The 144,179-nt window shown below is 44.6% G+C and overlaps 1 long non-coding RNA gene across 2 annotated transcripts; it reads right to left on the bottom strand.

The window, feature by feature from the left end:
* Window positions 1-45,011: 45,011 nt before the first annotated feature.
* On the bottom strand, window positions 45,012-134,797 carry LOC134339178 (uncharacterized). Of its 2 annotated transcripts, XR_010016355.1 has the most exons (4): window positions 134,487-134,797; window positions 65,695-65,910; window positions 61,197-62,057; window positions 45,012-45,839 (listed from the first exon to the last, which is right to left on the bottom strand). It is a non-coding gene; the product is annotated as an uncharacterized LOC134339178 (long non-coding RNA). The 2 variants fall into 2 exon arrangements; XR_010016354.1 differs by lacking the exon at window positions 65,695-65,910.
* Between the last annotated feature and the right edge of the window lie 9,382 nt (window positions 134,798-144,179).

Below are 144,179 nucleotides of genomic sequence, written 5' to 3'. Positions count from 1 at the left end.
TCATGAGACCATGGATTTGCGCCTTGGAAGGTTTCCAGGGCGCAGGCCTGAGCAAGGTTGTATGGAAGACCAGCAGTTGCCCATGCTGCAAGTCTCCCCTCTCCATGCCACCAATGTTGTCCAAGGGAAGGGCATTAGGACCCATACAGCTTGGCACCGGTGTCGTCGCAGAGCAATGTGTGGTTAAGTGCCTTGCTCAAGGACACAACACGCTGCCTCAGCCAAGGCTCGAACTAGCGACCTTCAGATCACTAGACAAATGCCTTAACCACTTGGCCACGCGCCAACACTATGACATATGTGAGTGATGATAAACCTGATTCTGATATGGGTCTCTACTATGAACTGAGGGTGGGAAGGGGACAGGGAGAGGGGAATCAGGGATGGGAAAAGGGGAAGGGAGGGGAAGTACCAGAGAGACATTCTGTAATGATCAATAGACCAATTGTTTGGAATCAAACATCTCAGGGCTCGGTGTGCCTGCACCCGCGCCAGTCCCTGCCCTGGTACTCCCTCTCTGCCACTTGTCCCGCACCCCTCCTGCAATGCTGCACCCTCTCCACTCCCAACATCCTTTGGTCCCGCCACCTTTGCAAACATGCTCTCTTGCTCCACGTTAACAAATACAGCACTGTGCAAAACTCTTAGGCACCCTAGCTAAGTTTATGTGCCCACGATTTTTGGGCCTATGATAACCAATTCCTCGTTAATACTGATTCAATTAAGCATAATTTGTTGAACAGACATAAAATACTGGAGGAAGTCAGCGGGTCAGGTAGTATCTATGGAAATGAATAAACAGTCAACATCTTGAGCTTCATCAGGACTGGACAGGAGGGGGGGGGAAGAAGCCAGAATAAGAAGGTGGGGTGGGGGGAAGCGGTACGATCTAGAAGGTCAGAGGTGAGACCAGGTGAGGGAAGTATGCAGGTGGGTGGGGGGGGGGAGGGATGAAGTGAGAGACGGGAGGTGATAGGTATATAACCATATAACAACTACAGCACAGAAACAGGCCATCTCGGCCCTTCTAGTCCGTGCCGAACTCTTACTCTCACCTAGTCCCACCGACCTGCACTCAGCCCATAACCATCCATTCCTTTCCTGTCCATATATCTATCCAATTTAACTTTAAATGACAACATCGAACCTGCCTCAACCACTTCTGCTGGAAGCTCGTTCCACACAGCTACCACTCTCATGTTACCTCTAAACTTTTGCCCTTTAACTCTCAACTCATGTCCTCTTGTTTGAATCTCCCCCATTCTCAATGGAAAAAGCCTATCCATGTCAACTCTATCTATCCCCCTCATAATTCTTCTCCTATCATTTTGCATCTCCCCCTCCCCCTCCAGCTTTCAAATCCCTTACTCACTCTTCCTTCAGTTAGTCCTGACGAAGGGTCTCGGCCTGAAACGTCGACTGCGCCTCTTCCTATAGATGCTGCTTGGCCTGCTGCGTTCACCAGCAACTTTGATGTGTGTTACCTCTATCAAGTACCCCCTCAACCTTCTACGCTCCAAAGAATAAAGACCTAATTTGTTTAACCTTTCTCTGTAACTTAGGTCGTGAAGATAGTGAAGGTAACGGGCTGGATTAGAAGGAATTTGATTGGAGAAGAGAGTGGACCATGGTAGAAAGGGAAGCAGGAGGAATACCAAGGCGAGGTGATAGGCAGGTGAAGAGGTGAGCGGGAAGCCAGAGTGGGGAATGGAAGCAGGATGGGGAGAGGGAAAAATTACCAGTAGTTAGAGAAATCGATGTTCATGCCGTCAGGTTGGAGGCTACCCAGATGGAATGTGGTGTGTTGCTCCTCCAACCGGAGAATGGCCTCATCATGGCGGTCATCATCATAGCTTGTCACACCAGCCAGCCACTCGTGTTGTTTGGTTGACGTTGAGCAGGTCAGTGTCAGCTAAATCAGGTGACAGTGGGCAGTTGCACAGAACGTGTTCAATGTTCTGCACCCTTTCGCCACACTCTCAGGATTCGCTGGTCTTTAAACCCCACTTCGCCATATTGTCTCCCGTCCTACAAACTCCCACTCTCGCTCTGTTGAGAGTGCACCCCTTCCGTCTGTCAAGCAGCGCCCCGTCTGGTAACATTTCTGTGGGGTCTTGCACTGTATTGTTTGGTGGGGTTCTGGCTTCTGTTTGTTGCCAGAGCTCAATCCTGTATGTTTGGGGGGGATGTTCCGTGTGGTAGTTCCTCCACTGTAGCAAAGCTTTTCCTCGATTTTAGGCGGTTGGAAACTGGCACATCGTGATGTAGTGGGTGCCGTGGATCCGAGTTCTGTTTACCTTTTTCAATTTTTGTTGTAGTGTGTCTTCGGATCTCTGGTGGTAAGCCATGGACTGACATGTCGGAATAGGAATGGGGATTGGAATTTAAATGGCTGGGGACTGAAACATTCTGCGTTTTGCAGATGGAGTGAAGGTGCTCAACATAATTTGTCGCTGACTTTACATGATGGAAATTCTTATCCCAATATCATATGGTCTAAGAGCGCTACTACAGAAACAGGCTCGTTGGCCCACTAAGTCCTGGTCAATCTGTTATTCTATCCAGAGAATATTTAAAACTAATGATGGTTAACAAAAAGATGCTGAAGGACCTCAATGGGTCAGGCATCATTTGTGGAGGGAAATGGTTAGTCAATGTTTCAGGTCAGGTCCTTGCTCTGAGCTGAACCAAACTATGGACCACTCTGTTCGCTCTGCGGATGCTGCTTCCCCCTCTGAGTTCCTCCAGCATCTCACATCAAAGTTGCTGGTGAATGCAGCAGGCCAGGCAGCATCTCTAGGAAGAGGTACAGTCGACGTTTCAGGCCGAGACCCTTCGTCAGGGCTAACTGAAGGAAGAAATCTCTAGCTAGCTCTTCCTTCAGTTAGTCTGACGAAGGGTCTCGGCCTGAAACGTTGACTGTACCTCTTCCTAGAGATGCTGCCTGGCCTGCTGCGTTCACCAGCAACTTTGATGTGTCTTGCTTGAATTTCCAGCATCTGCAGAATTCCTCGTGTTTGCGTCCTCCAGCATCTTGTGTGTTGCTTCAGGTTCCAATTGCGCTGTCTCTGGTGTCTCTATGGTAGTCCGGTAGTTACACTCCTGCACCATGTCCGTATTCCAGACCATTGACTCTGTGAGAGGAGTTCGAATCCCATTGCATCAATGGTGGAACTTAAAAATTAATTAAATAAATTAATCTAAAATTTTAAGAAGAATGATTTCAGTAGGAATGACCATGTAATCAGGATCAGAGTGAAGCTGAATATCACTGGCATATGTTGTGAAATTTGTTAACTTTGCAACAGCAGTACAATGCAATACGTAATGATATAGAGAAAAAGAAAAATGTGAATTACAGTAAATACATATATATGTGTTGGCACATGGCCAAGTGGTTAAGGCATTCGTCTAGTGATCTGAAGGTCGCTAGTTCGAGCCTTGGCTGAGGCAGCGTGTTGTGTCCTTGAGCAAGGCACTTAACCACACATTGCTCTGCGACGACACCGGTGCCAAGCTGTACGGGTCCTAATGCCCTTCCCTTGGACAACATTGGTCTCGTGGAGAGGGGAGACTTGCAGCATGGGCAACTGCTAGTCTTCCATACAACTTTGCCCAGACCTGTGTCCTAGAAACCTTCTGAGGGCAAATCCATGGTCCCATGAGACTAATGGATGCCTAAAAAAGTACTGCTGCCGTAAAGTTAACAAATATATATAAAATAGTTAAATTAAATATGTAGTGCAAAAATTGAAATAAAAAAATATTGAGGCAGTGTTCCTGGTTTCAATGTCTATTCAGAAATCAGATGGCAGAGGGGTTGTTCCTGAATCGTTGAGTGTGTGTCTTCAGGCTCCTGTTCCTCCTTCCTGATGGTAGCAATGAGAAGAGGACATGTCCTGGGTGATGGGGGTCTTTAATGATGGATGCCGCCTTTTTGAAGTATCTCTCCTTGTAGATGTCTTGCATTCTACGGAGGCTAGTACCCATGATGGAGCTGACTAAGTTTACAACTCTTTGCAGCTCACATGAACCCTGTGCAGTAGCCACCCACCCCAACCCCTCCCCCAGACCAAATCAAGTTCATTTTCACTTAACTATGTGCATGTATACCACCAAACAAGACAACGTTTCTCTGGACCAGGGAGTAAAGCACAGTGGTACACGTAACACACATATAACACACAATAACTTAGAAAATTAAGGATGAAACCTACAAATAAATGTTCATGGTCTCCTGCTGCTTTTGCCCATCCTGTCCAAGGTTTGATGTGTTCTGCATTCAGAGATAATCTTCTGCAAAAGTCGCTGTTGTAACACATCGTCATTTGAGTTACTGTCGCCTTCCTGTCCACATGGTCATTCTTCTCTGATCTCTCTCATTAACAAGGCATTTTCGCCCACAGAGCTTATGCTCTCTAGATGGTATTTTTGCTTCTCGCACCATTCTCTGTAAACTCTAGGGATTGTTGTGTGTGAAAATCCCAACAGTTCAGCAGCTTCTGAGATACTCGAGCCACCCCGTCTGTCACCGACAGTCAGTCCACAGTCAAAGTCGCTTTGATCACATTTCTTCCCCATTCTGATGTCTGGTCTGAACAGCAACTGAAACTCTTGACCACACTCGTATGCTTTTATGCACTGAGTTGCTTGCACAGGATTGGCTGATTAGATATTTGCATTAACGAGCAGGTGTACCTAATAAAGTGGCCACACAGCGTATGTACATCAGAAAGAAACTCGACTGTCTGAATGCATAAAGCTAATGGCGTGTTACGTCAGGAAGGAGATATGGGAACCTGAAGGCACACACTCAGTGATTCAGGAACAGCTTCTTCCCCTCTGCCATCTGATTTTTAAATGGACATTGAACCCATGAACACTACCTCACTACTATTTTTGATTCTGTTTTGGTACAACTTACAGTATTTTAATGTAACTATTTAATATAGATATATATACTTACTGTAATAAATTTTATCCTCTATTATTATGTATTGCACTGTATGCTGGTGATATTAAACCTGGTTCTGACTCTTAATTCTTTCACTGTACCAAGAAGGGAGCTAAAATGCACATGAACTCAAGATAATCTAATCCTTATCCTCTTGAGAAAACAAGAGTGTTAGCAGTTTGAAGGTTAATGTCATGTTGAAAAATACATGCTTTATCTAATTTTTCATTGTTAACATCCTGGGACAGTTAAGGATGGAATTCAAACTATCCTTTAGCAACTGTCAATATCCAATCAATTATCTTTCTAATGTTTCTAACCCAATGTAATGGAAACCACATCCTTACAGCACTGTTAAGCAATGCTTGTATTTGAGAGCAGCTATTTCCTGGTGTAATCAGCAAAAGAGATGTTTAAAAGGAATATTGCTCTGGCATCTTAGAAAGCCACATTTTTAAAAAAAAAGTTGAGTGTTTTTAGCGCTGATGGTTATGGATACAATTGGCTGTAAAAACTGGGGATAGCGAAAGCAGAAATTGATAAGCAAAAGTTATTACAAAATTCTGGTTAGGCCACATCTGGAGTATTACATACTGTTCTGGTCACTACACTATAGGAAGGGCGTTGAGGTTTCGGAGAGGGTGCAGAAGAGGTTTACCAGGATGCTGCCTGGTTCAGAGGGCATGGCCTACCACGAGAGGTTGGATAAACTTGGGTTGTTTTCTTTGCAGGGCGGTGGCATATGGTATTCTAGTAGAGGTTTATAAGATTCTGAGAGTCATAGATAGAGTAGACAGGGAGTATCTGTTTCCCAAGGTTGAAGAGTCTAATACCAGAGGGAGAGAGGGGATAAGGTTAAATGGGATGTGAGGGATAAGTTTTTTACTCAGAGAGTGGTGGACACCTGGTATAGTGGTAAAGGCAAATACATTAGAGGCTGTTCAGATAGCGACATGCACATGAGGAAGATGGAGGGACATGGATGTCGTGTAGGTAGAAGGGATCAGTGTTTGAGTGTTTTTGATTTGCTTTTTAGCTGGTCCAGCACAACATTGTGGGCTGAATGGCCCCTCCCTGTGCTGTACTGTTCTGTTCTAGATACCAAAGGAGGAGGGGAAGATGGCGGTGTGATGCAGCGCGCGCGGCCTCTCCGGTGAATGATATCTGTAATCTGTCAAGTAGGGGACCGTGCACAATTCTGATTTGATGGAGACGGACGTGAGACTACGGAGGAACATCTGGAGAAACTTCTGAAATGCCCGCTTCGCTGCCGCTGCTACTGTGTGGTCCGGAATCTCCGGAGCAGAAGGCCCCGAATCCTCGGCTTTGCTTGTTTCGGCGGCCGGGGCGAGGTCGAAGGCGCTCGGCAGAGGATGGCACTCGGGAGGCTGTATCAGAGGGGCTGGTCGGAGGCACGAAGTTTTCGGATGGACAGACTCAGTGTCGGCTGTTGTTGGCTGCTTCCAAGGCATCGGCAGCTGTCGGTGCCTGGAGGTTTATGGCAGGGAGTTTCTCCCTTTTGCCGCCTGCTGTCAGGGAATCGGGAGTCGATCGGGACTTGAGACTTTTTTTTACCGTGCCCATGGTCTGTTCTTTATCAAATTATGGTATTGCTTTGCACTGCTATAACTATATGTTATAATTATGTGGTTCTGTCAGTGTTAGTCTTTGGTTTGTCCTGTTTTTCTGTGATATCACTCTGGAGGAACATTGTATCATTTCTTAATGCATGTATGCATTTCTAAATGACAATAAACGAGGACTGAGTGTCCTCATAATCTAAAAGTAAACCTGGCAGAAAGATGCAAGAGATAACTTCAACCTTTCACTCATTTCTGGTCATGACAAAAACCCATCAGGGGGTTTAATATATGGGACTTTCTAACAATGAAGCCACACTCAGGTTGGAGGAACAACACCTTATATTCCGTCTGGGTAGCCTCCAACCTGATGGCATGAACATCGACTTCTCTAACTTCCGCTAAGGCCCCACCTCCCCCTCGTACCCCATCTGTTACTCATTTTTATGCACACATTCTTTCTCTCACTCTCCTTTTTCTCCCTCTGTCCCTCTGAATATACCTCTTGCCCATCCTCTGGGTCACCCCCCCCCCCCGTCTTTCTTCCCGGACCTTCTGTCCCATGATCCTCTCGTATCCCCTTTTGCCTATCACCTGTCCAGCTCTCGGCTCTATCCCTCCCCCTCTTGTCTTCTCCTATCATTTTGCATCTCCCCCTCCCCCTCCCACTTTTAAATCCCTTACTCACTCTTCCTTCAGTTAGTCCTGACGAAGGGTCTCGGCCTGAAACGTCGACTGCGCCTCTTCCTATAGATGCTGCTTGGCCTGCTGCGTTCACCAGCAACTTTGATGTATATTGCTATGTTTTGTTGTTATGCTGTTATCGGACACAGTCGTGGCCAGATGCACTGTGACGGTGAACAGTTAATATACAGTCCCTAGCAACACGTTCACAGTTTCTGAATAAATTATTGGTCTTCTAATAAACTCTGAAAAATAACCATCTGACAGCTTGGAGCTTTAATGAGTTACACACAAACGTCTTGCATATTCTTTTGCAATAACTAGATTTATTTTTTTACGGATGGAGGTTCAAGGTCCGCAGAAAGCATTCTAACTGGCTGCATCGCTGTCTGGGCTGGGGGTGGGGTTAGGCGGAGCAGCACAGGATCTGAAAAAGCTGCAGAAAGTTGTGAACTCCAGTCACCTCCATCACAGGGACTAGTCTCCCCAGCATCCAGGACATCTTCAAGGAGTGGCGCAGCATCCATCATTAAGGACCCCCACCACCCAGGACATGTTCTTTTCTCAATGCTACCATCAAGAAGGAGGTACAGGAGCTTGAAGGCACACACTCAACATTTTGCCAACAGCTTCTTCTCCACTACCATCCGATTTCTAAGTGGACATTGAATCCATGAATACAATGTTACTACTTTTTTCTCTCTCTTATTGCACTTCTTATTTAATTTAACTTTATATAATTATTCATATATAAAGGCATCCGTTAGTCTTGCGAGACCATGGATCTGCGCCTGGAAAGTCTTCACTCTCCAGGGCGCAGGCCTGGGCAAGGTTGTATGGAAAACCGGCAGTTGCCCACGTTGCAAGTCTCCCTCTCCACGACACCGATGTTGTCCAAGGGAAGGGCATTAGGACCCATACAGCTTGGCACCAGTGTCGTCGCAGAGCAATGTGTGATTAAGTGCCTTGCTCAAGGACACAACACGCTGTCTCAGCTGGGCCTCGAACTCACGACCTTCAGGTCGCTAGTCCAATGCCTTAACCACTTGGCCACGTGCCCACCCTATTCATATATAATATATTATATTTCTATATATATAATTACTTATTTATATTATCTATGTTATTGTAATTATATATTGCAATATTATGCATTTTATATATTGTAATGTACTGCTGCCGTAACGACAACAAATTTCACAGCATATGCCAGTGATTCTGATTCTGAAGATTCAAGATTCAAGATTGTTTCTTGTCATTCCCAGTACACAAGTGTAAAGAACAAAATAATTGTTACTCTGACTCTGATGCAGCACAAAGACAAAACACAATAAGATTAAGAACACAATAATAATAAAAAATTGGTGCTTGTTGGTGCGTGGCCAAGTGGTTAAGGTGTTCGTCTAGTGATCTGAAGGTCGCTAGTTCGAGCCTTGGCTGAGGCAGCGTGTTGTGTCCTTGAGCAAGGCTCTTAACCACACATTGCTCTACAACAACACCGGTGCCAAGCTGTATGGGTCCTAATGCTCTTCCCTTGGACAACATCGGTGGTGTGGAGAGGGGAGACTTGCAGCATGGGCAACTGCTGGTCTTCCATACAACCTTGCCCAGGCCTGCATCTCACGAGGCTAACGGATGCCAATAAAATAATAAAAAATACATTAAATATACATTTATAAAGACATAAGATGGCTTATATGCATAGATTGATTGTATGTCTGTAACGTGATGCTAGGCAGAGGAGTGTCTGAGAGGAAATGATGAGGTAGTGGTTGTTGGGGATGCGAAGGAGAGGGTTAGAGAGTGGAGGTGTTGATCAGCTTTACTACTCGGGGAGGGTAACTGATTTTGAATCTGGTGGTCATGGGGTGGATGCTACAGAGCCTCCTCCCTGACGGGAGTGGGTCAAGCAGGTTAGGTTTTTATCATCCACACCAGGGTGCAATGAAGTTCCTTCTGCTGCTCACAGGTTAAACAACGTACGCTAATAAATACAGCAACAAGAGCAAAAGAACAAAACGGTGCAAAGAGTGTAGTCTGATTACACGAGTTGAGTATAATGTTGTTGTAAAGTGTTGTCTATTGGTGCTGCCAACATATTCTGGTGCAATATACACAACGTGCTGGAGGAGCTCAGCGGGCCAGAGCTGCAGCACCTTGTTGTACCGCTCTAGATTTCCAGCGTCTGCAGTACCTCTTGTGTCTATGACATATTCTGGCGAGGTGAGGGCAAGAGTAAGCGGCTAGCGGTTGGGTCTTTTGGGTGCTCAGTCTCCCTTTTTGCAGCTGCGGTTTGCTCTTTGCAGAGCAGCGGAGATTGCTCTCTTGTAGTGCAGCTCCCTACTTGTGGTAAACCATATATATATGTTGTAACTGGGTTGCCTGTCTGGACACGCCCCTCTGCTGACTGCTCCTGTGGCTCCTCCCACAGAACCCTGAATAAAGGCGATTGCACCATTGCCCCTCCTCCTCAGTCCAGGGGCAGATACTCAGCATGATGGAGGTCACATTTTACTGCTAATATAAGCCTTTCAGTATTTACTCTACTTCCAGTCTTTTGGAGTTATTGATGGTGCATCAATATTGAACAGATTTCTTCCTATATAAGGCATATCTATTGTACTCCATACTATCTTTGAAGCGTTTCCTTTGCCCACCAGGGGCTTGCTTACCTTCCTTCAGCTGGGTGCAAAGGGTCTGTCTGGGGAGACATGAGTTAGGCACCCAACTGACATAGCCTACCCATCGGAGTTGATGCTGCTTTGTCATGGTGGAGAAGCTGTTCATTTTGGACTCCTCCAGTTCGCTGCTTTTATTGTGTCTGTCCTTCCAGGCGATCCCCGAAACCTTTCATAAGGTCTTTTTGTAGTATTGTTGTAGGGCAGTGGTTTCCAACTTGGCTAATGGGAGGGGTCCATGACATAAAGAAGGTCAGGAATCCCTGTTCCAGGGCTTTCAAGTAGATCACGAATCAGTTCCACACACTAATGTAGGAAGGTTGACTGCTCTACAGAGTATGAATTTTGTTTGGACCTGCGTGTCACAATGTTCAAAGACTCTTGTTCCTTGATCTTGCATTGGAATGCAGTCTGAGGTACTATAACAAAAACAAAAAAGAAACCGTGCAATCCAATGTTTGGTTGATTCAACAGAAAGAAAGATCTCTACGTTCGCTGGATGTGGCCATCGCCGATAAAAGCTAACATTTATTGTCCTCCCTTGAATGGCCTTGAGAAGGCAGTGCCTCTGGTGAAGGTCTTCCCACACTGTGTGCTATTAGGCAGGATGTAAACTTAGTCAGCGTGAATGAACACCAGTCTCTAATGTTTTGTTTAATTTTTATCTGTCTTTAATTAGAACTAAGCATAAGAATAGGATTTTAGGAAAAAAGGCAACTTTTAAATGTCCAAACTTGAGAAAATCTGCAGAAGCTGGAAATCCAAAAAAAAAAAATGCTGGAGGAACTCAGCAGGTCAGGCAGCATCTATGAAAAAGAGTCAACAGTCAACATTTTGGGCTGAGGCCCTTCATCAATCAGAGTAAGAAGTTGGGGGGAGGGAGGAAGAAGTGCCTCCAACTTGATGGCATGAACATCAATTTCTCAAACTTCTGCTAACTGCACCTCCACCATTCCCCATTCTTGCTTCCCTCTCTCTCCTGTCTCCTTATCTGCCCTCTGGTGCTCTTCCTCCTCCCTTGCTCCTTGGCCTTCTGTCCTCTCCTATCAGATTCCCCCTCCTCTAGCCCTTTACCTCTTTCTCCAACCAACTCCCCAGCTCTCCCTCTTCCGGTTTCACTTATCACCTACCACCATGCATTTCTTCCTCCCCTCCCCTCACCTTCTTACTCTGACTTCTCATCATTTTTTCCAGTCCTGATGAAGGGTCTTGGCCTGAAATACCGACTATTTATTAATTTCTATAGATGCTGCCTGATCTGTGTGTGGGCATGTGGCCAAGTGGTTAAGGCATTGGACTAGCGACCTGAAGGTAGTGAGTTTGAGCCCCAGCCGAGGGAACGTGTTGTGTCCTTGAGCAAGGCACTTAATCACACATTGTTCTGCGACAACACTGGTGCCAAGCTGTATGGGTTTTAATGCCCTTCCCTTGGACAACATTGGTGTCGTTGAGAGGGGAGACTTGCAGCATGGGCAACTGCTGGTCTTCCATACAACCTTGCCCAGGCCTGCGCCCTGGAGAGTGAGGACTTCCCAGGCGCAGATCCATGGTCTCGCAAGACTAACGGATGCCTCTAATTTGATCTGATGAGTTCCTCCAGCATTTTGTCTGTGTTGCCTTTTAAGTTTCCTAAATGCTCAAAGACTTCTTCCATAACATCTAGCTGGACTGCTTATGAATATTTTAAGGTACTGCTATTTGTCACAACCAACAGGAAATCATGCCAAAAATCAAACAACCTTCCAAATGTATTACTCTGTGTCCTGTGAAGAAGATGCTGCCTGCACCCTGATACATCCTTCAGAGACATTTCCCAAGTGAGAAGACTGACAATGGAATTTGTATTGGACTCAGTTGATTACGTGCAGTGAGTCGCAATGTTGCTTGGTCATGATTTTGGCCAGAAGGAAGCGTTGGATTGGGAGGAGTGTGGCTTGCAATGGGATTAAGATTAGTTTAATGTGACTGGAAACGCGGTGTTGTATACCAACGATGCTCTCCACAGCGACGTACACATAGTACGTTGGCATTGGAGGAGAGAGGGACAGTGGGGAAAGAGCGTACAGATTCAATAGGACATGGATGCCCTGAAGTAGGTAAGTGACCCCATAAGCATCATCACAAAGAAGGCAGAGCAGCACCTCCACTTTTTCAGAAGTTTGCGTAAATACGGCATGTCACCGAAAACGCTAGCGTGGTGGTTAGCTAACACTTTACACTACTGGTGACCCGGGTTCAATTCCCATCACTGTCGATAAGGAGTTTGTGCTTTCTCCCCGTGACCACGTGGGTTTCCTTTGCGTGCTCCAACTTCCTCCCACAGTCCAAAGGTTGGCAGGTTAATTGGCCATTATAAATTGTCCCATAATTAGGCCAAGGTTAAATCAGGGGTTGCAGGGCGGTGAGGCTCAAAGGGCTGGGAGTGCCTTTTCCACGCTGTATCTCAATAAATAAACTTCAGATTCAGATTCAGATTTGGTTCTTTGTCACATATACGTCAAAAGATACCAGGCGGTGCCACACGAAAGCAGCAATTACCGTAAGACCGTTAGCTATAGGAGCAGAATCAGGCCATTTGGCCCAACGAGTCTGCTCTGCCATTTCATCACTGACTGACCCATTTTCCTTTAGACATGCATTTTCTATCACCCCTTGTAATTTGTAGACCACATCTTTGCTACTGTTCGGAGGTCTGTATATAACTTTTTACCCTTGCAGATCCTTAGCTCGACCCACAATGAACCTACACCTTCCAATCCCATGTCAGCTCTAAGGATTTGATTTTATTTTTTACTAGCAGAGACAAGCCAACCCCTTGACTTACTTGCATGTCCTTTCAATACAATGTGTATCCTTGGACGTTAAACTCCCAGCTATGATCTTCTTTCAGCCATGATTCAGTGGTGCCCCACCATCCTGTCCATGTTCCCTTCTTGCTACTACCATCAAGAGTATTGTGATGACAGGAGTTGCATGCAATACTCCAGATGTGGTCAAGTACTTTAATAGAATTGCAACGTTTTATTCTAATACCTTGACCCATGAAGGCAAACATGCCGTATGCTCTCTTTACCACCTTGTCAGCTTGTTTTGCCACTTTCAGGGATCTATGGTCTTACATCCCCAGGTCTCTCTGTACATCACTGCTCCTGAGTCCTGTCATTTACTGTCTACTTTCCTCTTGCATTTGACATCCCGAGAAATAACATCTCATACTTTGTACGTATTAAACTCAATCTGCCATCTGCAATCAGACCAGTGCCCAAGAAAAGCAGGGGAGCTGCCATGATGACTATTGTCTGGTAGCACTCACATCTACAGTGATGAGGTGCTTTGAGAGGTTGGTGTGGGCTAGAATTAACTCCAGTCTCAGCAAGGACCTGGACACACGGCCATTTGCCTATCACCACAATAGGTCTACGGCGAAGGTGATCTCGTTGGCTCTTCACGTGGCCTTCCTAACCATAGCCCCACAATCTGAGTGGATCGGGAATAATGTCTCCACCTTGTTGACAATCAATACTGGCACATCTCAGGGACCTGTGCTCAGCCCACTGCTCTACTCTTTTGACACACCTGAGTGTGTAGCTGGGCAGAGCTCAAACGCCATCTATAAATTTGCTGCTTGTGATTCTGAATTTCCAACTGACTTAAATGTTGCTGTCGCCTTTGTTAACCTTCCTCACTATCCACAACTCCACCAATTTTCATGTCATCAGCACATGGATTCACCTTCAAGGGCTCTTCATCTCGTGTTCTCGATATTTATTGCTTGTTTATTTACTATTATTTCTTTCTTTTTGTATTTGCACGGTTGGTTGTCCTTTGTAATTGGTTGTCCACCCTGTTGCTGCTGTCTTTCATTGATTCTATTATGGCTACTGGATTTATTGAGTATGCCTGCAAGAAAATGAATTGCAGGGGTGTATATGGTGACATATGTGTATGTACTTTGATAATAAATTTACTTTGAACTTTATACTTTAAAACTTACTAAACTGACCACTTACATTTTTTTTGTGTGCCATACTCTGCCAGAGGCTCGGCGACCACTTGAGTGGTCCCCCACGTCCTTCTCACAGCGCAGTTTTTTTTTAACGAGGCTCGACACTCAACCCGGCACAGATGGAAAGCGTGCCCGGGAGCGGCCCAACTGGGTTCGAACTCGGGAATCTTCGCTCCGGAGTCCGGTGCTGATAGAACTGCGCCACCAACCAGCCTAATTACATTTACATCCAAATTATTAACATACAGTATACGCCAAACGGCAGAGGTCCCACCTCTGATCCCTGTAGGACACAGCTGATCACAGACCTCCAGATGGGTGATATCCATCTGAATATTTCCATTCCTTTTACTTCTTCTCACCTGCCTATTACTTCCCACTGGGTCCCCTCCTCCTTCCCTTTCTCCTGTGGTCCACTCTCTTCTCCTAACAGATTCCTTCTTCTCCAACTCTTGATCTTTCCCACCTACCTGGCTTCACCCATCACCTTCCAGCTATCCTCCTTCCCCTCTCACCACCTTTTTATTCAGGCATCTCCCCCCTTCCCTCTCAGTCCTGAAGAAGGGCCTTGGCCCGAAACGTCGACTGTTTTCCATAGATGCTGGTCAGGAGCCTGGTCAGACCCCACTTGGAGTACTGTGCTCAGTTCTGGTCACCTCACTACAGGAAGGATGTGGAAACTATAGAAAGGGTGCAGAGGACATTTACAAGGATTGGTGAGCATGCCTATGAGAATAGGTTGAGTGAACTTGGCCTTTTCTCCTTGGAGCGACGGAGGATGAGCGGTGACCTGATAGAGATGTATAAGATGATGAGAGGCATTGATCGTGTGGATAGTCAGAGGCTTTTTCCCAGGGCTGAAATGGCTAGCACGAGAGGACATAGTTTTAAGGTGCTTGGAAGCAGGTACAGAGGAGATGTCAGTGGTAGGTTTTTTACGCAGAGAGTGGTGAGTGCGTGGAATGGGCTGCCAGCGATGGTGGTGGAGGCGGAAACGATAGGGTCTTTTGAGGGACTCCGGGATAGGTACATGGAGCTTAGAAAAATAGAGGGCTATGGGTAACCTGAGGTAATTTCTAAAGTAAGGACATGTTCGGCACAGCATTGTGGGCATTGTAGGTTTTTCTATGTTACTATGTTTCTATGCTGCCTGACCTGCTGAGTTCCTCCAGCATTTTGTGCGTGCTTGTCTTCCATTCCACGTCCTTGTCCAGCTGCCGTCAAAACCCCTCTCTCTTGCAACCTACGATAAGTAGCTCGAAGCATGGTCCATGCTCTGAAGGGGCTCTCCCTGTGCCGTGCGACCGCCTGGCTCTACGATTCAGTCGAGTGAAGATGTTGGTTTGCATTGAGTGTAACTCTCAGGTGGCATTCCCAAAGAATCCAACCACTGCAAATGGTAGATGTTCGAATCTGTTGCAAAAGTAGCTCGGGCTCACCCTGTGAAATAATATATTTTTTTAAGGAAAGCAATGAATGAATTGGTTTGCCATTTTCTGGGTCCACCATAAATGACTTGTTACTTTCAGCGTGCACGCAGAACTGGTGCGTACGTGAACACTAAAACATTAACAGTCTGGGACTGACAGTGTTAACACTATTTGGCCTGCTCCGTCTTCCTGAGAACTCACACCCGCTGTTAACTGCCTGACTGAGGTCCAAGTAAACAGAGTCGGGAGTCCACTGATACATGAATATTCCAGAGCAAACAACCGGCATTCTGTCACTTGCTCATCAGTCATTGACCTTACAGCCCATGACAAAAATGCAAATGGCTAGTTGCAAAGTTGAGGCAGACTGTAGCACAGTACAACACAGAAACAGGCCATTCGGCCCACAATGTTGTGCTGAACCAGCTAAAGAGCACATCAAAACCACCCCAAACATGAATCCCTCCTGCCTACACAATGTCCATATCCCTCCATCTTCTTCACATCCATGTACCTATCCAAACGCCTCTTAGTAGTCTGCAGTGTATTTGCCTCTATCAGATACCACATTCCAGGCATCCACCACTCTCTGAGTAAAACAATTACCCCTCACTTCCCCCCTGAGCCTACTCCCCACATCACCTTCAATGCATGCCCTCTGGTATTAGACATTTCAACCCTGGGAAACAGATACTCTCTGTCCACTCTATCTGTGCCTCTCATCATCTTGTAAATCTCTATCAGATCTCCAGCACTCCAGAGAAAACAACCCAAGTTTGTCCAGCCTCTCGTGATATCCACATGCCCTCTAAACCAGGCAGCATCCTGGTGAACCTCTTCTGCACCCTCTCCAAAGCCTCAACATTCTTCCTATAGTGAGGCAACCAGAAATGTTTGCAATACTCCAGATGAGGCCTAACCAGATATAAAGAGGGAGGGAACGTCGACTCAGACCATGAGAGGCCTGCGTCGGGCATTTTCATGCCTTACAAGGTGCAGATCAGACGTCTGTGTGGGGCGCCACTAGAGCAATGTGTGGTTAAGTGCCTTGCTCAAGGACACAAACACGCTGCCCTAGCTGAGGTTCGAACTAGAGACCTTCAGATCACTAGACGAAAGCCTTAACCACTTGGCCACATGCCCACTGTTTTATAAAGTTGCAACATAACTTCTTGACTTTTCAACTCAATGCCTCGAGACATTCTTTTGCTACATTTTAAGTTTATTGTCATTCGACATACACATGAAAACTGAAAACTACCAAATGAAAGACTGTTCCTCCAGATCAAGGTGCACGACACAGTATATATATAATTCGCACACAACACATAAAGTAATATTGCCACAATTAAATTAATAAATAATAAAATATTTTCCATAAGACTTAATTTAGCATAAGGTGCATTTATAGCACGTTAAAAAGTAAACAGTATAAAGCTACTGGCGCTTCATACGTGATGAGAGCTGGGTGGTGGCCGGGAGTTCAGTCATCTCATGGTTTGGGGAAAGAAGTTAGTCATAGTCTTAGTCATAGACATACTTTATTGATCCCGAGGAAAATTGGGTTTCGTTACAGTTGCACCAACCAAGAATAGAGTATAAATATAGCGATATAAAACCATAAATAATTAAATAATAATATGTAAATTATGCCAGGAAATAAGTCAGGGACCAGCCTATTGGCTCAGGGTGTCTGACCCTCCAAGGGAGGAGTTGTAAAGATTGATGGCCACAGGCAGGAATGACTTCCTATGACGCTCTGTGTTGCATCTCGGTGGAATGAGTCTCTGGCTGAATGTACTCCTGTGCCCACCCAGTACATTATGTAGTGGATGGGAGACATTGTTCAAGATGGCATGCAACTTGGACAGCATCCTCTTTTCAGACACCACCGTCAGAGAGTCCAGTTCCATCCCCACAACATCACTGGCCTTACGAATGAGTTTGTTGATTCTGTCAGTGTCTGCTACCCTCAGTCTGCTGCCCCAGCACACAACAGCAAACATGATCGCACTGGCCACCACAGACTCGTAGAACATCCTCAGCATCATCTGACAGATGTTAAAGGACCTCAGTCTCCTCAGGAAATAGAGACGGCTCTGACCCTTCTTGTAGACAGCCTTAGTGTTCTTTGCAGTTCAGTTTATTGTCAATTCGTATCCCCAGGTAATTATAATCCTCCACCATGTCCACACTGACCCCCTGGATGGAAACAGGGGTCACCGGTACCTTAGCCCTCCTCAGGTCCACCACCAGCTCCTTAGTCTTTTTCACATTAAGCTGCAGATAATTCTGCTCACACCATGTGACAAAGTTTCCTACCGTCCCCTGTACTCAGCCTCACCTTCCTTGCTGATGCATCCAACTATGGCAGAGTCATCAGAAAACTTCTGAAGATGACAAGACTCTGTGCAGTAGTTGAAGTCCGAGGTGTAAATGGTGAAGAGAAAGGGAGACAAGCTGTTTCTAATCCTGACAGTCCTTGTCCTAATGCTATGGTACCTCCTGCCTGATGGTAGTGGGTCAAAGACATTGTGGGACTGATGATGAGGTGTATCCTTCACAACGTTAAAGGCCCTGCATGCACAAATCTCCTGATAAATATCTCTGATGGGTGGAAGAGAGACCCTGATGGCCCTCCCAGCTGTCCTCACAAGCCTTTGTAGGGTCTTGTGGTCTGAAGCCTTGCAATGTCCCTACCAGATGGTGATGCAGCTGATCAGGGCACTTGCCATGGTGCTCCTATAAAAATTGGTTGGTATGTGGGGAAACTGCACTCACCTCAATCTCCTCAGGACATGCAGACGCTGCTGTGTTTTCTTGACCAAAGAGGTCAACAGTTCCACAGGTCAAGAGAAATTTGTCAACAGTTTAGATTAGATTATGAGGACATGCAGTCCTCTTTCATTGTCATTTAGTAATGCATGAATTAAGAAATGATATAATATTCCTCCGGTGTGATATCACAAAACACAGGACAGCCCAAGACTGAAAAAAAACTAACAAAAACCACATAATTATAACATATAGTTACAACAGTGCAACAATACCATAACTTGATGAAGAACAGGCCATGGGCACGGTAAAAAAGTTCAAAGTCCCTCGAAAGTCCCACATCTCACGCAGATGGGAGAAGGAAGAAAACTCTCCCTGCCACGCCCGACCACAGTCCGACTCTGAGTCGTCCGAAAACTTCGAGCCTCCGATCAGCCCCCGACACCGAGTACCGAGCACCATCTCTGTCCGAACGATTCGACCTCAATCTCGGTCGCCAGCGGCAGGCAAAGCCGAGGATTTTGAGGCCTTCCCTCCGGAAGATTCTCGATCGCACAGTAACAGCAGCAGCGAATCAGTGTTTCAGAAATTTCTCCAGATGTTCCTTTGTGCTTTCACGTCTGCCTCCATCAAATCAGAATTGTCCACAGCCCCTATTTAACGGATACAATATCATTTTTATCGGAGAGCTGCGCGCTGCTATCTTCTCCTCCCACCTAATCTGATATATTCCCCAATAATATAGTTCCCCAATAATCTGATATATTTTTTAAGTGCCATTATTTAATTGCAGCTAACTTCTGTGATTAGTTAGCAACGTTTCACTGGTCTGCATCATCAGACCTACTGCTCTTTGGGTGCTCTCTGTACAATGATTCTTTATGCTTCACAGCTCGAGCTGAAATTCTGACCGAGTTTTGCTGATAGTCTGCATGACGAGTCTGTACGAGATATCGTTGACGCAAGCCAAAGACAATATTCTGAGGACATGGCCTCAGAATAGAGAGACGTTCATTTAGAGCAGAGATGAGGCGGAATTTCTTTAGCCAGAGGGTGGTGAATCTGTTGAATTCGTTGCCACAGACGGCTGTGGAGGCCAAGTCATTGGGGGTATTTAAGGCAGAAGTTGATAGATTCTTGACTAGTCAGGGCATGAAGGGATAAGGGGAGAAGGCAGGAGATTGCGGCTGAGAGGGAAATGAATCAGCCATGATGGAGTGGTGGTACTGACTCAATGGGCCAAATGGCCTAATTATGCTCCTATATCTTATGGTCTTATGATCTTACCAATTACTATGCTTGCTGAAGACATAATTTTCTATGGTTTCACAATTTGGCACCATGACTGGAAAGACAAATTGAGGGGGTCTCCTGGGCAATTATTCCCATATCACCAAAAGTGCCATCCTGTGTGGTTTCAACTTGTCTTAAATATCAATGTGGCATCCAACGGAAAGCAAAACCTTCTACAATCTGTGAAATTTCAACTTGTGATGTCAGTATGCAGAATAGAAATATTTCTATTCTACTTTTTAAGTTATAATATTGTTAGTTTACATAAAACCACTGTTTTTCAGTTTTAAAATTAGCTTAGCATTTTCAGGCTGTAATGTTCTTATTTACAAGACTGGGGAATTTCTTGGTGTGCAGAGTCCTCCATTAATGAATCGGAATCGGGATTAATATCCCTGACACATGTTATGAATTTTTTGTTGTTTTGCAGCAGCATTGTTGAGCAGTACATAAAATATACAATAAATTAGAACAAGATATACATGCTAAAAATTTAATAAGTAGTGTAAAAAGAGAGCAAAAATAGTGAGGCACTGTTCATGGATCTATGGAGCATTCAGAAATCTGATGGTGGGGAAGAAGCTGATACTGAAACATTAAGTGTGTGTCTTCAGGCTCTTCTACCTCTTCCCTGATGGTAGCAATGAGAAGATGGCATATCTTCTCATTATAACCCTCATGAAGGGTCCTCACCTCATCACCCTCTTCTCAGTAATGAGAAGAGTGTGGTGGGGGTCCTTAATGATGGACACTGCCCTTTTGAGGTATCAACTTTTGAAGAAGACCTTGATGAGGGAGGAGAAGATGGCGGCGCGACGCAGCGCGCGCGGCCGTTCCAAATGATATTGATATGTGTTAACTAGGGGGCCGTGCACAATCCTGATTTGATCGAGACAGCCGTGAGAAGCACGGAGGAACACCTGGAGAAACTTCTGAAATGCCCACTTCGCTGCCGCTGCTACTGTGCGATCGAGAATCTCTGGAGAGGAAGGCCCCAAATCCTCGGCTTTGCCCATTGCCTGTTGCCGGGGCCGGGGTTCGAAGCGCTCGGCAGAGATGGTGCTCGGTGCTCGGTGTCGGAGAGCTGGTCGGAGGCTCGGAATTTTCGGACGGTCTCGGAGTCGGACTGTGGTCGGGTGCTTCCAGGATGCTGCGTCGGCAGGTTGGCGGCGCTGGAGGTTCAGCGTCTGCGTGAGATGATGAGACTTTCAAGAGACTTTGAGACTTTTACCGTGACCATGGCCTGTTCTTATCAAATTACGGTATTGTTTTGCTCTGTTGTAACTATATGTTATAATTATGTGGTTTTTGTCAGTTTTTCAGTCGGTTTGTCATGTGTTTCTGTGATATCATTCTGGAAAAACATTGTATCATTTTTTAATGCATGCATTACTAAATGACAATAAAAGAGGACTGCGTGTCCTCATAATCTAATGATGAGGAGGCTTATGCCCATCATGGAGTTGGCTGTGTTTGCAACCCTCTGCAGCTTTTTCCAATACCGTGCAGCGGCCCCTCCATGCAAGACGGTGATGCAGCCAGTTAGAATGCTCTCCACTTTACATGTGTCATAATTTGCTAGAGTCTTTGGTGACGTACCAAATCTCATCAATATAGCTACTGGTCTGCATTCTCCTTAATCGCATCAATATGTTGGGTAGATCTTTAGAGATGTTGGCACCCAGGAACTTGAAGCTGCCGTTGCTGACTCCTCCATGAGGACGGGCGTGTGCTCCCTCAACTTCCCATTCCTGAAGTTCATAATCAATTCCTTGGTCTTACTGACGTTGAGTGCAAGGTTGTTGTTGTGACAGGCAGACGATGTACCTTTCCTTCCTGCGACACATGGTATCATCGTACATGACAAAGTAAAGGAAGAAAATCGTGGTGGTTATTGCATAAGTGGTAAGATGAAGTCTGCGTATGGGTTAGCCCGTGAACCTTTGCTTTCAGAAATTACAATAGCAAGCAAGGTCTCATCAGGAAGAAATCAAAATACCAAGTAGAGGGAGATTAAATGTTATTAATTTTGACAGCTGAGAGGATTAACATATTGAGCAGTGCAAGCTGATACAGTTTGCATGCTTCTTAAGAAAAAACACCATGGGAGATCTTATGCTTTCGCATAACACACCCTGCACCATGACTCTACAATTCATGTTCTCAGTATTTATTTATTTATTCATGTTGCTGCCATTGGGAAGGTGGCACAGGAGCCTTATGTCCCACCACCAGTGTAGGAGCCATGTATCTATTCCTTCAGTTAGTCCTGACGATTGTCTCGGCCTGAAACGTCGACTGTACCTCTTCCTAGAGATGCTGCCTGGCCTGCTGCATTCACCAGCAACTTTGAATGTCTGTTGTATCTATTCCCTATCTGCTCAGTATTTTGTGGTAATCAGTCACAGTAGTGAGGGTATGGTAAAAGCAAAGGGAATAAGTTACGTATCCTTGCTTATTTCATAGTTTGGGACTGGCAGAGGTCATATATTCGCTGACCGCTGAGATAACACTCAATAATGCTTAATTGTATGTTTGCTAATTGCTAATAAAGAATTGGAAAAGAGAATTCAACTCTTTGGAGCAATCATTTCATTGGAGCTGAGGTTGTATCAAGCAAGTATAACAACTCTGTGGCAGTTCAGGCTAGTGGCAACCTTGGATTAGCTTTGCCCGTACAACCAGGTTCAGGAACAGTTATTACCCTTCAACCTGCAGGTACTCAAACAAGATAACTTCATTCACCTCAATACTGAACTGATTCCACAAACTACTTTCAAAGACCCTACAAATCATGTTCTCAGTATTATTTATTTATTTGGAGCTTTTTTGTTTGCACTATATTCTTCTTTTACATATTGGTTGCTTGTCAGTCTTTGTTTCTGGGTAGTTTTTCTTTGATTCTCTTGTATTGCTTTGTATCTATTGTGAATGCCTGCAAGAAAGTTCATCTCCAAGGTCGTATACAAGACCATAAGACTATAAGATATAGGATCCATTGAATCTCCTCAGCCACTTCATCATGGCTGATTCATTTTCCCTCTCAGCCCCAATCTCCTGCTTCTCCCCGTATCTCCTCATGCCCTGCCCAATCAAGAATCTATCAACCTCTGTCTTAAATATACCCAATGACTTGGCCTCTGCAGCCACTTGTGGAAATGAATTCCACAGATCCACCACTCTCTGGCTTAGCTAATTCCTCCTCTTCTCCATTCTAAAAGGACATCTCTCAATTCTGAGGTTGTGTCCTTTGGTCTAAGACTCTCCCACCATAGGAAACAATCTCTCTGTCAAGGTCTTTCAACGTTCAATAGGTTTCAATGAGGTCACACGTGTATGGTGACATATGCACTCAGTAAGCACTTTATTAGGTGTCCCCTGTACCTAATAAAGTAGCCACTAAGTGTATGTCGAGCACCTCCGCTCAGTCCGCCACAGCAGACAGGATCTCCCAGTAGCCACCCACTTCAACTCTGCTTCCCACTCCCATTCAGATATGTCCATACATGGCCTCCTCTACTGCCATGATGAGGCTAAACTCAGGTTGGAGGAGCAACACCTCATATACTGTCTAGGTAGTCTCCAGCCCCTTGGTATGAACATTGAATTCTCCAACTTCTGGTAATTCCTTCCCCCTCCCTTCCCCTATCCCTATGTCACTCTGCCCCCTCCCCCAGCTGCCTATCACCTCCCTCATGGTTCCGCCTCCTTCTACTACCCATTGTGTTTTCCCCTATTCCTTCTTCACCTTTCCTGCCTATCACCTCCCTGCCTCCCCTCCCCCACCCCTTTATCTTTCCCCTTACTGGTTTTTCACCTGGAACCTACCAGCCTTCTCCTTCCCACCCTCCCCCCACCTCCCTTATAAGGCCTCTGCCCCCTCCCTCTACAGTCCTGATGAAGGGTTCCGGCCCAAAACATCGACTCATTGTTTCCACGGATGCTGCCCGACCTGCTGAGTTCCTCCAGCGTGTTGTAAGTGTACGTCTGTGGACTTCTGCTGACGTAGCCCAAGAGCGACATTTTGTGCATTCAGAGATGCTCTTCTGCCACCACTGTTGTGACGTGCGCTTTTTTGTCATTCTCAGGCAGTTTTTGAGAATGCTAGTCTGGCACCAACAATCATTCCATGGTCAAAGTCACTTAGATCACATTTCTTCTCCATTCTGATGTTTGGTCAGAACAAAAACTGAGCCGCTCGGCCGTGTCTTCATGCTTCTATGCATTGAGTTCCTGACACAGGATTGCCTGATTAGATATTTGCATTAATGAGCAGGTATATAGGTGTACCTAATAAAGTAGCTATTGAGTTTAATTGGTTTCCGTAAGTTGTGATGTATTTCATCTTGTTATCTCATGAGAGATTCCGTGTTGTGGGAAGGTAGTCTGCCGATTGCAAAGGAGAACGAGCATGTGACATGCATAAGAGGGGCAAACCGATTACTCATCACAAAAATGTTACCCCCACATGACCAAGCACAGAGCCATCCACAGAAGTCGGCTAAGGGGCCCCACAAAGTTCTTTCAACTACTTCTTCTTTTGGTTTTCTTCTAACACATAATTCAAGACTGTTTGCTGTTTTTCTTCCGTATATGAGGGCAATGGAGAAAAAATGATCATTACTCTGGATCTGATGCAGCATTAAAAACACAATCAGCATTAAAACACAATAAAGAGCCCTATAATCTTTGGCAACACACACAGAATGCTGGGGGAACTCAGCAGGTCAGGTAGAATCAATGGAAACGAAGAAATAGTCAACATTTTGGGCTGAGACCCTTCATCAGGACTGAGAAGGCAGGGGGAAGGTGCTAGAATGAAAAGGTGGGGGCAAGGGGAGTGTGATCGGTGAAGGCAGATGGGTAGGGAAATATCAAGGGCTGGAGAAGAAAGAATCTGATAGGAAAGGACTATAGGAGAAAGGGAGGGAGGAGAGGATCCAGGGAAAGGTGATAGGCAGGTGAGAAGAGGTAACAAGCCAAAATTTGGAATGGAATGGGGGGTATTAGTTTAGTGGAAGGAGAAATCAATATTCATGTCATCAGGTTGGAGGCTACCCAGATGGAATATAAAGTGTTGCTCCTCCACCCTGAGGTGGCCTCATTGTGGTGCAAGAGGATAATCTATGGTAGTGTAGCACATAGCTTTACAAGGCTGGCAATCGTAAAATTGGGGTTTAATTCCTGTTGCTGATGTAAGGAGTTTGTATGTTCTCTCAGTAACCACGCGGGTTTGCCCCTAGTGCTCTGGTTTCCTCCCACAGTCCAAAGACTTACGGGTCACGGTTAGTAAAGAGTGAGTATGCTATGTTGGCACTGGATGCATGGTGACTTGCGGGCTGCCCCCAGCACAACCCTTGGACTGTATTGGTCATTGACGCAAAACGCACAATTCACTGTATGCTTTAATGTTTCCATGCGGCAAATAAAACTAATTTCATAATCTCTGCAAACCTGTGGCAAATCTGTTCTGACAGCTAACGAGTTGGCTGGGCCATTGCAGAGATCAATTTGTCTGAGTTATTTTTCAAAGGCATCTCCCAATGAAATGATACATTACCTTCTTATTGCTGTTGAAGAGAATTTCTTTAAAGGTTTAAATTATTCAAGTATGCAAAATAACAACTTGACCTGCTTGGGAAGTGTTGCGATGCAGGGATGGTGAACAAACAGTGATTGTAGTCTGACGCATGAAGCTGTGGGTTAGACTTGGCCACCCTACCACTCCAAAAAGGAAGCCCATGATTGACTCCATCTCTCTTCGATCCTGCCAATTAAAGTGCCACGGCAGACTGAATGAGCGTTCAGCGTGTCTTCCCGCCTCTCTCTCGCTGCTGCCAGAATGATCCCTCTCCCTCTCTCCCTCACACTTGATGCTGTTGGAGGATGGTGCCAGAGAAAGATTGAATTGCCACGGTTTGCAGACTGGGCTCACGTTATGTTGTGTTCTAGTTTCCAGTTGCTCCTTTCTTTGTTGCTAGTTTGGGTGAGTTTGAACTGGCGCAACCTGCAGATAATGAACACTGAGTTGAACTGAAATATGCCTTTTGATTTTGTGTCTTCACAGCTCTTTTTTTTGCTGCCATTTGCGTGATTTGTTTTATTTATGCCTGGAGTGGAGGGGTAGGGGGAGGGATGGTGATTTTTTTTTCCTCTCTGAATAGGTTCCATAATGTTTCTTTGTTTTGTGGTTGTCTGTGGGGAAGACAAATCTCAGGGTTGTATACTGCATACGTACTTTGGTAGTAAAGGAAAGATACGTCACATCCGGAGTTTCTCCGGTTAGCAGACGATTTCCCTCCACGCCTCTCTGACATAGTGGGGAACCGCGTACGAGGCAAGTTACAGCAGTGGTTTGCCATTGCCTTCTGCCGGGTGAGTTGCCAAAGAGATCACCAGCTCGTAACCCAAGCGTGCAGGGGAGCCGGCTGGATTCGAACTCGGGACCTTTCGTCCTGAAGTCCGACGCTGATGCCACTACACCACCAACCATAATAAATGTACTTCCAATCCTTTATCGGATGAAATTCAATGGTTGGCCTTGGCTTTCACACTCAGTTTCTCATGTAAGATATAACACAGATTCTCGACGTTGAATATTTAATTCTGAATTATATCCTTCTCTGAGAAATAAAGGGCACTGAACCGTGGGCACCACAGGGGGTTAATGTGACACTATTACTGCTCGGGGTGCCTCGGAGTTCAGAGTTCAATTCTGGCGCCATCTGTAAGGAGTCTCTGTATGCCCTCCTCGTGGAATGTGTGGGTTTTCCCCAGGTGCTCTGATTTCCTCCCACAGTCCAGAGATGTACCGGGTGGTTTAGTTGGTCATTGTAAATTGTCCCATGGTTAGGTTAGGTTTAATTGGATTTGTCAAGGGTTGCGTGGCGCAGCCACCAGAAAACTACATGTCCACCTCCATCGTCGTCCTTGATGCACTCAGCTCCATCACGGCCTGTAGCTTCTCCGCCATCGAGGACACCTTCAAAAGGCCATGACTCATAAAGGCAGCGTGCATTATTGAGGAGTTTCACCACCCAGGACATGCTCTCTTCTCACTGCTACGATCAGAGCGGAGGTACAGATACTCAAAGTTTTAGCTTCTTCCCTCTGCTATCAGATCTCTAAACAGTCTATGGTAGGAACTTGTGGTATTTTTAATGCTTTGCTGCCACCATCAACATCAAATGCTGTGTCATATGACATGGGTGATCAGGGTCTTCCATCTGACTTTCTCTTCTTATTCCTTTCTCCTTCCATGACCATGATTGCTCTTGGGAAATTGTTCGACAGAAGTGGTTTGCCATTGCCTTCTTCTGGGAAATGTCTTTACAAGGCGGGTGACCCCCACTCCCCCAGCTATTATTGATACTCATCAGTGACTGTCAGCTTGGCGTCAATGGTGGCATAACCAGGACTTGTGAAACGCGCGGGCTGCTCTTACGGACATCCACCACCTGCTCCCATGGTTTCACATGACCCTGATCGAAGTGGGGGGGGGGGGGGCGTTAAGCAGATACCACACCTTGCCCAAAGGTGACCTTCAGGCTACCAGAGGGAAGTAGGCTATAAGTTCAACAAGGTCACATCAGCCCATTGGTGAAGAGTTTATGGCTGGCTTCAATGACAAGTCCCACAAAAGCAACTCAGATAAGGATGGACTCTTTAAAGTACACTTTGTATTTCCTTTACCCTCACCCTGAGACCCACGTGGTCCTTTTCACTGCATTTGGATTCACTGCCAGCATTGAAAATACACATGGACTAAGATGTTAACTGTCCTGTGCTATCACCAGTGGGATCATCAGTTGACCTGCCACCTGTCTTCTGGAGTTTTGGCCCACTTATGATCAAGACTCCTTCGAGGTGGTGGGCCAGCTGTGCTAAAGCACTGGTGAGCTTAAAAATTTTGCATCCGTCTCTATCAGAGCTAGAGCAAAACTAGAATTAGAAGTCAGAATCAGAATCAGAATCAGGTTTAACATCACTGGCGTGTGTGAGGAAATTTGTTGTCTTTGTGGCAGCAGTAAAAAAAATACTGTTAATTATATTAAGTAAATATGTATTAAAGAGTTAAATTATATACTGTAAGTGGTGCAAAACAGAAATAAAAAGTAGTGAGGTAGTCTCATAATTTAAGAGTGAAAGGTGAAATATTTAAGGGGAACCCGATGGGGAACTTTTTCACTCAGACAGTGGTGCGAGCGTGAAATACTCTGCCAGCAAAAGTTTTTTCTGTGGATTTGAATGGAACAGCTAACAGTTTTGGGCCCCTTATCAAAGTGTTGGCTTTGGAGGGAGTCCAGACAAGGTTCATGAGAATGATCCCAGGAATGAAAGGGTCACGTCTGAAGAGAATTTGATAGCTCTAAGCCTGTACTTGCTGGAGTTTAGAAGAATGAGGGGCGATCTCATTGAAATCTAGAAGATTACTGAAAGGTTTGGATAGAGTGGATGTGGAGAGGATGTTTCATATAGTGGGGGAGTCTAGGAGCAGGGGGAACAGCTTCAGAATACAAGGCTGTCCCTTTAGAACAGAGATGAGGAATGATTTCTTTAGCCAGTTGGTGGTGAACCTGTGGAAGTCATTGCCGCAGATGGCTGTGGAGGCCAAGTTGTTAGGTATATTTAAAGCGGAGATTGATAGGTTCTTGGCTGGACCATAAGACCGTAAGTCATAGGAGCAGAATTAGGTCATTTGGCCCATTGAGTCTGCTTTGCCTTTCAAACATGGCTGATTTATCCTACTTGTAATCTCCTCAAGGAATTCTAACAGTTTATCAGGCAAGATCTTCCCTTAAGAAAACCATACTGACTTTGTCGGATCTTGTTCTGTGTCACCAAGTACTCCATCACCTCATCCTTAACAACTGACTCCAACATCTTCCCAACCACTGAGGTCAGGCTAACTGGTCTATAATTTCCTTTCTGCTACCTCCCTCCTTTCTTAAAGAGTGGAATAACATTTGCAATTGTCCAGTCCTCTAGTCCAATGATTCTTGAAAGATCATTACTAATGCCTCCACAATGCTGCCTCTTTCAGAACCTTGGGGTGCAGTTCATCTGGTCCAGGTGACTTATATACCTTTAGGTCTTTCAGCTTTTTGAGCACTTTGATTAGTAAGAGTATCAAAAGTTATGGGGAGAAGGCAGGAGAATGGGGTTGAGCAGGGTAATAAATTGGCCATGATAGAATGGCAGAGACGACTCGATTGTCCAAATGGTCAATTTATGATCCTATGGTCTTAAGGTCTCTAGGAGGAGTTAGGATATCTACGTGAACTTAAGATGTATGGAGATCTTTGGTCTAAGTGAGAGTGGATGGAACTGGGTGGAGTAACAGTTCGCAAGGACTAGATGAGCAGAAGGACTTGCTTCTGCTCTGCAGCGACACACTAGCGATCCCACTGTATCCCCGGAGACCAACCTCACAGCAAATGTGCCAGTCACATTTTGCAATAAATGTCACACCTCCGCATACTTGTGTGAGATTTCACTTCTGAGCTTTCCAGTGTATGCATGTGGTGTAAATCCTGTTGGGCACATGTCGAGGCAAGAGAAGTGCATATGCTCTATTAATCCATTGATGTTCTCTCTGGGTCGACCAAGCAGCTGCTGAAGTCATTTGAAATGGAGCCTCATCCTTGCCCCTAATCGTTTCTGTGTATTGCAGCCCTGAAGAGCAACCCCTCACACAAACGCCCATCTCTACTTTCTTGCCAACTTTCTTTGAATATTTATTTAAGATACCTTATGAAAGGTGGTAGACTCAGCCCAGTCCATAACAGGTAAAGCTCTCCCAACCTACGTGAAACACTGTCGCAGGAAAGCAGCATCTATTATCAGAGCCAGGCTCTCTTCTCGCTGCGTCAATCAGGTAGAAGGTATAAGAGCCTCAAAAAACTCACACCAGCACGTTCAAGAACAGATTACTACCCCTCAACCATCAGGCTCTTGAACAAAGGGATTAATTACACTCACTTGCCCTTTCAGTGAGAAGTTCCCATAACCAATGATCTCACATTAGGGACTCTTTATCTCATTACTTCATGTTCTCGTTATTCATTGCTATTTATTTATATTTGCTTGCTGCTTCTGCACTCTGGCTGATATTTCATTGATCCTGGTATAGTTACTATTCTAGAGACATGCTGTCTGTGCCCACAGGAAAAGGAATCTCAGGGCTGTGCATGGTGAGATATATGTACTTTGATAATAAGACTTACTTTGAACTGTGAACTTTAATAGAGCAGTGCACAACTATTGAAACTTTTGTGTGGCATACTGCTTGTTAGAAGGTTCTTTAAGGATGTCCCCAGAATTTGAGACAGAAGAATTTACAGGCAAATCAAAAACACTCCGGTCTTGAAGCTTAAATTCCTAGCAATGATACATTCAATATATACTTTGTCCTGCCTTTGGCCAACAGCCAGAATCAGAAACATACGGTACATTGTGAAATTTATTGTTTTGTGGAAACAGTACGGTGCAAGAGATAGATAAAAAAAATTACTCTTAAGTTATCGTAAAAAATATACACTCATTGGCCACTTTATTAGGTACCTCCTGAGTGCATGTTCATGGTCTTCCGCTGCTGTAGAACATCCACTTCAAGATTTGATGTGTTGTGTGTTCAGAGGTGCTCTTTTGAATAACACTGCTACTAACCCGTAGTTATCTGAGTTACTGTTGCCTTCCAATCAGCTTGAATCAGTCTGGGCATTCTCCTCAGACCTCTCTTATTAACAAAGTATTTTCTCCCACAGAACTACCACTCACTGGATGTTCCTTTGTCCATTATACTTAAACTCTAGAGACTGCTGTGCGTGAGAATCCCAATAGATCTGAGATACTCAAGCCACCCCATCTGGCACCAACAATAATTCCATGGTCCAAGTCACATAGCTCACATTTCTTCCCTATTCTGGTGTTTGGTCTGAACAACTGAACCTCTTGACCATGTCTGCATGCTTTTATGCATTCAGTTGCTGTCACATGATTAGCTGATTAGATATTAGGATTAACGAACAGATGTACAGGTGTACCTAATAAAGTGGTGCCAGTGGTTTAAGTTGCTGATGATGGCCAAACTAGTTCAAGCCGACAGGAAGGCAACAGTAACTCAAATAACCACGGTGTGCAGAACAGTGTCTCTGAACCCACAACATGTCAAATCTTGAAGGGGTTGGTCTCTCGCAGCTGAAGAACACGAACTTCCAGAAATACAGCAAGTGGCTACTTTATTAGGTACTCGGTCAAAAATACATAAACCTATATCTCTGGTCCAGATTACGTGGGCCAGGTGCAGTGTCATTAGTATAGCTGCTAATAAACAATATGAAATGTAGAGGATGATTGTATCTGAATTATTTCACTAATAACATCATCCCATTCCTCATCTTTTTTTACTACCTAAAGCTAACTTGCCTCTTCCAACCTCTCAATTCCAATGAAGGAACTTTGACCTGAGATGTTAATGTTGCTCCCCTCTCCACAGGTGCTCCCCGACCTGCTGAGAACTTCCAGCATTCTCTCGTCCTCTTTTAGATTTCCAACAACTGCAGTATTTCAATTTCCAACTGCAACGAACAATTGGAATTCTCTCTCTGTGCCTTTCGTTATGTCCGCAGGAGTGTGGACATGGAGTTTTGGAAACTTGTGGAATAAGACCATAAGAAATAGGAGCAGAATTAGGCCATTTGGCCCATTGAGTCTGCTCCGCCATTTCATCCTGGCTGATCCATTTTCCCTCTCAGCCCCAATCTCCCGACTCCACCTCCGCCCCAATCTCCTGACCCCACCTCCATACCCACCCCTCCAAATCTCTTTATGCCCTGACTAATCAAAAATCTATCACCCTCTGCCTTAAATCTACCCAATGACTTGGCCTCCACAGCCACCTATGGCAAAGAATTGTACAGATTCACCACTCCCTGGCTAAAGAAATTCCTCCTCATCTCCATTCTAAATGAACGTCCCTCTATTCTGAGGCTGTGTCCTCCGGTCTCAGACTCCTCCACCATAGGAAGCATCCTCTCCACATCCACACTATCGAGGCATTTCACATTTGATAGGTATCAATGAGGCCACCTCTCATTCTTCTGAATTCCAGTGAATAGAGACCCAGAGCCATCAAACGCTTCTCATATGACAAGCCTTTCAATCCTGAAATTATTTTTGTGAACCGCCTTTGAACCCTCTCCAATGTCAGCACGTCCTTTCTTAAATAAGGGGCCCAAAACTCGCAGTACTCCAAGTGAGGGCTTACCAGTGTCTTATAAAGCTTTAACATTACATCCTTGCTTTTATATTCTAGTCCTCTTAAAATAAATGCTAACATTGCATGTGCCTTTCTCATCATAAATTAGGAACAGAGAGATTGGCAGAAAGCAGAGTTACTAAAGCCTGGGGCCAAATCTTTGTGATGAATCAACTGTCAACAAGTTCATGACTGATGTTTGGTCAATTTTCCCCCTCCTCCGTTTCACAATAATACTAATGTCTCCCACTTGCTGTTTCCTGGCATTAATCCTGAAGAACTTGGCTACAAGTTGAAGACCTTTTCTCTGATTTCTGGGGAAATTCGGCACAGGAAGGAAACTAACAGAACGAGTGAGAATAGCTTTGTGCTCTCCACCCCTATCAATCCCCCTTACTTGTCAAACCTTCTCTCAGAAGCGGAATCAGAATGTCGTGAAGTTCGCTGTTATGCAGCAGAAGTAAAATGCAATACATAAGTATAAAAACTGCAAATTACAGTAAGAGGCATAAATATATTAAAAATCTTAAATTAAATAAGTAATGCATAAGGAGAAAAAAAGTAGTGAGGTAGTGTTCATGGGTTCAATGTCCATTCAGAAATCGGATGGCAGGGGGGAAGAAGCTGTTCCTGAATCGTTGAGTGTGTGCCTTCAGGCTCCTGTACCTCCTCCCTGATGGTAGCAGTGAGAAAAGGGCACGTCCTGGGTGATGGGGGTCCTTGATGATGGATGGCGACGTTTTGAGGCACCGCTCCTTGAAGACGTCATGGATGCTGGGGAGGCTGTTGCCCATGATGGAGCTGACTGAGTTAACAACTTTCTGAAGCTTATTTCTATCTTGTGCAGTGACCAACCCCCCCCCCCACCGCACATACAAGGTGGTGATGCAGCCAGTTAGAACGCTCTCCACGGTCCATATATAGAAATTTAAGAGTGTCTTTGGAGACATTCTGAATCTCCTCAAACCCCTAATGACATACAGCTCTCATCTTTGTAACTACGCCAATCTGTTGAGTCCAGGATAGATCCTCAGAGATGTTGACACTCAGGATTTTGAATTTGCTCACTCTTTCTGCTTCTGACCCCTCGATGAGGACTGGTGTGTGTTCCCTCATCTTACCCTTTCTGAAGCCCTCATTCAATTCTTTGGTCCTACTGACGTTGAGTACAAGGTTTTCGCTGCAACGCCACTCAGCTAGCTGGTCTATCTTGTTCCTGTACGCCTCCTTGTCACCAGCTGAAATTCTGCCAACAGTAGTCATGCTGATTCAATTCTAGATTCAAGGTGTGCATAACCTTGAAATTCATCCATTGAATGTACTCTCTGTCTCCCCTATAGGACAGTGCAGGAAGACAGTTAATAGAGATGGATTGAATGTTGACCTCCATTGCTATCTGTGTGGAGTTTGCAGGCTCTCCTTGAGTAGGTTACCCACGGGTGCTCCTGCTTCATATCACTTCCAAAAGACATTGGCTGGTTGCCAGTTATGTATAGTTGTTTTTTTTCTCTCTACTTTTTCCAGTAAATGCCTCAGAGTAGTGTATGGTGACCTCTTGCTAATAGTTTGCTAATAAATTTATTTTGGACTTTAAACTTGTGAGTTGGTAGGTTAGATGGCCACTGTAAGTTACTGCTGATCTCCAGGGATTTTCATGTAAAACAGCATCTAGAGTTTACGGGAATGGTGCGAAAAACAAAAAAAAAACATCAGGTGAGTGGCAGTTCTGTGGACAAAAATGCCTTGTTAATGAGAGAGGTCAGAGGAGAATGGCCAGATTGGTTCAAGCTGACAGGGAGACACCAGTAACTGAAATAGCCACACATTACAACAGTGGTGTGCAGAAGAGCATCTCTGAACATACAATATGTCGAACTTTGAAGTGGATGGGCTACAACAGCAGAAGGCCGTGATCGTACCTTCAGTGGCTGCTTCATTAGGTTCAGACTCAGTGACCTCAGAAGACCCTATTTCTCTGCCTTGTGACTCGATATTTCACGCGTTGTAAAAATGTGCACAAGCGAGGGAAGTCAGAATAGACAATAATCTTTTCACCCATTCAATGAAAAGTGGAAATGCTAACTACCATCACCATCATTATGTGCCGTTACTTGTGACCTCAATGTGTGCCGTGTCGTATGACGTGGGTGATCGTGGTCTTCCCATGACCACGGTTGCTCTTGGCAAATTTTTCTGCAGAAGTGGTTTGCCATTTCCTTCTTCCAGACAGTGTATTTATAAGACAGACGACCCAGCTATTAGCAGTACTCTTCAGAGACTGTCTGCCTGGCGTCAGTGGTCGTGTAACCAGGACTTGTGACATGCACCAGCTGCTCGTACGACCATCCACCACCTGCTCCCATGGCTTCATATGACCCTGACTGGGGGGGGGGTGGGCTTAGCAGGTGCCATAACTTGCCCAAGGGTGACCTGCAGGCTAGCGGAGGGAAGGAGCACCTTACACCTCCTTTGGTAGAGACACATCTCCACCCCATCAGGTATCTTAAAATTTACCAGCAAATGTGCATGATTGACAGTTTAGACTCTGGCAAGGATTCAGTCCTAAACTTCCTAGCCAGAGTGAAACTAATTCACATTCAGTGAACCTAATATATACTGTGCTTGAGGGAGAGAGAGAGAGACACACACAGACAGAGAGAGAGAGAGAGAGAGAGGAAGTGTGTGCATCAGAAGAGAGAGAAAGCATATGTACGTGTGTGTGAGAGAGAGACAGAGTGTGGGTGAAGAGAGATTCAGAGAGTGTGTGTGTGAGAGTATAAGAGAGACAGAGAGAAAGAGAGAGAGACAGACAGACACAGCATTTGTGGAGAGAGTGAGAGAGAGAGAGTGTAATTGTGTGTCAGAGAGAGAGAGAAAAAGGGAGAGAAAGGGAGGGAGATGTAGAGAAGGAGAGAGGAATGGCGTAACCATCTCTGAAGGAATGTGGGCGAGAGGAAAGGTGTAACCATCTGTTCAAGTATAAGTGTATGTCTGTGTGAGTGAGAGAGAGAGTGTGTATGTGTGTGTGTGAGAGTGTGTGTGTGTGTATGTGAGTGAGTGTGTATGTAAGTGAGAGAGTGTGTATGTGTGAGTGTGTGAGAGAGTGTGGGTGTGTGTGTGTGTGTGTGAGAGAGAGTGTGTGTGTGAGAGAGTGTACGTGTGTGAGTGAGAGAGAGTGTATGAGAGTGTATGAGTGTGTATGTCTGTGAGAGTGAGAGAGTGTGTGTGTGTGTGTGAGTGAGTGTGTGTGTGAGTGAGAGAGTGTGTGTGTGTGAGTGAGAGAGTGTGTATGTGTGTGTGAGTGAGAGAGTGTGTATGTGTGTGTGTGTGTGTGTGTGTGTATGTGTGAGTGAGTGTGTGTGTGTGTGTGTGTATGTGTGAGTGAGTGAGTGTGTGTGTGAGTGAGAGAGTGTGTATGTGTGTGTGAGTGAGAGAGTGTGTATGTGTGTGTGTGTGTGTGTGTGTGTGTGTGTATGTGTGAGTGAGTGTGTGTGTGTGTGTGTGTGAGTGAGAGAGTGTGTATGTGTGTGTGTGTGTGTGTGTGTGTGTGTGTGAGAGTGAGAGTGTGTATGTGAGTGAGTGTGAGAGACAGAGTGTATATGCGGCTGCTTAGTCCCCTTCTCATTAAGAAGCACTGTGACCGTCGCGTTATCATCCTTGTTTTCCTATCCTTTCATGGTCTGGCCCCTCTCGAGCTCTGTAATCTCCTCTAGTCCTGCAGCAAACCTGGTGCCTGAGCTCCCAATTTAAACCTCTACATCGCTAATAGTCACACATCCAGCTCCACGGCATTGAGAGCCCTGGAATTCTTTCCCTAAACCTTTCCACCTTAAGACCTCTGATGACTCTATTTGAAACTAACTTGGAACAAGTATTGCTTAATTTTTGTTTGATAATATTCCTGTGAAATTCTGTGGGATATTCTTTATCATTTAATACTTTAGAACAGGGGTTCCCAACCTTTTTTACGCCATGGACCCTTGTAATTAACTGAGGGGTCCATGGACCCCACGTTGGGAACTTCTGCTTTAGAATGAAACCTGTGGTTGCAATCTTGGCTAAAATTGGGGGAAATGAAAAGGCACAATTGAGTAAGGGCGTGGCCATGTTGGGAGGATGAAATTATTTTCTAGTTGGTAACTATGAAGGAGGAAATTAAGCTGCTCTTGAAGTGAGAAACTAAATAGAAGTCAGAAAAAAACAAAGATTAGCTTTACATTCAGTGCATAGGCACAGGAGGTACCTAATGACGTGGCCATTGAGTGTATGTCCGTGGTCTTCTGCTGCTGTAGCCCACTCACTTCGAGGTTAGATGTGTTGTGCATTCAGAGATGCTGTTCTGCACACCACTGTTGTAACGTGTGGTTATTTGAGTTACTGTCACCTTCCTATCAGTTTGAACTCGTCTGGCCATTCTCCTCTGATCTCTCTAATTAATAAGGTGTTTCAGCCCATGGAAATACCGCTCGCTAGCTGTTCTTTTTCGCTTTTCGCACCATTCTCAGTAAACTCTAGAATCAGCGATTCCCAATCTGGGATCTACAGACGTCCTGGTTAATGGTAGAGGGTCTATGGTATAAAAGAGATGGGGAACGCCTGCTCTAGATACCGTTGTGCATAAAAATCCCAGGAGATCAGCAGATTCTGAGATACTCAAACCACCCTATCTGGCACCAACAACCCTTTCACAGTCAAAGTCACTTAGATCATATTTCTTCCCTGTTCTGATGTTCGGTCTGAAGAGCAACTGAACCTCTTGACCATGTCTGCATGCTTTTATGCAGGGAGTTGCTGCCGCATAATTGGCTGATTAGATATTTGCACCTAATAAACTGGCCACTGAGTGTATTTGTCACGTGTCCATCGAAACAGGGAAAAATACAGTGAAGTATACTGTTTGCATCAATGACCAACACAGGTTGAGATGTGGTTGGTGCTTGCCTTGTATCATATAACATTGAAGCATGGTAGCATAGTGGTTAGCACAATGCGTTACCGTACCAGCGACCTGTGCTTGATTCCCACTGCTGCCTGTAAGGAGTTGATACATTCTCCCTGTGATCGCGTGGGTTTCCTCCGGGTGCTCTGGTTTCCTCCCACAGTCCATAGACCTACCAGTTAGTAGGTTAATTGGTCATTGTAAATTGTCCTGTGATTAGGCTGGGGTTAAATCAGGGGATTGCTCAAAGGGCTGGAAGGGCCTTCTCCATCTCAGTAAATAGATAAGTACACATATTTAGTCACAGAGGAAGCCTCATTCTAACACATTTGAAAGATGGCTTAAGCTTTGATGTTTAATGCAAGTGATGAAAGGAATGTATTTATGAATCTGCAAAATCTCTTTGCATACCTTGGATTTTTTGCACTAAAACATTTTTGCAAACTTATGACCCACACGCTCTTGTTTGATCTATGCTAATCTGCTTGCTATTTTTGCACTGGTACGTTGCAAACTGTCTCACGCAAGTGACCAGAGCCGTAATTTTGGGCTGGAAGAGAAATTCTGCCAACTTGCCCTAGGCTCGTTAGGAACGAAAATACAAGCAGCCAGCACTCCCTGACCTTTGCTGGAAATGAAGACAGTCCGGCTCCTGGTGGATTCGTAGCTGAGCGGTGGAGTCTGCAGATAACAATCTCGACACCCCCCTCCCCAAAGAAGACTGGCTGTTTGTGAGGCTGGTTTGAAAATGTCAACAACCACAAAAAACATTCCAAACGTGCACTCGAATGCGATGTTCTCACTGACAAGCAGAAGGCATTCCAAACACAGAGCACAGAGGTTAAGCCTAAACACAATTTAATTGATCAGTTGGGTGACTGCTATGTATGACGTGCAGACAATTTGTTAAAGATTCATGGGAAGGCATATCTACTGTTTGTGCCCTGCTGCTTCTTATTTCTTCTTCTTGGTGGGGAGACTGTTAAAATTGGAATGTTTCTCCTCAGAGAGCAGAGGAAAATCAAAAGTATTTTCTGAACCAGGAGGACCTTTGACTGATTAAGTCAGAGAGGAAGATTTCCCGGTACTGCAGGTTTAGTAATCAAAGGAGGGAGATTTAAAGTGGTTGAGGAGGGGAAGGGAGACAGGGAGGACGTGAGAGGTTTCTTTTATTCCTTGTAGCTTGTGATGACAGCCTGAAGTTTGTTAGCTGACAAGTGTGAGGACGGACGCGATAGTTTATTTTCGGTGTGTGAGGCATCAGCCCCTCATGAGTATACTCGCATTGGCCATTTTATTAGGTACAGCCTGTACCTAATAAAGTGGCCACTGAGTATATTTCTGCATGTTTGTTGTCTTCTGCTGCTGTCAGCTCATCCATGGTTCGACGTGTTGTGCATTCAGAGATGCTCTTCTGAACACCACTGTTGTAACAGGAGGTTACTTGAGTTACTATTGCCTTCCTGTCAGCTTGAATCCATCTGGACCCTCTCCCCTGACCTCTCATTAGAACACATGTCTCCCTCCGAACTGCTGCTCACTTTTTTTTTGTTTTTTTGCACAATTCTCTGCAATCTCTAGAGCAGGGGTTCCCAGACTGGGGTCCACGGACCTCTTTCTTAATGGTATTGGTCCACGGCATTAAAAAAAAGTTGTGAACCCCCCTGCTCTGGAGACTGTTGTGTGTGAAAATCCCCAGGAGATCAGCAGCTTCTGAGATACTCAAACCACCCCATCTGGCACCAACAATCAAAGGTCAAAGTCACTTAGGTCTGAACAAAAATTGAACCTTTTGACCATGTCTGCATGCTTTTAGACATTGAATTGCTGCCACACGATTGGCTGATCAGATAACTGCATTAACGAGCAGGTGTACAGGTGTACCTAATAAAGTGGCTACTGAGTGTAGATAGGGTAAATGATGACCAAGTTTTTCCTAGGGAAGGGGAACCAGAAACAGGAGACCATAGTTTTAAGGTGGAGGGGGAAGATTTAAAAGGGACCCAAGGGGTGACTTCTTCAAGCAGAGGGTGGTAAGTGTGTGGAATGAACTGCCTGAGGAAGTGGTTGAGATGGGTACTGTTAAAGGACATTCCTTCAACCATTTTGTTCTTGAACCAACCAACAGTGTTTCATGCTGTGCTCCATGGTTGGGAGGGTTTTACCCATGACGGACTGGGCCCTATCCAACACTTTTTGTAAGACTTTCCATTCAAGGGTATTGTTGTTTCCATTCCAGACTCTCCACCACATATCTATAAAAGTTTGTAAGCATTTTAGATGTCATGCCTAATCTTTGCAAACTCCAAGAAAGCAGAGGCACTGCCAGGCTTTCTTCAAAATCACACTTACATGCTGGATAATCTTTAGATAAGATAGGAGGGATTAAGAGGGATATGGGCCAAATGTGGGCAGTGGGACTAACTTGTTGGGCACCACGATCGGCAGAGACAAGTTGGGCCAAAGAACCTACTTCCCTGCTGTATGAATCTCCGACTGACAAGGTCACAATGAAATGCGGGAACCCACGTGTAGTGGAAACAACCCAGTACATCATGGATAAAGCCCTCCCAACCTTTAAGCACATCTACATGAAACAATGTCTCCCATCCACTACATAATGTACCGGGTGGGTACAGGAGTACATTCAGCCAGAGATTCATTCCACCGAGATGCAACACAGAGCGTCATAGGAAGTCATTCCTGCCTGTGGCCATCAAACTTTACAACTCTTCCCTTGGAGGGTCAGACACCCTGAGCCAATAGGCTGGTCCTGGACTTATTTCCTGAAATAATTTACGTAATACTATTTAACTATTTATGGTTTTATTGCTATTTATTATTTATGGTGCAACTGTAACGAAAACCAGTTTCCCCCGGGATCAATAAAGTATGACTAACGCTGTCATCCATCATCAGGGACTCCCACCACACAGGACATGCTCTCTTTTTGCTGCTGCCATCAGGTAGAAGGTACAAGAGCCTCAGGACTCGCACCACCAGGTTCAAGGACAGTTACTACCCCTCAACCATCAGGTTCTTGGATAAAGGGGGATCACTACACTCACTTGTTCAGTGATTGAAATGACCTCACAACTAATAATCTCACTTTAAGGACTCTTTATCTCATGACTTTGGGCAGATGGGGCTCATTAGATATGGTTGGCAGCTCATCTAGGAGAAAGAAAACTCTGATCTCACGCTGTTCCCTTAGGTTCATCAGGTGTGTGGAGAGGGGGAGCTTGCTACATCAGTAACGGCTTGCTCTCCACATCGTACTGCCCAGGCCTGCATATCCAGACAGCCAGGATACAATATCCATGGTCAACCTTGACCGATGGAGGCCTCATCTATTTCATTATTTCATGTTCTCATTATTTATTGCTATTTATTTATATTTGCATTTGCACAGTTTGTTGTCTTCTGCACTCTGGTTGATCTTTCGTTGATCCTGTTATAGCTACTATTCTATAGATTTGCTGAGTTTTTAATATATATTTTCATTATAAAGTTACTTTGAACTTTGATACTGTGGTTCAACAGCCACATGTCCTTACAACACAAGAGGATTTGGTGGTGGTGCATGGAAGTTATTACATTTCACCGATCTGTTCTTTATGTGTCCGGAGAACTATGCTGGCTGGAATCAGGGCCTTATGCTTTGGTTTTTGGTAGGGTCACCCATACCAAGCAGGTCGAAGGGTAGAAGTCAGATGAAGAGTGGTTCACCAGTCCTCTAGGTTCAGGGGCTCAGCTCAAAGCTGATTACTCTCATGGATCAAAAAGCAATTGCTACAGAATCAGGTTTAGTATCACCGGCATGTATCATGAAACTTGTTAACTTAGCAAAAGCTGGTCAATGCAATACATAATAATATAGAAAGAATAAATAAATAAATTACAGTAAGTGCTTATATATGAAATAGATTAGAAGTACTTTACACTTTATACTTTATTGTCGCCAAACAATTGATACTAGAGCGTACAATCATCACAGCGATATTTGATTCTGCTCTTCGTGCTCTCTGGAGTACAAATCGATAGTAGATACTAAAATTTAAATTATAGATCATAAATAGAAAATAGAAAAGGGAAAGTAAGGTAGTGCAAAAAAAAAAATGAGAGGCAGGTCTGGGTATTTGGAGGGTATGGCCCAGATCCGGGTCAGGAAATAGTGCAAAAACAGAAATAATGTATATTAAAAAAGTGAGGTAGTGTTCCTGGGTTCAATGTCCATTTAGGAATTGTATGGCAGAGGGGAAAGAGGGGAAGACGCTGTTCCTGAATCATTGAGTGTGTGCCTTCAGGCTTCTGTACCTCCTCCCTGATGGTAGCAATGAGAAGGGGTCATGCTCTGGGTGATAGGGGTCCTTAATAATGGACGTCGCCTTTCTGAGGCATTGCTCCTTGAGCATATCTTGGTTACTATGGAGGCTAGTACCCAAGACGGAGCTGACTAAATTTACAACTTTCTGTAGCTTCTTTCGGTCCTGTGCAATAGAACCCCCCCCCCCCACCACCACCCCCATACCAGACGGTGATGCAGTCTGTCAGAATGCTCTCCCTCTATAGAAGTTTCTGAGTGTTTTAGTTGACAAACCAAACCTCTTCAAAATCCTCATTAAATATAGCTGCTCTCTTGCTTTATGCACCAATATGTTGGGACCAGGTTAGATCCTCAGAGATCCTGACACGCAGGAACCTGAAGTGGCTCACTCTCTCCACTCCTGATCCCTCTATGAGGATTGGTTTGTGTTCGCTTGTCCTACCCTTGACAAAAACAGCAATGCACACAGAGATGGAGGACCTTCATTGCTGCCTTAAACGCCAGGGGCGTAACAGTTTACTGAGGCAGCAAGAAATATGGACAGAATCCATGGAATGGAAGCTGAGTTCTGCAATGTGCTGAGCTGTGTCCACAGCTTTCTGCAGTTTCTTGTGGTCACAGGCTGAGTGGTTGCTGTACACATCCAGATGGTGCATTTTGCATTGTGCATTGATAAAGCTTGACAAGGGTTGATGGGGACATGCCAGATTTCTTCAGCTTCCTGAGCCAGTAGAGGTATTGACAAACTTTCTTGGTTGTTGCATCTACATGGTTGGATCAGAACAGGTTACACTGGACAACATTTTTTTTTGATGCAAGTGTTGCTTCCTGGGAAGTTTTTTTAAACTTATGATTGATTGCTAGAAGCTGAATACAAATATAATTTCAGACTACTTGCATCACGTAGGAATTTGGAGAAGCAAGAAATTGACTTTTGTTGAATATAATGCGTTTAATTGCATAACGGTGCTAATGCTTTGCAATAACGGTGCTAATGCTAAGCTGAAAATGTTTTGTTGATGATTTCATTTGTACACAGTGCTTGAGGCTTCTTGCTTAAGTGTCCAACAATAATCAGCCAGCATTGATGGATTCTAATTTCTCTGATACTGTTTCTCCATGATCACAATGTCCTGGTGAAACCTTTCACCGTGCTCGTCACTGACAGCATCGAGAATAGCAGCAAGGAAGTCTAAATGGGATTGCAGAAAATGAATAGTTTGTGACATGTTGCACTTCATGGTTTTGTATGCTTGAAGCATGTTGCCAACCAGCTGCACGTAGTCTGGTGCTCCGTAGTTGACAAGAAAATTTTCAACAACATCCTTGAATGTCTTCCATGCAATTTTCTCCGGTCCCACTAGAAGTTCTTCAAATTATTGATGCCATTGATGACCTGTTTGATTTGTGGACCAACAAAAATGCCTAGGCATCAGTTATTCTGGGAAACATCTGTCTCAAGTTTAGAAATTTTTCACAGAAATTTATAGCCTTTCTCAAACCTATTCTGCCATGCAGCACCCATCCTATCTGAACATGCCCAGGCATGTCTGGACAAGATAGAAAACCTTCCAGCGTACATTGTAGAGAACATTTTAATTGACTTGAATTATGAATTGAAATAAGAAAGATAGGCGATTTCAAAACGATGGTGTGTGATAGGGACATTTTTTGGCTATTTTCATGAACAGCAGCTCCAAGTCCATAAGATACACCCAAAAGTATTCAGGAAGCAAGATCGTTGTTGTCCAGTGTTATTGGTGATATTCACTCCTAGGAACCTGGAGCACTTGTCCTTCTCAACTGTTGATGTAGACAGGATCATGTGCCCCCTCCCCACTTCCTGACGTCAATGACCAGCTTGCTTGTGTTGTTGACACTGAGGCAAATATTGTTGTCATGACGCCACCTTATTTCAGCTCCTGCTTTTCTACAAGCCAAGAACCGAAACGTGCGTGCAAAGAGTTGAAAACCAGCTCAACAGCTGCTTTTGCGGATGAAGGGGCAAAGCTGCTTTTTTTGTCCGATTTTAATGTGCCCAGCAATCAGTTGTGGTGTAGCAGTGCAAGCGTGTTGTTGCTTTAAGCACAGTGATGCCAGCGAATGCTTGCATTTAAGTTCAGGGGGATATGTGATTCCTTGCAAGGCTTCAAGGTCACATTTTCCATTACACGTTAAAAAAAAAACCCGCAACCATGTCTGTTCAAACTTAGTTCTGCTTCTCACAACTTGACCTGATCTGTTCCAGTCAAGCTGCGTCTGACACAGACCAACATAACAAACTAGTGTCTAATGTTGGCTGTTCGATCTTGTAGTTCCATCCTAATCCAGTTGATTCTGGGCTCTCTCTCTTTCAGCCCGTGATCTCCAGTACCACTGTGTTATCTTGTCCTCTGTGTCATGGTAATCATCCTGCAAATTGCTGATTGCCTGGGCTAATCTTTTGAATACTACAGCAGCTGAGTGATTATGCCTGCTTCTAGGCTGTATTGAGTTCAGGACCGGGAGCTGGTCAGTCTGTGAAATAAACTGCAAAGTGCTTGGGTTGAGTGGTTCTCCGATCTTGGCAATTTACTTTCAAACATTTCGGCACCACGCGCAGTGCGCCTTTGATTGCTGTGTGTCCTCCGAATGCTCGGCCTTTACATACTGAGAACAACTCAGCCCAACACTCAACCACCTGAGCTACACATTTTCCGAATTACTTCCAACCTGCAAAGTTCGAAGTAAATTTATTATCAAATTAGGCCTATGTCACCATATACATATGATGCAAAGAAATTTTTTTATCCAGAGGGTGGTGAATCTATGGAATTTGTTGCCACGGGCGGCAGTGAAGGTCAAGTCATTGGGTGTATTTAAGGCAGAGATCGATAGGTATCTGAGTAGCCAGGGCATCAAAGGTTATGGTGAGAAGGCGGGGGAGTGGGACTAAATAGGAGAATGGATCAGCTCATGATAAAATGGCAGAGCAGACTCGATGGGCTGAATGGTCAACTTCTGCTCCTTTGTCTTATGGTCTACTACCCTGAGATTCATTTTCTTGCAGGCACTCGCAGTGGAACAAAGAAATACAGATAATTCAATGAAAAACGACACACAAAGGATGAGAAAAAAAGAAGGCTAAAAGAAGGAAAACTGTGCAGATACAAATAAATAAATACAGAGAATATGAGTTGTAGGGTCCTTGAAAGTGAGGCCACAGGTTTTGGAATTAGCTCAGTGTTTAGGTGAGTGAAGTTACCCACGCTGGTTCAGGAGCTGGATGGTTGTAGGGTAATAACTGTTCATGAACTTAGTGGTGTGAGCCTTAAGGCTGCTGTACTTCCGGCCAGATGGTAGCGGCGAAAAGAGAGCATGACCTGGGTGGTGAGTGTCTTTGGAGATGGATGCTGCTTTCTTAAGACGGTGCTCCTTGTAGATGTGCGCGATGGTGGGGATGGACTTCATACCCGCTACTTTTCGGCTTTTCCGCTCTCGGACAAGGTGATCAGTTTGGGTGTTCAATCAGCTCCATTCATGCGTGGGAGTGCTCATTGTTGTATTTGTTGCTGGTGATTCCTCGGGACTGAGGGGTGATTTTTAAAATATCTTTTAGCATTCCTCGTTGACTCAGAAGGTGCTTGTGCTGCAGATATACTGGCAGATGTTACAAAATGGTGTTAAAAAGCAGTGTTGCCTATGGTTGCTATCAATAGTTCTCTGTCCTCTACTTTTCTGTTGTCTAGCTGTGACCAGAGCGAATTTGTTAGCCTTCAACTTGATGGTATGAGAGCACCACCTCGTATTCTGTCTGGGTAGTCTCCAAACTGACAGCATGGACGTTGATTTCTCTAACTTCTGGTATTTTTTTCTCTTTTTCCATTCCCCATTCTGGGTCTCCTCTTCCCTCTTGTACTCTCCTTACCTGCCTATCACCTCCCTCTGGTGCCCCTCCTCCTTCCCTTTCTCCCATGGTCCACTCTCCTCTCCAGTCACATTCTTTCTTCTTCAGCCCATTATTTTTTCCACCAATCACCTTCCAGCCTCTCACTTCATTCCCCAACGCCTCCACCCTTCCACCTTTCCCCCTCGCCTGGCTTCGCCTGTCACTAACAAGAGAAAATCTGCAGATGCTGGAAATCCAGGCAACGCACACTAAATGCTGGAGGAACTCAGCAAGCCAGGCAGCATCAATGGAAAAGGTATAGTCAATGTCAACTATACTCCTTTCCATGGATCCTTCACCAATCACCTGTCATCTTGTACTCATTCCCCTCTCCCATCTTCTTATTTTGGCTCCTTCCCCCTTCCTTCCCAGTCCTGATGAAAGGTCTTGGCCTGAAACATTGACTGTTTATTCCTCTCCATAGATCAGGGGTTCCCAACTTTGTTATGCCATGGACCTCTACCATTAATTGAGGGTCCGTGGACTCCAGGTTGGGAATCACTGCCTGACCTGCTGAATTCCTTCAGCAACTTGTACGTGTTTCCCTGCATTTCCATCATAGATAGATAGATAGATATACTTTATTGATCCCGAGGGAAATTGGGTTTCGTTACAGCCGCACCAACCAAGAATAGAGCATAAATATAGCAATACAAGAACACAATCAAACAACAAAATGCAAACTATGCTAGATGGAAATAAGTCCAGGACCAGCCTATTGGCTCAGGGTGTCTGACCCTCCACGGGAGGAGCTGCAAAGTTCGACGGCCACAGGCAGGAACAACCTCCCGTGACGCCCAGTGTTGTATCTCGGTGGAATATGTCCGGGGTCCAACAGCAAAGGTCATCTGTAGAATCTCTTGTGCTTATAGTCTTCCTCTCAGATGGCTGCCCCTTCCTTAATAGGTCCTCCTGAGAGGGATCTGCTGCAGGGTCAACACACACACACACACAATGCTGGAGGAACCCGATGGGCCAGGCAGCATCTACAGAGGAAAACGAACAGTTGATTTTTTGGATCATCAGACTGATTGATTCATCTAGATCTTGCTTCTCCAACCCTGGGGAGAAGAATATTTTGTGCATTCACCCCCCACAATTTTATACTCCCCTAAAAGTCGGCCCCCTTATCATTTTACACCAATTCTTCTAACAGAGTCCTAGCATTCTCAGCCTCTCTCTATAGTCCAGAACCTTGAGCCCTGATGCCATCCTTGTATATATTTTCTATACTGAAAGTGGAGTTTATTGTCGTACTCACAGTCCACGTATACACAAGGACAATGAAACCTTACTTGCAGCAGGATCTCTGCACAGAGCATCAGGTAAACAGCATACACAAGAAAATACAAATTAACCTTACTTCGGGTCTGAACTGAGCCACGGCAGTTTCTAGTCGGTCTTCCACAGCTGATTCTGGACTGGCTGAGTTCAAAGTTAACTTTATTGTCACATCTACAGTACATGTATATGTTTGCACAGGTGCAATAAAAAACTTACTTCGAGCTGCGTCACAGGCATGTGGCATCGGACACTCAACGTTCACGGGAAAAATATAATTTAGGCACATTTTTTACAAGAAAGAGCACAAGATCAAGATGGCACTGGTGACATACAGCAACATTTTGCCGGTAGCTTACAAAACTCCACATGCACTCAGTGGCCACTTTATCAGGTACACCTGTACACCTGCTCGTTAATGCAGATATCTAATCGGACAATCATGTGGCAGCAACTCAATGCTTAAAAGCATGCAGACATGGTCAAGAGGTTCAGTTGTTGTTCGGACAAAAAAATGCGATCTAGGTGACTTTGTCCAAATGATTGTTGGTGCCAGATGGGTTGGTTTGAGTATCTCAGAAACTGCTGATCTCCTGGGGTTTTCAGTCTCTAGAATTTACAGAGAATGGTGTGGAAAACAAAAGAAAAATCCAGTGAGTGGCAGTTCTGTGGGTGAAAACACCTTGTCAATGAGACAGGTCAGGGGGGAATGGCCAGACTGGTTCAAGCTGACAGGAAGGCGACAGTAACTCAAATAACCATGCATTACAACAGTGGTGTGCAGAGCAACATCTCTTAATGCATAACATATCAAACCGTGAAGTTCATGGGCTACAGCAGCCGAAGACCGCAAACATACATTCAATGGCCACTCGATGAGGTACCTCCTGAACCCAAAGGAGCCACTGAGTGTATTTCTTCTGAATGACTATCGCTGAAAACTGCAGCCTGCAATTTCTTCTTTTGTGTATTGCTTGTTTGCCTATTTTTGTGTGTACTTTTCAACAATTCTATTATGTTTCTTTGTAGGCTTGAGTGCCTTCAAGAAAATGAATCTTAAGGTAGTGTAGCGGAAATACCAAGCCAAAACGAAACAGTTGCTGCTAATTGTGACCCCACTAATGGATATGTTATACTTACATGACGAACCCCCAGCTCCAATGATTTGCTTCCAAAGTTGAATCCTTTACTCCGTTCCTCATTAGCAATTAGTAAACATACAATCTTGAAGCAATGAAACTTAAGTGTACCCAACAGTAAGCTTAGCTTTATTAACTGGTCAACAAAAGATATGACCTCTGCTGGACTCAAGCTACAAACTGCCATGAAATAAGCAAGAATACGAAACTTATTCCCTTTGCCTTTACCACACACCCCTCTCATGTGACCAGTTGCTATAATAAATGTACTAAATGCACAACACAAAATACCTGTCGCTCCTACAGGTGGTATAGGGTGATATACAGTACTCTAATAATAAATTTATTTTGAACTGTGAACTTCTGCATTTCGAATAATTAAAAGAAGTCCATTCTTAGACAATAAGACCGCAGGACCATAAGTCATCGGAGCAGAGTTAGGCCATTTGGCCCCATTGAATCTGCTCCACCATTTCATCATGGCTGATCCATTTCCCTCTCAACCCCTGTCTCCTGCTTGCTCCCTCTTAGCCTTTCATGCCCTGACAAATTGAGAGTCTATCATCCTCTGCCTTAAATGCACCCAGTGACTTGGCCTCCACAGCCTCCCGTGGCAATAAATTCCACTGATTCACCCCTCCCTGGCTAAAGAAATTCTTCCTCATCTCCATTCTAAATGGAAGTACCACTATTTTGAGGCTGTGCCCTCTGGTCCTGAACTCCCCCACCAAAGGAAACATCCTCTTCACATCTACTCTCTCTAGGCATTTCAACATTCGATAGGGAGTCCTCGTGCAGGATTTCCTAAAGGTTAATATGTGGGTGAGTACAGGTCCAAAGCTTTCAACCGCTGCTCATACAATAACCTTTTTGTTCTCAGAATTATTCTCGTGAACATCCCCTAAATCCTCTCCAGTATCCTTTCTTAGATAAGGGGACTAAAACTGCTCATAATGTTCCAAGTGAGGCCTCACCAGTGCCTTATACAGCCTCAGCATTACATTTTTGCTTTTGTTTTCTAGTTCTCCTGAAATGAATGCTAAAATTGCGTTCACCTTTCTCAACAACCTGCATATTAACTTTTAGGGAATCCTGCACAAGGACTCCCAAGTCCTTTTGCACCTCAGATTTTTGAATTTTTGTGTAAAGTAATCATAGTGTTGCTAAACTGTAGTGATTAAGGTTTTCAAGAACCTAATGGTTGAAGGGAATGAGCTTTTTTCTTTCTATTTAGTAGCATCTTTCCTTTATAAGAATGCCAGTTCAGTTAGCAGTAGACCTAACTGAAACCTATTGAATATTGAAAGGCTTCAACAGAGTGGATGTGGAGAGCAAGTTTCCTACGGTGCGGGAATCTAAGTCAGAGGACTCAACCTCAGAATAGAGGGGTGTTATTTTAGAATGGAGACGAGCAGGAATTTCTTTAGCCAGAGAGTGGTAAATCTGTGGAATTCGTTGCCACTGGCGGCTGGGGAGGTCAAGCCATTGGGTATATTCAAGGCAGAGGTTGATAGATTCTTGATTAGTCAGGGCAGATTATTCTTTGGAGCGTAGAAGGTTGAGGGGGTACTTGATAGAGGTGTTTAAAATTATGAGGGAGATTGATAGAGTTGACGTGGATAGGCCTTTTCCATTGAGAGTGGGGGAGATTCAAACAAGAGGACATGAGTTGAGAGTTAAAGGGCAAAAGTTTAGGGGTAACATGAGGGGGAACTTCTTTACTCAGAGAGTGGTAGCTGTGTGGAACGAGCTTCCAGCAGAAGTGGTTGAGGCAGGTTCGATGTTGTCGTTTAAAGTTAAATTGGATAGATATATGGAGAGGAAAGGAATGGAGGGTTATGGGGTGAGTGCAGGTCGGTGGGACTAGGTGAGAGTAAGAGTTCGGCACGGACTAGAAGGGTCGAGATGGCCTATTTCCGTGCTGTAATTGTTATATGATTATATGGCAGGAAGGGATACGGGGTGAATGCAGGAGTCTGGGGCTGAGAGGGAAAATGGATCAGTCATGATGAAATAGCAGAGCAGATTTGATGAGCCAAATGACCTAATTCTGCTCTTATATCTTATAAATGCACATTATTCTTGTTTTTCCCGAGAATGCAATTCACCATTGCAAGCTCGAATATTGAGTTCACACAAAGCTATCAGGGTCTGGTTTGAAATAACAAACTATGCTGTATAGAGAGTCTCATTGTCTGGGCTTGCTGTGCTGAGCTCGATAGTCTAATCAGCATTTTCTTTCTTATCTCAGCCACCTTACTGTGAATGTAATGGGTATAGCTGTAATCCTTATTTTGACTGCCTAAGACTGTACCATATTGACGCTGGTCCAGTTACCAGTGGATGTGCGGTTGGTTATTCTTAGCTACTTGCAATCACATTATCTGAGGAATGTGCGGGAGGTCATGCTCTTCCATTCTCTCACGCAGTTGTTATAAAACCCCCTGAGATTGTGTTAATGAGTGTCCTTGGTGATTAGGTCACCATCTGCCGGTGGTTTGTCGTTGATTGGAGTTAGACACGACAGGCCAAGAAAACACAGGAGTTCGACACAATACCTGTACGAAGATCTGACTCAGGCGAAGTGAAGCTGCGTCACATTACAAACACGAGAAAGTCTGCAAATGCTGGAAGCCCAAAGCAACTTGCACAAAGCACTGGAGGACAGGTCAGGCAGCATCAATGGAAATGAATAGGCGGTTGACATTTTGGGCCTAGAAATTTCCTCAGGACTGGAAAGGAAGGAGGAAGATGCCAGAGTCAAAAAGGTGGAGGTGGGGTTGAGGGGGAGGGGAAGGAGGAGAGCTGGAGGGTGACGGGTGAAGCCAGGTGGGTTGGAAAGATAAAGGGCTGGAGAAGAAGGAATCTGATGGGAAAGGAGTGTGGATCAGAGGAGAAAGGGAAGGAGGAGGGAACTCGGGGAGGAGATAGGCAGGTGAGAAGAAGTAAGAGGCCAGAGTGGGGAGGGAAGAGAAACAATTTTACTGGAAGGAGAAATCGATATACATGCCATCAGATTGGAGGTTACCCAAATGGAAGTTAAAGTGTCGCTCCTCCACCCCGAGGGTGGCCAGATCTTGGCACAAGAGGAGGCCATGGACCGACATGTTGGAATAGGGATGGGAATCAGAATTAAAATGATTGGCCAGCAGGAAGTTCCGCTTTTGGCGGTTAGAGCAGAGGTGCTCGATGAAGCAGTGCTCCAGTTTAAGATAGGTCTCACCACGTTGTTGTTCAGTGGGTATAGTCAGGAGAGGGAAGGACAAGAGGCAGATACTAGAGAGTACCCCTGTGGCTGTCCCACTTAACAATAAGAACTCCTGTTTGAGTACTGTTGGGGGGAAAACGGCCTATCTGGGGGAAACAACAGTGGCTGTGCCTCTGGCACAGAGTCTGGCCCTGTGGCTCAGAAGGGGAGGGAAAGGAAGTGGATGGCAGCAGTGACAGGGGACTCTATAGTTAGGGGGTCAGACGGGCAATTTTGTGGATGCAGGAAAGAAACACGGACGGTAGTTTGCCTCCCAGGTGCCAGGTTCTGGGATGTTTCTGATCACGTCCACGATGTCTTGAAGTGGGAAGGTGAACAGCCAAGGTTGTGGTACATACTGGTACCAACGATATAGGTAGGAAAAGGGAGGAGGTCCTGAAAACAGACTACAGGGAGTTAGGAAGGAAGTTGAGAAGCAGGACCTCAAAGGTAGTAATCTCAGGAATACTGCCTGTGCAACGTGACAGTGAGTATAGGAATAGAGAGAGGTGGAGGATAAATGCGTGGCTAAGGGATTAGAGCAGGGAGCAGGGATTCAGATTTCTGGATCATTGGGACCTCTTTTGGGACAGATGTGACCCGAACAAAAAGGTTGGGTTGCACTTGAATCTTAGGGGGACCAATATCCTGGCAGGGAGGTTTACTAAGGCTTTTGGGGAAAGTTTAAACTAGAATTGCTGGGGGGTGGGAACAGAACTGAAGAGACGGAGGAAGGGGCTGTTGGCTCACAAATAGAGAAAGCTTGTAGGCAGTGTGAGAGGGAGGATAAGCAGGAGATAGAGAAGGGATGCGCTCAGAGCGATGGTTTAAGATGTGTCTATTTCAATGCAAGAAGCATCATGAACAAAGCGGATAAGCTTAGAGCGTGGATTAGTACTTGGAACTATGATGTTGTGGCCATTACAGAGACTTGGATGGTTCAGGGACAGGAATGGTTACTCTGCGTGCTAGGCTATAGATGTTTCAGAAAGGACAGGGAGGGAGGCAAAAGAGGTGGGGTGTGACACTGCTGATCAGAGATAGTGTCACAGCTGCAGACAAGGAGGAAGTCATGGAAGGATTGTCTACTGAGTTTCTGTGGGTGAAGTTAGAAACAGGAAGGGATCAATAACTCTACTAGGTATTTTTTATAGACCACCCAATAGTAACAGGGACATACGGGAGCAGATAGGGAGACAGATTCTGGAAAGGTGTAGTAATAACAGGGTTGTCGTGGTGGGAGATTTTAATTTCCCAAGTATTGATTGGCATCTCCCTAGAGCAAGGGGTTTAGATGGGGTGGAGTTTGTTAGTTGTGTTCAGGAAGGTTTCCTGACACAATATGTAGATAAACTTACAAGAGAAAAGGCTGTACTTGATCTGGTATTGGGAAATGAACCCAGTCAGGTGTCAGGTCTCTCAGTGGGAGAGCATTTTGGAGTCAGTGATCACAATTCTATCTCTTTTACCATAGCATTGGAGAGGGATAGGAACAGACAAGTTAGGAAAGCGTTTAATTGGGGTAAGGGGAAATATGAAGCTATCAGGCAGGAACTTGGAAGAATAAATTGGGAACAGATGTTCTCAGGGAAATGTACGGCAGAAAAGTGGCAAATATTCAGGAGATATTTGCATGGGTTCTGCACAGGTACGTTCCGATGAGACAAGGAAAGGATGGTAGGGTACAGGAACCGTGGTGTACAAAGGCTGTTGAAAATCCAGTCAAGAAGAAAAGAAAAGTTTACGAAAGGTTAAAAAAACTAGGTAGTTATAGAGATCTAGAAGATTATAAGGCAAGCAGGAAGGAACTTAAGAATGAAATTAGGAGAGCCAGAAGGGGCCATGAGAAGGCCTTGGTGAGCAGGATTAAGGAAAACCCCAAGGTATTCCACAAATGTATGAAAGCAAGAGGATAAGATGTGAGAGAATAGGAGCAATCAAGTGTGGCAGTGGAGAAGTGTGTATGGAACTGGAGGAAATAGCAGAGATACTTAATGAATACTTGGCTTCAGTATTTACTACGGAAAAGGATCTTGGCGATTATAGGGATGACACAGCGGATGGAAAAGCTTGAGCATATAGTCATTAAGAAGGTGGATATGCTGGAGCTTTTGGAATGCATCAAGTTGGGTAAGTCTCCGGGATCAAATGAGGTGTACCCCAGGCTACTGTGGAAAGAGAGGGAGGAGATTGCTGAGACTCTGACAATGATCCTTGCACCATCAATGGGGACAGGAGAGGTTCTGGAGGATTGGAAGGTTGCAGATGTTGTTCCCTTATTCAAGAAAGGGAGTAGAGATAGCCCAGGAAATTACAGACCAGTGAGTCCTACCTCAGTGGTTGGTAAGTTGATGGAAAAGATCCTGAGAGGCAGGATTTACGAACATTTGGAGAGGCATAATATGAGTAGGAATAGTCAGCATGGCTTTGTGAAAGGCATGTTGTGCCTTAAGAGCTTGATGAAAATTTTTGAGGATGATGAAGGTAGAGCAGTAGATGTACTGTATATAGATTTCAGTAAGGTATTTGATAAGGTACCCCATGCAAGTCTTATTGAAAGAGTAAGGAGGCATAGGATCCAAGGGGACATTGCTTTCTGGGTCCAGAATTGGCTTGCTCACAGAAGGCAAAAGAGATTGTAGATGGGTCACATTTTCCTTGGCGGTCGGTGACCAGTGGTGTGCCTCAGGGATCTGTTCTGGGACCCCTTCTCTTCATGATTTTTATAAATGCCCTGGATGAAAAAGTGGAGGAATGGGTTAGCAAATTTGTTGATGACACAAAGGTTGGGGGTGTTGTGGGTAGTGTGGAGGGCTGTCAGAGGTTACAGCGGGACATTGATAGGATGCAAAACTGGGCTGAGAAGTGGCAGATGGAGTTCAACCCAGATAAATGTGAGGTGGCTCATTCTGGTAGGTCAAATATGATGGCAGAAAATAGTATTAATGGTAAGTCTCTTGGCAGTGTGGAGGATCAGAGAGATCTTGGGGTCCGAGTCCATAGGGCACTCAAAGCCGCTGCACAGGTTGACTGTGTGGTTAAGAAGGCATACAGTGTATTTGCATTCATCAATCGTGGGATTGAGTTTAGGAGCGGAGAGATAATGTTACTGTTATATACGACCCTGGTCAGGCCCCACTTGGAGTACTGTGCTCCGTTCTTGTCACAGGAAGGATGCGGATACTATAGAAAGGGTGCAGAGAAGATTTACAAGGATGTTGCCTGGATTGGGGAGCATGCCTTATGAGAATAGGTTGAGTGAACTTGACCTTTTCTTCTTAAAGCGACTGAGGATGAGAGGTGACCTGATAGAGGTGTACAAGGTGATGAGAGGCATTGATCGTGTGGATGGGCAGAGGCTTTTTCCCAGGCTGAAATGGTTAACATGAGAGGGCACATTTTTAAGGTGCTTGGAAGGAGGTACAGAGGAAATTTCAGGGGTAAGTTTTTTACGCAGAGAGTGGTGAGTGCGCGGAATGGGCTGCCGGTGACGGTGGTGGAGGTGGATACAATAGAGTCTTTTAAGAGACTTTTGGATAGGTACGTGGAGCTTAGAAAAATAGAGGGCTATGAGTAACCTTTGATAATTTCTCAGTAAGTACATGTTCGGCACAGCATTGTGGGCCGAAGGGCCTGTATTGCATTGTAGGTTTTCTATGTTGTTATGTTTCTACTCTAGAATGATTGAATCCCAAAGAAGTTCGAGGATTGGCTGCACATAATTGCATTCAAGGAGACAAATTTTCCCGATTTTTTGAAAACTGGTTATTAAATATTTGGTAAAAGTTGAAGAGACAGAATTCCTTCCATTGTACTGATTGAGAAGTCTAGATTTGGAGAAGCTCGCCATTCCAGGACTTAGACCTTGTGCTGAAAGGAATGGTGGTATATTTCCAATTAAATGTGGTGTGCGAATTGGGAGGGAACCTGGAAACGGTGGCATTTTATTTTATTTAGAGATACAGTACGGAACAAGCACTTCCGCCCCAACAATGACAATTTACAGTGACCAATCAATCTACTAACTCAAACATTAGAAAATCTGTCCTGATGAATGGTCTTAGCTCGAAATGTTTGCCTGGCCTGCTGAGTTCCTCCAGTATGTGTGTGTGTGTGTGTGTGTGTGTGTGTGTGTGTGTGTGTGTGTGTGTGTGTGTGTGTGTTGCCACCCGACAAACCAATTGGTTCAAGAACCAGGCAACACACATCAAAGTTGCTGGTGAACGCAGCAGGCCAGGCAGCATCTCTAGGAAGAGGTACAGTCGATGTTTCAGGCCGAGACCCTTCGTCAGGACTAACTGAAAGAAGAGCTAGTAAGAGATTTGAAAGTGGGAGAGGCCACACATTTTAATTCCACGTCCCATTCCCATTCTGACATGTCTATCCATGGCATCCTCTACTGTAAAGTTGAAGCCACACTGAGATTGGAGGAACAACACCTTATATTCCGTCTGGGTAGCCTCCAACCTGATGGCATGAACATTGACTTCTCTAACTTCTGCTAATGCCCCACCTCCCCCTCGTACCCCATCCGTTATTTATTTATATACACACATTCTTTCTCTCACTCTCCTTTTTCTCCCTCTGTCCCTCTGACTATACCCCTTGCCCATCCTCTGGGTTCCCCCCCGCTTTGTCTTTCTCCCTGGGCCTCCTGTCCCATGATCCTCTCATATCCCCTTTGCCAATCACCCGTCCAGCTCTTGGCTCCATCCCTCCCCCTCCTGTCTTCTCCTATCATTTTGGATCTCCCCCTCCCCCTCCCACTTTCAAAACTCTTACTAGCTCTTCCTTCAGTTAGTCCTGACGAAGGGTCTTGGCCTGAAACATCGACTGTACCTCTTCCTAGAGATGCTGCCTGGCCTGCTGCATTCACCAGCAACTTCAACTTTGATGTGTGTTGCTTGAATTTCCAGCATCTGCAGAATTCCTGTTGTTTGCGGTTCAAGAACCAAATGGTTGAAGGAATATCCTTTAATTGTCGTTAGTGCACCAACCTCAACCACTACCTCTAAACATAAATTGTACAATTTTTACAAGAAAGAACACAATTCGAGCAAAAACTCAATTTTAGTGCAAAGTTATTCAAGTGGACATAGCGTTGGAAAACTGTAGTGATAGGGCTTTTACCAGATGGTTCAAGAACGGAATGGTTGCAGGGAAGAAGCTGTCCCTGAATCTGATGGCGTAGAACCTCAGGGTTCTGTACCTCCGGCCTGATGGTAGCTGTGAGAAGATGGCATGGCATGAATGGTGGGAATCTTTGATAATGGATTTAATTCTAATTCAGGGCTTTAGGGAAGATTCTTTCATAAATCCAACACAGGAGATTCTGCTGAAAGTCTGAAGCAAAACACACAAAATACTGGAGAAACTCAGCAAGTCAGGCACAATCTATGAAGGGGTCAATATTTCAGGCCGATATGTTCCTCTCCATGACGTTGTCTGATTTGTTGAGTTCCTCCAACGTTTTGTGCGCTTCTCTTCTTTCTCCTTCTAAGACCAGGAAGTCCCTTGAACATAGCACTACACAGGACACTGCATTCAACATTTAGTAACATGGAATATATTCTGGGAGCTCTTAAAAAGTTAATGTGACAAAACAAACTATTTCTTCAGCTCTCAGATAGTGAAGAAAATGTCTGACGGAGCAGATCAATAATTATTTGTTTGCCAGCCAGTTTAGACCATTTGAAACAAGAATTGACTGAATTCTGAGGCAGAGTGGACTGTTCCTTTTGACCTTAACACAAAGGTTGACTTGTCACGAGTGTAACTGTGTATCGCCAAATTCCCGCACCGGAATACTAATTAGACACTCGAAACCTGGCTTCACGCAGCATCCAACACAAAGGCCTCCAGGGAGCTCAGTAGGGGCTGGGACTACACTGAATTGCTTCTGACAGGAGATTGTAAAAGTCATTCAGTTTCTATGTGCGTGTTTGCCTGAGAGGGAGCAAAAAAATTGCTTTGCCAAAAGCAACAATGGCTTGCTAAAAGCAATGATCCAAGAGCCAAGTTTTCCCTTGCACAAAAACTGCTGGATTTTTCATCGACACATAACCCTGGTGGTTCTGTCCGTCCTTGGGATGGGGAGGGTGAGTTGGGGGTGAGGGGAAAGTTGCTCAGAATTAGAACCATTTTTGTTATTACTGGCATATGTTGTGAACTTTATTGCTTTGAGGTAGGAGTACAGCACAATACAAAAAAAAATTACTATATGTTGCATTAAGATATATATAATGTATGTATAGCGCAAAGAGAAAGATAACATTCATGGTCCCTTCAGGGGAAGGAGGAGAAAGGGAAGAAGCTGTTCCTAAAATATTGAGTGTTTTCCAGCCCTGTACCCAGAGTGACCTCTACTTTCTCAGGAGACTGAGGTCCTTTGGAGTATGCAGGCCTCTCCTTCACATGTTCTACCAGTCTGTTATCACCAGTACAATCATCTATGCGGGGCTGTGCTGGGACAATGGCATCAACATGGGTGATGCCAACAGGCTCAATAAATTGATTAGAAAGGCTGGCTCTGTTATAGGGGTCAAATGGACACACTGGGGGCTATGGTAGCACAAAGGACCCTACATAAAATCCTGGCAATTCTGGACAATGTTTCTCACCCTCTACATGCCAGCTTGGCTGAACAGAGGAGCACTTTTTGTAATAGACTGAGACAACAGTGCTCCTCCAAAGAGCGCGATATGAGGTCATTCTTACCCTTGGCCATTAGGCTTTATAATGAGTCAACCTATAGCTGGGGAAGTGATGACCCTCTCCTGTTAGACTGTTTGAGGTAACTTATTTTTTCTTCTTTCTACTTCTCTTCTGATATTTATATATCTGTGCACTTGTAATCTATTGTGACACTGTTATTTCCTTTGGGATCAATAAAGTATCTATCTATCTCAGACATCCCACCTCTCCCGGAAGTTCCGGGAGTCTCCTGCATATGAATAGTGGCTCCCTGATGCCCGCAAATTATATACAATATCACGGAAATCAATTTTTTTTGAGAGCGAGCGAGCCAGAGAAAGCAAGCGAGAGAGCGCGAGAGAACAAGAGAGAAAGCAAGCGAGTGCGCGAGCGAGAGAGAGCGCGAGAGCAAGCAGGCGAGAGAGAGAGCAAGCGCGCGCCATGGCAGAGTGTTCCAAAAAAATATAAAATGTACGTCACCCCAGACTACACTAAAGTGTACCCCTGCCTAATAGGGGTCAAAATAATGACAGTGTTGCTCGCTGCACTGTTTGCAACAGTGACTTTTCTATTGCCCATGGTGGGTTAAGACTGTAAAAGACATGTTGAGGTGAGTTTAACAGGTGTCATTCGTTCATTAGCATAGCTAACGTTATTTAAACTAGCTGGCTGGCTGCTAGGGAGCTACTCTATTGCAGACATCCCACCTCTCCCGGAAGTCTCCCGCAAATTGATGGTGCTACCTCCCTGAAATGAGTTTTTGCCAGGGTGGGATGTCTGCTATCTATCTATCCGTTTCTCTGATTGTAACAATGAGACGAGGGCATGTTCTTGATAGTGAGGGTCATAAATGATGGATGCCACCTTTTTGAGGCATCTCCCTTTGTAGATGTCCTTATTGGCAGGTAGGCATGTGCCCATGATGGAGATGGTTGAGACGCCAACCTTCGACAGCCTTTTCTTATTCTATGCATTGGCACATCCATATCAGAAAGGCATACCAGTCGGAATGCTTTCCGTGGTATGCAGTATCTACTGTGACTTGCTTGGGTGGCGGGGTGGAGATACGTCTCTACCAAAGGAGGTATAAGGTGCTCCTTCCCTCTGCTAGCCTGCAGGTCACCTTTGGGCAAGGTGTAGCACCTGCTTAGCACCCCCCCACCCTGCCTCCCCCCCGAGCAGGGTCACGTAAAGCCATGGGAGCAGGTGGCGGATGGTTAAATGAGCAGCTGGTGCATATCACAAGACCATAAGACATAGGCCATTCAGCCCATCGAGTCTGCTCCACCATTCCATCATCATGGCTGATCTCGGATCCCACAACCCCACACACCTACCTTCTCGCCGTATTCTTTGATGGCCTGACTGATCAGGAAACTATCAACTTCCACCTTAAATATACACATGGAATTGGCCTCCACCACAGTCTGTGGCAGAGCATTCCACAGATTTACTACTCTCTGGCCAAAAAAAGTACTTCCTTATCTCTGTCCTAAAGAGACCTCCCTCAATTTTGAGGCTGTGTCCTCTCCTTCTGGATACCCTCACCATTAGAAACATTTTCTCCGCACCCACTCTATGTAGTCCCTTCAACATTCGGTAGGTTTCAATGAGAACCCCCACATTCTTCTAAATTCCAGTAGTACAGGCATAAAGCTGCCAAACACTCCTCATATGTTAACCCCTTCATTCCTGGAATCATCCTCGTGAACCTCCTCTGGACTCTCTCCAATGACAACCCTTCCTTTCTGAGATATGGGCCCCAAACCTATCGACAACGCTCCAAGTGTGGCCCGACTAGTGTATTTTAAAGCTTCAGCATTATCTCCTTGCTTTTATATTCTATTCCACTTGAAATAAAGGCCAACATTGCATTTGCCTTCTTTACTACAGGCTCAGCCTATGAATTAACCTTCTGGGAGTCTTGCACAAGGGCTCGTAAGTCCCCCTGCACCATTGATATGATGTATCTGTTCTCTGGCTGTTTTATATTCTGAATTGCACATTTATTATATTTATTATGGTAACTAGTCACATGAGTAGAGGCGAGGTCAGAGTGAGGGGAATAAGTTACGTCTCTGTGCTTTGTTCATGTCATTTTGCAGCTGGGGACGGATGGATGCTATACTTTTTACTGACCGCTTAGGTTACGCTTAACTTACACTTGAGTTTGATTGCTTCAATCTTGCGTGCTTGCTAATTGCTAACAAAGGATCGAATACATATCTTTGACTCTTGAAACAATCAAGATTGGAGCTGAGGGCATGTCATACAAGTATAACAGATCCACGGGGGGGGGGAGGGGGAGGTGTCGGCAGTATCGGCAATTTGCTTTGGTTAGAATCGGCCGCTATAGAAGGGCATATCCTGGACGGTGAGGGTTCCTAACAATGGATGCTGGCATCTCCTCTCCCCAGCAACACTTCTCATTCCCCAGACATCCCTGGACTTTGCAACCTTAAAGCCAGAGATTGATTTTTATACAATTATTTGCTTCGTTTACACAAGCCTAGATCCCCGCTGGGAATATTTCTCTCTTTCAGCTTCCTGGTTTCTGCAAACTGCAGGCAAAATGTGGGCAAGTGCCACAAAGAATGATCAACGATTAGTCACCATTAATAGCAAAATCCAAATTCTTCCCACCTTGCTGTTCTGAAACACAAGTGTGCAAACAGCTGGTATACTTAATGAACCATGCAGTGCCTGGGAAAAGTGGCTGGAAGTGGGAAAAAAAAGACCCAAAAGTAAGCAGGTGAAAGTCCCGATGTAGCGTCTCAATGCAAAATGTCAGTTCTTTATTCCTCTGAGCCCTGCCAAGTTCCTCCAGCATTCTGTGTGTGCTACTCTGGATTTCCAGCATCTGCAGAATCTCTTGTGCTTTATAACGCAAGCAAGCCAAGAAATGAAGCCCTCGGAGACCCTGTTCAAGTTGTGTTTGCTGTCATGACCACAAGGACGGCAAGGTACAAGTACAACAAAAACAGTTGCTTGCAGCAGCTTCACAAGCAAGTAGATTCAGACAACACACTGAACATGAATTATACATACGTTATACAAGACAGTGAAGAGAAAGACTGTGCTGAACAAGTCGGTGCAACTAGAAACAAACGAGTAGCACAGGAGGTGGTCTGTAGTGTTTCGTTGCTGGGGACATTACCATAATCCGGTCAAGATGGTGCCAACAACACTCCCTCAGTCAGCATCTTCCAGACAGCAAATGAAAATGTTCTTTTTTATCCTTGTAAGTGGAACAAGTGCTACACATGCCCTTACCCTTCCTCCCTTACCACCATTCAGGGCCCCAGATAGTCCTTCCAGGTGAGGTGACACTTCACCTGTGAGTCGGCTGGGGTGATATACTGCGTCCGGTGCTCCCGATGTGGCCTTCTATATATTGGCGAGACCCGACGCAGACTGGGAGATCATTTTGCTGAACACCTATGCTCTGTCTGCCAGAGAAAGCAGGATCTCCCAGCGGCCACACATTTTAATTCCACGTCCCATTCCCATTCTGATATGTCTATCCACGGCCTCCTCTACTGTAAAGATGAAGCCACACTCAGGTTGGAGGAATAACACCTTATATTCCGTCTGGGTAGCCTCCAACCTGATGGCATGAACATCGACTTCTCTAACTACCGCTAAGACCCCACCTTCCCCTCGTACCCCATCCGTTATTTATTTATATACACACATTCTTCCTCTCACTCTCCTTTTTCTCTGTCTGTCCCTCTGACTATACCCCTTGCCCATCCTCTGGGTTTTTTTCCCCCCTCCCCCTTTTCTTTCTCCCTAGGCCTCCTGTCCCATGATCCTCTCATATCCCTTTTGCCAATCACCTGTCCAGCTCTTGGCTCCATCCCTCCCCCTCCTGTCTTCTATCATTTCGGATCCCGCCCCCCCCCCGCCACTTTCAAATCTCCTACTAGCTCTTCTCTCAGTTAGTCCTGACAAAGGGTCTCGGCCTGAAACGTCAACTGTACCTCTTCCTAGAGATGCTGCCTGGCCTGCTGCGTTCACCAGCAACTTTTATGTGTGTTGCTTGAATTTCCAGCATCCGCAGAATTCCTCGTGTTTATGTCCTTTTTTGCTTCTTTTACATCTATTTTTCACCTTCAATGTGTTTCCGGGACTGTTAGAGCCTGCGATTTACCACTTGGAGATCGATCGGTTGATCCAGCGCTTTGCTGTCTCTGAGAAGATCCCAGGGAGCGAGCGCATACTCGGAGGGACTCGATTTGAAGAAACTTAGAGACGGGATGAAGCTGCTGCTCGACTCCATTTCACCGATTTAAGCGTCCATAAACCGCCGATTGAAGTTTTGTGGAAGATTGAGACATTGAGGCGAATGCAGAAGGTGAGTGAGATTTCAGCGCCGACTGCTTTCCTTTTGATCGCCACCAGACAAGGAATCTGTGTGGCTCGCTGTGGCAGATGGATAGGCCTCTCTGTGATTGTGTGTCCTTCGGTTCTGATGAATGTCAGTGATATCATAGGATGGTATTGTGGTTCTGCGTTTATGGGTTAGAATATTGCATTTATGGACTGTGGACTTTTTCAAACTTACGGTTTTTATATTCTGTGTATTTTTTATCACTCGTTCCTCTTCCATTTTGTTGTACAAGGGAAGGGTGTGTGGGGGTTGGTATTCTGTTGTGTTCTGTTAGTACTTTGTGTGAGGGGGAGGGTTTACTTTAGGCCTGTTCCTGTTCCATTTCGTATGGGGGGAAGGTTGATGATCAGTATGATCATACTGATCAGTATGATCAGTATGCTGTTCATTTTTGTGGGTTTGATGTTTCTCTCTGAACGACTTTCATGTTCTTCCTTTGCTTCGTGGTTATCTGGAAAAGATGAATTTCAGAGTTGTGTATGGATACATGTTTTGATCATAAATAAACCTTTGAACCTTTGATATTGCTTTTCCACAAATATCATAACTTGTTCCAAAGGAACAGAATCCCTGTCACAATTCTGAATGGGCTTTTGAGGCCTTTCTGATGAATTAATTTTAACAAAGTAGGAAGATTCTTCCTGCACAGCAACACACACAAAATGCTGCAGGAAGTCAGCAGGCCTTGCAGCATCTGCGGAAAAGAATAAACAGTCGACATTTCAGGCTGAGACCCTTCTTCAGGACATAATTCCTGCTCACTCAGCATTCCACTGTGCGCACGTGTCCTTGTTGGGTACTGGTCTCCCCTGCCACCTTGTTCCCAGCTCTAGTTTGCCCCTAGCAAGGATCGCAAATGTTATGTTCTCTAGCTTCAAAACATTAAACTAATTCAAAGGAAGACAAAGAGTCGAAAAATGCGGGTCAGACTTTGCGTTTACTTTAAGTGAGGTGTGCACATTTCATGTGGCAGTGTGACGATGTATGCAATTCATGTATTTTTACATATAACCCGTAATTAATTATTTAAACAAACAGGAATGCTTGATCAATTGATATATACATATATCAAGATTACTCAAATATTTCTGAAATATTAAATGTACAAAAGTATTGCTTAGTTTTTCCATTTATCACCTGCCAGAACTTGCTCCACCCCTTCACCCCTTTAGTTATTTAATTTACTTATCTCTCTCTCTCTCTTTCTCTCTCTCAATCTATCTATCTATCTGTTTGTTCATTGAGACACAGTGTAGAATAAGCCCTTCCAGCCCTTTGAGCCACGCCACCCAGCAAATCTCGATTTAACCCTAGCCTAATTACGGGACAATTTACAATGATCAATCAGCCTATCAACCGGTACGTCTTTGGACTGTGGGAGGAAACCGGAGCACCCGGAGGAGACCCACGTGGTCACGGGGAGAACGTACCAACTCCTTACGGGCAGCGTCAGGAATTGAACCCAGATCACTGGCACTGTAAAGCGTTGTGCTAACCACTACGCCACCATGCCACCCCAGTTGTGTTTTAGTCTTGATCCAAAACTCAATATTCCGTTTCCTTCCGCAGATGCTGCCTTATCCTCCAGCTCCAGGTTCCACTGTCTCTCCATAACCTTGCACCTCCAGGAAGGCAACTTTCTCAAATTTTCTTTTGAGTGAAGTGGATTTTTTCTGGCAGTGGTTCATTTTGAAAGGGCAATGTTCACATATGTCTCAGTGAGGAAGAAGGGATGATGAAATCTGTCTGTCTGGTTTGGCAGGGATGATGCTCCCAGGCACCTGCTGCCTTTGCCTTTCCAGCTGGTGGAGATGATCATTCTGGGAGACACTGCAGTATGCTTGGTGGATATACTTTGCAATGTGGTCAAGCAGTAGAGGGAATGAATACTTAGAAAGGTGGGCAGGCCAGCAACGACAGAGGCTGATTTGTTCTGGATGGTGACGACCTTCCTGAACATGCAGGCAGATGGCGATTATTTCATCACACTCCGAGTCACGCACTCTGCGCTGTTGCATTTTAAGGCAAAAGGCTTATGTGCAGAGCTTGACTGTGTCATGTTGTGCCACGAAAATTATACAGAGTGTATGAAAGCCAACATGCTGGAATGGAGAAATCTCAGAAACTAACAGCTCAGGGACGGCGTTTCCAGCATCACTGTGCACGAGTGGGCAGAGCTCTTGCCTCTGAATTATAAAATTGCAGGTTCAAGCTCTGAGTCAGACCTCAAACAAGTTCTGGTGCAGTGCTGAGAGTTTGACGCATTGTTTCAAAGGTGTTACAGCAGAGAAACGAGCCTTCTGTCCACTGCAGCCCATGGTGAACTGCCATTCTGCTGAGTGCCATTGACCCACAGCTAAATTATACCCCTCCTGTCCATCTATTTATCCAAACACCACTTCAATGTTGCAATTGAACCCACATCCACTCATTCCACCAGCAGTTAGCTCCACGCTTGCATCATGCTCAGAGTGGAGAGTTTCCCTCTCTGGTCAGTCAGTCAGTCAGTGGGTGCTGCCCCGAATCTGGGGTTGACGGCTATGCACCTCCATCTTCTTCGATCTTGCGACAGCACCGAGTACAGCCTCTCCTCCAGTTTGTTCCCACTGGCCGCCTTGGCACCTCCCGCCGCTGCCCCCGCCGAACTCGAGCCCGAGGCCGTGTCGGCCTCCAGCCGCGGCCGCCTCTTCGAGCTCAGCCCTTCCTTAGGCGGAGGCCTTGGGCAGGTCCAGGCACACGGTGCAGCGCCCAAGTTCATCATGTCTCTTCTAACTGGGTGCATAGCATACGATTCGTAGATCTGTGGTGAGGCTTTAATCTCTTCCGCAGAAGATGGCCATTGGTTCACAAGGAGCTCATCCGTCCTTTGTCAGGTCTTGTTTTTTTTAGTCCTGCTGGGTGTCCTCACACCCTCCCTCTCTGGTACCCTTTAAATATTTCACCTTTCACCTTTAACCCATGACCCCTAGTTCTAATCTGATTCAACCTCAGAGAAAGAAGCCTGCTTGCATTTTCCTCAGTGTTGTCACCTCAAAAATGGAGAGATTCCACAGTTTAAGGACTCATTTCCAAAATCTCTGCAATTCCCTGTCAGTATTATTTTTTATTATTATATTGTAATCACTTGTTGGTTTTTTTTTTGTATTTGCACATCTTTACCTCCTGTTTTTTTAATTTTTATTGATTGAGATAGAGTGTGGAATAGGCCCTTTCAGCCTTTTGATCCACGCCACCCAGCAATCCCCCAATTTAATCCTAGCCTAATTAAGTCTCGGCCGGGGGCCATGGTCGAGTGGTCGGTGAGTTGGACCGGCTCCCCCACCGGACTCAGTCTGGTGAGGAGGGTGTGAGGACACCCAGCAGGACTGAAAAAACACAAGACCTGACAAAGGGCGGATGAGCTCCTTGTGAGCCAACGGCCATCTTCTGCGGAAGAGATTAAAGCCTCACCACGTATCTGCGAATCGTGTGCTATGCACCGAGTTAGAAGGGACATGATGAACTTGGGTGCTGCACCGTGTGCCTGGACCTGCCCAAGGCCTCCGCCTAAGGAAGGCTGAGCTCGAAGAAGCGGCCGCGGCTGGAGGCCGACACGGCCTTGGGCTCGAGTTTGGCGGGGACAGCGGCGGGCAGTGCCAAGGCGGCCAGCGAGAACAAACTGGAGGAGAGGCTGTACTCGGTGCTGTCGCAAGATCGAAGAAGATAGAGGTGCATAGCCACCAACCCCGGATTCAGGACGGCACTCACTGACTGACTGAATTAAGGGACAATTCATAATGAAGAATTAACATACCAACTGGTATGTCTTTGGACTGTGGGAGGAAACGAGGCACCCAGAGTAAACGCACACAGTCACAGAGAGAACGTACAAACTCTTCAGAGGCAGCAGCAGGAATTGCTCCCGGGTCACTGGTACTGTAAAGCATTCATGCTACTGTGCTGTCCCATGGTACTGAGTTTGCACTACTCTGCTAAGGGTGAAAAAAAACCTCTTCCTTATTTATTTCATCTGGATCTCGCCACTTTGGGCACCTCAGTTGTCTCCCATCAGCCTGTTCCGTTTCAAAGGAACTATTCCCAATCCTTACCCATTGCTGTAATTTTCCAGCCCTGGCAACATCCTCATAAATGTCCGCACCTTCTTCAGTGTGATGGTGTCCTTCTGTAAAGATGTGATCAGAAGTGTGCAAGGTCCTCGGGATCTGGTCTAGTGTAGATGAGAAAGAAACTCAGCGTGGACGAGATAGCTGAAGAGACTGTTCTTAGTTCTGTTCAACTCTCTCGGAACTGGTACTTTTATTGCTCTGAGGTTCAAAGAAAGAAAATAATAAAACTAAAATCAGAATCAGAGTCAAATTCAGGTTTAATATCACTGGCATGGAATTTGTCGTGAAATTCATTGTTTTGCAGTAGCAGTACATTGTAATACATAATAATTAAAAACTGTAAATTATATATATATATATTGTATATAATTGGTTCCTTAAAGTTTTTATGGTTTGGGATGGTAATGGGGACAAGCTCTCACTATCTACTGAACGCTCCCAATGACATGCGACTCAAATAGCCTCTGACAACCAAGTCCAGCTCCTGATCTTCACGTATGGCTTAGCTATTAAGCTTGGTGGAACCGTTTCTACTGACAGGAGAAGCTACGTAGGCAGATTACTGGCACCTTAAAACCAGGAAGGAAAACTTCGATCTCAAACCTCCACTGCCTTGCCATTATATTCAAGGCTTCGGGAGTAAACTCTGAGGAAAGAATATGAAGTTGGAGTCACTAAGGTATGTAAGGAGGAGGAGGAGATGGTGGCGTGACGCAGCTCGCAGCGGCCACTCCAATGAATGATGTCTGTTACTTGTCAAGTAGGGTGCCATGCACAATCCTGATTTGATGGAGACGGACGTGACAGCACGGAGGAACATCTGGAGAAACTTCTGAAATGCCTGCTTCGTTGTCGCTGCTACTGTGTGATCCAAAATCTCCAGAGGAGAAGGCCCCGAGTCCTCAGCTTTGCTTGTTGCCCAGCCGCCGGGGCGGGGTTGAAGCACTCGGGAGGCTGTATCGGAGGGGCTGGTCGGAGGCTCGAAGTTTTCGGACAGACTCAGAGTCAACTGTGGTCGGGTGCTTCCAATGCATCGGCAGTTGTCGGCGCCTGGAGGTTTATGGCAGAGAGAGTTTCTCCCTTTTGCCGCCTGCTATCGGGACTATCGGGAGTCAATCGGAACTTTGAGACTTTTTTTTACCGTGCCCATGGTCTGCTCTTTATCAGATTACGGTATTGCTTTGCACTGCTGTAACTATATGTTATAATTATGTGGTTTTGTCTGTGTTAGTCTTTGGTTTGTCCTGTTTATTTGTGATATCACTCTGGAGGAACATTGTATCATTTCTTAATGTATGCATTTCTAAATGACAATAAACGAGGACTGAGTGTCCTCATAATCTAATAGTCTAATCTAATAAGGCAGGCTACATTGAGTTCAATGCTGTGATGCTACTGGGGCTGAACTGTTTTGGTCTCTGCCATTCCTTTAGGTTCATCAGATGTGTGGAGCGGGAGAGCTTGCTACATGGGCAACAGCTTGCTCTCCATATTGTACTGTCCTGGCCTATGTATCTAGACAGCTAGGATCTAATATCCATGGTCGACCCTGACCAACTGAGGCCTCAATGCATATACTGCCTACAAAATTAAGTAGCGCAAAAAGGGACCAAAAGAAGTAGAAAGTTAGTGTGCATAGGTTCAGAGTCCGTTCAGAGATCTGATGGCGGAGGGGAAGAAGCTGTTCCTAAAATGTTGAGTGGGTATTTTCAGGCTCCTGTTGCCCCTCCTTGATGGTAGCAGTGAGAAGAGGGCATGTTCTTGATTATAGAAACATAGAAACATAGAAAATAGGTGCAGGAGTAGGCCATTCGGCCCTTCGAGCCTGCACCGCCATTTATTATGATCGTGGCTGATCATCCAACTCAGAACCCCGCCCCAGCCTTCCCTCCATACCCCCTGACCCCTGTAGCCACAAGGGCCATATCTAACTCCCTCTTAAACATAGCCAATGAACTGGCCTCAACAGTTTCCTGTGGCAGAGAATTCCACAGATTCACCACTCTCTGTGTGAAGAAGTTTTTCCTAATCTCGGTCCTAAAAGGCTTCCCCTCTATCCTCAAACTGTGACCCCTCGTTCTGGAGGATTAATGCTGGATGCTGCTTTTCTGAGGTATCCCCTTTTGAGGATGCTGGAGAGGTCAGTGCTCCTGATGGAGCTGGCGGACTTTGGGACACTCTGCAATATTCTCCAATCCTACGCTTATGCATTTAATATTACAGTAATGTTGTAAATATATTCTTTTTTGTTTAAATAATTCATTACAGACTATATGTAAAAGTACATGAATGGCATATGTCATTACATCATCACGTCATAATTGTCCACCTTACTAAAGTGAAAAAAGAAGCGTGTACATTCGACCCATCTCCCCATGCTTTTCTTTTGACTGGGTTTCATGTTTTGGAGTTTCAAAACATAGCAGTGGTGACAAGTAAGTTTTAAAACCTATCCAAGATGACTACCTACCCATCGAAGCACAGCACATTTCTTCATAAAGAATAGAGAAAGGGTTGAGTTAAAAAAGGCAGAAAATGGACAAATTTATGGGTTCATAAGCATTGACTATCAGGTGATAATAATAAATACAAAGAAAGCAGAAATGGCTGGCGATATCGGAAAGATAGATGTATTCGATTACACAACGGGTAACTGGATGATGTATACTGAATAAATTGAGCAACATTTTGAAGCAAATGGAATAATCAATAAGAAACGAGTGCCAGTTTTGCTGAGTGCATTAGGCGGAAAAGTATACAGTTTGCTTAGAAGTTTGACTCCTCCAACCAGACCAGCCAAAGTGAGCTTTGTTGATATCGTGAAAATAATGCAAAAATATTTAGAACCAAAACTATTGTTGATCGCTTTAGATTTCATAAGAGGAATTTAAAGGAAGGGGAGTCAATCTCAGTGAACATGGCTGAATTGAAGAGATTATTTGAGCATTGTCAGTTCAGTGATGAGATTGATGATGCACTGAGAGATAGTTTATCAAATTTTATGAGCAAGCATTCAAAACAGCTCCTACCTGAAGCACACTGGTGTGCAGATCAAGAAACTCGAATGAAACCCTTCCACTGTATTACAAGAGAGCAGTATACCTGATGTTGTAATGTGTGAAGGAAGAGAAATGGGTGCAGTTACTACTACAGGAAAGAAGATGCTCAAAAAGCTGAAAGACCTAAAGGTACATAAGTCACCCGGACCAGATGAACTGCATCCTAAAGTTCTGAAAGAGGTAGCATTAGAGATTGTGGTGGCATTAGAAATGATCTTTCGAAGATCATTGGACTCTGGCATGGTGCCAGAGGACAGGAAAATTGCAAATGTCACTCCACTCTTTAAGAATGGAGGAAGGCAGCAGAAAGGAAATTATAGATCAGTTAGCCTGACCTCAGTGGTTGGGAAGATGTTCGAGTAAATTATTAAGGATGGAATACTTGGTGACACAGGACAAGATAGTACAAGGTCTGCATGGTTTCCTTCAGGGAAAATCCTGCCTGACAAACCTGTTGGAATTCTTTGAGGAGATTACAGGTAGGATAGATAAAGGGGAGGCAATGGATGTTGTTTATGTGGACTTTCAGAAAGTCTTTGACAAGGTGCCACATATGAGGCTGCTTACCAAGTTAAGAGCCCGTGGTGTTACAGGAAAGCTACTAACATGGTTAGAACATTGGCTGAGTGGTAGGAGGCAGTGAGTGGGAATAAAAGGATCCTTTTCTGGTTGGCTGCCAGTGACCAGTAGTGTTCCGCAGGGTTCGGTGTTGGGACCACTTCTTTTTTTGTTGTATATAAATGATTTAGATGACGGAATAGATGGCTTTGTTGCCAGGTTTGCAGAAGATACAAAGATTGGTGGAGGGGCAGGTAGTGTTGGGGAAACAGGTAGGATGCAGAAGGATTTAGATAGATTAGGAGAATGGGCAAGAAAGTGGCAAATGAAATACAATGTTGGAAAATGCATGGTCATGCACTTTGGTAGTAGAAATAAATGTGCTGACTATTTTCTAAACAGGGAGAAAATACAAAAATCTGAGATACAAAGGGACTTGGGAGTTCTTGTGCAGAACAAGGTTAACTTGCAAGTTGAGTCGGTGGTGAGGAAGGCATATGACATGTTAACATTCATTTTAAGAGGTCTAGAAAACAAGAAGGATGTGGTGCTGAGGCTTTATAAGGCACTGGTGAGGCCTCATCTTGAGTATTGTGAACAATTTTGGGCCCCTCATCTTAGAAAAGATGTGCTGGCATTGGAGAGGGTCCAGAGGAGGTTCACAGGGCTGATTCCAGGATTTAAGGGTTATCATACGAGGAACATTTGATGGCTCTGGGTCTGTACTCGCTTGAATTCAGAAGGATGAGGGGGGATCTCATTGAAACCTTTTGAATGTTGAAAGGCCTAGACAGAGTAGATGTGGAAAGGGTGTTTCCCATGGTGGGAGAGTCTAGGACAGGAGGGCACAGCCTCAGGATAGAAAGACGCCCTTTCAAAACAGAGATGTGGAGAAATTTCTTTAGCCAGAGATTGGTGAATTTGTGGAATTTGTTGCCCCATGCTGCTATGGAGGCCAGATTGTTGGGTGCCTTTAAGGCAGAGATTGATAGGTTCTTGATTGGACATGGCATCAAAGGTTATGGTGAGAAGGTTGGGAACTGGGGTTGAAGAGGAGGGAAAAAAGGATCAGCCATGACTGAGTGGCGGAGCAGACTCAATGGGCCAGATGGCCTAATTCTGCTCCTATGTTTTACGGTCTTATAGTCTTATTATCTTGCTTCAGAGGCCATTTCTTTAAAGCAGCTATGATTTCAGATCACCAGGATGCAAAAGCAATCTTTTTCCCCTCAATTACATCTCTAAGTGCACTGACTTTGAAATCTTACCTGTGCCTGGGATTGTTTTCCAGAAAAAATCAATTCAGATCAATTTTTCTGAATTCCCTTTATCATTAATACAAAGGTCATTGAAAGGTGTCACTTATTCCATAGTTTGATGAAAATTAGGCAACACAAATATAGAAAGGAAAGGCAAGTGCAGTTGAGATTTTAGTTGACAATTCATTCAGATGTCATTAAATCTGCTATATATAGTACAATGCAGAAATCTTAGCCTCATACATATAGGGAGGGTGTCTAAGAGTTTTGCACAGTACTGTAGTAATTTTATGTATTGCACTGTACTGCTATACTGTGAAACAAAAACTAATTTCATGACATATATGAGTGATGATAAACCTGATTCTGATATGGGTCTCTATTGTGGACTAACATGGGAAAGGGGACAGGGAGAGGGGAATCATGGCTGGGAAAAGGAAAGTGGAGAGAGCAGGAAGCACCAGAGAGACATTCTGAAATGATCAATAAACCAATCACTTGGAATCAAATGACCTTGCCTTGTGTCTCAGGGTTGGGTGTGTTTGCACCCGTGCAACCCACCCCCCCTGCCCTGGCACTCCTTCTCTGCAACCCATCCAAACCCCCTCCCCTGGAGTTCCACCCTCACCATGCCAACATTCTTTGCTCTTGCCAGATTTACAAACTTGCTCTCAGCTCCACGTTGACAAAAACAGGACTGTGCAAAAGTCTTAGGCCTCCCCCAGTTATACAGTATATGTGCCTAGGACTTTTGCACAGTACTTTAAAACGCCACACAAATTTTATCTCTTTCTATAATTGAAATCAATTGAAGTATTTGAACTTTGAACTTTGAAATTTTATGTTATTAAGGGTCAAATTATGTATTTGCTTAATTTTCAACAGCTGTTATTTCCTGTTAAGCTTTTTTTTTTGAAACACAAAATTGGATTACACTTTAAATTGAGAACTTTTCTCTGGAATAGCAATCAAATGATTGAAGGAAATTTGCCCTCCTGGGCTGTCTATTCGGTCAGAGTCATGAGACATTTCCTTCTGTAGAATCCACATTTTCTCGTCTTGGAGAATCATTATAGTTGGAAGGCCTTGAACCTCAGTCACAAAGATTTCATTAGAGCTTTAAATGTGCTCTGTGAAGCTGCAGAAGATATTAACCGCCAAAGTTAGCCAACAGGTCAGGGCACTGTTAGTGAAATTCTAATTCTATTTAAAAGCCCTTGGAAACCCTGGAAGTGAAACAATTATGTGATAGAACCCAAGTTATATTAAAGGAAAGCAGAAATTCTTGTTGGACTGCTCTAGTGATGAAATATCAAAAACACCACTGGATATCTGTGTAACAGATGTTTTAATCAAATACTCATCACATTGGACATATTTGTAAAAATGGTTTATGGCTCTTCTTAATAGTGTGGGATGGGAACTGGCTTTCCTGAGGTTTTCATAGTATAATATGTGTTTTCGCCTGACCGTGTGGTTTTATAATTCATAGCTACTGCAGGAGGCAATTTTATGTCCTGTTTTTGTACCAACAGTATCTGCTCTACTACCATAGAATCATAGAAAAGTACAGCACAAAAACAGACCTTCTGTCTATCTAGTCTGTGCCAAACCATATAAACTGCCTGTTCCCATTGACCTACATCGGGACCATAGCCCTCCATCCATGTACCTGTCCAAACTCCTCTTACACATTGAAATCGGGCTTGCATGGGCCACTTACTGGAAGCTCGTTTTACACTCTCACCACCCTCTGAGTGAAGAAGTTTCCTCTCGCATTCCCCTTTCACCCTTAACCCATGACCTCTGGTTGTCATCCCACCCAACCTTAGTGGAAAATGTATATCTCTATCAAATCTCCTCTCAGTCTTCTAAGTTCCAAGAAATAAAGTCCTAACCTGTTCAATCTTCCCATGTAACTCAGGTCCTCCAGACCCAGCAACATCCTTGTAAATTTTCTCTGTACCCTTTCAATGTTATTTACATCCTTCCTGTAGGTAGGTGACCAAAACTGCACATAATACTCCAAGCTAGGCCTCACCAATGTCTTATGTAACTTCAACATAAAGTCCTATCTCCTGTACTCCTTACTTTGATTTATGAAGGTTAACGTGCCAAAAACTTTCTTTACAACCCTATCTACCTGTGACGCCACTTTCGACAAATTATGGACCTATATTCCCAGATCCCTTTTTTCCTATAATCTGAATTCATATCATAGATCTCTTGAACTCCAGAAAAGCCTGAAGAATAGATTGAAGGGTTTTGTATCGCAGTTGGTGTTAGAAGAATCTTAGAGCTGTGATTTAAATGTCTCTTTACCTATTATAGTTTCAGTGTTATCTAGGATAGGACTTGTGTTGGGGCATGGATGTCTGTAGTCATTCAACATGGAATCAGGCCCTTCGGTCCCATTGGCTCATACTGGCCCTGATGCCCATTCATGGTAATCCCATTTTCGCACATTTGTCTCATACCCTTGTGTTGTGTTCAGCTCTAGTCAACTAATTATAGGAAGAATGTAAACTTGTCAACTAATTATAGAATGTAAACTTGTCAGCATGTCAACTAATTATAGGAAGGAGATCATTGTGGACTTCAGGCATGCCAGGAGTCACACTCACGTCCCCATCTACATCAATGGAACTGTAGTGGAGCGTGTATCAAGCTTCAAATTCCTTGGTGTCCACATTTCTGAGGATCTCACCTGGTCCCTGAACTCCTCCATCCTGATCATAAAGGCGCAACAGTGCCTTTATTTCCTGCGGAGCATGAAGAAAGCTCACCTCTGTCCCAGGATACTGATAAACTTTTACCGCTGTACCATTGAGAGCATACTCGCCAACTGCATCTCAGTGTGGTATGGCAATTGTCCCATATCAGACCGCAAAGCACTCCAGCGTGTGGTGAAAACTGCCCAGCGGATTATCGGCACCCAATTGCCCACCATTGAGAACATCTACCATAAACGCTGCCTGGGCAGGGCGAAAAGCATTATCAGGGATGCATCTCACCCTAACCATGGACTTTTTACTCTCCCCCCATCCGGTAGGCGCTACAGGAGCCTCCGCTCCTGCACCAGCAGGCACAGGAAGAGCTTCTTCCCTGAGGCTGTGACCCTGCTGAACCTCTCATCACAGCACTAAGCAGTATTGCATCCATATTGTACTGTCTCAGTACTTTTATGTTTGTGTGCTGTAGCACTTTTTAAATTTGCAGTTAACACTATTCTTTGCATTTCTGGTCAGATGCTAAATGCATTTCATTGGCTTTGTAAACAACAGGAATTCTGCAGATGCTGGAAATTCAAGCAACACACATCAAAGTTGCTGGTGAACGCAGCAGGCCAGGCAGCAACACACATCAAAGTTGCTGGACCCGACGCTGACTGGGAGACCGCTTTGCTGAACATCTACGCTCTGTCCTCCAGAGAAAGCAGGATCTCCCAGTGGCCACACATTTTAATTCCACATCCCATTCCCATTCTGACATGTCTATCCACGGCCTCCTCTACTGTAAAGATGAAGCCACACTCAGGTTGGAGGAATAACACCTTATATTCCATCTGGGTAGCCTCCAACCTGATGGCATGAACATCGACTTCTCTAACTCCCACCTCCCCCTCGTACCCCATCTGTTACTCATTTTTATGCACACATTCTTTCTCTCACTCTCCTTTTTCTCCCTCTGTCCCTCTGAGTATGCCTCTTGCCCATCCTCTGGGTCCCCCCCAGCCCTTGTCTTTCTTCCTGGACCTCCTGTCCCATGATCCTCTCGTATCCCCTTTTGCCTATCACCTGTCCAGCTCTCAGCTCTATCCCTCCCCCTCCTGTCTTCTCCTATCATTTTGGATCTCCCCCTCCCCCTCCAACTTTCATATCCCTTACTCACTCTTCCTTCAGTTAGTCCTGATGAAGGGTCTCGGCCTGAAACGTCGACTGTACCTCTTCCTAGAGATGCTGCCTGGCCTGCTGCATTCACCAGCAACTTTGATGTGTGTTCATTGGCTTTGTATCTGTACTCGGCACAATGACAATAAAGTTGAATCTAATCTAATCTAATCTAAACGCTTTAGAAAGGGTGCAAATGAGATTTTCCAGGATGCAGACTAGATTAGAGAGCATGTTTTATGGGGATAGGTTGAGTGAGCTACAGAACTGTGCTGAAGTTTTAGGCACACATATATAGCTAGTTTGCCTCAGACTTTTGTATAGTACTGTATTTGTCAACATGGAGCGCAGAGCTATATATGTGTGCCTAAAACTTTATGTACTGATAAAGATTAAAGAGCTTTTTTGTAGGATTCCCAAAAGGTTAATTTGCAGGTTGAGTCAGAGGCGAGGAAGTCAAATGTGACGTTAGCATGATTTTCAAGTGGACTAGAATATAAAGGCAAAGTTGTAATGTTGAAGCTTTTTAAAGCACTGGTGAGGTCTCACTTGGAGTTTTATGAGCAGTTTTAGGCCCCTTATCTATAAAAGGATGTGTTGACATTGGAAAGGGTTCAAAGGAAGTTCCGAGATAGAAAGGCTTGTCATACGAGGAGTCTTTGATGGCTCTGGGCCTGTACTCACTGGAATTCAGAAGTATGAAGGGGCACCTCAATGAAACCTATCGAAGGTTGAAAGGCCTCGATAGACTGGATGCGGAGAGGATGTTTCCTATGGTGGAAAAGTCTAAAACCAGATTAGAGGGACATCCATTGAGATTGGAGATGAGGAATTTCTTTAGCCAGAGGGTGGTGAATCTGTGGAATTCGTTGCCACAGACAGCTTTGGAGGCCAAATCATTAGGTATATTTAAGGCAGAGGTTGATAGATTCTTGATTAGTCAGGGCATGAAGAGATTTGGGGAGAAGGCAGGAGATTGGGGCTGAGAAGGAAAATGGATCAGCCATAATGAAATGACAGAGCGGACTCATTGGGCCAAATGGCTATTCTGCTCCTATATCTTATAGTCTTATGGTCATAAAGATTGGATAAACAGCCCCACCGCCTCGTGGGCAGCCTCAGGAGAGACGAAGGCTATGGGAGTAAACCCAGACAGAAAATCCGGAGTGGAGCCCCTCAGTCAGCTGGACGTCATTGAACATCCTTCTGGAACGGAGTCGTCGACACTAATGGTTCCTTTTTTTGTGATGTTACATAACAGCCCATGTCTTTTTTTTTTAGTTTAGTTGATTAACACTGTTTAGGTTAGATTTTTTTGGGGGGGATATATTTTTGTTTCTTTTTCCTTTTTCATGATTTTTTTGGATATTTTTCTTGTTTTTATATTGTTCATCTGTATCCTGTATGATTGGGAGATTTAACATTTAAGTGTCAAATGGGCTTATATTTTACTATGTCAATTACAACAATGTATTCCCAATAACTTTGTATCAATATTATGCTATGTTTATTATTATGAAACTAATAAAAAGATTGAAAAAGAAAAAGAACATCTTTCTGGTTTCTTCCCCTTTCCTTTCCAGTCCTGATGAAGGGTCTCAGCCTGGAACGTCAACTGGTTATTCCCCTCCATAGATACGGCTTGACTTTTGAGTTCCTCCAGCAGTTTGTGTATGCTGCTCAAGGTTCCCAGCATCTGAAAAATCTCGTGTGTTTTGAAAGCAAACATTCCTGATTACAATGCATTCAGGAAGGGGAAGAAAACAACAGAGGAAGGCATGAGTGATCTAAGATAACAATACCATTGTGCAGAGGGACGTTATACAGAGGATTTATGGACTGAATCTATTTGGTTAATTAAAGAACTGACAATTACATATTGATGTGTGTTTACCAAAGACCTCTAAATGTGAAGAACATAGAAGATCAGTCCTGTAGGTAAATATCAGTGGGACAAATAGATAGTTGGTGAATGATAACATTTTATTAACACACATATAGACAAGAGATTGAAAAGAGAAGAGGAGGATAATTTAGGAGAAGGAGAGGACTTTTAAACATTTGCCATCCGAATGAATCAGGAGATGAAATAAAGTGCAATTCAATGTGACAGCATTTGGAGAACGTTGATCACAGATCGATTAGATTTAAAACTTTTAGGGAGGGTCCATCACAGTGAAAGCCCTCCCCACCATTGAGCACATCTATATGAAATATTGTCGCTGGAAAGCAGTATCCATCTTTCGGGACCCTCACCACCTCTCTTTTTCATGCTGCCATCAGGCAGAAGGTACAAGAGCCTCAGGACTCCCACCACCAGGTTCAGGAACAGTTACTACCCCTTAACCATCAGGCTCTTGAACCAAAGGGAATAATTTCACTCAGCTTCACTTGCCCCATCATTGAAATGTTCCCACAGCCTATGGACTCACTTTCAAGGACTCTTCATCTCACGTTCTTGATATAATGATCTGGATGATGGAGTGGTAAATTGGATTAGTAAGAATGCAGATGATACTAAGATAGGTGGCGTTGTGGATAATGAAGTAGGTTTTCAAAGCTTGCAGAGAGATTTAGGCCAGTTGGAAGAGTGGGCTGAAAGATGGCAGATGGAGTTTAATGCTGAAAAATGTGAGGTCCTACATTTTGGTAGGACTAATCAAAATAGGACATACATGGTAAATGGTAGGGCATTGAAGAATGCTGTAGAACAGAGGGATCTAGGAATAATGGTGCATAGTTCCCTGAAGGTGGAATCTCATGTGGATAGGGTGGTGAAGAAAGCTTTTGGTATGCTGGCCTTTATAAATCAGAGCATTGAGTATAGGAGTTGGGATGTAATGTTGAAATAGTATAAGGCATTGGTAAGGCCAAATTTGGAGTATTGTGTACAGTTCTGGTCACCGAATTATAGCAAAGATGTCAATAAAATTGAGAGAGTACAGAGGAGGTTCACTAAAATGTTACCTGGGTTTCATCTCCTAAGTTACAGAGAAAGGTTGAACAAGTTAGGTCTTTATTCTTTGGAGCGTACAAGGTTGAGAGGGGACTTGATAGAGGTGTTTAAAATTATGAGGGGGATAGATAGAGTTGACCTGGATAGGCTTTTTCCATTGAGAGTGGGGGAGATTCAAACAAGAGGACATGAGTTGAGAGTTGAAGGGCAAAAGTTTATAGGTAACATGAGGGGGAACTTCTTTACTCAGAGAGTGGTAGCTGTGTGGAACGAGCTTCCAGCAGAAGTGGTTGAGGCAGGTTCAATGTTGTCGTTTAAAGTTAAATTGGATAGCCATATGGACAGGAAAGGAATGGAGGGTTATGGGCTAAGTGCAGGTCTGTGGGACTAGGTGAGAGTAAGAGGTCGACACGGACTAGAAGGGCCAAGATGGCCGGTTTCCGTGCTGTAATTGTTATATGGTTATATGGTTATTTATTGCTTATTTATTTATTATTATTATTTTTCTATTTGCACAGTTTGCTGTCTTTTTCACACTGGCTGAATGACCAAGTTGGTCATGGTCTTTCATTGATTCTGTTATGGCTATTATTCTATTGTGGGTTTATTGAGTATGCCCACAAGAAAATGAATTTCAGGGTTGTATACGGGTGATATACATGTACTTTGACAATAAAATTTACTTTGAACTTTGAAACTTCTCATAAAGTTCATAAGGACATGAGTTTCCTCTGGGGGCTCTGGTTTCCTACCACGTTCCAAAGAAGTATTGTTTTATAGGTTAACTGGTCACTGTAAATTGTCCTGTAGTTTGGCTAGGGTTCATTTGTCCACATTGATAAAGCTCCTCAGCTGATTAATTTGGTAAAGTAACCACAAGTTTAGTAAACCACATTGGCTCTTGCTGCTGAATTAAATCTTGTATTGCTATCTCAGAATCAACTTTCACTGGGATATGTCGTGGAATTTGTTAATGTACTGCATTACGGTACCAACCACATGGGGTCAATTCCTGTCACTGCCTGTAAGGAGTTTGTACACTCTCCTGGTAACTACACACCCGTATCTTCCCTGGCCGCCTGCTGCTTGCACAAATCTCTCCACACTGAAGAAGTGGCTAAGTCAGAACCGGTATCACTGGGTGCGATTGTTGTTGGTAGGCTGGCTTCGGTAGTGATCTATGTATTGGGGATTCTGCATGACTGTCTGATGGACAAGCTGCCTGCATAGGTCAATGTTGTGCAACTTGTTTTACACAGGGATTCCCAGCCCTTTTTAATGCCATAGACATATTAAGTAAGGTTGGGAACCCCTGATTTACACGTATCTTGGCCAATCATGTTGCTATACAGGAAGATGCTGAGGGCTAGGCTTTGTTTGAATTGTGCATTTTATGTTAATTCAGGCTCATCCTGCTAAGAGCAAACTTTTTGATTGACACAACACACACACACACACACACACACACACACACACACGCACACACAAACACACACACACAAACACACAGACACACACACACAAACACACAAAGTCTCCTCTGTCTAGGAATCACTCAGATAGATCGTTTGCAACAATTTGCTCGTGGCTGATAATGGAGAGAAATATTTGGTGACATGCCAAATTCAGCTTTTATATAAAGAAGCTGGTGCAGCTTCTTTGTGATCCCATCTATCTGCTGGGCTCATCTGAGATATTAACACCCAGGAATTCAAAGCTGCAAACTCTCTCCACCTCTGGCACGTGGTCTCCCAACTTTTGCTTCCTGATGTCAACAATTAGCTCTTTGGTTTTATAGACGTTCAGATGATTAATGTGGCACATTACACAGGAACTCAAGAGGCTGCGAAAAGTTGTTTCATCGTGTGCACAACCTTCCCTATTAATCGTAGCATCTCCAGGAGGCACTGCCTGATGAAGGTGGCATTGATCATTAAGGCCCCCGCCTCACCGCCCGAGTCATGGCTTCTTCTCACTACTGCTGTCAGTCTGGAGGGGTGGCGTGGTAGCATAGTGATCCGCACATTCTTTACTGTAAAGGCAACCCGTGTTCAATTCCCGCCGCAGTCTGTAAGGAATTTGTACTTTCTTCCCAGGTGAATTGATTATGGGGAGCAAGGACATGGCAGACCAATTGAATAATTACTTTGGTTCTGTCTTCACTAAGGAGGACATAAATAATCTTCCGGAAATAGTAGGGGACAGACGGTCCAGTGAGATGGAGGAACTGAGCGAAATGCATGTTAGTAGGGAAGTGGTGTTAGGTAAATTGAAGGGATTGAAGGCAGATAAATCCCCAGGGCCAGATGGTCTGCATCCCAGAGTGCTTAAGGAAGTAGCCCAAGAAATAGTGGATGCATTAGTGATAATTTTTCAAAACTCTTTAGATTCTGGACTAGTTCCTGAGGATTGGAGGGTGGCTAATGTAACCCCACTTTTTAAAAAAGGACGGAGAGAGAAACCAGGGAATTATAGACCCGTTAGCCTAACATCGGTGGTGGGGAAACTGCTAGAGTCAGTTATCAAAGATATGATAACAGCACATTTGGAAAGCGGTGAAATCATCGGACAAAGTCAGCATGGATTTATGAAAGGAAAGTCATGTCTGACGAATCTCATAGAATTTTTTGAGGATGTAACTAGTAGAGTGGATAGGGGAGAACCAGTGGATGTGGTATATTTGGATTTTCAAAAGGCTTTTGACAAGGTCCCACACAGGAGATTAGTGTGCAAACTTAAAGCACACAGTATTGGGGGTAAGGTATTGATGTGGATAGAGAATTGGTTGACAGACAGGAAGCAAAGAGTGGGAATAAACGGGACCTTTTCAGAATGGCAGGCAGTGACTAGTGGGGTACTGCAAGGCTCAGTGCTGGGACCCCAGTTGTTTACAATATATATTAATGACTTGGATGAGGGAATTAAATGAAGCATCTCCAAGTTTGCGGATGACACGAAGCTGGGCGGCAGTGTTAGCTGTGAGGAGGATGCTAAGAGGATGCAGGGTGACTTGGGTAGGTTGGGTGAGTGGGCAAATTCATGGCAGATGCAATTTAATGTGGATAAATGTGAAGTTATCCACTTTGGTGGCAAAAACAGGAAAACAGATTATTATCTGAATGGTGGCCGATTAGGAAAAGGGGAGGTGCAATGAGACCTGGGTGTCATTACACACCAGTCATTGAAAGTGGGCATGCAGATACAGCAGGCGGTGAAAAAGGCGAATGGTATGCTGGCATTTATAGCAAGAGGATTCGAGTACAGGAGCAGGGAGGTACTACTGCAGTTGTACAAGGCCTTGGTGAAACCACACCTGGAGTATTGTGTGCAGTTTTGGTCCGCTAATCTGAGGAAAGACATTCTTGCCATAGAGGGAGTACAAAGAATGTTCGCCAGATTGATTCCTGGGATGGCAGGACTTTCATATGATGAAAGACTGGATGAACTAGGCTTATACTCGTTGGAATTTAGAAGATTGAGGGGGGATCTGATTGAAACGTATAAAATCCTAAAGGGATTGGACAGGCTAGATGCAGAAAGATTGTTCCCGATGTTGGGGAAGTCCAGAACGAGGGGTCACAGTTTGAGGATAAAGGGGAAGCCTTTTAGGACTGAGATTAGGAAAAACTTCTTCACACAGAGAGTGGTGAATCTGTGGAATTCTCTGCCACAGGAAACAGTTGAGGCCAGTTCACTGGCTATTTTTAAGAGGGAGTTAGATATGGCCCTTGTGGCTAAAGGGATCAGGGGGTATGGGGGGAAGGCTGGTACAGGGTTCTGAGTTGGATGATCAGCCATGATCATACTGAATGGCGGTGCAGGCTCGAAGGGCCAAATGGCCTACTCCTGCACCTATTTTCTATGTTTCTATGTTTCTATGTTTCCCGTGACCGCGTGGGTTTCCTGCGGGTGCTCCTGTTTCCTCCCACAGTCCAAAGACGTACTGATTGGCAGGCTTGTAAATTGCCCTGTGATTCGGCTTGGGTTAAACTGGGGGAGTGCTGGGCAACGTCTCTCAAAGGACCAGAAAGACCCATTCCACGCTGTATCTCAATAATAAATAAGAGACAGAAGCCTGAAGGCCCACAATACCAGGTTCAGAAACAGCTACTTCCCAACAACCCTTAGGTTCTTGACCTGATCTGCACGATCTTTACCATTCCTCAGCAATGCCACCTCTTGCACTAGCGTGGACTTATCTCTAATTATTTCTTTTCCACTAATGTCTTGTTTTGCACCATCTGGTCTTGCATCATTTGTGTATATTTTATATTCCATGTGCCCGTAATGCTGCTTCGCAGGTTTTCACCGGACTTGTGTTCCTGATAATAAACTTGACTTGGATCTACTTCTAAACTTGATATCCCACCCCTCTTTGCTACCTGCTTCCTGGGCACCATCCTGTCATAGTCATAGTCATACTTTATTGATCCCTGGGGAAATTGGTTTTCGTTACAGTTGCACCATAAATAATTAAATAGTAATAAAACCATAAATAGTTAAATAGTAATATGTAAATTATGCCAGTAAATTATGAAATAAGTCCAGGACCAGCCTATTGGCTCAGGGTGTCTGACCCTCCAAGGGAGGAGTTGTAAAGTTTGATGGCCACAGGCAGGAATTACTTCCTATGACACTCTGTGTTGCATCTCGGTGGAATGAGAATCTGGCTGAATGTACTCCTGTACCCAACCAGTACATTATGTAGTGGATGGGAGACATTGTCCAAGATGGCATACAACTTAGACAGCATCCTCTTTTCAGACACCACCGTGAGAGAGTCCAGTTCCATCCCCACAACATCACTGGCCTTACGAATGAGTTTGTTGATTCTGTTGGTGTCTGCTACCCTCAGCCTGTTGCCCCAGCACACAACAGCAAACATGATAGCACTGGCCACCACAGACACGTAGAACATCCTCAGCGTCGTCCGGCAGATGTTAAAGGACCCCAGTCTCCTCAGGAAATAGAGACGGCTCTGACCCTTCTTGTTCTTCAGCCTTGTGCCTCAGTGTTCTTTGACCAGTCCAGTTTATTGTCAATTTGTATCCCCAGGTATTTGTAATCCTCCATCATGTCCACACTGACCCCCTGGATGGAAACAGGGGTCACCGGTGCCTTAGCTCTCCTCAGGTCTACCACCAGCTCCTTAGTCTTTTTCACATTAAGCTGCAGATAATTCTGCTCACACCATGTGACAAAGTTTCCTACAGTAGCCCTGTACTCAGCCTCGTCTCCCTTGCTGATGCATCCAACTATGGCAGAGTCATCCGAAAACTTCTGAAGATGACAAGACTCTGTGCAGTAGTTGAAGTCCGAGGTGTAAATGGTGAAGAGAAAGGGAGACGAGACACGTTGAATATCAACACCAGAAGATGTTCAGAAACTTTCTTTTTTTTTTCATTCAGTGTTAGGTATTTTCCTCTGACATTGCCTTTCATCTATATCTAAAACTCACTAGCTTTGCAGCTTGCTAACATGGCTTTTATTTAAAAATGTTTTCCATTACTCAATAGCTACTTCAGAATTCACTCACCCATGCTTTTAGTGATTGAGTTTTGGGCTTGAAGTCAATACTGAATCTTAAATCAGTGTTTCCGTAAGACCAGAAGACATAGAAGCAGCCCATCGAGCCTACTCTGTCATTCCATCTTCGTTAATTTACTTTCCCTCTCAACCCGTCTATTCTCCTGCCTTCTCCCTGTAACCTTTGACACCCTTACTTTTAAGGCATCCATTAGTCTTGCGAGACCATAGATCTGCGCCTGGAAAGTCTTCAGGGCGCAGGCCTGGGCAAGGTTGTATGGAAGACCGGCAGTTGCCCATGCTGCAAGTCTCCCCTCTCCACGACACCAATGTTGTCCAAGGGAAGGGCATTAGGACCCATACAGCTTGGCACCAGAGTCATCGCAGAGCAATGTGTGATTAAGTGCCTTGCTCAAGGACACAACACGTTCCCTCGGCTGGGGCTCGAACTCACGACCTTCAGGTAGCTAGTCCAATGCCTTAACCACTTGGCCACGTGCCCACACACCCTTACTAATCAAGAACCTAACAACCTCCACTTCTATAGAAATGTGGTGGAGAGCACATTGACTGTCTGCATCACAGCCTGGTACGGAAATACCAATGCCCTGGAATGAAACATCCGACTAAAAGTAGTGGATAGGGCCCAGTCCATCATGGATAAAGCCCTCCCCACACTGAGCAACATCTGCACAAAACACTGTCACAAGAAAGCTGCATCCATCACCAGGGGCCCCACCATCCAGGATATACTCTGTTTTTGCTGCTGCCATCAGGAAGAAGGTAGAGGAGCCTTAGGACCACAGCATCCCATTCCCACAACCTATGGACTCACTTTCAAGGACTCTTTATCTCATGTTCTCAATATTTATAATACTTATTGCTAAAAGTAAAGGCATCCGTTAGTCTTGCGAGATCATGGACCTGTGCCTGGAAAGTCTTCACTCTCCAGGGCGCAGGCCTGGGCAAGGTTGTATGGAAGACCGGCAGTTGCCCATGCTGCAAGTCTCCCCTCTCCACGCCACCGATGTTGTCCAAGGGAAGGGCATTAGGACCCATAGAGCTTGGCACCAGTGTCGTCGCAGAGCAATGTGTGGTTAAGTGCCTTGCTCAAGGACACAACACGTTGCCTTGGCTGGGGCTTGAACTCACAACCTTCAGGTCGCTAGTCCAATGCCTTAACCACTTAGCCGCATTCTCACACTTATTGCTTATTTATTTATTATTTATTTATTATTATCCTTTCTTTCTTTTTTGTATTTGCACAGTTTGTTGTCTTTTGCACACTGGATTTATTGAGTACGCCCACAAGAAAATGAATCTCAGGGTTGTACATGGTGACATATACATACCTCGACGATAAATTTACTTTGAACTTTGAATTTGTGGAATGCATTGCCACAGATTGCTGTGGAGAGCAAGTCAATGTGTATATTTAAAGTAGCCGTTGATAGAGTCCTGATTTATAAAGGCATCGAAGGTTACGGGGAGAAGGCAGGAGAATGGGGTTGAGAGGGATGATACATCAACCATTCTGCTGGAGCAGACCCGATGGGCCAAATGGCCTGATTCTGCTCCCATGTCTTTTGGTTTCATGGAATTAGGATGTCATTGGAAGTGGGTTTGAGAGAAATTTGATCCATTTGCATGGACGGGATACGGAGGGCTATGATCCAGGATAGGGTTGATGAAACAGACAGACTAAAGATTCAAGGATTTAATCATCCCAATTACATTTATTATCAAAGTATGCATACAGTATACAACCCTGAGATTTGTTTTCCCACAGACACCCATGAAGAAGATATCAAAACCCGGAAGAAAATATCAAACCCCCAAAGCACAAAAAAAGAACAAATTGTGCAAATGGCAAAAAACAAGTGAGTAACACAGAGAATATGAAACATCAAACTGCAAAGTCCTTGAGACAGTCTAGTAATGTCCAGTTCAATTTAGCACCGTGTCACTCATTGACCATAGGCCACAGAGCCAGTTTGCTCCAATCAAAATCACGCAAAATAACAATAATAATAAGGAGTAATCAGAAACCAGAAACATATCATAATGTGAACTGCCGGGTCCTCTAAAAATGAGTCCAATCCACAAACCACACTGATCAATCCTTGCCCAAGGCCCAAGACTCCTGCACGTTCCTCTGGCAACAGTGAGCGAGAGAGAGACCAGTCAAATGCAGGCAGACGGCTTTGAACGCCTGCTTGCCCTTTGCTCTCATCCTCGTTGATTTCAATCTTGCTTGATGCTTTAATTGACAAGATCAGTGAGTACTGGAGAGGATTGTAGGGTTGCACTCCTCCATTAGGCCGCACATTCTGTTCGTAGCCTTGCCGAATTCCCTCGCAGACAGCAAAAGCGTCAGATCGCTCAGTCAGCCCAAACAGCAGATTGTTAAAATGTAACCTACGGGCTCCAATCACACACAGATTAGTAGTAGAGGTATATTTAAAAGAAGATGAAGTGGTAACTCATGCACTTTCTGCAGGATGTCGCTGTTACATAAGAACAAGAAATAGGAGCAGGAGTCGGCCATCTGGCCTGTCGAGCCTGCTCCACCATTAAATAAGATCATGGTTGATCTGGCCATGGACTCATCTCCACCTACCTCCCTTTTCCCTATATCCCTTAATTCCCCTACTATGCAAAAATCTATCCAACCTTGTCTTAAGTATATTTACTGAGGTAGCTTCCACTGCTTAATTTGGGAGAGAATTCCACAGATTCACCACTGTCTGGAAAAAGCAGTTCCTCCTCATCTCCATCCTAAATTTATTCCCCTGGATCTTGAGGCAATGTTCCCTAGTTCTACTCTCACCTATCAGTGGAAACAACTTTCCTGCCTCTATCTTACCTATCCCTTTCATAATTTTACTTTACTTTATTGTCGTCAAACAATTGATACCAGAGCGTACAATCATCACAGTGATATTTGATTCTGCGCTTCACGCTCCCTGGAGTACAAATCGATAGTAAATATTAAAAATTTAAATTATAAATCATAAATAGAAAATAGAAAAGGGAAAGTAAGGTAGTGCAAAAAAACCGAGAGGTAGGTCCGGATATTTGGAGGGTACGGCCCAGATCCGGGTCAGGATCCGTTCAGCAGTCTTATCACAGTTGGAAAGAAGCTGTTCCCAAATCTGGCCATACATAATTTTATATATTTCTATAAGATCTCCCCTCATTCTTCTGAATTCCAACAAGAACAGGCCCGGGTGACCCAACATCTCCTCATAGTCTAACCCCCTCATCTCTGGAATCAGCCTGGTGAACCTCCTCTGCATTGCTTCCAAAGCCAGTATATCCTTCCTCAAGTATGGAGACCTGAACTGCACACGGTACTCCAGGTGCATCCTCACCAGTACCCTGCATAGTTGCAGCATAACCTCCCTGCTCCTAATTCAATCCCTCTAGCAATGAAGGCCAACATTCCATCTGCCTTCTTGATAGCCTGCTGCACCTGCAAACCAACCTTTTCTGATTCATGCACAAGCACTCCCAAGTCCCTCTGCACAGCAGTGTGCTGCAATTTTTTACCTTTTCAATTTTCAATAATAATCTGTTTGTCGGATTGGTCGCTGGCGCCAGTTTGAGCAGCGGTTCAACATAGACTAGATGGGCTGAAGGGCCTATTTCTGTGACACGGTGCACTTTGACTCCATGACTCAATAAACAGATGTCAGCAAACATGACGTGAAGACACGGTCTTAGCCTGAAGTGTTATCTGTCCTTCCCGCACCCCCCCCATAGATACTCTCTGACCCGCTGGGTTCTCTCAGCTCTTTTGCATGTTGCTCCAGGTTCGAGTGCCTGCGGTCTCTTGAGTCTATTGGGAGTGATTTAACCTTTTGCATCCCTGAGACAAAAGTGAAAACCCAGCAACGTGATGCGAAGGACTGTAGTGACTTGAATCACGCAGGAAATCATGACCAAAGGAAATAGCTTGTCAGTATATCAGCTCCAAACCCCATGTGTGTTTGTCACCACTGTGGCATGATCCGTGAGTCCAACAGCAGTCACTGGTCAGTGAGTTAGCTGCAATATCCAACATGACTCACTGGTGAGCAGATGCCAGCAGCATGACTGATCTGCTGGAGAGGCGAAGATGAATCAATAGGAGGTGACTGCTGTTCCCGACGAGGCAGGAGGAGAAATAACAACCTTGGTCTGCACTAAGAATTTCCACAGCGCAGTGAACAAATGGACTGAGCCCATATGATAAAGCAGATTTTCTACAGGCCCGTTCGGTCACTTATAATAATTTCCAGTCCAACTGAGGTTGGGTGGAACTAGAACTAGAGGTCATAGGCTAAGTTGAAAGGTCATTTTTTCTCTTTTTACATGTCTCCTCTATAGAGAGAGTTAAGTGCAGCACGTTCCTGGGAGTTCATATCACGGACAAACTTACCTGGTCCCTCGATGTTACCTCCATGAACAAGAAGGCACAGCAGCACCTCCACTTCCTGAGGAGATTGAGGGAAGCGAGGCTCTCCCCCCACCCAATCTTAACTGAATTTGACAGGAGCACCATTGAGAGTGTCCTGACAAGTTGTTGCATTTCCATCTAGCATGGGAGCAGCCAAACATCCTACAAAGGACTGTGAGAATGGCTGGGTGGATCATAGGGGTCTCCCTACCATCCATCAGGGGCATTTATCAGTACGCAGGGCCCTTAGTACTATCAAGGATCCCACCCATCCATCCAGCATCCTCTTTGACTTTCTACCATCAGGCAGGAGACCCCGATGCATAAAGACAAGAACTGTCAGGATGGGAAACAGCTTCTTCCCTCAGGCCATTAGGCTTCTGAACTCCCTGCCGCATCGCATTCAAAGTGTCACTGGTTAATCTGTTCTGTACTCAACAATATTTAATTCATACACTTTATTTATCTATGCGGAATTCATTTGTAGACTTAATTTTTACTTTCCTAAGATATCATGTGCTATATGTGTACTACACCCTGGTTCGGGGAAACGTTCGCTTGTTTGACAGTATATATATACAGTATATAAGACCATAAGATATAGAAGCAGAATTAGGCCATTTGGCCCGTCAATTCTATTCCGCCATTTCATCATGGCTGATCCACTTTTCCTCTCATCCCCAATCTCCTGCCTTCTCCCCATGTCCTATCATGCCCTGAAGGGCACAATGAAACTCCATGCAGTAAAATGACAATAAACTTGTCTTGATGACTTGATTACGAGGAGAATCTTCTTCCCTCAGGTGGTGGAATGTATGGAGGTAGTGTGTGCAGGTTCAATTTCAGCATTTAAGTTAAGTTTGGATTAGCACATGAGTAGGAGGGGCATGGAGGGCAGCTCAATGGGACGATGGAGAGTAATAGTTCAGCATGGACTAGATGGGCCGAAGGGTCCTTTTCCGTGGTGTAGCACTTTATGACTCCAGTGTCCAGTTCAACGCACACTCAATGTTCCAGGAGCAGCTTCTTAAACTCCTGCAATCAGATTTCTGAATGGACATTACGTCACTGTTTTTGCACGACTTAGTTATTTGTGTACTGTATATATATTTTACTATACATTATTGTACATTTTATATACTGCTCTGTACTGCTGACACATAACGACAGATTTCATGACATATGTCAGCGATAATAACTGATTCGGATTCTTTCTGCACTGAGAGGGCAATTGAAATTACCTTCTAGTGGATGCAGTGGCAACCTTAAGTCCTAAAATGATTGACATATCTCATCTCTCTGCTTATTCAGGCACAGGCACTAATTTTGAGTGAAATAATTTTCAGCAACAAAATTCACAATTTTTATGTCCTTTTTTTCTATTAAAATGTTATTAAATACATTTATTAAATATTAGTGTAATTGTTAAGTAATTGAACTAGTAATCCAGAGACATGGAATAACTTGAAATCCCATCACGACTGCTCTGGAATTTAAATTTGATTAATAAACTGGAATTACTGTACTGTGCGAAAGTCTTAGGCACATGTATTTAGCTCGGGTGTCTAAGACTTTTGCACAGTACTGTATTTGTCAATGTAGAGCGGAGGGCGAGTTTGTAAACCTGGCTGGAGCAAGGGATGTTGGGAATGGCAAGAGTGGATCGCTGAGGGAGGGGTGTGGAGGAGTGCTGAGGGCGGGGGGGGATGTGGGTGAGGGGTGGCGCAGGCGTAGACACACCCTGCCCTGAGACACCAGGCGAGGTCATTTGATTCCAAACAATTGGTTTATTGATCATTACAGAATGTCTCTCTGGTGCTTCCCGCTCCCTCCCCTTTTCCCAGCCATGATTCCCCTCTCCCTGCCCCCGCCTTCCCACTCTCAGTCCACAATAGAGACCCATATCAGAATCAGGTTTATCATCACTCACATACGTCATGAAATTTGTGTTTTTTGTTTGCGGCAGCAGTACAGTGCAATACATACCACAGTACTGTGCAAAAGTCTTAGGCACCCTTGTCCTGTACTTTATACTTTATACTTTATTGTTGCCAAACAATTGGTACTAGAACGTACAATCATCACAGCGATATTTGATTCTGCACTTCCCACTCCCTGGATTACAAATATTAAATATTAAAAATATTAAAAATTAGTAGGTATAAAATTTTAAATTATAAATCATGAATAGAAAATAGAAAAATGGAAAGTAAGGTAGTGCAAAAAAACTGAGAGGCAGGTCCGGATATTTGGAGGGTACGGCCCAGATCCGGGTCAGGATCCGTTCAGCAGTCTTATCACAGTTGGAAAGAAGCTGTTCCCAAATCTGGCCGTACGAGTCTTCAAGCTCCTGAGCCTTCTCCCAGAGGTTTTATATATATATATGGTATGATAGTGTTTGTCTTAAAATTGATGGCAGAAAAAGCCGCAGGGTTGTTATGAAAATCCACCTGTTTCGCTGATGCTTTTCAGGAGGAATTTCGGAATGTCCCGAGCTGCAATAGTGTTGCTTTGACCACCACACTACTGAGGCGTCCATTTTCACCAACAATGCTACTTCACCCCCTCTGCCTACCTGCCTGTCCTTTCAATACAATCTGTACCCTTGGATGTTAAGCTCCCAACTATGGCCTTCTTTCATCCATGACTCAGAGATGCCCACAATGTCATACCGGCCAATCTCTAACTGTGCTAACATCTCATCTACCTACATTCAAATATAACACCTTCGGTCCTGTATTCGTCACCCTTTTTTTTAACTTTGATCCCCATGCTACACTTGAACTCATCCCGCTGACTGCAATTTTGCCCAATCATCTGCCTGTCCTTCCTCACAGTCTCACTACACACTGCACGTGCTTGTACACCAACTGCCCCATCACTCTGGTTCCCATGCCCCTGCCAAATTGCTTTAAACCCTCCCCAACAGCTCTGGCAAGCCTGCAAGGATATTGGTCCCCCTCGGGTTGAGATGTAACCCTTTATTTTTGAACATATCATACCATCCCCGAAAGAGATCCCAACCATCCAGAAATCCAAAACCTTGCTCCCTGCATCAATTTGTCAGCCACACATTAATCGATCAGGTCATCCTATTGTTACCCTCACTGGCGCATGGAGCAGGAGTGGACTGCCCTGGAGATCCTGCTTTTCAGCTTTCTGTCTAGCTCCTTAAAATCTCTCTTCAGGACCCTTTCCTGTCTATGTTGTTGGTACCAATACACACCATGACTTCCGACTACTCATGCTTCCTCTTTGGAATGCTGTGGATCCAATCCGAGACATCCCTGACCCTGACACCTGGGAGGCAACGTACCAGCTGGGTGTCCATTCATGCCCATGGTATCTCCTGTCTACTTCTCTAACTCGGGAGTCCCCTGTCACTACAGCACCCCTCTTCTCCCTCCCCCTTCCCTTCCGAGCTACAAAGCCGGAGTCAGCGGCAGAGCCCTGGTCACCGTGTCTTCCACCTGGTGGGTCATTTCTCCCGAACAGTATCCGAAGAGGTAGTCTAATTATTGAGAAGAATGGCCACAGCGGCACTCTAAGCTGGCTGCCTATTCCTTTTTCCCTCTCCTGATAGTCACTCATTTACCTGCCTCCTGCAATGTAGGGTTGACCACCCCCCTGTAACCCCTATCTACGCCTTCTTATTCCCCTGTATGTGCGGCAAATCATCAAACTGCTCCTCCAGTTCCTTAACACGGCCTCCAAGGAGCTGCAGCTTGATGCATTTCATGCAGATGTAGATATGAGGGGGCCTGGAGGTCTCCTGAAATTGCCACGTCTCCCACAAAGAACACACCACTAAACCTGGACCTATTCTCAGCTATGTGCTAAGAGACAAAGAAAGATATAAAAAAAACTTAGAGTCTCCACTTGTTCTTGCCAAAGCCTGTCCGCTCTAACACTGTCCTCTCCAACAATGGCCACACCACTTATACCTCACTTCTTTCTATTAGCGTTTGCCAAGTGCCCAATCGATCATTATGATTGCCTGCCGAAAAGTTCCGGAAGGACCCGAGCTCTTTTTAAACCCTGCGCAGCCGCAGCCAAACAAAAGACTGCTTGCGATGATTGCAGTCCGCCGAAATGTCTCAAAAGGCCCTGAGCTCATTTTAAACCTCATCCATTACACAGATCATGTAATAATCACTGCCTAAGTGAGTCCAATCGGTCACACATCAGAATCCACAGTGAATGAGCAGCTATTATCTGCACGTGTAATCCCCATTGGCTGGGTTTATCATGTGACCAAAGTAAATTCCTGCTTCTGCCATCAGTTTGGATTAAAAGGGCAGTTCTTGGGGCTGGTTGTAATCTGCACTGATTTCTTAGCTGTGATCATGGAAATGCTGAGTTTTCAGCAGATAATAGTGGCATTAAAATTTCTCTCCTTGGTAATTGGTTTATTATGGTCACATGAAACAAGATACAGTGAATAACTTGTTTACTTCCATTCAGACAGATTGTGGACTTCAGAAAGGATAAGATGAGGGAACACACACCAGAACTCAGAAAGGGATTAGAAGTGGAGAGAGTGAGCAAGTTTAATTTCCTGGGTGTCAATATCTCTGAGGATCGAACCTGGTCCCAACATATTAATGCAGCCTCAAAGAAGGCACACAGCAGCTATATTTCATTAGGAGTTTGAGATTTGGTATGTCACCAAATACAGTCACAAATTTCTGCAGCTATACCGTGAAGAGAATTCTGACTGTCTGGTATGGAGAAGCGGGTGGGGGCACTGCACAGGACTGAAAGAAGCTACAGAGAGTTGCGAATTTAGCCACCTCCATCACGGGCACTAGCCTCAGTAATATCCAAGCCATCTTCCTGGATGCTCCAGGGATGACATCTGTATTTGTTAAGTAGGGTACCATGCACAATTGTGATTTGATGGAGACAGCCGTGAGAGCATGGAGGAACATCTGGAGTAACTTCTGAAATGCCCGCTTTGTTGCTGCTGCTACTGTGTGGTCCGGAACCTCTGGAGGAGAAGGCCTCTGAGTCCTCGGCTTTGCTTGTTGCTTGGCGGCCGGGGCGGGGTCGAAGCGCTCGGCAGAGGATGGCGCTCGGGAGGCTGTATCGGAGGGGCTGGTTGGAGGTTCGAAGTTTTCGGACGGACTCAGAGTCGGCTGTGGTCGGGTGCTTCCAATGCATCAGCGGTTGTCGGTGCCTGGAGGTTTATGGCAGGGGAGTTTCTCCCTTTTTGCCGGCTGCTATTGGGGACTATTGGAGTTGATCGGGACTTGAGACTTTTACCGTTCCCATGGTCTGATCTTCATCAAATTATGGTATTGTTTTGCACTGCTGTAACTATATGTTATAATTATGTGGTTTTATCAGCATTAGTCTTTGGTTTGCCCTGTTTTTTTTTTGTGATATCACTCTGGAGGAACATTGTATCATTTCTTAATGCATGCATTTCTAAATGACAATAAACGAGGACTGAGTGTCCTCATAATCTAATCTAATCTAATCTAATCTTCAAGGAGCAGTGCCTCAAAAAGCCATCAATTTATCATTAAGGAGCCCCATCACCCAGGACATGACCTCTTCTTATTGATACCATCAAGGAGGAGGTACAGGAGCCTGAAGGCACACTCTCAGTGATTCAGGAACAGCTTCTTCCCCTCAGCCATCCAATTCCTGAATGGATATTGAACCCATGAGCAGCACTTTACTTCTTTTTTCTGGGCCGATGCAGCCAAGACCGTCGTCACCTGGACCTGAACCCCGGACCCCTGAGCCATGGGTCCCGGGACGGTTCCAGGGTTGGCCTCCGAAGTTCCTGGTCAAGACACTAGGAGTTCTGGAAGAGCATATGGGGGAAAGGAGCATCACATAACACCGGTGCCCAATGGCTGAAGGACCTACAAGCAAGCCTCTGCAATCCCTCAGAGGAAGAACCAATCACAGTCACAGCAGTAGGTGTCCAGCAACAGGTAGCAGGTATGAAGAATTGGACATCACCAGGGCCTGACATAATCCACACCTACTGGCTGAAGAAGCTAACAGTATTACATACTTTATACTTTATTGTCGCCAAACAATTGATACTAGAACGTACAATCATCACAGCGATATTTGATTCTGCGCTTCCCACTCCCTGGATTACAAATATTACATACTAAAAATAGTAAAAATTAGTAAATATTAAAAATTTAAATTATACATCATAAATTGAAAATAGAAAAATGGAAAGTAAGGTAGTGCAAAAAAACCGAGAAGCAGGTCCGGATATTTGAAGGATACGGCCCAGATCCAGGTCAGGATCCGTTCAACAGTCTTATCACAGTTGGAAAGAAGCTGTTCCCAAATCTGGCCGTACGAGTCTTCAAGCTCCCGAGCCTTCTCCCGGAGGGAAAAGGGACGAAAAGTGTGTTGGCTGGGTGGGTCGTGTCCTTGATTATCCTGGCAGCACTGCTCCGACAGCGTGCGGTGTAAAGTGAGTCCACGGACGGAAGATTGGTTTGTGTGATGTGCTGGGCTGTGTTCACGATCTTCTGCAGCTTCTTTCGCTCTTGGACAGGACAACTTCCATACCAGGTTGTGATGCACCCTAGAAGAATGCTTTCTATGGTGCATCTATAAAAATTAGTGAGGGCTGGCTGGCTCAAATGAACCAGCTGGAAAAGTCTAGCCAGGTGGTAGTGAAAAGAGGCAAACTCATCAAGACTGAAGGAGTCAAATTACCTGATGGCCACATACCAGGTGTATAGGACAGTTACAAATACCTGGGGATCCTGCAGGGGCATGGATTCCACGGTGAGGACACTAGGAAGGCTGCAACATCCAAGTACCTCCAAAGAGTGAGACAGGTCCTAAAATGCCAGCTGAATGGGAAGAACAAAATCATGACTATCAACACAGTTGCCCTACCAGACATCAGATACCCAGCCACAATAGTGTGCTGGCCAAGAAGCAAACTGAAAACCACTGACATCAAGACCCAGAAATTAGTAACAATACATGGGGGATTCCATCCAAAGTCCAACATCGAGCGACTGTACACCTGCCGGAATAAAGGAGGACGGGGACTTGAGAGTGTCAAACCCACAGTCCTTCAAGAAATGCAAAACATCCATGAATATGTCAGGACGACCTGCTAGGAGAATATCCCAACAGCAGGCAGGAGATATGGAAATGGAAGTGGGTGAAGCTGAGCCAGAGGACCAGAGGCCATGGTAGGATAAGTCACTGCATGGGATGTCCCATCGCCAGATATCAGAGGTGGCTGACATAAGAAAGTCCTACCAATGGCTGGAAATGGCAGGGCTGAGGGACAGCACAAAGCCGTTGCTCATGGCTGCACAAGGACAGGAGCTGAGCACAAGAGCAGTAGAATCAGGGGTCTATCACACCAGACAAGATCCAAGATGCAGACTGTGCAAGGAATCCCCTGAAACCATCCAACACATAGTAGCAGGGTGCAAGATGCAGGCAGGGACAGCAGACACTGAACGACACAACCAAGCTTCAGGAATTGTATGCAGGGACATCTGTGCTGAGTATGGATTGGACACTCCCAAGTCCAAATGGGAAACACAGAGAAGGAAGTGGAGAATGACAGAGCTAAGATCTTGTGGGACTTCCAAATACAGATTGATAAGCAGGTAACAGCCAACCAACCAGACATAGTAATACTGGACAAGAAACAGAGGAAAGCAATAGTCATAGATGTGGCAATCCCGAATGACAGGAACATCAGGAAGAAAGAATATGAGAAGCTGGAGAAATACCAGGGCTTGAAAGAGCAGATGGAAAAGATGTGGAAGGTTAAAGCCAGAGTAATCCTGGTGGTGATAGGAACACTTGGAGCTGTGACACCTGGACTGGGAGAGTGGCTCCAACAAATCCTGGGAACAACATCTGAGATCTCGGTCCAGAAGAACGCACTACGAGGAACAGCAAGGATAGTGGGCCAAACGCTCAAGCTCCCAGGCCTCTGGTAGAGGACCCGAGATTGACAGAAAAATACACATACACACCAGCCGTAAGGGGGGAGAAAAACAAATACATATACTTACTGCAATTCCGTTTTTTCACAGTTTTTCTGAGACAAATCTCAGAGTTGCATTCTGCATATATACTTTGATAATAAAATGAGTCTTCGATCTTTTCTCTATTACTATATGTATTTCATTGTACTGCTGCCGCAAAGGCAACAAATTTTATGACGTATGCCAGTGATAGTAAACCTGACTCTGATTCCGAGATTGTTCTGAAGCAAAAAAAAAATCATAAGTGTAGCACGAAAGGGGGGAAAATGACAGCAAGCAGAATATAGTGTTAGGGTTAGACAAAGCGCAGTGTAGTTGGACAAATAAAGTGCAGGGGTCACGATGAGGTAAACTGAGTGATCAAGTGTTAATCTGGTACCGGTACTGGTTTATTAATGTCGCATGTCTTGCATACACTACACAGTACATTGAGCTGCAATAAGGTCAAACAATAACAATGCAGATTAAAGTGTAAAAGCTACCAAGAAAGTGAACTGCAAGTACATAATGAATTGCATGATCATAACAAGGTGGACTGTGAGGCCAGGAGTCCACTTTATCATACAAGAGGTTCATTTAAGAGCCTGATAACAGGGATTGAATTGTCCTTGAGCCTGGCGGTGTGTGCTTTCAGGCTGTTGTATCTTCTGCCCACCGGGAGAGGGGTGAGGAGAGAATGTCTGGGGTGAGTGGGGTCTATGATTATAGTAGTTATAGTCATACTTTATTGATCCCGGGGGAAATTGGTTTTCATTACAGTTGCACCATAAATAATTAAATAGTAATAAAGCCATAAATAGTTAAATAGTAATACGTAAATTATGCCAGGAAATAAGTCCAGGACCAGCCTATTGGCTCAGGGTGTCTGACCCTCCAAGGGAGGAGTTGTAAAGTTTGATGGCCACAGGCAGGAATGACTTCCTGTGATGCTCTGTGTTGCATCTCGTTGGAATGAGTCTGGCTGAATGTACTCCTGTGCCCAATCAGTCCATTATGTAGTGGATGGGAGACATTGTCCAAGATGGCGTGCAACTTGGACAGCATCCTTTTTCAGACACCACCGTGAGAGAGTCCATTTCTATCCCCACAACATCACTGGCCTTACGAATGAGTTTGTTGATTCTGTTGGTGTCTGCTACCCTCTGAGGCAGCCCTCTGTTACAGTAAACCTTCTGTTTACTGAGGCAGCGAGAAGTATAGACAGAGTACTGTGCTCAGTTCTGGTCACCTCACTACAGGAAGGATGCGGAAACTATAAAAAAGGTGCAGAGGAAATTTACAAGGATATTGCCTGGATTGGGGAGCATGCCCTATGAGAATAGGTTGAGTGAGCTTGGCCTTTTCTCCTTAGAGTGACTGAGGATGAGAGGTGACCTGATAGAGGTGTATAAGATGATGAGAGGCATTGACCGTGTGGATAGCCAGAGGCTTTTCCCCAGGGCTGAAATGGCTAACATGAGAGGGCATAGTCTTAAGGTGCTTGGAAGTAGGTACAGAGGAGACGTTAGGTGTAAGTTTTTTACTCAGAGAGTGGTGAGTGCGTGGAATGGGCTGCTGGTGACAGTGGAGGAGATGGATACAATACTGTCTTTTAAGAGACTCCTGGATAGGTATGTGGAGCTTAGAAAAATAGAGGGCTATGGGTAACTTCAGGCAATTTCTAAGTAAGTACATGTTTGGCACAGCATTGTGGGCCGAAGGGCCTGTATTGCGCTGTAGGTTTTCTATGTTGCTATGTTTCTACTCTAGGATGGTTGAATCCCAAAGAAAATCAAGGATTAGCTGCACATAATGGCATTCAAGGTGACAGCAGCAATTTTGTCATTCCAGAGATTACTACCCTGGAGGTGCTAGTTCTCTAAAATCTCTCTTTTAGGACCTCCTCACCTTGTCTACCTAACTCATTGGTGCCAATAGGTATTGAGACGCCTGGCTGCTCACTCTCGCCTTTGGGAATGTCATAGACATGATCCGAGACATCCCTGATCCAGGCATAACAGCATGTTACTAAGCTCTTTATCTCTTTGTTCTTTGAGTCATCAGTATTTGATATGCGGCCTACTATGATACAGTGGTATCATCTGTAAACTTGTAGTTGGAACTTCTGATATGATGAAGAGGTCAGTTTAACTTTTCACAGTAGATTAGGAGCTGTCCTTGAGGTTTAGTATCTTCAGCCTGATGGGGAGAGGGAGGGAGAAGAGGGGATGACTGGTGTGGGAAAGGTCCTTGATTACACACTTTATACTTTATACTTTATATTGTCGCCAAACAATTGGTACTAGAATGTACAATCATCACAGCGATATTTGATTCTGAGCTTCCCACTCCCTGGATTACAGTTATTAAATATTAAAAATATTAAAAATAGTTAAAATTAGTAAATATTAAAACTTTAAATTATAAATCATAAATAGAAAATAGAAAAATGGAAAGTAAGGTAGTGCAAAAAAAACAGGGAGGCAGGTCCGGATAGTTGGAGGGTACGGCCCAGATCTGGGTCAGGATCTGTTCAGCAGTCTTATCACAGTTGGAAAGAAGCTGTTCCCAAATCTGGCCGTACGAGTCTTCAAGCTCCTGAGCCTTCTCCTGGAGAGAAGGTGGAGGAAAAGTGTGTTGGCTGGGTGGGTCGTGTCCTTGATTATCCTGGCAGCACTGCTCCAACAGCGTGCGGTGTAAAGTGAGTCCACGGACGGAAGATTGGTTTGTGTGATGTGCTGGGCTGTGTTCACGATCTTCTGCAGCTTCTTCCGGTCTTGGACAGGACAACTTCCATACCAGGTTGTGGTGCACCCTAGAAGAATGCTTTCTACGGTGCATCTATAAAAATTAGTGAGGGTTTTAGGGGACAGGCCAAATTTCTTTAGTTTTCTCAGGAAGTAAAGGCGCTGGTGGGCCTTCTATTTTTCTAATGTAGTGGGAAATGTAGATGAGTCAATGGAGTGGAGGCTAACTGGTTTCGCAAATACACACCCAACATTTCTGGAAAAGCTTCCCTGCTGCTATTAGGTTTTTGAATTGATAATGAACCCATGCATACTACCTCGCTATCTTGTTTTTGCACTACTTATTTAATTTGATTTATGTAATATTTCTTATTATAATTTATAGTTTTTTAAAATTAGGTATTGCACTGTACTGCTGCTGCAAAACAACAAATTTAATGACATATACAGTGACATTAAACCTGATTCTGATGCTGATGGATTCTTGATGAGTCAGGATATCAAAAGTTAGGGGGAGGAGGCTGGAGAATGAGACTGAGAGGGGTAATAGATCAGTCGAGGTGGAACGGTAGAGCAGACTCGATGGACCGAATGGCCGAATTCTACTTCTGTGTCCTATAGTCCTATGAAGCGTCGGCAATTCCTTACAGATGCTGCTCGACCTGCCGCGTTCCTCCAGCCGATTGTTTGTTGCTGTTTAGAGAATGTCTACTGACAAGTCTCCTTCTTCTGCAGGTTGGATGGAGAACGTAGAACAGGGTCAGCAAAGGAAACGGCTCTTCAGCTCACAATGCTGTGATGAACTAGTTCAATTAGTAACCAAATGCCCAACCTAACTTAACGCGTTCTGTCTACACTCTGTCCATAACCCTCCATTCTCTGCACAGTCACGTGCCTACCTTAGAACCTCTTGAACACCTCAATCATATCTGGCCCCACTACCACCCCTGGCAGTGCATTCCAGACACCCATCACTCTCAGTGTAAAATAACTTGCCCCTAACATCTCCTTTGAAAAAACCCCTCTCACCTTAAGTGCATGCCTTCTGGTATTAGATATTTCAATCTTGGGGGGAAAATACTAGTTGTCCACTCCATCTATGCCTCTCATAATCTTATAAACCTCAGCCTCCACTGCTCCAGGGAAAGCAATCCAAGTTCGTCCCATCTCTTCTTATAGATCCTGCCCTCTGATCCAGGCAGAATGCTGGTAAACCTCTTCTGCACCCTCTCCAAAGTCCGAACATACTTCCCATAATGAGGCAGCCGGAACGGTACACAATACTCCAGATGCAGCCTGACTAGAGTTTTATGAAGCGGCAAGTTCAGTGGGACTGATGGTTCAGATGCAGGTCGCGGGCAGCACGGTAGCATCGCGGTTAGCGTGCTGCTATTACAGTGCCAGTGGGGGCACGTGGCCAAGTGGTTAAGACATTGGACTAGCGACCTGAAGGTCATGAGTTTGAGCCCCAGCTGAGGCAGCGTGTTGTGTCCTTGAGTAAGGCACTTAACCACACATTGCTCTGCGACGACACCGGTGCCAAGCTGTATGGGTCCTAATGCCCTTCCCTTGGACAACATCAGTGTCATGTAGAGGGGAAACTTGCAGCATGGGCAACTGCCGGTCTTCCATACAACCTTGCCCAGGCCTGTGCCCTGGAGAGTGAAGACTTTCCAGGCGCAGATCCATGGTCTCACAAGACTAACGGATTACAGTACCAGCAACTTGGGTTCAATTCCCATCGCGGTCTGTAAGGAGTCTGTACGTTCTCCCCATGACCACGTGATTTTCCTCCAGGTGCTTCAGTTTCCTCCTGCAGCCCAAAGACATACGGGTTAGAATTAGTAAGTTGTGGGTATACCGTGGGGGCACTGGAAGCTTGCCGATGATCACGGGCTGCCCCCGGCACACCTTATATGTTCCAATAAACGTGACAAAAGAAGCTGATCTTTAAAATTACCATTTATAGTGGACAAGAGGCAAACAAAAGGGCACGTATTATGAATGGATCAAATTGGAGGGGAATTGAGAAATTAAAAACATTCAGGAATAAATCAGAATCAAGTTCAATACCTCCCGGGAGGGGGGAGAAGACGGCGGCGCGACGGCAGTGCGCGCGGCCACTTCGGTGATGAATATCTATTATCTGTAAAGTAGGGGACCGTGCACAATCCTGATTTGATGGAGACAGACGTGACAGCACAGCGGAACATCTGGAAAACTTCTGAAATGCCCGCTTCACTGCCGCTGCTACTGTGTGGTAACCGGAATCTCCGGAGCTGAAGGCCCCAAAATCCTCGGCCTTGCATGTTTCAGCAGCCGGGGAGAGGTCGAAGGCGCTCAGCAGAGGATGGCGCTCGGGAGGCTGCTCGGAAGCTCGGAGTTTTCGGATGGATGGACTCAGTGTCAGCTGGGGTTGGCTGCTTCCAAGGTATCGGCAAGTTGACAGTGCCTGGAGGTTTATGGCAGGGAGTTTCTCCCTTTTACCGCCTGCTATTGGGGACTCGGGAGTCGATCGACTCGGGACTTTGAGACTTTTTTTTACTGTGCCCATGGTCTGTTCTTTATCAAATTATGGTATTGTTTGCACTGCTGTGACTATATGTTATAATTATGTGGTTCTGTCAGTGTTAGCCTTTGGTCTGTCTTGTTTTCTGTGGTATCACTCCGGAGAAACATTGTATCATTTCTTAATGCATGTATGCATTTCTAAATGAGAATAAAAGAGGACTGAGTGTTCTCATAATCTAATCTATAAAAAAAAATCACTGACATGTGTCGGGAAACTCTTGGCAGCAATACAGTGCCATACGTAAAATAGACTATAAACTTGCAAGATTAGCCAGCTCCATCATGGGCACTAGCCTCCATAGTATTCAAGACAGCTTCGAGGACCGGTGCCTTAGGAAGGTGGCATCCATTATTAAGAACCTCCATCATCCAGGACATGCCCTCTTCTCATTGCTACCATCAGGAAGGAGATACAGGAGCCTGAAGGCCCACACTCAACGATTCAGGAACAGCTTCTTCCCGGATTTCTGAATGGACATTGAACCTATGAACACTACCTCACTAATTTTTTTTTCTGTTTTTTTTTTGCACTGTTTATTTTAGCTCAACTACTTAACAGACAAGTATACTTACAGTAATTTGATTCTTTTCTCTATAATTATTTATTTATCATGCATTTCATTGCACTGCTGCTGCATAGTTCCATGACATACGCTGGTGATGTTAAACCTGATCCTGATTCTGATAATTTATATTAAGAAATATGAAATATATATATATATATACACACACAAAAAAATCAAATGACTAAATAGTGGAAAAAGAGCAAACATAGTGAAGTAGTATTCATGAGTTCATTGTCTGTATTGTCTGTTCAGGAAACCGATAGCAGGACGGAAGAAGCTGTTTCTAAAATATTGAGTGCGTGTCTTCGGTCGTTTGTACCTCCTCCCTGGATGTAACAATGAGAAGAGGGCATGTACTGGGTGGTGGGGGTCCTTAATGATGAATGCTGCCTTTTTGAGGTATCAGCTTTTGAGGATATCCTCAATGGGGGGGAATTTAGTGCCCATGAACAAATATGCGGGGGTTTGGAAGGATCGGGGCAATGTGATTGGCTTGAATGGTTGGCATGGATGAGTTGGGCTGAAGGGTCTGTCTCCCTCCTGTCTTGCTGTATGACTCTACAAGAAGAGTGGGTATTGGATTGATGGGTTGTTCCCCAGGAATCTAGCATAGATATAATGATCTGAAAGTTTCAAGGTTCAGGATTCAAGGTACTTTTGTTATCAAAGAATGTCTGCCATATACAACTCTGAGATTCATCTTCTCCAGATAGCCACAAAACTAAGAAAACCATTCAAAGAGAAAAACATTAACCTCCCCACATGCAAAAAAATCATGCAATTGGCAACAAGAACATCAAACCCCAATCCCCCATGTGAAAAACACAAATTGTGCAAATAACAACCTGAACATAAACCTCTCCAAGCCTCAACACCCTGCGCAAAAAAACAACAAATAAATCACACAAACCTCAAAAAGAACATCAAACCCCAAGCCCCTGCAAAAAAAAACAAATCAATCACGCAAGCCACAACAAGAACATCAAGCCTCCCAAGCCCCAACCTCGCTGCAACAACAAGAATGTCAAACCCCAAGCCCCTGCGCAAAAGTACAGCAAACCAATCACGCAAATGGCACCCAGAAAGAACAGGCAAAAGCATAGTAAATAAAACTCAAAACTGAAAAAGTCCAGGAGATTTTCCTCCTCAAGTGCCCATCCATTACACCCTAATTGTGCCACTACTCCCCATCTTCCCCATCCTTACAAGTTTAAAATAACAAAGTAGGCTCACGGTAAGACCATGTGGAGGACCAGTCACACATAGTTTCACATCCAATATCGTCCATCTAACCACAGGGAAATTCTGGAATCTCTTCCAATCTGGGAAGAGAGAAGAAGGTAAACACGAAGTAAGTTCCAAAATAAAACTGATATTAGGTTAAGAGGAACAACACCGTTCTTTGTGTTCACCAGCTCCATCCATCACACAGACATCCAAGCTGAGACCTCCAATCTCTGTCAGCTGCAGGCACTGTCAGCCCAAACAGTTCAATCATATTTACAGATGGATTTCTTATTTGCTCAAGATTTTGAACAAAGATCTCTGCTAATTCTGGCATGCTTTTCAAGGCTCCCTGCAAATATTGATCATGTCCAAGAGATCTACTGCAAATCGTGTCAGCTGCATACAGAGGCAGTCTCTCACTGACCCTTGCCAAATATTGGGTTACCCTTGGGAGCCTCGCAGAGATGGAGGAACGTGGCAGAAACTATATATATTAGAAAGTAAATAAAAATATTGAACACTGCAATCTGTGAGCGTACAAACTCCTTAGAGACAGTGAACCTACTAATTTGGACAGTGGGGGGAGACTAGATCACCCAGAGGAAACCCACGCATTCACGGGGACAACATACAAACTCCCTACAAGCAGAGGCTGTACTGTAAAGCGTTGTGCTAACCAGTACGCTATTGTGCTGCCAAATGCATGAGAAGGTGGCGGCGCGACGCAGCTCGCAGCGGCCACTCCGGTGGTGATGTCTGTTATTTGTCAAGTAGGGTGCCGTGCACAATCCTAATTTGATGGAGACGGACGTGAGAGCACGGAGGAACATCTGGTGAAACTTCTGAAATGCCTGCTTCACTGCTGCTGCTACTGTGTGGTCCAGGAGAAGGCCCCAAGTCCTCGGCTTTGCTTGCTGCTTGGCGGCCGGGGTGAGGTCGAAATGCTTGGCGGAGGATGGTGCTCGGAGAGGCTGTGTCGGAGGGGCTGGTCGGAGGCTTGAAGTTTTCGGACGGACTCAGAGTCCGCTGCGGTCGGGTGCTTCCAATGGTGCTGCATCGGCAAGTTGGCGGCGCTTGGAGGTTCATGGCAGGGAGAGTTCCTCCCTTCTGCCACCAGCGTGAGATGATGAGTCGATCGGGACTTTGAGACGTTTTTTACCGTGCCCATGGTCTGCTCTTTATCAAATTATGGTATTGCTTTGCACTGTTGTAACTATATGTTATAATTATGTGGTTTTGTAAGTTTTAGTCTTGGTCTGTCTTGTGTTTTCTTATGATATCATTCTGGAGGAACGTTGTATCATTTTTTAATGCATGCATTTCTAAATGACAATAAACGAGGACTGATTGTCCTCATAATCTAATCTAATGACACATTTCACTGTATGCTTTGACGTTTCAATATACATGTGACAAGTAAACCTTTTCTTTCTTTCTTTCTTTCATCTGTGTTGTAGATTTTTCTTACAACAAAAGGTTCTGTGACAGGAATTGCGAAAAATCGTTGTTCAGGATCATCGCAACAACCGCCCGTGGACAGTTTCCATCCTGCTAAAAATAGGACTGCTCTGTGAGGATCACGACCTTGTCGTGGTTTGGAGACTTGCGTGCCTCAATGACCCAGAGAGCTATGTTGGTTGAAGTCAGGGCCTTGTGCTTTGGCTCTTGGTAGGGTCACCCATGCCAAACAGGTCAAAGGGTAAAGGTCAGACCAAAAGTGGTCCACTGGTCCTCCAAGTTCAGGGATTCAGCTCAGAGCTAACAAAATTGTTATGGAAACAGTAATAAAGAATCCAAAAGGGATCTTTACTGCTGCCCTAAACACCAGTGGCATAACAGGCAGTAGAGGTTATAGGACAGTCCCTTAGTATAATGAGTTCAACTCTTGACCTCGCAATCTCTCTCATGACTGTGCACCTTACTGGCTGCCTGCACAGTAGTTTCTCTGTAGCACTTCATTCTACTATCTGCTATTATTTTTCCTTGTATTATCCCAGCATGCTTTTGTAATGAAAGGATGGATGGCGTGCAAAACAAACTTTTACACTGTACTGCGTGACAATAATAAACCAACTTATCACTGCATGCACAGCGACTCTGCGGGCAGATCTGCTGCCTCGGCTCTGATAGGCAGGCAAGCAGAAGAGAAGAGGGTAAAAGGGGAAGTAGAATAGCGAATAGAAAAGGAGAAATTGAAGGGGGAAGGAATTATTGGAAGGCACTGGTGAGTCTCAGCAACTTCTGGCTGGTGGCTAACCAAACAAGGAAAACAACTAAATTCTTTTTTAATCACACTTTTTCCGGCAAATGATCATCGACAGTAATAGTCGGTAACTTCCCTTTGGACCTGGAGGGAATTCGATGTGGCAGAACTGAGGCGAGGCAGCGGGCCCGTCCCTGAGTGAGAGGAAGGCCCGAGTTTCGATCGATTTAAGCACCGGGCCGAATTGGAAAGGACGGGTACAGGCCAAATCAAGATGGCAGGGTCCAGGCCCCAGAACGTATCGAGGAAACTGAACCAGATGTTTGGATGATGGCTTAAGCACCGGGCCGAATTGGAAAGGCCGGGTACAGGCCAAATCAAGATGGCGGGGTTCAGGCCCCAGAACGTATCGAGGCAACTGAACCAGATGTTTGGACGATGGCTTAAGCGCGGAGCCGAACTGGAAAGCTCGGGTACAGGGCAAATTAAGGTGGCGGGATCCAGTTCCTAGAGCATTTTAAGGCAACTGAACCCAATGTTTGGATGACAATTTAGGTGCCAGGCCAGATTGAAAAGGTCAGGGTGTCAGGCCCAAGTCGAAGGACGAGCTGGTTAGGCTCACTGCTCCGTTATGTTTACGCAGCTCTGCGCTGATCCATGGGTCTCAGACTCTCTTTCAGGACTTCAGTTCAGAACGTTATTGCTTGTCGTTATTGTCTGCATTGTCTGATTTTTTTTTCTTTTCTCTGCACTTTGGGATGATTGACCGTCTTTTATTTTTACGGGTTCTTTGTCTCGTGACTGTTTGATAGGAGATGAATCTCAAGGTTGTGTAATGTATACATACTTTGATAATAACTGTACTTTGAACTTTTGAACAATGTTCACAGCATCAGTTCAGAAGCTACCCAACCTGAATATTGATCTCCCAACCCGATGTAGGCTCATCACGGCAGTGAAGGGGACCATGGACTGGCATGTTAGAATGCGAGTGAGTAGTCTAATTGAAAGAGGTGGCCACCAAGAAATTCTACCTTTTGTGGTAGACGAAGCGGAGTTGCTCAATGAAGTGGTCCTCCTATCTATCTTGGATCTCTCCGATATAGAGGAGGCCGCACTGGGAGCACTGGACACAGTAGATGACCCCAAAGGACTCGCAGGTGAAGTGCTTGCCTCATGTGTTTGGGTCCCTGAATGATATTTTCAAAATGGCTGCTAGGAGTGGATCCACCACTTATCAGACTGTCCTCCTAGGATGGCTTTGACAGCCAGAAATGCATTACGCGGAGGCATTGGGAGACGACCTCCCATTGGACGATGTGTCTAGGGTCAGGTGGAAAGAGTCGACAAGGTCGAAGGTCAAGTGGCTGGCAGGCGTGTGTTACTCTTGCAAGGCTGCTGCCTCATCCATCAAGCCTGGCAGACTGCAAAGCTGTATCAGGTAAAGCTGTGGCGGTGGTCGGCTCCTGAAGGAAGCTGCCAAGACAACAGGCCAGCCTCTGGAAGGAAATTGTCAAACAACATGCAGGGCTTTCTCCATCAAGACTATGTTCGGATCACATTAAGGAAAATGACATTCTCACTTACTTAGGGTGTTCCTGCAGGATGAAGTGTAGGCTTAGGAATGGATACTCAGTGAAATCTTAGCACATAGAACATTGAAACAGGGCCTTCTGCCCCTGAGTCTGTGGTGACTCCGTTGCCAATTTAAACCAATTCGAACTGCCTGCACATGATCTACACTTAGTGGCCAATTTATTAGTTACCTAATAAAGCAGCCACTGAGTGTATGTTCATGGTCTTTTGCTGCTCTAGCCCGTCCATGTCAGCGTTCAACGTGTTGTGCATTCAGTGATGTTCTTCTGCACACCACTGTTGTAATGTGCAGTTATCTGACTTTACTGTCACCTTCTTGCCGGCTTGAACCAGTCTGTCCATTCTCCACTGACTTCCCTGATTAACAAGACATTTTTGCCCACAGATTTGCCACTCATACGAAGTTATTTTTTTTTGTATTTTTCACCATTCTCTGTAAACTTTAGATCAGGGGCTCCCAACCTGGGGTCCAAGGGTCGCTTTCTTAATGGTATTGGTCCGTGCCATTAAAAAGGTTGGGAACCACGGCTGTGCATGAAAATCCCAGGAGATCAGCAGTTTCTGAAATACGGTACTCAAACCACCCCACCTGGCACCAACAATTATTCACAGTCGAAGTCACTCTGATCACATTTCACAACCATTCTGATGTTTGGTCTGAACAACAACTGAAGCTCCTGACCACATCTACATGCTTTTATGCATCGAGCTGCTGCCACGTTGGCTGACTAGCTATTTGCCTTAACGAGCGGGTGTACAAGAGGCTACTGGGTGTCTATCGCTCCATTCCCTACATATTCCCATGCTTGTGTAGGTATTTCTTAACTGCAAAGCATTTCAGGGAACTGGTACCCTCTGTGTAAAAACATGCCTTGCAAATCTCTGTTAAACTTTCCCTCTCTCACCTTAGAGTCTAAGGGGTTCCCAACCTTTTCTGTGCATTGGACCAATACCATTCCGCAAGGAGTCTGTGGACTCCACGTTTGGAAACCCTGCCTTAGACCCACGCCCTCTGGTGCCTGATATCCACCCTGGGAAAAAGAGTGTCTATAGTACTGTGAAAAAGTCTTAGCCACATGTAGCTAGGGTGCCTAAGACTTTTGCACAGTACTGAATTTGTTAATGTGGAGCAGAGCGGAAGCTTGTAAAGCTAGCAGGAGCAAAGGATGCTGGGAATGGTGAGGGTGGAGCACCGCGTGGGGCAGGTGGCAGAGAAGGAGTGCTGGGCGGGGAGAGCTGCGAGCGCAGACACACCCAGTCCCGAGATACCAGACAAGACTCTTTGATTCCAAACAATTGGTTTATTGATCATTACAGAATGTCTCTCCGGTGCTTCCTGCTTCCCACTCCCTCCCCTCTCTCTTCCCCTTTTCCCAACCATGGTTCCCATCTCCCTGCCCTCTTCCCACTCTCAGTCCACAATAGAGACCCATATCAGAATCAGGTTTATCATCACTCATGTATGTTACGAAATTTGTTCTTTTGTATAGTGCAATACATAGAATTTTTATAGTACCGTGCTAGGTGGTGGGGTGGAAATATGTCTCTACTAAAGGAGGTGTAATGCGCTTCTTCCCTCTGCTAGCCTACAGGTCACCCTTGAGCAAGGTGTAACACCTGCTTATCAGGATCACGTAAAGCCATGGGAGCAGGTGGTGGATGGTCGTGTGAGCAGCCAGTGCACATCACAAGTCCTGGTTATGCGACCACTGACGCCAGGGAGACAGTCTCTGAAGAATATTAATAATGGCCGGGGATTACCCATCTTGTAAAGACACTGCCCAGAAGAAGGCAATGGCAAACCAGTTCTGTAGAAAAATTTGCCGAGAACGATCATGATCATGGAAAGAGCATGATCGCCCACATCATATGACATGGCATGTCACGAACGAACGGGTACTGTGCACAAGTCTTGAGCACCCTAGCTACATATATCAGCCTGAGATCTCTGCACAGCACTGCACCTATTCTATGCCTTGGATAATTTTATTAATCTCTTGTCAGGTCTCCCTTCAGCCTTTGATGAAAACCAGCCTTCGTTCCAGTGACTCGGTCTTCCCACTGACCTGGTAAGGCAGCAGAGTAACCAAGGATCCCTCCCACCCTCCAGTTCCACTTTACATCAGGTAGAAGATGCATACCACACAAGGACAGGTTCTATCCCACTGAACATTCTTCAATGGACCTCTTCTACAATAAAAATAAAATTTGTTATCTCTAAATCTACTTCGTCATGACCCTGGCTCTTCATTTCTCTGCGGCTTACCACCCTGTGACGTTTGCTCGGCTCTGCGCAGAACCAAGTGTCTGTGGACTGACCCTCAGCTCAGAACGCTAGCTGTCAGCATTTATTGTTTGCACAATTTGTTTTCTTTCCCTCTCTGCACATTGGGTGTTTCACTGTCTTTTTTATTAATGGATTATTTTGGGTTTTCTTTGTTTTGTGGCTGCTTATAAAGGAGACGAATCTCAAGGTTGTATAATACTTTGATAATGAACGTATTTTGAACTCTGAACTTTTGCCTACCTGTGCTGCACTTTCTCTCTGACTGTAACACTATATTCTGTGTTCTGTTTTTGTTTTGCCTTTGTACTTACCTTATGTTTGGGATGATATGTCTGGATGGCACGCAGCCAAAAGATTTTCCCTGCATGTCATTACCTGTAACAGTAATAGACTAATTGAATTACCAAACAGAGTCTTTCAGAAGAAGCTTTATGGAAAGCATTGCAGCCAGAATTCCTTCCCTGCCCTTCAGTCGCCCAATGGGAAGCTATTACAGCGTAGGAGGAAATGTGATGCTACCAGGCGGACCAATCACAGTTGTTGCGGTCTGTGTTGCCGCGAAGGGTAGCTACATTTTGGGAGAAGTGCACGTCAGGCTTTGGCGTAGGGATCCGCGTCGGCTCTGCGTAGGGATCCGCGTCGGCTCTGTGTAGGGATCCGCGTTGGCTCTGCGTAGGGATCCGCGTCGGCTCTGCGTAGGGACCCGCGTCGGCTCTGGTGTAGGGATCCGCGTCGGCTCTGCGTAGGGTTTGCGGCGACGCAGTACTTACGGCGTCGAGTTGACGCAGAAGTATTAATCAGGCTTTAGGCTGTTAAAACGTTCGGACAAGGCCCAAGTGTGGACAGAGAGAGATACTGAAGCTGGTCAACAGTTCACTGACTTTAATGAGAACTGTTGCAGAATATAAAAGAAAAGAAAACCAATAAACACTAAGCCAACTGGGCCATTAACCAAAACTCTCAAAGGAAAAGTTAATGCCAACCCTGCGGCTGGAAGCAATAACTAAATATTAAATGAATACCGCTCCTTCCCAACGTCTGTTGAAACAGTATTCCTCTTTCCCTGACAATGTTGAGGGTAAGCAAAGAGTGTAAATGTTGCTGTGCTTCTGGTCAAATCTCAACAAGAATAGAACGAAAATAAGGGAGTTGAATACCACCATAATGAAACAGTAATTGGCTAGAATGTGCATACATACCAGCACGATTGCTGAACCTCTTCTGCAGCCTGCCTGCGCGGGTGTGTAGACCCCACAGCAAAGCTTGTGGTTGTGATATGGCAAGGTGCAGCACTTGCTTAGCGCCCCCCCTTCTGATCAGGGTCATTTGAAGCCATGGGAGCGGGTGGTGAATGTTCGTATGAGCAGCTGGTGCATATCACAAGTACTGGTTGTACTACCACTGATGTCAGGTAGACAATATCTGAAGATAATGGCTGGGGGGTGGGGGGGGGGGCTCACCCGTCTTGTAAAGACACTGCCCAGAAGAAGGCAATGGCAAACAACTTCTGTAGAAAAATTTGCCAAGAACAATCGTCGTCATGAAAAGACGATGATCACCCATGTCATATGACACCATACAAAATGATAATGATGATGATGATGGTGAAACTATCATCTCTAAATGGTATGGTCAATATGTAAGTTCGGACCCACCTGGAGTTAACTATCTTCTCAGTTATTTGGTAACTGGGACAGACAATAAATGCTGGTACTTTGTGATAATTGGGACAGACATTAAATGCTGGCATTTTGTGATAATTGGGACAGACATTAAATGCTGGCATTTTGTGATAATTGGGACAGAGAATAAATGTTGGCATTTTGTGATAATTGGGACAGATAATAGATGCTGGCATTTTGTGATAATTGGGACAGATAATAGATGCTGGCATTTTGTGATAATTGGGACAGATAATCAATGTTGGCATTGCCAATGACATCCACATCATAGTTAACAAATAAAATGCTGGAAAAAATTACAGCTAGCTTAGCCAACACTGAAAGATGTCACAAGATCAAAATATTTCTCACATTCAAAAACTTCTGGAAACTAAAAAAAAACTTTAAATATGAAAAAACCTTTTAAACCACTTGAATGAATTCAAGATATGAAAAAAGGATCCACTAATGCTAATAATCACTTTGGCTCCTTGCAAATGTTTTTCCACTGAACTCTGTGGAGAAACTATCTCCATGGCAGAATCAGGACAAGGTTTCTTGAGCAGATTTCTTACAGTTGTGCATGGGAAGTTATCACTGTTCTAAGAGCCTTCACTGAAATCTGTGTTGTGTTCACAATCGGAGGACTGAAAATAAGTGGCTGATAAGAACATTGGGATCCCTGCATTTGGGCATAAATCTCAGAGCAATTTTCAGTTAAATGGAGAGTTATGGATAGTTAGATAAATGCCAAAATTTTCCTGAAAAATATGGAGTGCCATCTAGCGCAAGTCTTGTTGAAGGGTCACAGCCCAAAATGTCAGCTCTTTACTCCTCTCTTTTCATTCCCCCTGCAGCCCACAGAATGATCACCGGCGCCATCTTGAATTCTGTGTGTGTTTCTCTGGATTTTCAGCACCTGTAGAATCTCCTGTGTTTATGAGGAATGCCGGGGCAGGGGATGGGCTATGGAGGCCTGGGTGTAGGCACCAGCCAAGGTCATTTGATTCCAAATAAATGGTTTATTGATCATTACAGAATGTCTCTCTGGTGTTTCCTGCTCCCTCCCCTTTCTCTTCCCCTTTTCCCACCCACAATTCCCCTCTCCCTGCCCCCTTCCCTCTATCAGTTCCTAAGAGAGCCCCATATCGGAATCCAGTTTGTCATCACTCACATATGTCATGAAATCTGTTTTGTTTTGCAGCAACACAGTGCAATACATAAAATTACTACAGTACTGTGCGGAAGTTATTTATATATTCTGTAATGATCAATAAACCAACTGTCTGGAATCAAATGAGTTTGGCTGGTGCCTCAGGGCTGGGAGTGTCTGCATCTATATCACCCACCCCCACCTCCTCCACCCCCCTGGCACTCCTTCTCTGCAACTTGACTCACACTCCTTCCGTGGCGCTCCACCCTCACCATTCCCAACATCTTTGGCTCCCGTCAGATTTATAAACTCGCTCTCCACTCCATGTAGATTAAATTAAGAACCTGGTGGCATGGTGCGAAGACAATAACCTATCTCTCAATGTCAGCAAGATGAAGGAATTGGTTGTTGACTTCAGAAGGAGTAGCGGACCGCATGATCACATTTACATCGGTGGTGCGCAAGTGGAACAGGTCAAAAGCTTTAAGTTCCTCAGGGTCAATATCACAAATGACCTGACTTGGTCCAACCAAGCAGAGTTCACTGCCAAGTAGGCCCACCAGCGCCTTTACTTCTTGAGAAAACTAAAGAAATTTGGCCTGTCCCCTAAAACCCTCACTAATTTTTATAGATGCACCGTAGAAAGCATTCTTCTAGGGTGCATCACAACCTTGTATGGAAGTTGTCCTGTCCAAAACCAAAAGAAGCTGCAGAAGATCGTGAACACGGCGCAGCACATCACACAAACCAACCTTCCGTCCATGGACTCACTTTACACCACACGCTGTCGGAGCAGTGCTGCCAGGATAATCAAGGACACGACCCACCCAGCCAACACACTTTTCATCCCTCTTCCCTCCGGGAGAAGGTTCAGGAGCTTGAAGACTTGTACGGCCAAATTTGGGAACAGCTTCTTTCCAACGGTCATAAGACTGCTGAATGGATCCTGACCCGGATCTGGGCGGTACCCTCCAAATATCCGGACCTGCCTCTCAGTTTTTTTGCACTACCTTACTTCCCATTTTTCTATTTTCTATTTATGATTTATAATTTAAATTTTTAATATTTACTAATTTTTACTATTTTAAATATTTTTAATATTTAATATTTTTAATCCAGGGAGCACGAAGCGCAGAATCAAATATCGCTGTGATGATTGTATGTTCTAGTACCAATTGTTTGGTGACAATAAAGTATAAAGTAGATAAATACAGTACTGTGCAGAAGTCTTAGGCACCCTAGCTATATATGTGTGCCTAAGACAGTTGCACAGTACTGTAAGTTTCTTACTTATATGCATGGAAGGCACGGCCAGGGCTATTTTGAAACTGATGTTAACTACACATCCAGTCTGTGGGCTTATTAACGTGTTTATTGCATTGTAGTAAAGTTGGCTCTTAATGTTTGGCACTGAACTTTGCTACATCCGCACAGGTAAGGAGAGGGTTAAAGAACTTAGTGTTGTTTTTGTTCTGCTTCCGCTGAGGAGGATACAGATCACAAAAGCAGGAAGACTGGGTCAGTATAGTTCCTATTCCCATTCCCGTTCTGACATGTTAGTCCGTGGCCTCCTCTTGTGCCATGATGAGGCCACCCTCAGGGTGGAGGAGCAACACCTTATATTCTGTCTTGGTAGCCTCCAACCTGATGGCATGACATTGATTTCTCCTTCCGGTAAAAAAATTATTTTCCCTTCCCGTCCCCTATTGTTCTATTCCCCCCTCTCGCCTCTTACCTCTTCTCACCTGCCTACCACCTCCCCCTCTGTCCCCTCCTCCTTCTCTTTCTCCCATGGACCACTCTCCTCTTCTATCAGATTCCTTCCTCTCCAGCCCTTGACTTTTCCTACCCACCTGGCTTCACCTATCACCTTCCAGTTATCCTCCTTCCCCTTCCCCACCTTTTTATTAGGACGTCTTCCTCCTTCTACTCCAGTGCTGAAGAAGGATCTTGGCCTGAAATGTGGTCAGTTTATTCATTTCCATAGGAGCTGCCAGACCTGCTGAGTTCCTCCGGCATTTTGTGTGTATTGCTTTGGATTTTTAGCATCTACAGATCATTCTAGTGTTGTGAAATATGTTGTTTTGTGGCAATGGTAAGAACAGAACATAAAATATACCATAAATTTCAATCAGAAGCATATAATAATTATTAAGTAGTGCAAAAAGATGTCAAAAATATTGATGTTGTGTTCATGGATGTAACGAGAGAGCTCTGGATGGTCATGAACCCTAGTGTAGAACAAGGTCTAGAGTTAACTCAGACTCAGACTTGAAATAAACAAGACAATATAAAGAAAATCCAAAGGCAAAATCACAAAGCTGTACTAAAAATGAACTCCTATGATTGAGCACAGAGTGCTCAGCACAAGGCCTTTGAGCACAGACTTTCCATTAAGGAATACGGCAGGCAATAATTGGCAGCCCGAGTCTTAAAAGGACAGCAGTAGCTAACTTTACCCAGGATTAGGGCACCAAAACTTGGAGGCCTGACGCCGTCCAGTCGAGGCCATGACAACAGGTTCATGGGCCGTTCAGAAATTTAATGGCAGAGGTGAAGAAGCTGTTCCTAAAATGTTGAGCGTGTCCCTCAGGCTTTCTATACCTTCCCCCGGTGGTAGTAATGAGAAGAGTTGGGGGTGGGGAATCTTTAATGATGGACGTTGCCTTTTTGGAGCGTCGCCTTTTGAAGGTGTCCTCGATGCAGGGGAGTCTAGTGCCCATGAACTAATTTTCCTCTTCAAGGGGAAAGCAGGAGATTAGGGCTGAGAGGGAAAATGAATTGGCAGATTCGATGGGCCAAATGGCCTAATTTTGCTCCAATATTTCATGGTTTTATGGTCTAGGTTAGATTTACAAAATACGCTGCAATTAATTGCCAAGACTTCCGCAACAGTAACTCTCTAACTTGCAACTTCAACCAGCTAAAAGTACCAAGGTAGCAAATGCACAGAATGACCACTCCCAGCAAATTGCTCTGTAATTCCTCTGCAGATACAGTCCAGTATATCACAGGCAAAGCCCTCCCCACTATTCTACACCTTTACTACCGAGAGCACTGTCGCAGGAAAGCAGCATCCGTCACAAGGACCCCCACCATTCAGGCCATGTTCTCTTCTCACTGTTGCCGTCAGCCTCAAGCCCCACACCACCAGGATCAGAAACAGTCATCACCCCTCAGCTGTCAGGCTCTTGAACCAGAGGGGATAATTTCAATCACTCCAACACTGAACTGATTCCACAACCATGCGGAAGTCTGAGGATGCTGGAAATCCAAAGCAATGCACACAAAATGCTGGGCAGCATCTATCACTAAAGAAGGGTCTCGAACCAAAATGTTGACTATCTATTCATTTCCATCCTCCACTCAGATTGGAGGAACACACACCTTATATTCCATCTGGGTAGCCTCCAACCTGATGGCATGAACATTGACTTTTTTAACTTCCGCTAATGACCCACCTCCCCCTCGTACCCCATCCATTATTTATTAATATACACACATTCTTTCTCTCTCTCTCCTTTTTCTCTCTCTGTCCCTCTCACTATACCCCTTGCCCATCCTCTGGGTTTTTTCCCCCCTCCCCCTTTTCCTTCTCCCTGGGTCTCCTGTCCCATGATCCCCTCATATCCCTTTTGCCAATCACCTGTCCAGCTCTTGGCTCCATCCCTCCCCCTCCTGTCTCCTCCCATCATTTTGGATCTCCCCCTCCCCCTCCCACTTTCAAATTTCTTACTAGCTCTTCTTTCAGTTAGTCCTGACAAAGGGTCTCGGCCTGAAACGTCGACTGTACCTCTTCCTAGAGATGCTGACTGACCTGCTGCGTTCACCAGCAACTTTGATGTGTGTTGCTGTTCATTTCCATGCTGAGTTCCTCCAGCATTTTGTATCTGATCCCACAACCTGTGGACTCAATTTTAAGGACTCTGCAACTCGTATTCTTGATATTTATTGGTTATTTTTTTTCTTCTCATATTTGCACAGTTTGTTGTCTTTTGCACACTGATTGTTTGTCCGTCTCTGTTGTGTGTGTGGTTTTTCATTCCTTCTATTATGTTTCTTTCTATCTGCAAAACGCACTGCAACAACACACCAAAGTTCCTCAGGCAGGACCTTCCAGACCCACGACCACTGCCATTTAGAAGGACGAGAAGAGCAGATACCTGTGAACACCACCACTTGGAAATCCCCCTCCAAGTCACTCACCATCCTGGCTTGGAAACATATCACCGTTCCTTTATTGTCGCTGGATTAAAATCATGGAATTCCCTCCCTAACAGCACTATGGGTGTACCTACACCTCAGGGACTGCAGCGGTTCAAGAAGGCAGCTCATCACCACCTTCTCGAGGGCAACTAGGGATGGGCAATAAATGCTGGTTTAGCTGGCGACGACCACAACCCATAAACGAATAACAAGCAACACACATAAAAGTTGCTGGTGAACGCAGCAGGCCAGGCAGCATCACTAGGAAGAGGTGCAGTCGACGTTTCAGGCTGAGACCCTTCGTCAGGACTAACTGAAAGAAGAGTGAGTAAGGGATTTGAAAGTTGGAGGGGGAGGGGGAGATCCCCAAAAAAATAAAAAAAATAAAAAATAATAAAATAAAAAAATAAAAAAATAAAATAAACGAATAAACTTTTTTCAAAATTACAATGAATACTTGCATGTAAAACGAATCTTAGGGTATATATGGTGACATAAAAGTACTTTGATAATAAATTTATTTTGAAGCTTGAAGTTTTGAGCTTTGAACATCATCCTGGATTGGAAATGTATTGCAGTTGCTTCATTGTCATCAAGTCCTGGAAAGCCGTACCCAACAGTGGAGGCGGCTTCACTGAATGAAGCCAGGTAAAAAAGGCAGAGCACCACCTTCTCAAGGACAATTAAAGGATCACAATTAACGTCCACACTGCATCAAAGATTAGTTTTATTAGTCAGATGTACATCTAAATGTAAAAGTATAAAATGCAATGTGTCATTGACGTTAACGACCAACACAGTCTAAGGATGTGCTGGGGGCAGCCTTCAAGTGTCGCCACACTTCTAGCGAAGACACAGCACGCCCACAACTCACTAACCCTATCCCGTACGTCTTTGGAGAGTGGGAGGAAACCAGGGCACCTGGAGGAAACCCATGCAATCACAGGTAGAGCATACAATCTCCTTACAGTCAGTCGCGGGAGTTGAACCACAATCGCAGCACTGGCACTGTAAAACATTACACTAACCGCTATGCTACTGTGTCGCCTCAAAGAATTACTGAATCAAAGAATTAGCAGACACCAACAAAAATCAACAAACTCATTCATAAGGCCAGTGATGTTGTGGGGATGGAACTGGACTCTCTGACGTTGGTGTCTGAAAAGAGGATGCTGTCCAAGTTGCATGCCATCTTGGACAATGTCTCCCATCCACTACATAATGTTCTGGTTGGGCACAGGAGTACATTCAGCCAGAGACTCATTCCACCGAGATGCAGTACAGAGCGTCATAGGAAGTCATTCCTGCCTGTGGCCATCAAACTTTACAACTCCTCCCTTGGAGGGTCAGACACCCTGAGCCAATAGGCTGGTCCTGGATTTATTTCATAATTTACTGGCATAATTTACATATTACTATTTAACTATTTATGGCTCTATAACTATTTATTATTTATGGTGCAACTGTAACGAAAACCAATTTCCCCCGGGATCAATAAAGTATGACTATGACTATGTAAAAAGGAGCTGGCTATTCAAACGCTGGGAGTTCATTAACTTGATGGAATATGCCTGTTCACTCTAAAGATTGGTTCAAAATATCCCTGCTTAAACAGTGGAAATACTCCCTTATTCAACATGAATTGGAAGTTTTGCCCCAGGAAAAGATGTGTTTGTTACAAAGCTGGGGTGGACTAGTGATCTTTACTTTTTACAGGTGCCTGACAATGCTGGAGTATTGTGTGCAATTCTGGTCACCTACCTTCAGGAAAGATATCAATAATGTTGAGAGAGTATAGAGAAAATTTACGAGGATGGTGCTGGGACTTGATGTCATGAGTTGTAGGGAAAGGTTAAATAGGATAGGACTTTATTCCTGGAGTCCAGGAGAAACAGGGGAGATTTGATAGAGGTATACAAAATTATGAGAGGTATCATTCATTCATCACGTGCCGTGTCATATGATACGGGCGATCATGGTCTTTCCATGACCATGATTGTTCTTGGTTAAGTTTTCCACAGAAAAACTTTCTTTTTTCTGGGCAGTGTCTTCACAAGATGGGTGATGCCAGCCATTATGAATACTCTTCAGAAGTTGTCTGCCTGGCGTCAGCGGTCACATAACCAAGACTTGTGATATGTACCAGCTGCTCATACGACCATCCACCACCTGCTCCCATGGCTTCACCTGACCCTGATCGGGGTCTAAGCAGGTGCGACACCTCGCCCAAGGGTGACCTGCAGGCTAGCACTGGGAAGGAGCACCTTACACCTCCTTTGGTAGAGACGTATCTCCACCATGAGCTGTATAGATAGGGTAAATGCAAGGAGACTTTTTCCACTGATGGAGGTTGAGACCAGAACTAGAAGTCATGGGTGAAGGGTGAAAGCTGAAGTGTTTTAGGGGGACACGAGGGGGAACTTCTTCACTCAGAAGGTGGTGAGAGTGTGAAACAAACAGCCAGCCAAGGGCTGGATGTGGGTTCAATTTCAACATTCGGGAGAGGTTTAGAGAAGAGAGTGGTTGGGAAGGGTATGGAGGGCTGTGGTCTAGATGAAAATCCAAGGGCCTAGGCAGAATAATAGTTCAGCATGGACTAGATGCTGAAGGGTCTGTTTCTGTGTTGTGACTTTTGTCTCACAATTAATGCATTTTATCTCTTACTGTGACTATAACACTCCTTCTCCAAAAGGAAGAACCTTCAAATACAACTCTTGGATTGAATTGAGCACCCTGTGCATTTTTTCAGCTTGCTTACTCATCTCCAATGTATTGATTGACTCTCCATTTTAATACCATACCTCCAGCGGTGCCCTGCTGGAGCAAAAAATAAACTATTGATCGTAAACCTCTTCTGGGCTTTGAGTTACGCACCATAAACCTGATTATAAATAAACTGCTCTGCATTTCAAGAAAACAGTTCTGAGATCTTGAATGAACAGGACAACCACAGCATGAAGGTGTTGTTGCGTTTTTGCAGTTCTGTGCTGAAAGCTTACTTGTCCCATTGCGGAATTGAGCCCATTCATTCTGCAGAGACACTGCCCTGGATTTACCTTGTAAGTAACATTGTGATCCTTTCCCCAATATTGATCAGGTCTGTAGCAAGCAGACTGCAGTTAGTTCCTTGTTCTATTCTTGATACCAATGTAACAATTTACACTGACACTGTCATATCTCATGTAGTAAACAGTGTGCTCTCTGCAGGCTTTCATCGCGCTCTCCCGTCAGGCTGCTGATGAAGAAGTGGAGGAGATACGCCACGCTCAGTGGCCACTTTGTGAGGTAGACCTGTTACACCTGCTTCTTAACGTAAGTATCTAATCAGCCAATCATGTGCCAAGCTTCTCCACGGATCGTCACCTTGTCGCGGTGGAGAAGCTTGTGCGGTCCTGAGATTCCAAGAGTGATGCCGTCTGGAGCTATGCTCCTGGTAGGGTCACCCATGGCGGTAAGGTCGAGGGTGAGGTCCCTGACAAGGAACAATCCAACCAAGACCTCAACGGTGGAACAGGCGGATGAGGTTACTTCGAGCTCAACGGCTGTGAAGGCGGATGAAGGCTGCAACAAATCCATCAGCTCCATTTGTCGTGATTTCCACGCCATTGGAATCGGTTGATTTGTGAAGTATCGTGTGCTTCTTGGAGTGCAACATCAAGTACACGTTAAACAAATACACGCACAGGCGTCTTCGCTCTGTACGGAACGAAGACCATCATCCTCGACCTTGAGGGATAGCCACGACGATGACGGCAACATGTGCCAAGACGTTCAGCAGTTGTTCAGACCAAACATCACAGTGGGGAAGAAGTGAGATCAAATGGCTTTGACAGCTTGGTATGGAAACGCCAATACCCTTGAAGGGAAAATCCTACATAAAAGTATTGGCTTAGGCCCTATCCATCACTGGTAAAACCTTCCCCACCATTGAGCACATCTACATGAATCACTGATGGAAGAATGCAGCATCCATCATCAAGAACCCCCACCAACCAGGATATGCTCCCCGCTCACTGCTCATCAGGAAGAAGGTACAGGAGCCTCAGGACTCACACCACCAGGTCCAGGAACAGTTATTACCCCTCAACCATCAGGCTCCTGAACCAAAAGGAATAACTTCATTCAACTTCACTTTCCCCATCACTGAAATGTTCCCATAACCTATGGACTTACTTTCAAGGACTCTTCCTCTCATGTTCATGATATTTATTGCTTATTTATTTATGATTATTTCTTTTTGTAGTTGCACAGTTTTTTTTTGCACACTAGTTGAATGCCCAAGTTCGGAGGTCTTTCATTGATTCTATTATGGTTATTATCCTGTGGATTTGTTGAGTATGTCTGTAAGACAATGAATCTCAGTGTTGTATATGGTGACCTATATGTGGTGGCATCCGTTAGTCTCGCAAGACCATGGATCTGCACCTGGAAGGTTTCCAGGGCGCAGGCCTGGGCAAGGTTGTATGGAAGACCGGCAGTTGCCCATGCAGCAAGTCTCCCCTCTCCACGACACCGGTGTTGTCCAAGGGAAGGGCAAGGGCCGATACAGCTTGGCACCAGTGTCGTTGCAGGAGTTGCCGGAACCAGGCTGAAGCCAATGTCGGACTGCCGTAGGGACTCCAGCTGGGGATTTGTCCTCAGGGTTTACTCCCGAAGCCTTTCTCATGAGTGGGTATGGCCGCAAGGCAGCAGTGGTTTGAAATCAGAGTTTTCCCTCTCTTAGATGGGCTGCCTTCCCAGGCTGACGAGCTCCATCTACCCGAGGCACTGGTTTGAAGGAGCCAGGACCCGCCTTCGCCCTTTTTCCTGTCAGGAGAAACAGTTCCGCCGGGCTTAGAGGCTGAGCCACACGAGAAGGCCAGGAGTTGGACTTGGTTGTCAGAGGCTATTTGAGGCACATGCTATGAGGAGAACTTTTAGGTAGTGGGAGCTTGTCCCCACTACCACTGCTCAGCTTGACAACCTTGGAACCGACCTGTATGTACTTTGATAATAAATTTACTTTGCACTTTGTACTTTAAATGATGGTTAGTTACAGATGGGGTGATCTGAGTATCTCAGAAACTGCTAATCTCCAAGGACTTTCATACACAACAGTTTGTAGTGTTTACAGAGAATGGTGCAATTAAAAAAAAGCAAAAACATCCAATGAACGACTGTTTTATGTGTGAAAGTACTTTGTTAATCAGAAAGGTCGGAAGAGAAAGGCCAGACTGGTTCAAGCTGACAGTAACTCAAAGAACTTTGCATCACAACAGTGGAGACCAAGAGGACCACAACCTTGTTGGGTTTGGAGGCTTGCGTGCCTCAGTGACCTGGAGAGTTATGCTGGCTGGAGTCAGAGCTTTATGCTTTGGCTCTTAATAGGGTCACCCATGCCAAACAGGTCAAAGGGGAGTGGTCCACTGGCCTTCCAGAACCCTGACTGGTTAAACAAATTTGTTATGGAAACTGCAATGGAGAATCCTTCTACATCTGAGTGCGATGGTATTCCTGAGTCTCCATTCAGGACTTGCATGACTGACAGTAATGAAAACTGAGAGGAACCTAGTAAGGAAGGAAGCCCTGAACATCAACAGTCAGAGATGGAGGACGTTCATTGCCAAACAAAAAGCCAGTGACATAATCAGCAGTAACAACAGTGGTGCGCAGAAGAGTATCTCTGAATGCACAACATGTCAAATCTTGAAGTGGATGGGTTTCAGCAGTGGAAGACCATTCTGGTCATGTACCTGATAAAATGATAAAGTGTAATATTTCATTCAGAAAATAAGATGTGTGATGACTTGACTTTGGAAGTTCTCTTTTTCTCTTAGAGTCACAGAGCAACACAGTATGGATACGGGCCCTTGTTGACCATAGTGTCCACTCAGCTATCCCCAATTTCCTGTCTTCAATCTATATTCATTCAAGCACCACTCCTCTATGTATCTGTTTAATTGTTTCTTAAACTACAGTACCTTCCTCAACTATTTCCTCTGGATTCTTATTCCAAATGTTCTAGAGTTAGGGTAAATAGCAAATATTAATTTCAACAGCTACTAATCTTCAGACTTTGACATGGATGGCAGATTGAATAGAAAATACAGCCCAAAACAACGGGCTTCCTGGAACCGCAGACTGGGGATGATCACTTGTGATGTCTACATATACATGAATGCAGCTAGAGAAGAGACGATGGGGATTAAAATTCATTTTGGGTGTCTGGAGTGTTGGATGTGTTTGAAAATTAGATGTAATTCAAAGGAAGAATTGCGGATACATTGTAACTCTTGGCTTGTCCTGCAAATACGAGTTTCAACAACAACCAGACTTCAGACCTGAATGTGGATTGTAGATTGAATTTAAAATGCAGCTCTGAACAATGGTCTTCCTGGAGCTGCAGATTGGGGGTTGATTGCAAACCAGGAAACACCCATTCACTTGAGATGTCTGCGTATGCATGAATGCAGCTCAAGAGTCAATGGGGATTAACATTCATTTTGGGTGTCTAAAGTGTGGCTGTGAGGATTGAGGTGTTTGAAAACACAATGTAATTCAAAGGAAGCATTATAGAGACATTGTAGCTTTAGAAGTGTCCAGTTATTACCTTTGCTCTTTAGCATATTAAAATAGCATGTAATATTGGGCCAGGCAGACCTCTTTTTCCAAGGGTGTCTCAGATATGATGCCTGTTGCTCGGTTTGCTGAATAAAGACTTCTATATCCACCAATGTCAGTATCTCTCTGGTGACTTTGTTCACAGTCACAACACCATACACAGTGGATTCTGTTAATTGGACCATTGGTAAATTGGAGCCATTGCTTATTTGGGACAGTTCTTAAAGAACATGTGCTCGGCCCTCATTTGTTTTTACTTTACATTAATGACATCCACAAAAAAGTCACAAGCACCACCAAACTTTTTGCTGATGGTTGTTTGATATACCGGACAATTAAGTCAACTGATGATGAAGATTCTCTCCAAAAAGACCTTGATAGTATGATTGAGTGATGGGGCATGCAGTTCAATCCTTCCAAATGTGAAACCATGCGTGTCACCAGGAAGAGAAAACCAGGTAAAACATCATATAAAATCCTAGGTGTCACCCTTGAAGAAACCAAATATATCAAGTATCTTGGTATCAAAATCCAGAATGATCTGCGCTGGAATAGGCGCATCATGCAACAGTGAATGCAACAGGAGTCCTAAATTTTTTGAGGCGCAATTTTCATCGTTGTTCAGCTTCAGTTAAGGAGAAGTTGTACCTTGCCCTTGTTAGGCCACATTTGGAATATGTAGTCGCTGCATGGGACCCATACACAAACAAAAACACTACTTCCATCGACCGAGTCCAAAGACAGGCAGCCCGATTTGTCACAAATACATATGAGGAAGAAACGAGTGTCACTCAACTTTTAAATTCATTAGAGTGGAACTCTCTCCAAGGTGGAAGTGAAGCACACTGCCTGACCTGTTTTTACAAAATGTTAAATGGTCAGCTCGACATAGACTACCAATCCCACATCAAACCCAAACCTATTAGGAGCAGACGAGGGCACTCAACTCAATTTTAAATACTGACTACCAAGTCAGATGTGTACAGCAATTCATTTTCCCCCTGCACAATTAAAGCATAATCTTCATCCTACCACAGTCACACAACCAAACCCAATTAAATTTAAGGCAGCTTTTCTTCTTCAAAAACCTCCTTCTTAAGCCCACCCTCCGCCACCTCCAGTTTAAATTCCATGCAGAATATTTTGGAGGATCAAGAACCAAGAACAAAGAACAAAAACTAATTGAGTAAATAGCAGGGACTCCCTTTGTTTATTTGGGACACCATACCATTTAATTGGGACAGGAAACTGTTGCCCAGCAGTTTCTAACTACCACCAGTCGTGTGTACTTGTGTGGCCACTAGACACCACGCCATGCTTAGAGTGAGCGGTTTTTAAAATAACGTCAAATACGTGAATTTTGTCACTGATGTTTGGTGAGAAATGAGCAGCCAGACAATTCAGAACTCTTTTGCTCACTGCAGTTTCAAACAGTCAGGCTTAGAGATGCCAGAAATGGCCGGGAGTGAAAATGAAACAATTTCACTACTCCAACAAGTTATGAACTACAAAGGGTTTGAAGGTATCGATAATCATCTTGAACGTTGCAATGAAAGTGAAGATTTGGAGGATGCAATCTTTGAAAACATTGTATGAAGGCAGTCCATTATCTGCACTAGGTGTCTGTTGATTTTGTTCATTTACAGTTAATCATAAGAACACACCAATGTACACTGGATGAATTCCTTTGTGGATGGCTATTAGGAGCTGAAACACAGTCTTATAGTACTGCAGTAGTATTGGCAGTGTTCTAATTTGTTCTGTATTTCATTTAAATACATAATTTGTTACTCAGTTAAATGGCAGTTTCTCTTTTTTACTTTTTAACTATTACCATGAAACTTCAGCTATTTGTTGCAGTCACTTAATTGGGTCAAAATGTATTGCTTCCATTGTGTCCCAATTATCCAGAATCTACTATACTCACCACCTTCTGTGTGAAAAAAATTGCCCCTCAGGTCCCTTCTAAATCTTTCCCCCTTATCTAAATCTATGCCCCCTATTTTTAGACTCCCATGCCTTGGAGAAAGGAGTTACCGTCCACCTTAATTATGCTTTTTTGTCATGTACTAGCTTGGGCAAGACTCATAGCTCTTGAATTATGTGTATATTTATGCATAAATAATTGAATCAAGTAAGTGTGAAGTCATGTGAAGTGTTATGGTAGTGTAGCATTTAGCATCTGCTCCCTGCAAACTTTCTTTTTGCATGACTTGGATGAGGGAATTAAATGCAGCATCTCCAAGTTTGCGGATGACACAAAGCTGGGTGGCAGTGTTAGCAGTGAGGAGGATGCTAAGAGGATGCAGGGTGACTTGGATAGGTTGGGTGAGTGGGCAAACTCATGGCAGATGCAATTTAATGTGGATAAATGTGAAGTTATCCACTTTGGTGGCAAAAATAGGAAAACAGATTATTATCTGAATGGTGGCCGATTAGGAAAAGGGGAGGTGCAACGAGACCTGGGTGTCATTATACACCAATCATTGAAAGTGGGCATGCAGGTACAGCAGGCGGTGAAAAAGGCGAACGGTATGCTGGCATTTATAGCGAGAGGATTCGAGTACAGGAGCAGGGAGGTACTACTGCAGTTGTACAAGGCCTTGGTGAGACCACACCTGGAGTATTGTGTGCAGTTTTGGTCCCCTAATCTGAGGAAAGACATCTTTGCCATAGAGGGAGTACAAAGAAGGTTCACCAGATTGATTCCTGGGATGGCAGGTCTTTCATATGAAGAAAGACTGGATGAACTGGGCTTGTACTCGTTGGAATTTAGAAGATTGAGGGGGGATCTGATTGAAACGTATAAGATCCTAAAGGGATTGGACAGGCTAGATGTGGGAAGATTGTTCCCGATGTTGGGGAGGTCTAGAACGAGGGGTCACAGTTTGAGGATAGAGGGGAAGCCTTTTAGGACCGAGGTTAGGAAAAACTTCTTCACACAGAGAGTGGTGAATCTGTGGAATTCTCTGCCACAGCAAACTGTTGAGGCCAGTTCATTGGCTATGTTTAAAAGGAAGTTAGATATGGCCCTTGTGGCTACAGGGGTCAGGGGGTATGGAGGGAAGGCTGGGTTCTGAGTTGGATGATCAGCCATGATCATAATAAATGGCAGTGCAGGCTCGAAGGGCCGAATGGCCTACTCCTGCACCTATTTTCTATGTTTCTATGTTTCTATGTTTTAATTTGGTTTTTATTGAAATTGAATATGCAAAGAAAGATGTGACCAAAGATGCCATTAAGCATATGGTTAAGTTATGGATGAGAAGTCCAAAGCCTTGATTCAGAATCAAAATCAGGGTTCAATATCGCCGACATATGTCATGAAATTTGTTGTTACGTCATAGCCGTACATTGCAATACATAATAATAAAAACTGTAAATTATAGTGAGAATTATACTATAAAAAGTATTCACCCCCTTAGAAATTTCATGTTTCATTGTTTTACAGAATTGAATCAAATGGATTTAATTTGGCTTTCTTGACACTGATCAACAAAAAAGATTCTTTAATGTCAAATTGAAAACGGGTTTCTACAATTGGTTTAAACTTATCACAATTATTAAACATGAAATAATTGATTGCATAATTACTCATTTCCTTCAAGTCAGTATTTAGTAGATGCACCTTTGACAGCAATTACAGCCTTGAGTCTGTGTGGATAGATCTCTATCAGCTTTGTATATCTGGACACTCCAGTTTTTCCCCATTCTTTTTGACAAAACTGCTCAAGTTCTGTCAGACTGCATGGGGATTGTGAGTGAACAACCTTTTTCAAGTCCAGCCACAAATTCTCAATTGGATTGAGGTCTGGACTCTGACTTGGCCACTCCAGTACATTAGCTTTGCTGTTTTTAAGCCAATCCTGTGTAACTTTGGCTTAATGCTTGGGGTCATTGTCTTGCTGGAAAACGTATCTTCTCCTAAGTCACAGCCTTTTGCAGACTGCAGCAAGTTTTCTTCCAGGATTCCCCTGTATTTTGCTGCATTCATTTTGCCCTCTGCCTTTGCAAGCCTTCCAGGGCCTGCTGCAGTGAAGCATCCCCACAACATGATGCAGCCACCACCATGCTTCACTGTAGGGATGATGTGTTTTTGATGATCTGCAGTGTTTGGCTTGCACCAAATGTAGCGTTTAGTCTGATGGCCAAAATTCTCAATTTTTGTTTCATCAGACCATAGAATGTTCTTCCAGATGACTTCAGAGTCTCCCACATGCTTCTGGCAAAATCTAGCTGAGATTTCATGTGAGTTTTTTCGAACAGTGGGTTTCTCTTTGCCACACTCCCATAAAGATGAGACTGGTGAAGCACCTGGGCAACAGATGCTGTATGCGCAGTCTCTCCCATCTCAGCCATTGAAGCTTGTCTTTCCTCCAGAGTTGTCTTGGTGGCCTCCCTCACTTCTCTCCCATCTCTGTCCCTTTCTTGCATGATCACTCAGTTTTTGAGGATGGCCTGCTCCAGGCAGATTTACAGCTGTGCCCTATTCTTTCCATTTCTTGAAGATTGACTTAACTACACTCCAAGGGGTATTAAGTGACTCGGAAATTTTCTTGCATCTATCTCCTGACTCATGCTTTTCACGGAGTTACTTTTGTCTTCATGGTGTAGTTTTTGCTAGGATACTGACTCACCAGCAGTTGGACGTTCCAGATATAGATATATTTTTACTACAATCAATTGAAACACCTTGACTACACACAGGTCTCCAAATACAGATCCCCATTTAACTAAAACCAATTATCTGCACCAATGATGATTTAGTGTGTCATCTTAAAAGGGGTGAATACTTATGCAATCAATTATTTTGTGTTTTTAATTTGTAATTAATTTAGATCACTTTATAGCAATCTGTTTTCACTTTGACGAAAGTCTTTTTCTGTTGATAGGTGTGAATAATACCCATTGTGATTCAACGTTGTAAAACAATAAAACATGAAAACTTCCAACAGGGGTGAATACTTTTTTATACACACTGTATATATGTTAAAAAAGTTAAATTAATAAGTAGTCCAAAAAGAGAAAAAGAAGATAGTGAGGTAGTGTCCATGGTCCATCTAGAAATTGGATGACAGTGGGGAAGAGGTTGTCCCTGAATCATTGAGTTTGTGCCTTTGGACTCCTGTATCTCCTCCCTGATGGTAGTATAACACCCTGGGAGAGGTTTCACTGCTAATGTAATGTATCCCGGACAAACCCCCACAATTGTTACCCCCAGCTTCTGTTGGCTAAGGAAGGCAATCTCTGGTCCTGCCAAAAGGGTGAGATTGAGATGTGAGTCCACCCTGAACCCCCCCCCCCCATTTGTGTGGATGCTGCGTGATTTGTTACCCTGTTACAGTAGTAATGTGAAGAGGGCATGTCCTGGTTGATGGGGTCCTTAACGATGGATGCCACCTTTTTGACGCATCACTCCTTGAAGATGTCCTGGATGCTGGGAAGGCTATTGCCCATGATGGAGCTGACTGTTTACTACTTTCTGTAGCTTATTTCGATCCTGTGAATTACTGCCACTCCCCAACCCATACCAGATGGTGATTAGCCAGTTAGAATGCTCTCTGTGGTACATCTGTAGAAATTTGTGAGTGCCTTTGGTGACACACCAAATCTCCTCAAACGAAATATGGTTGCTGTCGTGCCTTCTTTGTAACTGCATCGATACGTTGGGCTCAGGATGGATCGTCGTGGTGTCGAATTTGTTCACCCTATCCACTTCTGAGCCTTCGTTGAGGACTGGTGTGTGTTCCCTCATCTTACTCTTTCCAAAGTCCACAATCAATTCTGAGGTCTTACTGACATTGAATGTAAGGCTGTTGCTGTGACACCACTCAAGAAGCCACTCTACCTCACTCCTGTGCACCCTCTCGTCACCATCTGAAACTCTGCCAACAATACTTGCAGCGTCAGTAAATTTATGGATGGCATTTAAGCTAATTATCCTCAGCGACATGGTGAAATGTTTAAGGGGAACATGAGGGGGCAGCGTCTTTAATCTGAGGGTGGTAAGAGTGTGGGAAGAGCTTCCACCGTAAGTGATGGACGCAGTTTTGATTTCAACATTGAAGAGAAATTCAGATAGGTACATGGATGGGATGGAATGGGAAGGATATGGTGCAGGTGCAGGCCAATGAGACTCATTTCAGCATGGACTAGATGGGCCTGTTTCTATGTTGTCATACAACTTTGACTTGAGTTCAAGTCTTACCACGTGCTTACTTTTGAATTCCTTTGGGAAGAATTCAGTAATCTGTTTACAGTTAAAAGAACAAAAAGGATTTAACAATTATCAGAAATGGTTTCCAGGAAACTAAAAGCTGTGCATAAAAAATGTCCTTTAGGAAAGAAAATTTACTGTCTTTATCTGTTATGTATTTAATACTTCAATGATATTTCAGTAATCTTCTATATATATTGTTTGATTAAGTATTCTTGTTCATTTAAATAACTAATGATGGGTTCTATGTAAAAAAATGTTAATTGTGTGGGCACATGGCCAAGTGGTTAAGGGATTGGACTAGTGATCTGAAGGTCGCTAGTTCGAGCCCCAGCCGAGGCAACGTGTTGTGCCCTTGAGCAAGGCACTTAACCACACAGTGCTCTGCGACGACACCGGTGCCAAGCTGTATCGGCCCTTGTCCTTCCCTTGGACAACATTGGTGTCGTGGAGAGGGGAGACATGCAGCGTGGGCAACTGCCAGTCTTCCATATAACCTTGCCCAGCCCTGCGCCCTGGAGAGTGAAGACTTTCCAGGCGCAGATCCATGGTCTCGCAAGACAAACGGATGTCTTTAATGTTAATTGCATACGTCATCACCGTGCCGTGTGTTACGTGCACGCCTCGCTTAAAGTAAACCCAAAGTTAAACCCATATTCCGGGGCTCCCACGTTTTCCTTTCAATTAAACATTGAAACATACAGCACATTACAGGCCCTTCGGTCCACAATGTTGTGCCGACCACATAACCTACTCTGGAAGCTACCTGGAATTTCCCTACTGCATAGCCCTCTATTTTCCCAAGCTGCATGTAATATCAAAGAGCCTCTTAAACGACCCTATTGTATCCACCCCTGCCACCTTTGCTGGTATTCCATGCACCCACCACTCTCTGTGTGAAGTAGTTTAATGTCTTGCAGCTACAAAACATAATATTATCCAGTCTGACCCACATGTGGCTCCATCGCCCAAGCCATGCAGTTAATTCTAAACAGCTCTCTGAGATATTCCAGCCCGCCGCACTCCGAAGAGGGACAGGTAAGAACTATTGACCTCACCAGAGCTGCAAATACTAACTACTTTATTGCATGCTGTAGACAGTTAACACAGATAGCGTTACGTGGAAACTGGATCACCCAGATGAAACACATGTGGTTACGGGCAGACTGTAAGGAGTTCGTACATTCACCCGTATGGCTTTCCTCCTGGTGCTCTGGTTTCCTCCCACATTCCAAAGATTGGAAGGTTAATTGGTCACGTGGATGTAATTGATGATAATAATAATCATCCTCAGAGTTTGAGCCCAAAACTATCCAGATGGGCAGCACGATAGTGTAGTGGTTAGCACACTACGCTACTTTACACTGCAGGTAACTCGGGTTTAATTCCCACCGCTGCCTGTAAGGAGTTTGTACATTCTCCCCGTGACTGCATGGGTTTGCTCCGGGTGCTCCGGTTTCCTCGCACAGTCCAAAGGTGTACCGATTGGTAGATTAATTGCTCATTGTAAATCGTCCCATGATTAGGCAAGGGTTAAATCGGGGCTTGCTGGACAGCACGGCTCGGAGGGCCAGAAAGGCCTGCGTTCGCTTTATGTCAATGAATAAATAAACTATTCACCCAAGATTTCATTTGTAACATCCATTAAATTTGAATACCACAAGTAAAGTGTAATGCAAACACTCCAAGCACTGTAGTTTTATTTGTCACATGCATATCGAAACCTACAGTGAAGTGTGTTGTTTGTGTCAAATCGATTCAGGCAAATGCAGTTCTATCAAGTTACCAAATATTTTTCTCTGGAAACATATAGAATCACTTTGATTAGCTAAAACGTCCCAAGTTAATTCTTAGGACTGTTTTAACCAAAAAGACACATGGGGCTACATAAGGAGCTGTTGTCGATCAATAGCAGAGTCGAGGAAGCAGGTCTGACAGTGCGCTAGTTTATTGGAGGCTGTCCTGGAGTTGGACGACTTTCTGTGTCTATGCATGGGTGGGTGTGTTTAAGGGAGGAAAGGGGCTAATTTTGCTGCTTTTGTTCTGTTGTTCTTGCTGCGTTGTTATGCTGAACAGTGTGGGCAATGCTATGTCGACGCCAGAATATGTGGTAACGCTCGCGGGCAGCCCCCAGCTCGACGTTAGATTGTGTTGGTCGTTCACACAAATGGCACATTTTACTATATGCTTCTACATACCTGTGTTCAATAAGTGAACCTGAATCTAAAGGTTCAAGGAGCATTATATATAACCAGATAACAATTACAGCATGGAAACAGGCCATCTCGGCCCTTCTAGTCCATGCCAAACTCTTACTCTCACCTAGTCCCACCGACCTGCACTCAGCCCATAACCCTCCATTCCTTTCCTGTCCATATATCTATCCAATTTAACGTTAAATGACAACATCGAACCTGCCTCAACCACTTCTGCTGGAAGCTCGTTCCACACAGCTACTACTCTCTGAGTAAAGAAGTTCCCCCTCCTGATACCCCTAAACTTTTGTCCTTTAACTCTCAACTCATGTCCTCTTGTTTGAATCTCCCCCACTCTCAATGGAAAAAGCCTATCCACGTCAACTCTATCAATCCCCCTCATAATTTTAAATACCTCTATCAAGCCCCCCTCAACCTTCTACGTTCCAAAGAATAAAGACCCAACTTGTTTAACCTTTCTCTGTAACTTAGGTGATGAAACCCAGGTAACATTTTAGTAAATCTTCCCTGTACTCTCTCTATTTTGTTGACATCTTTCCTATAATTTGGTGACCAAAACTGTACACAATACTCTAAATTTGGCCCCACCAATGCCTTTATGAAGGAGGGTTTGCATAGAAATGAAAATCTTTTTCCGTCACCACTCGGTTTTGAAAACTTAAATCATGAGCCCCCTTTATTTTCAAGTTTAATTGAAGATATAACAGAGACGAGATTGGCAGGTGTCTAAGATATAACAGAAATATAATTGGCAAGTATCTAAGATATAACAGAGGTATGGTTGGCAAGTATCTCTCAAAATGAACTAACTTCTTGTTAACAGATGTTTAGGAGGATAAAGAATCACATATGAATCCTACCTACTGACTCATACCAAGTGACATATTCAGACATAGGGCCGCGGTATCATTAAGAATTAGCTATGGATAGAGCTTCACCTGAAATGTTAACCACTTTCTTGACCTGTTTCTGCTCGGACACCAAGCTGCTGAATCTGAAGCCTCTACCTTCATGTGACATTTTCACTAATTAATATGACAGAAGGCAACTGGGGAACTAAACATCTGGACAGAATCAAAAATTGGCATTAACAATAAGACCGTGTCTCCGTTGGACTAGGAACTTAGAATCAGCAGGTTCATTGGCTGCAAGTTCTACCAGAGAAGTCAACGCAGCCCGAATAGTTGTACAATGCGCTAACCACTACTCTACTGGGCCACCCATCAAAATGGCCAGAGAGTGGTGATTCTGTGGTATTCATTGTGGAGGCCAAGTCATTGGGTATATCTAAAGCAGAGGTTGATACCTCCCAAGAGGACCACAACCGTACTGTTGGGTTTGGAGGCTTGTGTGCCTCAATGATCCAGAGAGCTATGTTGGCTGGAGTCAGGGCCTTGTATTTTTGCTCTTTGTAGGGTCACTCTTACCACATAGGTCAAAGGGTAGAGGTCAAACTAAGAGTGGTCAACCGGTCCTCCAGGGCTGAACCCCTGACTGGTAAAAACAAAATTGTTACAGAAACAGCAATGAAGAGTTATCCTACATCTGAGTGTGATGGTGTTCCTGAATCTCCTCCGGGACTAGCGTGACTGACAGTAGTGAAAACTGAGCTACTGACACGATGAAGGAAGCCAATCCAGAGATGGAGGACTCTTCATTATCGTCCTAAACACCAGCGGTGTAATGGGCAGTAAAGTAGACAGAGGTTGGTAGTTTCTTAATTAGTCAGAGTGCCAAAAGTTACAGGGAGAAGGCAGGAGAACGGGGATGAGAGGGATAATAAATCAGACATAATGGAATGGTGGAGCAGACTTAGAGGAGCGGACGGCCTAGTTCTTCTTCTATGTAATGTGGTCTTATAATTATTAACTGTAGCACTACAGAAAGTAGGTTAGCACTTTACATTATGTAATATTCGAATGTTATATAGTCGAAGGACGCCCTAATCTGCAAATTAAGTAACGATGCAATTCTGCCGACTGTCACACCTTCCTTGAACACTCCATTATGTATATACACCTGGTGTCTCGCTCTGTGGAATCATGTTTCAATGCAAAGATAAGAAAATAACTTCAAGAAGTTAGCTAATTTTGGGAGATACTTGTCAGTCACGCCTCTGTTAAACTTTAGATTAAACTTTAAAATAATAAGGGTCTCATAATTTGAAATCTGGAGTGGTGAAGGGAAAAGATATGCATTTCTATATCACTTGATGACCTCAGCTCTTTGCATTTAATATTCTTTTTGAAATGCAAGCATTGATTTATGATAGAGGGAACAGATGATTTGCCCACAGTAAGCTCCCGCGTGTTGTACGTTGATAACAAATGCTCTTAGTCATGGTCAGAGAGAGATACATATGGATCAGAGCACTGACGATTTCTCCTATGTACTCTGAGAATATTTAAGGAGATTAATTTTTGAATGATCAGGGAATTGAGGGTTAGGGAGAACTGGCGCAGAAAAGGAAACCAGGCCTGGGGGAGATGGTACATGATTCTGACGAGGCCACATTTGAAGTGTTGTGTTGAGTTTTGGTCACCCTACTATTGGAAAGACGTCGCTAAACTGGAAAGAGTGCAGAATAGATTTACAAGGATGCTTATTACTCAACCTCTCCGGCTTTCACCTATCACCAACCGCATCGTACTTCTGTCTCCCCTCCCCACATCTTCTTGCTCTGACTTCTCTTTCTTTCAAGTCCTGAAGAAGGCTCTCAGCCCAAAATGTCGACTCTTTACTCTTTTCCATAGATGCTGCCTGGCCTGCTGAGTTCCTCCAGCGTTTTGTGTGGGTCGCTTTGGATTTCCATCTTCAAGTCTTTTCGTGTCTAGTTATACTTCCCCTGGGTCTCCTTCTCCTATCAAATTCCTTCCTCTCCAGCCCTTTATCTTTCCCGACAACATGGCTTCATCTATCTGCTTCTACCTAGCCTCCTTCCCTCCCCCCTCACTTTTTTATTCTGCTATCTTCCCCCTTCCTTCTCAGTCCTGAAGAAGGGTCTTGGCCTGAAAAGTTGACTGTTTATTCATTCCCACAGAGGCTGCCTGGCCTGCTGAGCTCTTCCAGCATTTTGTGAGTGCTGCTTTACTAGCATGAAACCAGGCCCTTCAGGCCCACGCCTTCCCGTGTGACCAATTAACCCACCAAACCGTAAGTCTTCGGAAAATAGGAGGAAGCGGGAACACCCCCATGGAGGAAACCCATGCAGTCACAGTGAGAACGCACAAACAGGAATTGAACCCGGATCACTGGCAGTAGTGGTGTTACGCTCACCATGACACGACCGTGCCAACCACGTTGGTAAGACTGGAGGGACTGAGTTACAGGGAGGGGCCGGACAGCCTAGGGATTTTCCCTGGACTACAGAAGACTAAGAGGTGATCATACAGAGGTGTATAAAATCATAGATAAGCTGAATTCACTCAAGTGTTTTCCCTAGGGTTGGGAACTCAAGATCTAGAATGCTTAAGGGAAGAAAGGAAGGACTTATTAGGATCTTTTTTACATGAAACCCCTTTTTTCTGGGCATCTCTGGGAATGCAGCTCATTAGCCCATCGTTAACAGCGCAGGACTCCACGGCGAGAAACCCACCTTTCTCAGGCTTTGTATGTCTGGGGTGTATACGACTTTGGTCCCACCAAACCCGTGAGCTTGGGATGTCTCACCCACCCAAACCCCGGTTTGTGTGAATGCTGTCTGATTTACTGCTCCTGGTAATCGCCTGTCAGCAAGAAATAGCAGATCGTACACTGCATACAATTATAAAGAAGTATATTTAAGAACGTTAACTTCAGCAAACAGTTATTAAAAGTATGAAAGAAAGTAAACACAAAGGGCCCACTATACTTGAACAGTCATGCAGTATGTCCACGGTGGAGCTCAAATCTTGAACTTGTCTGTAACTCACGCTCTGGACCCTCAGTCTGCGTGAAAGCACAACAACCTTCCGAAGGTTCCTCAAAATCCATCTTGAACAAACGGGGTCCCCCACTGGAGTATTGGCCCTTCCTCCTCAGAGCCTTTCATCTGCACGAAGCACCTTGTGCAACAGGGACAGCATCCTCAGCCATCTTCCTTGCTGTCTTCTCCCAGCCCCCACCAAAAAGACCTCGACCCACACGTGTCCCTCACACAAAAAAAATCTCCGCCCAACATTCTCTAGAACCTTCCCCCAATTCCTTCATCCTAATTGGGTGACACCACATTCCTAAGTTGAACAACAAAGCCCCTTATCTCAGCTCAAACCCAAACAAGCTGAAAACAGAACAGACTGCTCTTACAGAACTGCCAATGCGAAATACCTACAGCATAGCAGTGAAAATCTTAACCAGTGCATCACACAATAGCTGAAGACTATAAAACAATAACAGCATGAGGCATAGGAGCAGAATTAGGCCATTCAAACCACCGAGTCTCTGCTCCACCATTCAATAACGGCTAATATATTATCCCTCTCAATGCCATTCCCTTGCCTTCTGGAACAAACTGTCAGGGGAAATATTTGAGGAAGGTACAGTAACAACTTTTAAAAGGTAGTTGGACAGGTACAAGGATAAAAATAAAGATGAAAAATAGCTTTATTTGCCATATGTCCATCAAACATCTGGGCTGTACCCTCCAAATATCCGGACCTGCATCTCGGTTTTTTTGCACTACCTTACTTTCCATTTTTCTATTTTCTATTTATGATTTATAATTTAAATTTTTAATATTTACTATCGATTTGTAATCCAGGGAGCAGGAAGCGCAGAATCAAATATCGCTCTGATGATTGTACATTCTAGTATCAATTGTTTGGCGACAATAAAGTATAAATTATAGAACACTGAAGTGTGTAGTGAAATATAGCATTTGCCTAAACGGCCAACACAGTCTGAGACGTGTTGGGGCAGCCTGCAAGTGTTGCCACACTTCCGACGTCGACATAGCGTGCCCTCAGCTGATTAACCCTAACTCGTGCGTCTTTGCAACGTGGGAGGAAATGGAGGTGCCCAAAGGAACCCCACGTGTTCGTGGAGAGAATGTTTGAGCTCTGTGCAGGTGATGGTGGGATTCGAACCCTGATCACCGAATGCCTGCGCTATAACGGGGTGGTACAGCAGCGCAACGGTCAGCACAACACTTTACAGCACTGGCGACCCGGGTTTGGTTCCCGGCGCCACCTGTGGGGAGCTTGTACGTTCTTCCCGCGATCATGTGGGTTTCCTTTGGGCTCTTCGGAGTCCAAAGAGCAACCTGTTCGTAGGTTAACTGGTCATTGTACATTGTCCAGTGGTTGCTGGACGGTGCGGCTTGAAGGGCTGGAAGGGCCTACTTTGTGTTGTATCTCAATAAATAAATGAATAAATAATATCGTTAAGCTAGCCACTATCCTACCATACCATACTGTGATAGGAAAGATTTAGAAGAATATGGGACAAATTCAGCACACCAGCTTAGCTTGAATGGGCACCATTGCCAGTACGGGCCTGTTGGGCCGAATAGCCTACTTCAAAGATGTTTGACTCTATGAGACTGAATGGAGGCCAGGCTTGAGGGGCTGAATTGCCCGCTCCTGTTATTTTCTTGAGTTTTTATTGAAAGGCATCAGTTCAAAGAAGTTAGAATCAGAATCAGGCTCAATATCGTGAAATTTGTAACTTTGCATCAGTTGGGGGAGTGCAGAACCAGAGGCCACAGTTTAAGAATAAGGGGTAGACAATTTAGAACGGAGTTGAGGAAGAACTTTTTCACACAGAGGGTTGTGGATCTGTGGAATGCTCTGCCTCAGAAGGCAGTGGAGGCCAATTCTCTGGATTCTTTCAAGAAAGAGTTAGATAGAGCTCTTAAAGATAGCGGAGTGAAGGGATATGGGGAGAAGGCAGGAACAGGGTACTGATTGTGGATGATCAGCCATGATCACAGTGAATGGTGGTGCTGGCTCGAAGGGCTGAATGGCCTACTCCTGCACCTATTGTCTATTGTCTATACAATGCAATATATGATAATATAGAAAAAAACTGTGCATTACAGTAAGTATATATATATAATAAGCAGTGCAAAAATAAAAATAAAAAAGTAGTGAGGTAGTGTTCATGGGTTCAATGTCCATTCAGAAATCGGATGGCAGAGGGGAAGAAGTTGTTCCTGAATCGTTGAGTGTGTGCCTTCAGGCTCCTGTACTTCCTTCCTGATGGTAGCAACGAAAACAAGGCATGTCCTGGCTGGTGGGGGTTCTCAGTGATGGATGGTATCTTTCTATGGCATCGCTCATTGAAGATGTCCTGGATACTGCGGAGGCTGGAGCCCGTGACGGAACAATTCTCTGCAGCTTACTTCAGTCCTGAGCAGTAGCCCCCCACCCCCCCACCCCCAACAATACCAGACTGTGATGCAGCCAGTTAGAAGCTCTGTATGCTAGGAATGTCAGCTTATGTGTGCCTCAGTTTTCTGAGGTTCTATTTAAATGCATATCCTTCTGACTGGCTGAGGAATACTTTTGGTATTCCGAGAGGTTTTGTAACACTGAGAACTTGCAGTGTGGGAAAGTCTAGTGTGAGCGAAAAGAATAGGTCCATTGTGAAGTTTTGGCTGACTACAAGATTACCATGGAATGCTTTATCCATGGATTTCTGGTGGAAAAGGAAAGAAAATTGATTGAATTTGGTACCATTTCGGATTACTTGGACTTGACTATCGACCAACATGTTGAGCCAGCTGTTAGTATTAATGAAGCTTCGCTCTTGACAAGCGAAACTGATTGCTACATTAGTCCTACAGGATTTCCCAGCAATTAAAATATTCAAAGGTGCCCAGAACAATATTTACACAAGATTGAGTGACATGAGGTAGGCTCTGGAGCTAGCAGTTAAGAAATAGGCCAGAGGGACTCCATTATTTTTTAATTCATTGAGATAAAGCATGGAATAGGTTTGTCTGGCCCTTCCAGCTGCACCACCCAGCAATCTCCCAATTAATCCGAGCCTAAGCACGGGATAATTTACAACCACCAATTAACCTACCAACCAGTACGCCATTGGACTGTGGGAGGAAACTGGAGCACCCGGGGGAAACCCAAGCAGCCTCGGGAAGAACGTATAATCTCCTAACAGGCAGCAGCAAGAATCGAACCCGGATCGCCGGTGCTGTAAAGCGCCTGTTAAACACTACGCTATCGTGCCGGCCCATCTTGTAAACAATGTTCTCACTGATCACATGTTCCCAGCAATTAATCGGTTTCTTATGTCAACTCAATTGTACTTGACTTGTTTATTTACTGTGTTTCTCCCAACTTTACACTAAAGTAGTGACTGGTTGAGGCCATTCAGCCTTCAATGCTATGCTGTAATTTAATTGGCTCATGAGTTGCCACTTTATTAGGTACACCTGCATATCAGCTCATTGATGCAAATATCTAATCAGCCAATCACATAGCAGAAACTCAATGCATAAAAGCATGCAGACATGGTCAAGAGGTTCAGCTGTTGTTCAGACCAAGCATCAGAATGATGAAGAAATGTGATCAGTGACTTTGACTCTGGAACGATTGTTCGTGCCAGATGGAGTGGTTTGAGTACCACAGAAACTGCTGATCTCCTGGAATTTTCAGACAGAACAGTCTCTGGAGATTACAGAGAGTGGTGCAATAACAAAAACAAACAAAAAAAAACATCCAGTGAGCAGCAGTTCAATGCCTTGTTTATGAGAGAGGTCAGGGGAGATGGCCAGACTGACAGGAAGATGAAGAATAATCATGCATTACAACAGTGGGACAGAAGAGTGTGTGAATCTTATAGAGGAGTACCATTACTTTGTGACTTTTGAACTCAGACCCATGACTAATGACGGCCAGCACACTATATACCTTCGTAACTACCCTATCAACATGCACGTCAATTTGAGGGATCAGTGGATGCATTTTATTTATTTGTAGACATACAGCATGGAATAGGCCTTTCTAGCTCTTTGAGCCACACTGCTCAGCAATCCTCCAAATTAACCCCTGCCCAATCAATGACCAATTAATCTACTGACCAGTACGCGTTTGGACCATGCGTGAGGAAACCGGAGCACCCGGAGGAAGCCCATGTGGTCACGGGGAGAAAGTACAAACTCTTACAGGCAGTGGCAGGAGAAGCAAGCAGAACCGAACACAATAATCCAAGAACAACAGGAATTCTGCAGATGCTGGAAATTCAAGCAACACACATCAAAGTTGCTGGTGAACGCAGCAGGCCAGGCAGCATCTCTAGGAAGAGGTACAGTCGACGTTTCAGGCCGAGACCCTTCGTCAGGACTAACTGAAGGTCAAAGTTGCTGGTGAACGCTCTGTCCGCCAGAGAAAGCAGGATCTCCCAGTGGCCACACATTTTAATTCCACATCCCATTCCCATTCTGACATGTCTATCCACGGCCTCCTCTACTCTAAAGATGAAGCCACACTCAGGTTGGAGGAACAACACCTTATATTCCGTCTGGGTAGCCTCCAACCTGATGGCATGAACATCGACTTCTCTAACTTCCGCTAATGCCCACCTCCCCCTCGTACCCCATCCGTTATTTATTTATATACACATATTCTTTCTCTCTCTCTCCTTTTTCTCCCTCTGTCCCTCTGACTATACCCCTTGCCCATCCTCTGGGTTTCCCCCCACTTTGTCTTTCTCCCCGGACCTCCTGTCCCATGATCCTCTCATATCCCCTTTGCCAATCACCTGTCCAGCTCTTGGCTCCATCCCTCCCCCTCCTGTCTTCTCCTATCATTTTAGATCTCCCCCTCCCCCTCCCACTTTCAAATCTCTTACTAACTCTTCCTTCAGTTAGTCCTGACGAAGGGTCTCGGCCTGAAAGGTCGACTGTACCTCTTCCTAGAGATGCTGCCTGGCCTGCTGCGTTCACCAGCAACGTTGATGTGTGTTGCTACAATAATTCAAGAGGGGTCTGACAAGGGTTTTATCGAGCTACGACATTACCTCATAGCTTTTGTACTCAGTCGGCTAACAAAGGCCAACAGACCACACGCCTTCGTAACGACTCTAACAACTTGCGTGGCAACTTTGAGGAATCTGTGCATATATTTCCTTTTCAAAGCCACTGCTTTCTTGGTAAATCATTCAAAGCATTACTCACCATTTGGATAAGCCACTATTTTCTTCTTTGTGTAAATTTAATTCAATTTGTGTTTCCTTATTTTTAACTGATCCAACAAATCATAAAGTAGAATTTATTTATGCTCCCTAATCTTTAACCAGCTCCCGGCTACAGGAATTTAATCTCCATTTTCTAAGAATTATGGAATTGTTATGGCACACAAGGAGACTGTTTGGTCTATGCCAGCTCCCAGTAATCACATTTGTATTCCCATAGCCTGTGAATTATTTGCTCTCAAGTGTCAACTCATTCCTCTTTAAAAGTTCTGGTAGATTCATTTCCTCATAACTCAGCCCCAGTCTGTCACCTCTGTTTGAAAAGACATTATCCATTGATTCAGTGTGTGGATCTAAAGAGTAAACGTGGCTCAGATTAACACTCTCACTAGGTTTCACCTCATCCACAGAACATTCAAGGGATGGCACGGTAGTGCAGTGGTTAGCACAATGATTTACAGAACCAGCGACCCGAAGTTCAGTTCCCGTGGCTGCCTATAAGGAGTGTGAACGTTCTCCCCGTGACCGCGTGGGTTTCCTCATGTGGTCAGTGAGCTGTGGGCATGCTATGTTGTTGCTGGAAACATGTAACCCCCCAACTACACCCTGGGACGGTTAGCACAACGTAAATGGGAATGATGAAGGGGGGACAATTTAGCATGTGTGCTAATCAGATCTTGTTATAATCTTGGAAATCAATGCCAATCCCTGGACAAGGGAATCCATCATCATGGAGGAACATGCACGAGAGACCTCCCCCAGCAAGGAAAATGGTTATGGTCAATCCCTTTATAGGCAGCACTCAGTTAGGGTTATGGTCTGCTGGTTGTCAATGACCAATCATCTCACTCAATTCTGAGTCTCCTGTCTCACACACAAGAGGAAACAACCATGCTATGTTGCTGGAAACATGTAACCCCCAACTACACCCTGGGATGGTTAAGCACAACACTTTACAATACCAGCACAGTAAATAGTAACTGTGGGAATACTCAACAAATCCATAGAATAATAATCATAACGAATCAATGAACGACTGTCAAACTAGAGCGCTCAACCACAGCGAAGAAGACAACAAACTGTGCAAATACAAAAACAAGAAACACTAATATCAATAAGTAGTAAATATCAAGAACGTGAGATGAAGAGACCTTGAAAGTGAGTCCATTGGTTGTGGGAATACTTCAATGATGGGGCGAGTGAAGTTGAGTGAAGATCAAGAGCCTTTGGTCAAGTGCCTGATGGTTGAGGGGTAGTAGCAACTGTTCCTAAACCTGTTTCTCCTATAGGCAAATTGGAACGGATCCATTTGGAGATGGTTTTGAAATTATGGGAGTAGTTCCGGGCAGATCTATGATTATGGACACACAAGTCAAAGGCGGAAGGAGACTATTCAGTCCCTGCTCTGCCATCCAATAAGATCATTACTGACCTAACTGCAAGGCCATTTCTGCACTTTCGTTTACAATACTGTGTTTGGTCGGAGAGGAATGATGCCTTGTTCAGCAGAATGCATGTGAGGAGGTTGTACGTTCTCCCTGTGACCTCCCATGTCCAAAGATGCACCAGTAGGTCGGTAAGTTGGTAAATTATCCCATGATTAGGTTTAAATAGGGGAATTGCTGGGCTGTGTGGCCTATTACGCTCTGTATCTCAAGAAATTAACAAACCCAGAATTCTCAGGCTGGGTAACAACTTCTTCCTGCTAGACTTCTTAACACCCTGCTGCCACCCAGAACACAGGTACGCCGTGTGTAAACACTGCGCTGCCCACCCTCACTCCCCAAATCACAGACACTCTCATCCTGCACTGGCCTCTTTCCATCTTTTATCGTTTCACGGCTGCTTCTCTCACTATAGTAGTGTCAGTAACATTATACCACCTTACGTAAATATGCACCTTCAAAACATAATGGCTTAAGAAGGTGGCATCCATCGTTAAGGACCCCCATCGCCCAGGGCATGCCCTCTTCTCATTGCTACCATCACGGAGGAGGTACAGGAATCTGAAGACACACACTCAAAGTTTCAGGAACAGCCTCTTGCCTTCCACCGTCAGATTTCTGAAAAGGACATTGAACCCATGAACGCTAACTCAGTATTCTTTCCTCTCTTTGCACTACGTATTTAATTAATTATATATATATATATTTCTATTACTATGTGTTGCAGTGTTGGGTGGCAGGGTGGAGATACGTCTCTACCAAAGGAGGTGTAAGATGCTCCTTCCCTACACTGGCCTGCAGGTCACCCTTGGACAAGGTGTAGCACCTGCTTAGCCCCCCCCCCCACCGATCATGGTCACATGAAGCCATGGGAGCAATGGATGGTCGTATGGGCAGCTGGTGCATATCACAAGTCCTGGTTATGTGACCACTGACGCCAGGCAGACAATCTCTAAAGAGTATTGATAATGACTGGGGTCACCCGTCTTTGAAGACACTGCCCAGATGAAGGCCATGGCAAATGACTTCTGTACGAAAAATCTACGAAGAACAATCATGGTCAAGACCATGATCATCCATGCCGTACGATACGGCAGGTAATGAATGAATGAATTGCATTGTACTCCTGCACAAACCATTGAATTTCACAAAATATGTAAATGATATTAAACCTGATCCCAATTCTGACTCTGAATCTGATGTCAGCCTGTCAACCTTCAGGCCATGCTACGCAGAGACAGTGTTAATATTGTTTTGTGACTGTATGTTCTGGATCATAATTATATATGTTGTGTGCGACTATATGTATTGTGTTTGGTCCCAGAGAAATGATGTTTTGTTTAGCTGTATGCATGTGTATGGTTGAATGACAATCAGCTAGAACTAGAACTAGAACTGGAGAACATAGCTCAAGGCTCCTTTCAGAATCAGGATTAATGTCGCCGGCATATGTCATGAAATTTGTCGTTATGTGACAGCAGTGCGTTGCAATACAGAATAATAAAAACTACAAATTACAGTAAAAAGTATATATATGAAGTTAATTTAAATAAATTGTTCAATAAAAAAGTAGTGAGGTAGTGTTCATGGGTTCAATGTCCATTCAGAAATCAGATGGCAGAGGGGAAGAAGCTGTTCCTGAATCACTGAGTGTGTGTCTTCAGGCTTCTGTACCTCCTCCCTGATGGCAGCAATGAGAACAAGGCAGGTCCTGGGTGGTGCGAGTCCTTAATGATGGACACCGCATTTTCGAGACATCGCTCCTTGAAGATGTCCTGGGTCCCTTGTAAAGGTCGGGTAGTAGTGTTCTCATTATTGATTGGCTGATTGCAGAGTCAATCAGACTGCACTTAAACAGTACCACCAATCCATGTTGATCTCTTCACCCATCCACATCAATGCAATTTGACCACATTAGAACTGTGTCATTCTATGCCTTGCTGTTTAAATGTCTGTCTACGTGCCAAGAACAATCATACAGTAGAGTAGTAAAGCTACTAGGACTTGATGTTTCAATCCCTATGGTAAGTTGGCACTCTCGATGTTGGCAGTTGGCTTGGAGTGGTGACAAGGAGGGAGGGTAGGTACGTCATCGGTGTCATCAAGTGGGCACCCTCCTTCTTTGACGTTTCGTTGATAAGCCCACGACGTCTCCAGAGGGCTCAACGGTGCTACCTGGTGTCCCAGAGTCACCCCCCTCAGTTCCATACCCTCCTGTCTTCATCTTGCAGCCCAGTTGTTGTCTTTCCTTTTAATCCAGATCCAATTGCTGCTTTCTTCTGCTGCGTTTGACAAGGACTTGATTGCTTATTGGAGGGAGTGACCCCTCACCCCTAATCTAATTCTAATTCTAATTCTAAAATCTAATTCTAAAACCTCACATGTCCCAGATATCAATGACTTTGAGTAAAAAACAATTCACCTCTTGGATCTCCTTTAAACCTCCTATCTCTCACCTTAAAACTATACTCTTTTATCTATCTGTCTGTCTATCTATCTACCTATCTATCTATCTATCTATTTATCTATCTGTCTATTATCTATCTATCTATTTATCTATCTGTCTATTATCTATCTATCTATCTATCTATCCATCCAATAATTTATCTATCTATCTTTATTTATTGATTTATTTATTGAGATACAACATGGAATCAATCCTTTTGGCCCTAAGAGCCATGCTGCCCAGCAACCCCCAATTTAACGCTAGCCTTATCACGGGACAATTTACAACAACCAATTATCCTGCCATCCTGTATGTCTTTGGATTGTGGGAGGAAACTGGAGCACCCGGAGGAAACCCAACGTGGTCACGGGTGAAACACGCAAACTTCTTAAACACGGCGGCGGGAATTGAACCTGGGTCGCTGGTTCTGTAAAGCATTGTGCTAACCGCTATGCCTCCGTGCTGCCCAAATACAACTTCCATGGGAAAAAAAGATTTTGACTGGCTTATATGCACTGTGTTG

This window comes from Mobula hypostoma, chromosome 28, assembly GCF_963921235.1.
Source record: "Mobula hypostoma chromosome 28, sMobHyp1.1, whole genome shotgun sequence".
In the NCBI taxonomy this organism is placed as follows: domain Eukaryota; kingdom Metazoa; phylum Chordata; class Chondrichthyes; order Myliobatiformes; family Myliobatidae; genus Mobula; species Mobula hypostoma.
The sequence above is the reverse complement of the archived record's forward strand: the minus strand, read 5'-3'. Positions and strand labels throughout refer to the sequence as shown.